This window comes from Pantherophis guttatus, chromosome 6, assembly GCF_059756535.1.
Source record: "Pantherophis guttatus breed Tessera chromosome 6, ASM5975653v1, whole genome shotgun sequence".
In the NCBI taxonomy this organism is placed as follows: domain Eukaryota; kingdom Metazoa; phylum Chordata; class Lepidosauria; order Squamata; family Colubridae; genus Pantherophis; species Pantherophis guttatus.
Genome location: NC_142068.1, coordinates 33,808,020 through 33,952,198, shown reverse-complemented (window position 1 = coordinate 33,952,198; position 144,179 = coordinate 33,808,020). Strand labels below are relative to the sequence as shown.

At 36.6% G+C, this 144,179-nt stretch overlaps 5 protein-coding genes and 1 long non-coding RNA gene across 13 annotated transcripts in view; 2 read left to right on the top strand and 4 right to left on the bottom strand.

The window, feature by feature from the left end:
• The window catches only part of PAX3 (paired box 3), a 121,008-nt gene extending 104,305 nt beyond the window's left edge, over window positions 1–16,703 (bottom strand). For 2 of the 8 annotated variants that reach the window (XM_087872676.1, XM_087872680.1), the window contains exons 1-4: window positions 15,802–16,692; window positions 10,841–10,947; window positions 4,605–4,694; window positions 2,570–2,649 (exon numbers count right to left, since the gene is read on the bottom strand). The gene's annotated coding sequence lies outside the window, so the exon portion shown is untranslated. Of the gene's footprint in view, window positions 1–2,569; window positions 2,650–4,604; window positions 4,695–10,840; window positions 10,948–15,000 lie in introns of all 8 variants that reach the window. The other 6 variants (XM_087872675.1, XM_087872679.1, XM_087872678.1 and 3 more) reach the window with 4 other exon arrangements.
• On the bottom strand, window positions 16,010–18,350 carry RNF228 (ring finger protein 228). Its single transcript, XM_034439429.2, has one exon. The coding sequence runs from the start codon at window positions 17,072–17,074 to the stop codon at window positions 16,205–16,207; it is 870 nt and encodes a 289-aa protein (XP_034295320.2). The 5' UTR covers window positions 17,075–18,350; the 3' UTR covers window positions 16,010–16,204.
• Window positions 18,351–25,084: 6,734 nt separating this feature from the next.
• On the bottom strand, window positions 25,085–36,020 carry LOC148113086 (uncharacterized). The gene has a single exon (XM_087872672.1). It carries the CDS (start codon window positions 31,421–31,423, stop codon window positions 30,467–30,469), a length of 957 nt encoding a protein of 318 aa, XP_087728798.1. The 5' UTR covers window positions 31,424–36,020; the 3' UTR covers window positions 25,085–30,466.
• Window positions 36,021–54,319: 18,299 nt separating this feature from the next.
• On the top strand, window positions 54,320–88,506 carry SGPP2 (sphingosine-1-phosphate phosphatase 2). The gene is made up of 5 exons (XM_034439415.3): window positions 54,320–54,727; window positions 67,240–67,398; window positions 79,490–79,669; window positions 81,633–81,722; window positions 86,712–88,506. The coding sequence occupies exons 1-5, from the start codon at window positions 54,506–54,508 to the stop codon at window positions 87,252–87,254; spliced, it is 1,194 nt and encodes a 397-aa protein (XP_034295306.2). The 5' UTR covers window positions 54,320–54,505; the 3' UTR covers window positions 87,255–88,506.
• On the bottom strand, window positions 88,036–124,131 carry FARSB (phenylalanyl-tRNA synthetase subunit beta). The gene is made up of 17 exons (XM_034439414.3): window positions 124,013–124,131; window positions 123,333–123,388; window positions 122,110–122,264; window positions 119,164–119,236; window positions 118,725–118,840; window positions 118,236–118,386; window positions 116,817–116,925; window positions 115,142–115,212; window positions 114,589–114,650; window positions 114,450–114,501; window positions 112,782–112,843; window positions 106,595–106,802; window positions 106,119–106,199; window positions 104,705–104,797; window positions 103,732–103,849; window positions 100,721–100,873; window positions 88,036–90,014 (listed from the first exon to the last, which is right to left on the bottom strand). The coding sequence occupies exons 1-17, from the start codon at window positions 124,068–124,070 to the stop codon at window positions 89,863–89,865; spliced, it is 1,770 nt and encodes a 589-aa protein (XP_034295305.2). The 5' UTR covers window positions 124,071–124,131; the 3' UTR covers window positions 88,036–89,862.
• Window positions 124,132–124,369: 238 nt separating this feature from the next.
• On the top strand, window positions 124,370–131,441 carry LOC117678381 (uncharacterized). Its single transcript, XR_004595015.3, has 3 exons — window positions 124,370–124,504; window positions 127,021–128,308; window positions 130,968–131,441. It is a non-coding gene; the product is annotated as an uncharacterized LOC117678381 (long non-coding RNA).
• Window positions 131,442–144,179: the final 12,738 nt, after the last annotated feature.

Below are 144,179 nucleotides of genomic sequence, written 5' to 3'. Positions count from 1 at the left end.
TAGCAAAAGATTAACATTTGGAATCTTAGGGAATGTAATCTGCATATCTAATTGATTCCCAGCATATCAGTTTAAAGGATAAAGATGTATATCTCTACATGATTGAGATTGCATTAATAGCCACATAAATAAAAGGTTGAAAAGTCATCAGGGAGTCCTTTGAAGCCTATGCCTGTTGCTTTTACAGTCAGGCCACACTTCTAAGAGAGCTCTTTGCTGTTGTTTTAAAGAACCCAGAAACTAGAGCTCAATCGTAAAAGATCAGGTACAGCACAGCATGGGGGGACCAAAGCAGGTGCATCCAAAATAAAGGTGATGGGCAAAGCTCCATCACTTCTCTGTCAACAAGAGGATCAAACAGAGAGGGGAGAGGCAAAAAGCCTTTTTTTAAAAAAAATGCTCCAGATTTCTTTATGCTGAGCTCCAGGTATATTAGAGAAAAAAAGATTATCTTGATAGAAAATGCATTTATAAAAACACAAAGCCACTAGGCACCACACTGGATGAAGACAGAAGAAAGGAAAAGGACAGAAAAAAGAACTGAGCAAATAGAAAAGTTTGCTTCAGAGTGATTAAGGCAGCTGCAATAATCCAGACAATCACTAGATGATAGCAAAGAAACAACAATTGTCACTCTCTGTTGCCATCATATATATCGCATCTCTGTGATAGGTATAGCTTGTCAGATGTGTAGGGAAGGACTAGGTTGAAGGAGACTGGTCATGATTCAGAATTCTACAGAGGTAATTCTAGAACGCTTGCAGTTGGTATTCTATATACCTTCACCAACTCTTGTATCAAGATCTGAAGGAATCTCCAACTTGAAATCTTTCTATCCTCATCCTAGTCACAAAAAAATTATGCAATTGTTTTATACAAACAATGTAGATTTTTAAAAATGTTATTTTTATTTTAGGGGTGGGATTGGTTTTGTTTGCTGCAATTTTTAAACAGTTAAGAAACAGAAATCTTAACCATCCCTCTGCAGTTCATCAGATATCTAAATCTATCTTTTACCCACTTAAATCAATCATCATATTTAGAATGAAGAACTCCATATGTAGTATAACCATCTGATTACCAAGCTCATCTATGGTGTATTAAAAGTTTGAACCGTTATTACCAATGGATCAGTCTTCTTCAATGGTGAAAGGTTCTGTATTAGTGTCAATGTTACTCGTCTCTACCAGAGACAATGTTACTTGTCTCTGGATCTCAATTATCATATTTAGAAATACCAATAGTTAGGGAAAATAATGTAAGATAATTATTATCCTTCTGCCCATGTTGTGAGCTTTATCAAATTCCTCTTTGGCAAATATATAACACAGAATACAGTATTGGACTAAATGGGCTTTTGATTTTTCAATGACCCATAGAACTATATATGGTTTAATTCAAATGTCAAGTAAATTCTCAGGGTGGAATCATCACATTTATAAACTCAGGTAGCTAAATATCTATTCAGAGTGCATTTTTAAAAATTAGCCTCAGTCATATCTTTTATATTAAGGTCTGCAGCCACTATGTCTCATGACTAGTTCTCTGTTCAACATTAATTTTACATATTTTTATCAACTGTGTAGAAGAATTGTTATTTTTTGCATGTCACCTAAAAGTTCTTGTTTAGAGATGCACACAAAATGGCAAGTCAAAATGAGAAAGATGAGAGTTCATTCATTTCCCCTAACATATTCTTCAACACATCTCCTTAGTAGAACTAATCTCAGACATCTAAATAATATATTGTTGTTTTTATTATAATAGAAAATTGTTTTAAAATGGAAACTGATTCATGAAAATATGGTTACACAGGAAAATGGATTTTTTCCCCTTTCCAATCCTCCTTTGTTTAGGAAGCTCTAATTGGAGAAAAGGAGGTCATCCGATTTTTGGACAAATATAATACACAGAGAGATAGACCAGAATTATTTACTCCTGATTAAAAGAACTCTGATTAAAAGATTGATCACCAATCTGGTGCGGTAAAATAATAAAATGAAAATAAATTAATATTAAATTGAACTATTACAACTATGACAAGAGGTTATAGTTGTTAATAGCTATACCATAGGTACAGTATGTAAGTACATAAAAAGCTCCCCGTGAAGCTCAAAAGCCTATATAAGGCTAAAATCATGCTTCCCAGGCCATTTCCACATGAGTGACTTATAGCTTTTTCTATCATCACCTAGCCATTATTGAGGGATTATAAAGCCTAACTTCATTACACAATATATATATAGTGTACATATTGTTAAAATGATTCTAGAGCAGTGGTTCTCAACCTTCCTAATGCCGCGACCCTTTAATACAGTTCCTCATGTTGTGGTGACCCCCAACCATAAAATTATTCCTAAAACCATTGAAAATATGTGTTTTCTGATGGTCTTAGGCGACCCCTGTGAAAGGGTCATTCGACCCCCAAAGGGGTCGCAACCCACAGGTTGAGAACCACTGTTCTAGAAGATACTGTGCTGCTTAAAAACCACTTTCAACACTCACGTTCGACACATTTTTTCTGATACTAAGGATAACATATATAGGGCAGGCAATGCCATTCTGTTACCTGGAGATGACAAGATCAGCAGGTCTTGATTTGGCAAATAGCTAATCTGACTCCACCAGGAAACGTGTATTCTACTTCACCTGAAATGGCAGATTGTTAAAAGCTGAAAGGCAACCCATAATTTAAATAATATTCCCTAGTGTTGCACGGCTACTCCTACTTCTGCAGATGCTTCATAATGCCTATGGTCAGACAAATATTGGTAAATCTGATTTCCAGATTGATAATCTGGCTCTTAGTGATTTTTTTTTCCTTAATCCCTTTCCAAAGCCATGGAAATTTATAATAAACATCACATATTTTGCTAACACTCCAAATTGTTTTAAATTACTGTGTCTCGTCCCAAATAGAGTATTTTTATGGAGGAAAACACATTTGATATCTACAAATAATGGAAAGCTATTTTATGCAATCATCTTTGTAACTGGACTACTCAACTTTTGAGGACTTACAAGTGAATGAACAAACCAATCTAGTTAAACTGTGTAATGCTGAAATGACACAAAAAAATTCTGATAATAACTAATTTCCTGACAATGTGACTGAGACTGCAACCAGTTATCTAAAAGAGATGTTGATTTACACTTCACTAGATGTGCTCAAGCAGAGATTGGATAGCTATCTGTTGAAAGTGTTTCAGTTCAGATTCTTGTACTGAGCATTAGGTTGGACTTGATGATCAAATGGCTCCTTCTTTATGATTCTGTGAATACTGAATGACAGAATTCTACAGAGAAAATATCTTTGAGTAGTCCTTTCTCCCCAAGAGTTCTGTAAAACTTACATTGGATTTTGTAAAAGGATAAATCCATTTGCTGCATCTTTTGTCTGAGGTCCTATTTAAACAGTCACCTTTCACAATTCATAATTCATAAGTTTTTTTCATAATTCATAAGTTTATTTGTCAAGCATATATAAGATAACAGATAACAGTATAAACATAATTTGAATACATGAAAAGAGTAAGTAAAAAGGAATATTAGGACAGGGACGGTAGGCACGCTGGTGCACTTATGTTATGTTATTATAACATAAGTTATAATAAATATATTATTATGTTATAATATAATATGTTATTATGTTATAATCATTATGCACAATGATTATAATAGACATCAGACTCTTGGAAAGTAAGTTGCCATGCAGTGAAATCCATGAGAAATAAGCCTGCAACAAATGAGCTGCTGAACTAGTGCATTTTACATTCAACTGAAAAACTTTGTTTTTGAAATGAACTTTTTTTTTTGGCTGGACAAAATACACCAAGTTGTATCAAACTGCAAAGAGGATTGGAGAAACCTTGCGGTGGGGTCAGAAGTCATGACCTGAAATTGCAAACCAATTCAAAATGTTTATTTTAGTCTCAAAGAAAAAGGAAGGCTTCTATAGGCAGCCACAGAAATAGTAATGACATTACAAACAACTCACAGTGGGCAGAGCAGAATAAAGCAAGCAATATTATAAATGGTACAATTTAATACTCTTCCAAAATGATCCTTTCCCCCCATATTTTAAATTGTATTCACCTCAGTTTAGCCAAACTGTTCTGAAATATATTTTTATTGCATGCTCAAAGTTGGCTTACAGGGAGATGGGCAGCACATAAATTTAATACATAAAGTAAAGGTAAAGGGTTTTTGTCCAGTTGTTTACCAATTCGAGGGACGGTGTTCATCTCTTAGTCAAAGGAGCCAGTGTTGTCTGAAGACATTTCTGTGGTCATCTGGCTACCATGACTATATGCTGAGGTGCACGGAACACTGTTACCTTACTACCAAAGTGATACCTATTTATCTACTTGCATTTGCATGCTTTCAAAAATGCTAGATGGGCAGGAGCTGAGCAAGTAACAGAAGCTCATCCAGTCATTCGACACTTGGGTCTCAAACCTGGGTTGTCAGTTTTTCAGCTGACAAGCTCAGTATCTTTAACTTCTAAGCCACCATGCCCCATCAACAATGAATGAATGAATGAGATAGAATAGAATCAGGAAGACTAGGAAGATTTAGGATTAAGTGCCTATTTTAGTACTTACTTTAGGTAATTGCTGTCAGCCCAGTTTACTTTACAGAGATGATTTGGGGAAGAGACTTAAGGGAAGTCCTCTTAGCTATGTCATCTTGACCTTGTGAAAGAAAAGTAGAATATCATCATCATTATTATCATCATCATGATCTATTCTGTACAGATTTTATTTATTTATTTTATTTATTTATTAGATTTCTATACCGCCCTACTCCCGAAGGACTCAGGGCGGTGCACAGCCAAACAATAAAAACACATACAATACAAAATTTAAAAAATAGAATAAAATCAAATTAAATAATTTTGGCCCCGACAAATTTAAAACCCCAAACTTTTAAAACCAATTTAAAATTGAATATATTTCCTGTTACAACCTCAGGGCTACAATGCACATAATTCTGATGGGTATTCAAACTGGGAATGACAAGAATTATAATCCAGACATCTGGGATTTAGAGGTTGGTAAGAGAAGGAAGAAAGAAAGAAAGAGAGGCAACTATCCAGCTGTAAGAGCAAAGCCAAATAAATTCCTAGATATATTAAAGTTTCAAAACTAAGATCCAAAAAGTTCTGGGAGATTTGGTCTATCTGATCCTAGAAAATAAGTGGCAATGATAGTCCAGACCATATTCAGAGGAGATACTACACAAGGTTTCATCTCATTTCCCTTTAGAAATCAAAGGTTATCTATTCAAAGTATATTACAGCAGTACATTCAAAGGACAGTCAAGAGTTATTTTGGCTAACCAATCATTTGCAAGAAAGCTAAATTACTTACAATTTCTTTTTTTCCACAGAACCCAAAGATGCAATTCTATATAGACTTAGGGTAACACTATGAAGTCAATTGAACTTAAAAGGGCTTAAAAAGAGGCTCAGGTTTATGCATCTGGCTCCGACTTTCCATTAGTTTTAGTGCTGTAAATATTCATCTGAATATGTACACATTGCAAATATGATTATTGGAGCCTAATTCTAGACCTAATTTAAAAACACAGGACCATTTATTACCAATAGTGACTCCCAAGTAAAATTAGTAAGAAGCAATAGTGGGTTCCACTTACCTTTGCTACTGGTTCGGAATTGGGAGCGCACACATGTGCAAACTCGCTTCATTTGCATGCGGCATTTCTGCGCATGCACAGAGCATCCGTGATGACATCTGGGTGGGTGGGCAGAGCCTCCTGCCACCACCACTACTAGTTCGCCCAAATCGGGGCGAACCGGTAGAGACCCACCATTGGTAAGAAGTGCCAGTTGATTTAAATTCAGAAACTCTCTATTTAAATAAAATGATGAAGGACTATATTTGGAAGGCTTATTTATGACATTCATATTTATAAATTTAAATGTGTGTTTAAAATATATTAGCAAAAATATTCATAGGTGTGTATGTGTGTGTAGAGCAATGAGTTTAAAATCAACTTTTTTAAAAAGAAAAAGAAAAAGAAGGCAGCCAGTCTCTGTTGTGAATTATTTTATTTATCTTTTTAATTTGTGTGATTATTGAATAGCAAATAAGACTCTAAATAACAGAATTTCACATTCCTCCCATGTCTGGTTTTTTTGGAGTGGTAAAATGGATTTCAAGCTGGAAAGGAATTCTGCATGCATTGTAATGGTTTCTATAAACAAAAGAAATACACTTCCATTCTGATCTTGCTCATATTTTCTAAAGAAAAAAGCCTGCTTTAAATGGAATTGGCCCTTTAAAATAGAATGCACTTACATCAAAAGCTTTAGCATCATAAAAGAATTCTATACCAGTAATTTATTATTAGTAATGGAACTCCTAGTCCTAGGAAAATACTAATACTTTGTTAGGAAAATTATACTATTTCTGCTGGGGAGAAAGCATAAAATGCTGGTCACATCACAAATTGCGTTTGACCTCAGGAGGGGTCATGATTTACTCTCTTTCCTATCCCAGTCTTTTAAAGGACATAGCATATTTTAGAGGATTAACTGTGTAATCTACATGACTACTGGACTTTCGGCTTCTTGAGATGATTCCATAAACTCAGGCCCCATTTGTGATTTTTAAATCCCAGTGGAAAGCAATTGGCTCTCATTTTATGGCAGAAAAAGCATTCAAAACCCCTGAAGACTTTTAGGTTGGTGTTTTATGTTTTGGACACTTTACTCCATCACTTAGAGGATGATCCTACTACTATATCAGCCATCAGATACTCTTTTAGCAGATTATTTAAAGAGAATATATGTTGTCACCTATTATTACCTATAACCTCCCAGCAGAATGTTGACCTTATGATGGGGTAAATATTGATTTTTATTTTTATTTTTTAAATTACATTCAAGCCTTCCTTCTAGGGGTAATTGTTTTTACGTCGGTATTTGATATTCATTTGATGTTCAAAGTTTTTATTATTGTAGACTTTGGGAACATTTATGTTAGTTAATGAATCTGAAACGTCATCTATACTATTTATTATATTCAGATGTTATCAATCTTTTTGTTGCTATTTTATGTTTCTAACCATTGAAGGCTGGTATGATCAGAAGCATGCAGTTTATAAATATGACAAATAAATAAAAAATAAAAAAATAAAGGTGTGATACTGTGTATGTCATCCTCAATATTATACTTAGACAAGTCTCATATATAACAAAACAGATGGACTTTCTTTTTGGTTTCCAGAATTTAAATCATACTTTTAAAAAAAAGATGATTAAGTGTATATTAACATGTTGGTAAATGTAGGTGTGGAAGCATATTTTCTTTAGGGCTGAAGTTGCTAAGTGACAATGCACACTTGTAGCAGTAGGCATTATTCTACGAAACAGGAAAAAAAAACCCTGTTTTAATATGGCACTTCAAAGATGCAGTTTTATCAGATAAATTGTGTTCTCGTGTATTGTTCAAAAAACATCTGTTCTCCAATTAATTAGGGACATATTTAGAAATCTAAGTTACAGAGCTAAACATAACCCCTTTAAAAATAAATATTAGTAACACATTTTAGATTACTTTTGAGTAAAATATTGCATTGCAATGTTATTACACTAAAATGGTATGATGATAAATTACAATTGCAAGTGTAATGGTAAATTTAAAAATCAGAAAATGTTATGCAGGCCAATTTTTTTTTTAAAAAAAGGTTATATCAGTCCAATCAATATACTTTTGCTCAACAATGGAAATGTAAATGGAACAGATAGTATTTCAATAGACTGTCAACAGTTTGCTACACCAACAGAATTTGAAGATCCAAGTGGCCAGTATAGTTGTAAAGCCTTCCCTGGATTGTAACATTTAAGATTGGGTAATGGGATGCCCAACTGAATGATATTCCAGAAATAATAAAAAACAACTCTTTGCAGATAAAACTAGAATGTAAGAATGAATATTTTAGTCTGTTCTTCTTTGTGGTTTTCTTTCGGGGCTGAAGATGGCATTGAAAGCCTGAAACAGCAATAAATTAGCTCAGATTAATTCCCAACAATTCACCACAGTCAGCTCGCCATGCCCAACCTGCCACAGCCAACTTGCTGCAGGACAATTTGCCATGGCCATCACGCCACAGGACACCTCGCTGTGGGACAAGAGTTACTCTAATATCAAAGAAATGGTGGAATAGGATAATTAAAAGATGCAAAAGGAGGAACACAATGAATTGTGAATGGAAAAAATTAGAATATTTATTTATTTTAAATAATTAAATTAAATTGTTAAATTGTCCCGCAATGAGTTGTCTTACAGCGAATTGGCCATAGCGAGTTTGCCCGCTGCAAGTTGCCACAGCAAGTTGGCTGTGGCAAGTTGTCCCATTCCCTCCCAATTTACTTTTCCTCAATATACTTGTGGAAATCCAGTGGTTTTGGATTGGCTTTGGTCTCAGTAGTTATTCTAGATTGGATGGATTCAATTATTGTAGCAATGGGTAATTTGTTGAAAATCTTAAGGATCAGGTTGTGAACAAATCCTCCTTGACAAAATCTATTTACATTCACTAAAATTCGGCACTATTTTATGACACCTAACCAGTCAATTATTATAGGTAGAACTGTAGTTCCCATGATGCTCGTCTTTGATTTAGGGATTCTCCTGGATTCACAGCTTCTGCTTAAGCAATAGGTGGAGTTCCTGGCTAGGGACTTTTGCACAGCTTCAGAAGGTGTGCCCATTGTGATGCTATCAGAAGATCGTGGTAATGGTAACTCACACTGACTTCAAAACGTTTACATGCCATATTGATATTTCTTCCTCTAGATATTTGTGAAGAATTTGAAGAAAACAATTAGCTAACAATTAATTATTATTAATTTGTTTATGTTTGTTATATTTATATAGTTGCCAATCTGACATTCATAGCTCTGGGTGGCTTACAACACACACGTGTGTAAACACACACACACACCAAAACACAGCAAAAATTGTTAAAACATTAAAACAATAAAATGATTTCTAAAAAATCTATGGGAGAACAGCATCCATTTCCCTAGCAATGCAACCACTGGATACCCAGGCCAGATGGCTAAGTTTTGTTTTCAGGACCTTCCAGAAGGTTCAAGCTCGGGGCCAGTCTAACTAGAGGAGAGAAGATGTTCCAAAGAGCAGGTGCTGTGGCAGAAAAGCAGCTCTTCCTTGGTCTGGTCAAATGACATTCCTTCATGTATAGCACATGCAATATGCAACATTGATCTGATAGGATGGGTTGATATGATTGGAAATTTATGATATTTCAGGATAAATCACACAGGTAGCTTTGCATATTAAAACAGGGAGAGTTGCTTTAATGTAAGCAGTTCAAGCTATGAACAAATCTCTCTCTCTCTCTCTCTCTCTCTCACACACACACACACACACACACACTTTTTCTTCTCCTGTAATGTGAGGTGGTGAATAAACTATCAAATCTGCTGTTTCATAACACACTAAGCCATAATGTGGTTTGTTTGGTTTTGGCTTAGTATGATGTGGTATGTTAGGGTTATCGGTTATTGTTTTTTAATTATTATTCACTGACTGAAAGAAGGAACAATATCTTTCAATCTCTGGCACTTGGTATATCGGGCGATTTTAGTTGCAATTTCTTTTTTAATGAGTTGTTTTGCAGAGATCTGCAGTAGTAATGGATAATAGATAGAAAAATAAGTAACTGTATATCGCATTTCTTTGCATGATTATTTATATTGAGTCCAGATAAATATATATGGATTTAGACTTAATGGAAGTAAACAGCATAAGATTGTATGGCCTGTGATTTCTGTAAGCCTTTGCAGTTTTGACAAGGCAGATTGGCAGTAGCAATTAACACAAAAAGCAGCAATTCTTAATTTAAAACTGCAAATCATGCTAATAATTTAAAGTCTCCAGTGTCTCACAGTGCTTTACAGTATGCCTGGAAAGAAACAGTGGATAAAAATATAAAAGAATTGGCATTATATGTTCCCAATGATCTACCCATCCACAGAGGAAATGCTGGGTTTCTTTTGGCTATGGATAGCAATATCGCAGTATGATCTCATTCAGCAGCTGACAAAGAGGAGAGGACAGAATCAAAGCTAATAAACCAAAAATAAGTGAAAAAAATCTGTTTCTTACACACACATAACATGATAGTCTTATACTCCAAATACATTGTAGAAGTATGGAAAAAGAAAAACACAGTTTTTTATATTCTACCCCTCTGCCTACAAATGTACATTGCTTCTCAGAGTAATGTGGCAAAAATAGAGATAATACTTTCATCTGTTTCAAACACTATTTAATTCAGAAATGACTATCAGAAAATAACTTCAGTTTTTGCTTCTAACAGCATCTCTTTATTATTGTACCATAAATATGTTTTAGATTTTAAGGCAATAATTTTATCTATTCATCCAACAAAACATTTCATTTGTGAAAATGCTATTCATAACTCAAGAGATTTCATTGCATCTTAAAAAAACAAACTATTGCTTTTTTATTGCTCTTTCCTGCCTTACTACTCAAAAATGATGTTTTTTATCAATCATCATTCTTTGTTAAATATTATTCTCCTGCTTTATGAAATATAGTTTCTCATGTCTTATATATCCTCCTCCTCTATTCTTTATTTTTTTATTCAAGCATAAAGAAATGTAATTACAGCTTTGTTATTATTCCTCTGAACTGTAAACAAGAGATCCAACTTTTTCTTTTCTTTTCCTAGCATTTTCCCACAAGTACAAAATCAACTTTTTTCTGATCAACTGAATGTTGATCCATTGGTTGCTATAGAAATTGACTTAGTGGCTTATTACCATGGAGGGATGAGAGATAATGACTGGCCCAAAGTCACCCAATCGATTTTCCTGCCTTCGGTAGGACTAGTATTAATGGTTTTCTTAACCAGTAGATCAGACTGGCCCTGAAACAGATCCAACATTAATTTATAATGATATTTGTTGACAGTTATTTACTATATTACTTAAAACATACATTTATATTTTTCTATGCTGTCACATACTATATTAGAACCTTGACTCTAACTCTGATTACTTAAAATATGTTTTAATATGGATTTCTTAATGTGCGCACACGTCTGTCTCTTTGGTTCAGGCAATTATGAAACCTTAAATGTTACAGCAGATTCCTCACTAAAAATAAACCCCTACTAGAGTAATGTCAACAAAAGCTGATAAGTACTCACTCTTTAAGAAAACAAAAATTATGATCAAGTCATAATGAACATAGGCATTAAAATGATAAACTAAAACTATGCATTAAGATATCAAAATCTGCATATAGTGTAATTGAATTTCCTATGTGCTTATATTAATAATTGTTTTAATGAATTAATCACATGCTGTACATATTTTAATTAATGAACATCAACTTTTGCTAAAATCTTTTTATCCCTCCGTAAGGACAGAAAAAAAGAATATCTGATAAACAACAGCTAGTGTCTGAATAATTCTTTCTGATCTTCTCATAAAGATTTATTATTATTTATCTGTAATATATTATACTGAACCTTCTGCCACTGAGTGCTTGAGTCAATGGGATACTATGGAAAGTTTATGTGAACATTCCTTCTGAGCAGACCACAAATCCTCATCAGAAAAGGTTCACATACTAATTGATCTAAGAAGAATGATTTGTCTATTCAGCTATTCAGGTCCAGAGAAAAGGTAAATAAACTTAAAAACAAGTGCCTAAATGAAGGAAACCATATAACTGCAAGTTGTATATGAGATCAAGGCAAAGGAAAATAGTAAAAGGTGTCTGAAAGAAAAACATGAAACAAAAAAAAAAAAAAGGTATTACCTGAAATATCTTTTCTACCTTTAAAAACTAAAGTTTGCTATATTCTAGCATGAACTGAAGTAAAGAATGCTTTCTTCAGTAAAGAAAGACACAAAGTTGAAAAATTTAGTTAAAAAAAAGCTGCTGCAATTTTTCATTTATTTAGTGCCTTCAGGAATTTCCTTTACAGTATTGTAATTTCAAAAATATAAAAACCAGATGACTTAAATTTATTTTGATTGATGCAGCCTACTGATATTCTTCCAGATGAGGGCAGCAGGCATCCACAAATCTTGTTAAGACTTGTTTTTATACATTTTATTTTTATACATATTTTTCAATAGATTTCTAAAGAAAATTGTAATATCACAATTTAATCAACTAATGATGAGAACCTTAGTCTTAACAATATTGCAAAAATGAAAAGGGAAACTATGCAAGAATCAGATGGCCCCACTCTTCCTTTTTTCCCTGAAAAACATTACAATCTGGAAAAAAATCTACTGTATCTGTGATTTGTATCCTTAAGTTTTACTTATTTATTTATAAGACTTATATGGCCATCTATTTCATATAATGATTCTAGGTAACTCACAACAGTATTCTAGGTCGCTCATATGAAACTATTCATGAGTAAAATATTTTTCTCATGAATAGTTATATATATGTATCTGTCCAAATAATGTATTTATCAGTAGGCAGACAAAATGTTTGAAAGTGTGAAGGGAATGACAGTAAAAATCATTTCACAAGTTATATTTAAAAATAGGTTTCATCATTAAATATATTCATACTAATTAATATAATTCATATAGTTCCCAGTTCTAAGAAACAGGTTTGCTATATATTTGGAAACAAACAAACAAAAAAGCATTCAGTTCAATGTAGTGCACTTTTTTTTTCTATTGTTGTGCGACTTTTTTTTCTAAATCCTATTTTGCTGATTGAATTGGTATAATTTATTTACAATCATTGAATACTTCTAGATACTGTACGTAACTTGTTGAAAATACTTTCAAATGCATGAAAGATGTGCTTCCTTTTTTACATTTCACTTTGTCATTATGCTATTGTGACAATATGTCAAGAGCACATCTTTTACACACCTACTTACAAATTAGTCCAATTGTGTTCTATGTATTTATTGTGTTTGTGATAGGCAGAAAACACATTTCTTTTAATTTTTATTCAGTTTGATAAAAGTGAATTTACTTTTGATTCTTTAAAGTATATTTTTACTTAATTTCTTATAGGAGAAATGTGGTGTTATTGACCAAACGGTATATCCAATGACATATTTTTCAGGGTACAATCAACTTGACCAAGCGGTATATGTCAATGACGTATTTTTCAGGGTACAATCAACTCTCCTGTATTCAACAAACTTCCATTAAACCATACAAATATCGTGAAATAACTTTTTTTATAGACAGCTTAAATAATTGTGTCAGAATCCTGGATTGAAGATTTGTTTTAAAAATCTGATTTAATATTAAATAAATACAAATATCAAAGAGGAAGTCTCACAAATACATCTAATTATTCATAAAGAATCAGAAATAAAGTATTTGGAAACTTGGATAATAGAAAGGTTAATAACAATTATATGTGTGACCAGTTAAGGGGCAACTTTTAACCAAATTTTTCTTATCTCAAGAGGCTGAACCCAATTTTTTCAGTATTTGGATAGAAGACCACGAGGAAATCCTGGGGCTTTAGGCTACACTGGAAAAAAATTTTTAAAAGAAAAAAGAAAATCCCTTAAGAAAATAATAGGAAAACTAGTTTTGTTTTGTCATCAAGCTCAGGGACATTTCAATGTAGTCACCAAGAGTCATGCTTAATGAAAGGAAGCTTTATTTCATAAAAAAAAAAAAGACATTGATCCAAAACAGCTAATCTTAGAATTTCAACAAAGGAAATCATCTAAAACATAGGCATTAGTTAGGTATTTATTTTAAGAATTGACCTAGGACTTTTCATGTTAATAATGTGTTTTTTTAGAACAAAAAGCAATATTAAGAAAATATTAGGTAACATTCAGTACACTCCAAAGAAAAATGTTTCACACTCCCCAATATAAAAACATTAAGATGCAATTATAATTCAAAAAACTAATTTCAATGAACTTTGTTATTAATATTGGACAAAAGCTCTTTTTCTATCTCTTCTTCAAAAGCGTGTTAGCAATATTACATTTCAAGATCACTTCACAAGTTCATTGAGTATTCTCAAGGAGCAGGACTGAACTCTTAAATATTTCTATTTAAATATTTCTATATTGTCTTTCAGTTTAAAATGTCCAAGCAACAAGTTGCAATAATTAACAACATAATATTTAAACACACGAACACATACTCCACTACAAAATCCGTGCTAAAACCAATCACAGTTTATGTAATTACCAGTTACTCAAGTATTAAACTACATTAATGTAGAATCAGCTTGCTGCCAAAACAAATACCCATCTAAATAAAATAATGGCATTAAGAATCACAATTAATTATGGCTTTCAAGCATAGCTAAAATTGTGATTAATAAAAGGACAAATCAGTTTAAATGTCACATTTCTAACAAGATCACTGTGTAATTTATGCCAAATAGTTAATGAATTCAAACCTGCCATTTAATTTATAGGATAAATAGGAGAAATGGCTACAGTTTGGAATTTTTTACCAGATGTGGGGTTTACAATTCTATATGCAATCTTACTTGAAATATATTTAACTGTGCTCGGTGCAAATTATTTCTGAATAATCACAAGTTCATAATGAAACTTATGTCAAATCTAAACTACATATTAGCAAGAATACTTATCAAACTTATGAGGGATACTAGAGTTTCATTTTCTGGAAAAAAGGCTATATCTGAAAATATAGTCTTAAAGGAAATAGTTAAATTCATGATCCTGGCACTGTCCAAGTTTTATAAAATATTGAAATTTAGCCCAAGTCTAAACCACTTATCCTAAGCAATTTTGGAAGACAATATACAAATGAAAGAAGAGGAATTGCAATTATTGCTGCTTCTGTAATGAAAAGAATGATGGGACCTGATATACCATTTCACTCATTTTCCATATGACAGTACCAGATCATTTGGCCAATTTAGATCTGGGAATAATGAGTACATTAACCATAGTTGCAATCGCCACTCATTCTGGACTTGCACTTACATTCAAAATGCATTTAAAAGGAGAACAGTCCTCAACTGGTAACAGCGAAGGGAAGAATTTGGATACTGAGTGGACAAGATTTTATTAAAAGATAAATTATTTCTTTAAAGAAGCAAACAAACAGTGTTTATTATCAAATGAACTTTACTTCTGATGTATAGAAATTATATCATAACAGAGTACCAAATATATACTTTACACATTATGCATAACAATAAACAGCCATACATTTTGATATTATAATGATCAATATGGCTGAAATTAAAAATATCTCTGTCCCCATTCCTATTATTCCTATTATTATATTGTCAGCACAGAAACATTTTGACCACTGTAATCACAATATTTATTGAAGGGCATGTCTTCATTCCAAATCATTCTAAATTATAACTTCTAATCAGTTCTACATTAATTTTATAAACACAGTCACTTTCTATGGCACTTACAATAACATGGATTGTACTATAAGCTTAGTCAACATCTTAGGGGACCCATGTAAGCTCTGAAATTCTAACCAGTATGGAAAATGCACCTTCTCCTCTAGTCTCGCATTGCTTGCAAGAGCTAAGTCTTGAGTGTTTTTTGCATATGCTCAGAAGCACCCTTTATACATTCCAGGATTGAACAACGGCACAAATGCCAAGTCTGTGGTGATTAAACATCAGAAAAAGGGCAAGAGTTTAGTACTTTTCAATCTATTCTGCCCTCCTATAGGCAGAAACACTTTCCCAGTCCAGACCAGAATAAAGCCCTAAGAAACAGACATATTCACCAGACTTCCTGACAGATACATGAACTTGCCTTGCTTTGGTGACTTCACCAGAAAGGCTGACAAAAAGTCACTCCTGATGTCCAGGAGCCTTTTCTCTACGAGATGCTAGGAGTTGGATTTGTGATGCCACACAAAGCAACGGCTCTGCCACTGACCTGTAACTTTTTCTCTATGACACCTTAAGTCTCACACAGGAGCCAGGCAGTTCACAACCACAACCCGGACCCCTTTCTTATATTATATGTGGCGCAGGCCGCCCTTCCTTTCAGGGCAACACCTTCGCGTGGCCTTTGGGCGAGCAGGGCACGGCGCGCACTCGCACCATCACCTGTTCGCCAGCCACTTTCTGGCCAGGCTCTGTTTGCTTTTAACAGCTGCCGAATTCTCAGGAAAGGAACCTGATCTCGGCCTAGCGGTCGGGCAAAGAGCTGCCTACGAATGGCTGGAGATCGGCATCCGGCCGAGCGCCGCCCCTCGGGGGACGCTCGCTCCTTCTCCCGCGAGCAAGGCCGCGGCCACAGTCCGGTATCCGCGGCTGTGGAGGAGGTAAGGCATGACGGAGAGGAGGGCCAGGACGATGGCAACCACGAGGAAGAGCGACACCATGAAGAGCTCCACCCAACCACTGTAGTTGAGGAAGAGGGGCCCGGTGATAGAGACGACCATCATGGAGAAGAAGGTAAAGACGATGCACACGCAACGCACGGTCCGCATCTCCTGCCTCCGGCTCCAGCCGGTTTCATTGCAGCCGCCGCTCGCCTCAGCAGCCTCGGGAGAAAGCGCGCCATTTCCGCCCTGCTCCGGCAGGGGGCGCTGAAACGTAGGCCGAGGCGCCCACGAGAGGGGCAGTAGCTGCAAGCGGTCCGGAGGCGGCGGCGGCGGCGGCGGCGGGACGAGCTTGGTGTTCAGCGGCAGGTCGTGCACGTGTCCCTTCGGCAGGGCCGTGCGGTGCCGACACAACGCGCACGTGATGGCGTCGCCTGGGCCGCCGCGCTCCGCTGCCGCGCCCCTCCCCGCGCCTCCGCCGCCGCCGCCGCCGCTCTGGGTTTGGTGGCGATGCATCTGCACCAGGCAGTCCAGGCAAAAGGTGTGCAGGCACGCCAGGAGCTTGGGCGCGCGGGCCTCGGCGTCAAAGGGGTTGTAGCAGATCCGGCATTCGCGCTCTTCCGCCGCTAAGGCGAGGCAGGAGGCGACGGCGCTCCGCGAGGCCGCCTCGGCGGAGTCTTCTTCGTGGCCTTCAGCCTCCTCGCCCTGCTGGCTCCTTCCCTCGTGACCGGGCGGTGGTTGCCTCGGATCTGCCATAGCCGCGTCGTTTCATCTGAAGGCTCCGCGCCGCTGCGGCGGGTGAAAGGTCGGCTGTGGGGTGCGAGTTTAGCGGAGGGTCGGAGCCGAGCCGGTGCCCCTCTCCGGAGCCCTTCTGATGCTGCGCGGTTGGGAAGTTCTGGGCATGAACCGCCGCCTGCAGTGCTGCGTGCTTCTTTTGCTGCTGTGGCCGCTGGCGGGCGGGCGGGCGGCTGGCTCCTCACCCCCTTCTGAATTGCGGCTTCTGCTCGAGGATGCCAAGAAGCATGCAACACCCAGGGACATTAGCTAAACCTCCCCAGTCTGCGGCTTCTCTGGAGTTTGGGCACGGGAATGCCCAAAATAGGAGGTCACTGGGAATTGTAGTCTTACAAATGAGAGAACAGCTGGTTAGAAAAGGCTGAGTTCATTCACACACAAACACAAAACCCTTTAGGGAAAGAGAGCTGTACTGCTTAGAATAGAACTACAGGGCTGCTAGTAATTTTACAGAGCTGGTGCGGAAGTATTTGAAAAATACTTTGTTCTGGTATTTGGTGGTTATTTCTCATAAAAAGACAATGATTGAAGGTATTTCATCAGGCATTGTTGTAAAAGCAAATATCTACTGTTTAATAAACAGGAGCCAGGTGGGCAACCGTAAGACAAGAGGTTGTGTCTGAGTTCAGGCTAAACCAGAGGGAAAATCCCCAGCATTATGACTTGAAAGTGTGTATTCAACTGCTCTCTGACTTATTTATTCTCTCAAAAGAGCCCCAAACCATAAAGGGGCATCCCTTCTCTATTCTTCACATCTCATCTGTGTTAATTTTTAAAGCATACTTCTTTGGGGAAACTTATTTTATGAATGGAAGCATTTTTTTACAATGTGCATCTTTAGGTGTGCAAACAATCAGTGGAACCTACCTGGCTTCTTAGAAATCCAAATAGGAATAAAGTATATCGGAATGCCTGACAGAAGGAAAGGAAAGGAAAGGAGAGGAGAAGAGAAGAGAAGAGAAGAGAAGAGAAGAGAAGAGAAGAGAAGGGAAGGGAAGGGAAGGGAAGGGAAGGGAAGGGGAAGGGAAGGGAAGGGAAGGGAAGGGAAGGGAAAGGAAGGGAAAGGAAAGGAAAGGAAAGGAAAGGAAAGGAAAGGAAAGGATTCTTTATTGGCCAAGTGTGATTGGATACACAAGGAATTTGTCTTTGGTGCATATGCTCTCAGTGTACATAAAAAGACAAGAATCATAAGGTACAATACAGTCACAATAAAACAACATATCTCCACAAAATTTAAAAAAAAGTTTAAAACATATTAAATAATTTGGCCCTTGTATTAAAAAACTAAAAACATAGGGTACAAATAAGCAATCAAATCATACTAGGAAACAAATGGTTTAGTTCCATTCTTGCTTTCAGCTCAAATAAGCAGGTGGCTCAATGTCTGTAAGAGTTGGCTAGAATGATCTTTTTTATCAGTTTTCACAAACAGGTTTCAAAATCTAAAACAAAGAATAAAATAATATATCCATTAAGATTTGTTCTAAGTTAGAATGCAACCTGCCCATGGGCCGCCAGTTTGACACCCCTGATACAAACAAAGATCCTCAACTTACAACCATAGTGGGGGCCAACCATTTTGCTTGTCAGAAGCCAGCTGGAAGGTCACAAAGTCCAATCACATGACCCCAAATGCTGCAACCATTGTAAATATATGCCAGTTGCCAAGCCCCCAAATTATAAACAGTTGATCATGGGATGCTGCAGCTGTCATAAGTGCAAGGACTGATTGTAAGTACCTTTTTTCAGTGCTGTTGTAACTTTGAGTGGTCATTAAACAAATAGTTGTAAATTGAGGACTTTCCTGTATATTATTTTGCTGAAGTCACATTTTCTCATTGTACAGCAGCTTGGATGTACGTGAAAATGCTGCGTTTAATATTATTAAAATACTTCTGCCATAGCTTTTGTCACGAAAAACTACCTTATAGAAAAAATGCATAAAATTAGATTGTTGCTTATTTAAGGTTTACGAAAGCCTCTTTTTTATCCATTCGTAAGAATTAAAGATCTCTTTGAGAGTGCTTGTATAAGCAAGAGAGCTAACTTTTGAGAAAATGAGTGCACTTATACCTTGCTATCTGCTTACTGTGATGTTTGTGGTATGAATTTAATCTTTTCTGTAAACCTCTCCCTTTAGTTGTTGGACTCCATAAATTATGTGAGATTAATACATATGGCATTCTTGCATGATATGGGAGCAGCTCTGTAGCAGACGAAAAAGCTCTACAGAGAATCATTAAAACTGTCCAGAATATCATCGGGCTCCAGCTACTAGCCCTGGACGACATCTTTGCATCTCGCTATTTGAGGAAGTTGTATAACATTTTCAGAGACTCTTACAATCTTTTTGGACTATTGCCTTCTGGCAGAAGATACAGAACAATTAAAATTCAGACCACATATTTTCTGAATAGTTTTTGTCCCAGAGCTATAATTGCACTCAACAATGAACTAAAGGGCCACCATCAGGGAGTGTTGGACAACATTACTTGGTCGTGTTGTGTGGATGCTTGGGTGGTTTTAGGGGTGGGGAATTTTTGGTGGGGGTGTGTGTGTCTGGGGATTGTCATGTGAGTTGGGTCTGGTCTCTGGGTGTTATGTGAATTTTGTTGTATGGGTATACTGTGTATACACAAACAATGACAATAAACTTTATTTTATTTATTTAATACTGGCTAGAATACAGCTGCTGAAGTTTTAATGATGATAAACAATTGATGGCTCTAGTTTTCAGTTTGTTTCTAGGCCTTAACATAAAATTCTATTTGTAAAGCAAGATACAATTTGAATACAGGAATGAATTCATACAATAATTTGAAATTTTACTCAGTATTCCTTCAATAGTACATGGATCAACATGAGATAAAGCCTCCAAAAGCAATAAAGAAATTACTGAATTCTCAAGATGACTCCAAAATCAGACTTTCTTGGTTTGTAATCTCATAGGAGGTGATAAAGATGTCCTTTACCTGAACCAGTAATATCATTCAGTTTTATTTAATTTTACAACTGGTATATTCTACCTACTAAGCCATTCTGGTAAAATGCACAAGTTACCACTGAAATATTGTGATGCCTCTGCAATATCATTTTTTATTTGTTCACCCAAGTCTATATAAATTGGAGAGCAAAATATAATTCCTGATAGGATGATTTAAATGAGTTTGCATGTGTATAATATTGAATGCCAATTGACGAATTACCTTTTAATCTAGTATTTTGTGAAAATCCAGTTTGTATGATTCATTCATAGCTAAAACTCAGAAACTCAATCCCCCTAAAAAATTGGCTCATTTGAATAAATTGTAGTTAAGTTAACCATAGTGAAAAAAAATTGTAAATATACGCATAGTGTTCTTATGCAGTGAAATAATCTATGGTAAATTTTGTATTAAATTCATCTATAATCGTGATGGCAAACCTATGGTATGCATGCCACAGATGGCACACATAGCCATATCGGGCACGCATAGCCATATTGGTGGGCACGCGAGCTCAGCTCCGGCACGCATGCGCGTTCTGGCCAGCTGATTTTTGGGCCTTCTGAGCCCACCAGAAGTAGAGAAACAGGCTGTTTCCTGCCTCCGGAGGACCTCGGGGTGATGGGGAAGGCCCGTTTTTCTCTCTCCCCAGCCTCCAGAGCCTTTCTAGAAGTCTGGGGAGGGCGAAAATGGCCTTCCCCAACTTCCTGGAGGCCGAAAATGGCATGTTTGCCAACTTCCAGTCTCCTCGGGTTAAAAAGGTTAGCCATCACTGATCTATAAGCTGCCCAGAATTGCTATGTGAGCAGGACAATCATATATATATATAAAATTGCATGAAACTGAGTGATGCAAAATACTTAGGCAAGGAGATTCTTATTAGCTACAGTATATGATATAAAGCAGCTTATGAAGGTGAATTGCAGCTGACTTGCAAAAACCTATTTATATATACTCAGAAATACTCTTCTTTACACATTCCAGGTTTGAACAATGTCATAGCAACATTTTAAAAAATGCCAAGGCTAAATAAAGATCTATTCTCTTGGAGAGGTCACTCTTTCAATTTGTTCATCCTTGAGCAAAGGAAGTTGGAGCCAATAGTCCTTAAGATGAGCTGAGCAACTGCATGAGTAGGGGAAAAAGAATCTTCTTCCATTAAACAAATCTTGATATTCTTTTTTTCTAAGATATGCACAGCCTTGAATTGTCATGGATCCTGGGTCATCTGAACCCAGACAAATTAAAATGTGAACAATGTGCCTTACGATTTTGACAGGTTGAGCATGCTGTGGTCCCTTCACTTAAGCAGTGTCTTGTGGCAGGACCCAGGAGATATGCCTTCTCTATTCCCAAGCTTGCCCTTTTGAATAGCGTTCCCTGAGATCTGGATAGCCTTGACCTTAACTGCCTTTTGAAAAGCTTTTAAAACTTGGCTTTCCCCCAGCACTACGTTGATAGGTTTTGTGCCTATTGAATATTTTGACTGCATGGCAGAATGAAATTACCTTGCAGGTCATACTCTTTTTATTGCTTATATTTGTTTGGCTGTTACGTGTTCTTTTTATTTGACCTCACCATTGAGTCATTTATTGATTGGACAGATATATAATTTAATAAATATAAATAAATAAATTAACTAGTCAACCACAATGTGTAATCACAGGCTTGTAGGTTAATTAATCCTAATTATGATTAGATATGTCATACAGACTATCAACGGTTAAGCTGCCACTACTCCACTAGGAAAATAAGGTAGGGAGAAGCAGCAACTACTAAAACAAATTGTTCTTCTAACAATATCTCTACTATTATCAGCATAATTTGAACAAGTTTGGATCTTTTTTAAAAAAATAAATAGAATAAAAGAAGTATCAGTCTTCTCTCACATGATGGCAAAATACTTACTGGGCAGTCATTCCAGGAAGCAGGAAGTGAGAGGTGTTATGGTTGAAGATGATTAGTGGGCCCTAATGCTGGCTTTTTTAAACTTATATTTATAGCACAGAATGTTTTTGTCACCATTTGTTGTATCTGTCCTACTTCTGATTGTGATTTAGCACAAATTTTAATGATTGTTACTGCTATTTCTACTACAATTACTATAATAGTATTTTATGTAATCTTGCAATGTTTAAGATTTTATTAATTACAGATTCATGCATTTTATTGTTGTACTTTCTGGCTCGTAAGCCATAATAAACATTTTGATTTGATTTGGCTGAAAGTGATTGCTATATAACTTGACTAATAGTTGTCAGTTGAGTCCTTTTAACCCCAGTTTTTTTAATGTCTTGTGTGCACGTTGAGTCAGGACACTGGCCTGCCATATCCATTATTGGTCATTTCACTGGGAAGGATCTTCTGCCAAGTTCACTTACTTTCTGAAGAAACTTTTATCAGAATGCTACAAGTACTCTGCCACAGAGCTAAAATCACTTTTAAGTGGTCCAGAAGTTTTTGCATCTGTCCCATTTCCTTGCTTCACTGTTGGAATCAACACTGCTGAAGCAAGCATAATCTTTTTCAATTTCCTTCCAAACTGCATTTGGAAAGAAATGCTAGCTACTCTTTCAGCTTCAACTAAAACAGTGGTTCTCAACCTGTGGGTCGCGACCCCTTTGGGGGTTGAACGACCCTTTCACAGGGGTCACCTAAGACCATCAGAAAACACATATTTTCGATGGTTTTAGGAATAATTTTATGGTTGGGGGTCACCACAACATGAGGAACTGTATTAAAGGGTTGCGGCATTAAGAAAGTTGAGAACCACTGAACTAAAACCATAGTTTGGGACCAACTGCTGCTATAGGAATATCTAAACTTATTCACTTGAATATCCAGTTTAAAATCCACATGGAGCTATCCAGGGTGCTAGCTGAAGCATGAATTTGTGGACTCCAAAGTTTGGCTGGAACAACCATGTGGCTGTTAACCACAACTTACTTCTGTATATCTTTATTTAATTAAATACTTTCAATATGTGACTCTGGGTAGCATATGCAACTAAAAACAAAAACAAAAAAATTAACTCAAGTGAAACAGATTGCTTCAAAGTAATCCAAACAACCAAAAACAAGCAAGAGACTCACCAAACCATCTGACCAGTGCCTGTGGGAGGAGCCCTGTCTTCAGATCTTTGGAAGACAGATGGGGTCAGGCCTATGCAAATTTGTGACTGCACCCTATTCCATAGGGTTTGGTGCAGCAATAAAGTTTTCTGGATGCCAGAGATGAGCCTACTTAAGTAACAGCACCCAGTGCACAGCAGTCCCATCAGTCTCAAAGGTGCTTTTCATGATGCAGTTGGACTTTGTTTTTTCTTTGAAAATGAAGAAGTGAAACATTTAAAAAAAAAAAAGTCCAGTTGCATTTTGAAAAGCATCTTTGGGATAACTGACCTGAATAATTGAGAATTTCCCTAGACAGTTCCATCAAACCTTACGAAGGACTTTATAGGTTACTGTGAGCAGCTTGAATTGCATCTGGAAGCCCACTGACAGTGAAACTTGTGAAATAACAATATTACATAGTATATTAAGGTGCACCCAGAACTACTTGCGCTGCTGCATAATGAATAAGTTAAAGTGGTCTTCAAGGGCAGCCTCATGTAAAAGTTACTGCAATAATTCAGATGAGACAGCCCAAAATATAAATGACCATGAGTAGGTTTTTTCTGTGTAGGAATCTGCACAATTGGTGCACAAGATGGATTTGTGCAAAGATCCCCTCAGCCACAGCTGTAACCTGGTCTTTAAGCAGGAGCCATGAGTCTAAAGTGAGCCTTAAACTGTGTACAAGATTTGATACAGTGCAACCCCATCTAGAATTAAAAATAAAAAAAATTGCAGATGAAGGAGGCCCCCAAATCCACAAACATTAAGTCTTTCTAGGATTGAATATGATCCTGTTTTCCCCCGTCTGTAATTCAGTCTACAGACACTGAGACACAATATCAGTAATTGCTGGCCAGCTGTGGGTGAGATACATAACTGAGTATAATCAACATACTGATGATACCTAATCCCATACTGATGGGTTATCTCATTCAGTGGCCTCAAATAGATGTTAAACAGGAAAAGGGAGAAAGGGTGATTCTAAAGTATCACACAAAGCAAGGGCTAGACCTCTTTCATCAGTGCCAAATGGACGCATCTGTGAAGGAAACAGAACCACTACTCCCACTCCCACCCTCTGAGGCAGTCCAGAAAAAAATGATTGATGACATCAGGGGTCAACAAGGAGGAACAGGATAGGTTGAGCAATGAGTTTCTGAAGAGAGGGATGGGGCAACTTCCTCACTTGGGGATGAATTCATTATAATCGGGACCCAATCATATGTCACTTTCACGAGAACCTAACCAATCAGAATGCACATGAATCTGATGAACAAGGAGCCATGCACCCAGCTCTGAGGATGAAGTCACTTCCTTGGAATCAATAAGATCTAACTCTTCTCTTTGGGTCAACACTATTGGGAGTAGTTTCATTTGATTCCATCATTTGTTTACAGAAATTTACAAGTAAAAATATGTGCTTTGTTTTTAAGGCCATGTAAATTTAAGTTTTCTCATGTTCTTCTACAGAAATCATTGACCCTTGAATTGCCTTTCTAAATTGTCTCTGCATTTTCTGCTAAGCTCATTTTACAAATGAAATTTTACGAGTGTGTGCCACAGAAGACATGACATTGTGGTTTGTTGGACTTCCTCTTCCTATATTTCAGCTAACTTAGTGATAGATAGCTGAGCAATTTTATTACTACAAAGAAACATACACATAGGTAGGTACACTGTTCAAGAAGTTCCAATTATCAACATTTTCATACTATTTAGACCAAGCTTCAGTTTAAATATATTTAGCATCTAATTATTCTCAGATACTGAGAAAGCATCCATTGATCATAATGGGTCTATATCTTATAAATAGCTTAATTAACACAATATAAAGGAAATGGGTAATGAATAATCATTTGGGAATACAGAGATATAATCACACTCATAGTTTATTGTTGCCATGAAACACATGTTCATATTGAAAAACTGAGATGAATGATAAAAAAAACAAGCATCAAAAAACTTTCACCATATAACAGTATTAAACATCCAAAACTGTTTAACAGTTTGCACAATCCTTAGCAGTTTAAATGCACAATTATTTATGAAAAATCTGAATACAAAATGCTTAGGTATAAATTTACAACATAGCACTTCAGCATGTTAAAAAGGAGAAACCATCTTAAGCACAATATAAATATACAAACAATGCTTTTGTATTTTACTTATTATAGAGTGAACGTTGAAGGCCCTGATCTGGCTCTACCAGCATATAAACAAGAAGTCAATGCACTTTTGAGTGTACAAGGATATTAAAGGCAATATATTGAGATAGAGGATATTTTCTCACATGTAACTGTTAAGAGGAAAGTTGGATTTAAGCTTATGACTGTCTAGTGAGCAAGTTTATACAAACAGTGATACATAATTCCTTGGAGTGTAACACATTTCATCAATAGCCAGCAGGTGAGCCTTTATCAGAACAATATTCTTTAACTGATTGAATAGCAGTAAATATTCTGATGCAGAAAGCAAGCATTTGTCATTATTAAATGATTGCACTGGAGAACAATTTTTGTTCAAAAGTTTTGCTTCTTGAAAAACTTTTGGTATTATGATAGACCCTTCAAACTGAACATAAATACAATTTTGAATGACTTTATCATGTAGGCATCTTGAGAAATATGAAAGTAAATTTTAATGATTGTAACATTATTAATCGCATGTTTCTCACACACTGCATGAATTCAACAGGGCCAAAAGTGTTTTGTTGTTAATTTTAATTTGTATTCCATGCCCAATGCATCTTACTGCAATGTCTGGAATAGTCATCTATTCCAGTTGCCCTGATACCATTTCCTTTGTGGCAATGCCCTGGAGAAAACTTTCACCATGTTCATCTCTTGACTGCATCTAGATTTTTGAAAAAGTCGTCAAAGTATGAATGCAGAAAATGAATCTTCAGTGACATGTTGAGCTTCATGGTCTTGTATGCTGTAAGAAGTTAGTCAACCAGCTGAATGTATGTTTGGTGCTCTGTACTTGCCAAGAAAATTCTCAAGCACATCCTTGACTGCTTTCCAGGTGATTTTCTCTGGCCCCATAACAGATCTTCAAATTACTTATCATTGATAACGTATCTGTTTTGTGGGCTAACAAAAATGCCTTTCTTAATCCTGGCATCAGCTATTCCTGGAATAGCAACTCTCAAATAACAAAAGCTTTCACTTTCCTAGTTCATCACTTTCACAAAAATTTCAGTCAGAGTTTAAGTGAAGTGGAGGCAAAAATATATTTGTTGAAGTGTTTCATGTGCCATGGTTTTCTGAGCTGGAATGGAATTATCTTAGATTGGCCATTTCTTTTTAATGTAATGTGACTATCTTGCATGGCTGTCCCGTTCACATATTTAATAATAGTACTCAATATATCCAAACTGCATTCCAAACAGCAGTCACTGTTAGCTCTTCACAGATATTCCAATTGTATTTCGTTCAACAACAGTTCCATGTTTTTGTATGTTTCTTTCATATGTGCAGCATAACCAACAAGCACTGAAGAGCTTACATTGCAATTACCGTATGTAAAAACAAGATTTCTACAATGTGGAACATTGCAGGTTAAATTTTGTGATTAGAAGCCAGAAATCCATCAGATACACCCAAAAGTGTTCAGGAAGCAAAACCTTTGTCATCCAGTGTTATGTAAACATCCATTCACTATTACAGGATAAGGAAAGAAAATCATGCATTATTTTATTATTCTATTAAATACTGCTGAAGTTTGATTTTTTCATGTAGTAGCAATAAAAGCAAGAGGCTTCTATACATCCAAAATACTGAAGTTTGTGTGTGTGTGTGTATGCATGCATGCATGTGAGTATGTTTGTGTGTGCATGTGTATCTTCAATCCTTTGACTTCTACAATGTTTTTTAAAAAATATAATTGTCTCCATCTTCTCCCCGAGTCAGTAGTAAATTTAAATAAACAAGTAAAACAAGCTTAACCTATATTAATTTCACCATAGCCATTTTAGGCCTGTTCTATGCAATGCTATCTGCCTATCTGAGATCACTTGGTATGCAGTGCCATTCCTTCCCATTCTTAGTGAAGCACGGCAAGTAAAAAAACCTGAACTGATACCAGAACTTTTCTTGGCTTAGTTGAGCTCTTTCTCTCTCCCCCCAACTTCATCATATATGGCATATGTCTTTATAAGAAAGATTTATTTGTAAAACAATAAGCCAGTTAAATGAATCATGGTTTAACAATAAACCCATTTTCCTGGGTTCACACTATATCCTAAACCATAATTAATTATGTACATTGGTTAAAACTGCATAACTCTCTGAGCCAACTACATTGTAGTTTTTTTATAAACCCAGTGAAAAAATCAATGGTATATCAGCTTTGTGTCCAAAATGGTACAGCCCAAAAACAATTTTATCAAATGTATGCTGAAGCAATATGTAGAATGGCTCTAAATCACATGTATATACAAAGCCAATGTACATATAGACATAGCTGTCATTCAGTTAGATTCAAGCATGGCTTGAACATCAATTAATTAATTTTCAAATATGTAAGCTGACACTATATTTGAAGTAAAAATATTATAAAAAACTATGCTCATGGTCTGTTATAATTCTTTCACCTACAGATGGTCCAAGGAGTTGCAATCATTAGTACGGACATAGATATGAGGCCTAGTGGCTTTTTATTGGCAAGAAATTAGCCCTTTCATAGTAGAATCAAGAATGATTTCCATATGTGATCTGAGTTTCATTCCATATCAACAAAAACTATACTTTCCAATAAGGAATTGTGCATTCATCTGATATCAACCAACATTTAAATAATTATTAAAATAAAGAATCTGTATATGAATATCTGAAGCAAAAAAAAAAAAGAATGGTGCAAACTTACTATTTTTAACACTTTCTCATATTAAAAGCATACAGGCATTTTGTATTTTTATAATAATTTCTCAGATATCTCTTTACATAAAATGTTCCATCCATATCTTGAGAAAATTACTGATAAACTTTCTCAGTAGGTTTAATAGAACTGGATAGCACCCAACACAATGTTTTGACTCTTATATAGCTTGCTGAGTAAGACCCAATTTCGGGGTTCATATATCATTCTAAATCATAACATGGTTTGTTCATTTGCTGTTTAGTATATTGTGTGAACTGACGGTTATGATTAAGCAACATATAGCTTAGAAACAAGTCAGAATTTAGACTAGCATTTGCATTAGTCCCAACATGAATTAAAGAAGTTATATAAATCAATTTTTATCTTTAAAGATGGAAATTGATTCTAAGTTTCCAATTGAATTTATCTTTTTGTGATTCATGCGCTGCGCTAATAAAAAATAATAAAGGATTTCTTATTAGTAAATCAGAATTTAAAACTACTGGTTTCCTACAAAATGCTAAGACAAAGCATACATGCTACATTATAGCAAAACCAGAAATTAGCCTTAATAAGAATTTTAAAAACAAGTATTTTTTAAAGAAAAAAAATGGCACACCTTTTGTTCAAACTCAAAATATATTCTTCAAGAATTTTAAACTCCAGCTCCAGGTTTTCAAACAATCAAAGAGTTTGAACAGTTAGTTTAGACTACTTATTTCAATTCCATATCCAGTGCAGAAATCTAAATTAAAACATCGTTGATAGGAATCTATCCTCCATAAAGACACACCCAGTAAAGGCTCTCTCCTCACATTGCTGAAATCAAGTGTGACAGAAAATTGAATATGGATTCTGTTTAAGCATTGCAAGATCAATTCAGATTAGTCCTTTCACAATCCTAATGTTCACAGGCACCTGTTTCATAAGAGATTACCTACCCTCTGAACTTCTATTAGGAGTCTGCATCCAGCTAATGGACCAAGAGATTTTAATTAAAAAAATAATTGCAAAAACCTAGTCTGCTTGTTCCTGCTCAGAATAAACAAATAAGAGAACGTAATATCAGAAGAATGTATTGAAGAGCTGCCTTTTAAATGGACTAGCCCACATTCTTGCCATATCTGTATAACAGTAACAGATTGTTATGACCACCTATATAGAGTTCTATGTAAGAAACACCCAACCAGACCATTACATCTTTTGGTTGATTGGAGAAGTGGTGCACAATTTCTGAGTTACCAGGGATTTCTGCCTTCCTTAGAAATCATGTTCACTATTTTTAGATGTGTGAGATTATTCTTAAAAGCAGGGAGAAAAGGCACTCAGTATAAACTTAAGAGGCACGCTCTGCTTAATACTGTATATTCCCAGGCAGAACTTTGGCACAAGTAGATGTCAGAACTAAATCCATATTCAGAACCAACTCAACAGCAGAGGTCATTTACCTAAAAGCTTTACAACCTGTTTATTCTTTTAACAAGAGCCAGGTTGCAGATGTCAGTTCCTCTGTACCCATTCCATATGTTTTAACAGCTGCATTACAAGTGGAAATACCTCATTTCTATAGATTTTGGGCCAATATTAGCTAGTCACTGGTATAATTTCAAAGCATTTCATAGTATTTCACACGCCTAATGCCCCATTTTCTTTTTTAAAAAAGTCAACGATGCCAAAAAATTGAACCTTGTAGCCTGCACTGGATAGCAAGTGCTCTAGAACAGCTACAACTGATGATCCCCACCCTATCATACAAGCTGTGAAGGCACAGGGGGAAATGCAGCAATCTTTCCAAGGGGAGACTTTCCCCCCCTCGAGTATTAACTACTTTTCTTACCACACATTCATCTAAAGTTATCCCTTCATTAGGCAAAGTAAGACGGCCACTTCAGCAAGATCTTTGGAGAACCAAATTGTGAGCATTGTCCTGAATTCTTTAAGCTACATGGCTGTCCCCAAGTGGGGTACAGAACACTTTGAGGAGTTTAAAAAAGGGTTCATTATTGGTCAGGTTGGCTTCTGAATCATGATTGGGGAAAAGATGCTATATTATGCAGCAAAATATTTTGAACATGCCTGCACTGACCCCAGGTCTCTCTAGAGTAGAACACTCAACAATTGCCCAGTGTTTTGTTTTCCCTTGCCCAGGTGCAGCAAGCAACCTGGCATTCAGGAAAAGGAGGCCCGAATCTCTCTCTCTCTCTTTCTTTCTTCTTTCTTTTCTTTCTTTCTTTTCTCTCTCTCTGTCTTTCTTTCTTTCTTCTCCTCCTCCTAGCATAAAAAATAGGTGTGGAACTTTCAGCTGCTGTTTTGATTCATGCCAGGCAGTCTCTCAAGCCCTCCAGAAAAAGAAATGGAAAAATTGGGGAGCGCCTTTCCTAGCCGGCACCGGCCTAGCAGCGACTCCTCTCGTCCACCGCAGAGCGGCTTCCGGGAGTGCTGCGGCAAGAGGGCCCTTCCCTTAGACCGCTTCCTCCTGCTCGAGTGAAAAAGATTGTTCTCGGCTCGCTGCGGATCCTGAAGTTGTACATAAAAGGCATGGTGGAGGCGAAGAGGAGGAGGAGAGCGATCCCGAGGAAGATGGACCCGTTCAGCCATTCCATCCAAGCGAAGCCCAGCAAGGCCATGGCGAGCACGGCGAACACGAAGCACAGGCAGCTCGCCTTCTTCCTGCAGTTCGCCGCGCAGTTGCTGACGGGGCCGCCGCCGCCACCCAGCCCTTCGATGTACGTCTCCATTCCGACGCTCCGTATGGAGACAGTGCCCGAGGGCGTCTCCGCGCCGAGGCTTCGCTCGGATGAGAACTGTTGGCGGGACGGCCTGGCCACCGGCAAGAACAAATGTTGCGGGCGCAACTCGGGCAGCAGGGGCGCCCAGCCGCGCAGCTGAAGCAGGATCGCTTCGACCAGCTTGGTGTTGACCGGCAGGCTCTGCACTTGGCCCTCGGGCAGGGCCGTGCAGTGTCGGCACACGGGGCACGTGATGCAAGGAGCGGCGGAGCGACCGCCATCGGTTAGTTCAGGAGCGCCATAGCCGCTGAGGTTGCTGCTGGCCTCGCTCCGGCAGTGGGGCGAATGGTCTCCGCGCTGGTACAGCTCGCTGAGGCATTCCCGGCAGAAAGTGTGCAGGCACTCGAGCAGTTTGGGCGCGTGGCGCTCCAGGTCGAAGAGGTTGTAGCAGATCCGGCACTCGTACTCCTCGGAAGTGAGAGGAGCCTCCGGTTTGCTTGCGGGAGCCTTGCCCTTCGCCGGGTCTTCCCCGACTCCTTCCTTCTCGCCATCCTGAACCTGCTGGGTCCCTCCCTGTAGACTGTTAGTCTGGTCGCCGCTTTGCTGCTCCTCCTTGGCCATAATACCATCGCTTTATTTCAAGGGATCTTTTCCTTCACACCTCTTAAGCTTTTACTCTGCAGGATGGGCGGGTGTGGGGAGGAGGGGAGCGGCGGGCAAGGGAGTTTAGCCCTTTTGTTTGCTTGCTGGCGTTTCCTCAGTTCTTTTCTGGGTTAGCTCGGTCGCTTCTTGGCAGGAGCAGCCGGCCGCAGTAGTGCGTGCTTCGCCTCTCCCGCTGCTGCTGGCGACGGTGCAGCCCTTCTGGATGTCTTTGATTCGATGGTGACTCCCTTTTCCCTCGCTACTGAATGCTGTTTTCCAGCCAGGAACTGCCCTATGACGTGCGGATTCCCAGTGGTTGAGCTGCAAGACAGCGACCAGGGCCCCCGCCGACACCACTCCCTTCAAATCCGAGAGCATCCTTATGATCTCATTTCCTCAGGGAGGAAAGCCGGAAGCTGCCTAAAAACAAGGCAACAATTGGGATAAACACACACATCAAAGTGCACTCTGGTGCTTTTTTTAAAAAAAAAAAAAAAGTAATGGCTGCAATTTAGCGTAGAAATGCCTCTGGGTGCTGCTAAAAAGGCAAAAATATAAAAGTGTGAAACCGACTTTCCAATATAGGGTGGAAAATCTGATACCATTAGTACCGGTGCAGCAAATTCTGTCTTCTGGCCCACCTCCCCACTTCTGATGTATTTGGAATGCTTGCAAACTGCTTGGGAGCTCAATTTAACTGCATCTTAACTGTTGCAACCAATACTGCAGTCCTAGCTAGCATGACCCTTGGTCAGGCTTTGTTGCAGGGAATTCTGGAGTTTGCAGTGGTGAGATTCAAATTTTTTTACTACTGGTTCTGTGGGCGTGGCTTGGTGGGCGTAGTGTGGGCTTGGTGGCATGGCTCGGGCGTAGCAGGAGAAGGATACTGTAAAATCTCCATTTCCTCCCGATCAGCTGGGACTCGATCAGCTGGGACTCGGGAGGCAGAGAATAGATGGGGGCTGGGCAAGTCAGAGGTGGTATTTACCAGTTCTTCGAACTACTCAAAATTTCTGCTACCAGTTCTCCAGAACTGAATACCACCTCTGGGAATTTGACACTCAAATGCATCTGGATGGTACAAGTTGGCTTTTGAGCTTTAAAAGTCCTAAACACCATGGTATCCTTGCTCTGTGTATAGAGAGTAAACTGCATTGTTTTGTGCCCTCCTTTCTACAGAATCAATACCAGGCAATGCTGATTAGGGAGGAGAGATTGTGCCCTCAGCCACTACTCTGTGATATGCCCCCCCTCCACTCTGTGGGGTGCCTTAGGGTTTGATACTCTCTTCTATTCAACATTTACATGAAGTCACTAGATGAGTTCATCCATTGACATAGAGTGAGGTATTATCAGTGTAATAGATTATACATTTCTATCCCTGGCAAATTAAGTGATTTGCCCTGGATGATCTATTGGGTTTGGGGTTTTTTCCCCCCTTTCCTTCACTTATGAGTTGTTATTGATATGTATTTTGTGTTTGGGGGGCTGCACTAAGGGAGACTCATCCAATCTCATTGTACACATTGTGTGCATTGACAATAAAGGTTTGAATTGAATTGAACGGAGAATATAGAAAATATTTGTCAGAATATTCAATTCCATAAATTTTTGTTTGCTTTGTATCTTTCTGATAATTGTAAATAGGAAAACCATTGACAATTATGTCTCTTTCCATTGTTTTCATGATTTTATTTTGTATTCCCCTTGACAGAATTCCAATATTTTACAGTATGTTAATCATTTGTGTTTGTCTGTGATTTCTCATCTATAAAATGTGTCTTGTTTTGAGAGCCACAAAGATTTTTTCAGGTGAGCCAAGATTTGTATTTATTCTATATTCTTAATATGGCACATCTAACATAATGAATTTTAAAGTCTATATTAACCTTAACTTTATTACTTTATTGTACTACAAATATCCCTGCCACACAAATCCAAGTCATGTTCTTCTAATTCTAAACATTTTCTATTTCTCACCCACTCCTTCATTCAGACAAACAGCAAGCTGCAAAATACAATTCTAAATCAGATAAGCCCAACTTTTATCTTTCCTATGCATCTTGTATCATCTTATATTGTTAACTTATGGGTTTTTTTCCTTTGCCATACAAACTTAGATATATCCCTTGGCCACTGTTTAAATGCTGAGTCTGTTTTCAAAATGAGTATTGTTTGAAACAAAAGCATTATTCTAGGAAAAGCATTCATTTACATCACAGACATTCTCCTAAAAGTAGTTTCTTCCATCTTAACTGCATTCTACATCATAACTTTTTGAATATATATTTTTTGAAACAACATATAATTCATACTTGTCACAGTGATACCCAGATACTTTTTTTCCTCAATCTTAAAACCCATTTTCTTCATAATTTCTGTTCCTCTATTTTAATATTTTTGTCAAAATCTTTGTCTTCTGATTATTAATCCTGAAACCTGCTAATGCACCCAATTCTTTTAATTTTTCCATTTATGTATTTATTCCCTTTAGAAGATCCTCAAAAATAAACATCAAATCATCAGCAAATGTTATAAACTTAGAAATTTCATTTTAAAACTTTTACTTCCACAATTTTGTCATCTTGTCTTATATATCTATTTAATATTTCAAGAATTAAAACAGAGAAGAGACAATAGAAATCCCTATCTTTTTAAATTTTTTTTTGTATCTCACAGGCTTTTCTTAGAACACAATTGACAATTATTAGTGCTTGTGAAGTATAAGTTGATTTTAACCTGTTTAATAAAATTCTATTTTCAAAATTCATATCTTCTGAAAGTTTAAACAGAAAGGCCCCAGTTCATATTGTCAAAAGCCTTCTCTTTGTCTAAGAAAGTCACTGTTGTTTGATTTTCATTATGTAGTTTCAACTATTCCAAAATGCCCAACACATTTCTAATGCCATCCTTTTAAACTGTCCTTTAAGTAAAAACCCAGATTGATCCTCATGAATAAATTATCACAAAATTATTTTTAACCTCTCAGCCAATAATATTGACTATAATAACAACTTATAGTCATTATTCAATAAAGACATTGACTGATAGTTTTTTTTGTTAAAGTCAATGCCTGATCTGCCCTCTTATACTATGGCTATATTCATTTGGATGAGGAAAAGAGATAATGTCTTTATTAATGTCTATCTTCCATCTGCACAAACTGTCAATGGCATTAGCTCTGCTGGGAACTAATAAGATTAACTTGTATTATGATAAATTCTCCCCAGACCTTTTGCATTTTGTTGTGCAATTTTAATTCAAGGTGTGAATCTGATGTATCTTGTTTTTTAAAAAAAAAAAAATTAAGGAGGAAAGAATAATGAATCCTGCTAAAAATTGTTGACAAAGGAAAGGGAAGGTCTATGGAGATTCTCAGTCATCCAGATCATGGTTGTACCAAAGTTGCTTTTTCAGAAGGCAACTGGACTTTGTTTTTCCTTGAAGACATTCCGCTTCTCTTCCAAGAAGCTTCTGAAGTTCAGAACTGAAGAAGCTTCTTGGAAGAGAAGCGAAATGTCTTCAAGGAAAAACAAAGTCCAGTTGCCTTCTGAAAAAGCAACTTTGGGTCAAAGGGAGGGTTTTTATGGCACTAGTTAACTCCACAACTGCACACTCCTTTGTATTCCATGCAAGACCATAGAGCCATGTTTAACCCCTTTTTGCGAGGCCAGGTGAATGGGGCCCTCATCTGTGGGGGAAGAATATTATCTTTATCCTTTTTTCAACAACTGAATCTTCCATCTAAATAGTATGTATATGTTGGTTGTTCTTAGCTGATTATATCAATACAATAAAAAAAATATGTAGATACTCAGGTTGCAAGTAACTGTTTGAGGCAGTTACATTACTTTCAATGGATTATTTCTAAGTTCGTAAAAGTGCCAGAAGTAGAATTGGCAAATAGTAAAAGTACTATTAATAAATACATGTGGATACCCATTGAGGAAGCCATTCTGCATGTAAAGTGATGCTATTATTATGCATAAATGATTAAAAATAGAAGTCAGTCAGTACAATCTATAAAAAGTCCCATTGTAAATTATTCAGAGTTCTGAGTAGCGGTCAGAAAATGGCCATACCACAGCATCTTTAAAAAGGCCATTAAACTGAAACATAAAGTTTAAAGAACCTCCCAGAAGTCTTGTTAGCTTATCCAATAAGTTAATATCTCTGTAGAACTAATAGTCAATGCTGGTATGAAATGAAAATTATATGTGTGTGTTTTTCTTTTAATCTATTGAAACCTCAGACTGACCAAGTTTTGCAGACACCTAAAAATCTAAATAGCTAAAAATAATAATGTAGCAAGTGTGAATCCTGGTGACATCAGTTTGACTGTGGAAAACTCTTTTGCATTTGGAAGGAACACAAACTATTTATAATGCTGTTATATTCAAAGCACAGTTAACTATATATTAATTCAGTTAATCCATTATGCAGAACTATAACAGTAGCTTGATTGATTGATTTGGCTTCCCAAGCTGTGGGAATGCAGGTACTATGATTTATAAAACATGATCTACTATGTTTGTAAATCAACCCAATTGTGGTTTATGCAATAAAATATTGATTCAAGTCAGTTTTGAACAATTGTGAGTGAGCTAGGCAGGATGTACTGCATTCTAAAAGATGAATGAGGTGGGCTGCCCTTCTTTAAAATCATATTTTCTTCAACAAAATTTCAAGTAATTTTAGATCAACAAAATAATATGATTTTAATAACAGAATTGGAAGGAGCCTTGGAGGTCTTCTAGTCCAACCCCCTGCTTAGGCAGGAAACCCTATACCATTTCAAATAAATGGTTTTCCAATCTCTTCTTAAAAACTTCCAGTGAAAAAGTCAGGTTTCCCAAAACTGGATCTGTGAATTGGAATGTAAGAAAAGATATAATTCTTGTAATTTAAGTGAATAATAAGAGAAATATGATTATGGGTATCAAGTTGCAGTATAACTGTCAGTCCCATGCTGTCTTGTGCAAACATCTGGGGTGACAGAAATTGTGCCCCTTTCAACTTTTGTAAAGATATCTAGTCTGAATTGTTCGACATAAAACCCAAAATATATGCTTATTACACTATCCGTAGTGGTGGTGACTCTGCAGAAATCTCCCATTAGATTTAAGAAGACCTTCCACAAAACTAATGGCAGTAATTTTTTTTCAGCAATACTTCTGACAACTATGTTTCATCTTTTTCAAGGATAATCAAAACCAGAGGTGGTCTGCTGCCAGTTCGGACTAGTTCACCTGAACTGGCTGTTCTCATTCTGCATGGTTCGGAGAACTGGGAAATCAGACCACCAGCTGGCCCACCCCCGCCCGTTTTTCAGGCCGTTTTCGGGCCATTTTCAGACCATTTTCCCAGCCAAAAACGGCCTGACACGGCCCGAAAAATACCCCAAAACCAGGCCGGTTTTAGGGCCATTTTCAGGCCTGAAAAAAGGCCTGAAATCGGCCCAAAAAACACTCAAAAAAGCTGGCTGTGAGAGGAAGAGAAGCCAGGTGAGCTGGACCCAGACATGTCCCGGGTCCCCTCATCCCAGAAGCAGCAACCTCGCACTCTTCCCCTCTGGCCAACTCTATGCCACTTGTGTGGGTGGTACCTGTATGGTACAGGCAGGGTTGGGGAGGGAATCCAGAGGTCTCCAGTGGGCGGGGGGGGAGGAAAGAAAGACCCAACCTCTGTGTGTGTGTGTGTGTGTGTGTGTGAGAGAGAGAGAGAGAGAGAGAGAGAGAGAGAGAGACTGAAAGCTGGCTGCAAGAGGAAAAGAAGCTGGGTAAGCTGGACCCAGATGCTTCCTGGGTCCCCTCATCCAAGAAGCAGCAACCTTGCACTCTCGCCTCTCTGCTAGCCCCCTTCTTCGCACAGGATCGCCCAGCAGTGGAGAGGGAGAAGGGTGCGGTGTTTCTGTGTGCTCCCATTTCTGTGTGGCACTCTTGCCTCAATGCTAGTGGCTGCCGCTGCCCCCTTCTCCCTTTCTGTCTCCACTGCTGGGTGATCTTGTGCGAAGAAGGGGGCTAGCAGAGAGGAGAGAGTGTGAGGTTGCTGCTTCTGGGATGAGGGTACCCGGGAAGTGTCTGGGTCCAGCTTACCCCAGCTTCTTTTCCTCTCACAGCCAGCTTTCCCAATCTAGCTTGACGCAGTCTCTCTCTCACACACACATGCGTGCATGCACACACACAGAGCGGTTCAATCTTTCTTTCCTCCCCCCCCCCCCGGAGACCCCTGGATTCCCTCCCCAACTCTTCCTGTCCCATACAAGTACCACCCACACAAGTGACATAGAGTTGGCCACAGTCACTCAGTCACATGATCCCACCCAGCCAGTCATTAGGGCAAAGAACCGGTTGTTAAAAAATTTGGAGCCCACCACTGATGAAAACACTGGTTCATGTCATGGTGTGCCATGTATCCTCTAGGCCCCCATTCTGCAATATTCTCAATAACATCTTGATTATGATGTAGTTGATTATCCCACCTTGGGCATATTATCAACATTAGAGTTTAATTACAACTTTGAGAAAAGGTACTTAATAGAAGCCCGGTTTGGTCTTACCTAAAGCCCTGGAATGCTAGCCAGTCTTATCTCTGCTTAGTGTCACTTATGGACATGATATTATGGTAAAAGAAGTAGTTGAGTTGGGAAGGCAAAAAATCATTTTCTATCCATCTGGTATACATTCTGTCTCTTCTTCCTCTTCACGCAATGTGCAAAAGGGCCTATGCATTATCATAACATTTAACTATTTTGCTACCAAATAAGAGAGTAAAGAATACAGCCAAGCCATTAGTAGCTTCTAATGCTATGATCAAAACCATTTTACAGATATTTCTTTTTTCTCCTTAGTAGATTTTCTTGAGAAAAGAAACAAAAATATAAGTAATGAGAAAACTTAGAGAATTACAAGTGGAAGACAAATCTCATGTCTTTTAAGTTCCTTGAATGAAGCAAACCAATAAAAAATCTCACTTAGAAGTCTTTTGTCAAGACTGTCCTGTTCAAGGCTATATACAACCTGCCCAGAAGCTATGACAGATTGTTGCATGGTGGAATTCTGTTCGAGGGTTATATTAGAGAAAGCAATGACAAGTTAATATAACAACTACATTAGCCAGTAAACATGATACAGTCTAAGTTCCAAAGGAATTAAGAGTTATCATCAGTAGCCAAGATTCCATGGGCCAATACTATATTAAAGGCCAGGCGAGGTTGTTGTTAAAACTTCATCAATCACCCCAATAAGAAAATTACCAGTATTTACTACAAAATTGAAAATGAAGAATTAGACAAGCACTTTTTCCATTATTGCCACACTCAAAATGTAAAGTTATAATATTGGAGCACCAAAGGAAAATATACTGAAGATAAAACATACGGATCCTGTATTGGTATTGTTGTTTTGCATTTTTTTAATAAAAGCAATAGTTCCAAGATCCTGAAACTTACATATCTTATGTAAGAAACAGAATTTGTGAGTGCATGTATACTTTATTTATTCCAGGTTCACAAAAGAGCATACCCAAAAAACTATTAATACATTTCTGGAGAATTATCTCATTCATAGGAAATAAGAGCTGTATTAGAAGCAGCAGAAAATCCTCTTCTGTTTGTTTGTTTGTTTGTTTTATTTATTTATTTATTTATTTATTAAATTTTTATACCGCCCCCTCTCCCGAAGGACTCGGGGCGGTGAACAGCCAAAATTAAAAACACACAATACAAATATTAAAATACATTAAAACGAAATTAAATTATCTTTGGCTTCTCCAATTTAAAACCCCTTACTCATAAAATTCCCCAATTAATTTTTTTTAATTTTTTAATTAATTTAATTAAAATTTTAATTAATTTAATTTAATTAATTTTGTTTGGGGATAGAACATACCAAACCAGGAATATTAAAATTGTCTCAGTCCCGTATTAAGTCCTGAATTCCTAGTTCTATATAGGAGTGGAGTGGAGTGAAAAACATTTACAATTTTGTTCTCAGTACAAATAAAAATGGTCCTGGAATATCTCAATTTCCAGTGACTTTAGTTTTTGTGAAAATGATATGGAAGTGGTTTGCCATCATCATCTTTGAGGATTGATAGATAAAATATCCTTATCCAAATTGTAAATTAGTCCCATTAAGATTCCAGGTCCAGATGAAGTCCTGTCAGCAGTGAAGATACATCTTAAATGAGGCAATTCTATTCCTATTTATGTGGGAATCCATTTCTCTTGTATCACAGTGGAATTTAGCAATAGCACTTAGACTTATATACTGCTTCATAGTGCTTTTACAACCCTCTCTAAGGGTTTACAGAGTCAACATATTGCCCCCAACAATCAGGGTCCTCATTTTACCGACCTCGGAAGGAAGGAAGGCTGAGTCAATCTTGAGCCTGATGAGAATTAAACTCGCAGTAATTGCAGGCAGCTGGCAGCTAAATGCTACTTTAACAGCAGTTTAGTCCGCTGCGCCACTCGGCTCTATTTACTTCTCAGAACATTCCCTATTGGTCATTTACAGATTCTTATCAAATCACCTAGTTATTGCTGAGGTACTATAATTCCTATATTCATTATTGTTGTATTGGTACAAGCAACGCCAAGTGTCTGGTGATGCTAGGGAGACACCATAAGGGAATAATGAGAAAATGTCCCATGTTACTGCTATGTAATATTGTACAATGCCATATTTCTCATGGAACAGGCAGTTTTGAAGCAGAAAAGACTTCACTAACCTGCCATTCTCAACTTCTGAAATGGCCATGTCACATGTTTTTCCCTAAAACATTCAGAGAGCATCAAAGAAGCCTGCCCAGGAATCAGATGCCTTGGTAGTACAGGGGTTTAAGGCACCCTGTTATTAAGCTGGTTATTAAGACCAGCTGCCTGCAATTACTGCAGGGTTCGAATCTCGCCAAGGCTCAAGGTTGACTCAGCCTTCCATCCTTTCTAAGGTAGGTGAAATGAGGACCCAGTTTGTGGGGGCAATAAGCTGACTTTGTATAAATATACAAAAGGATGAAGGCTATTGCTGAGCACATTGTAAGCCGCCCTGAGTCTTCGGAGAAGGGCAGCATATAAATCAAATTAAAAAAAAAAAAAAGATGCAGGAACAGTACATCAAAAATGTGCGAAAGAAGGTCTGGTATCTCCATAATTCTTAATGTCACTCTAGCCCAGTGTTTCTCAACCTTGGAAGCTTGAAGATGGGTGGACTTCAATTCCCAGAATCCCCCGATTCTGGGAATTGAAGTCCACCCATCTTCAAGCTTCCAAGGTTGAGAAACACTGCTCTAGCTGGTAATGAGACAACATAGGATGCGGCCCAGTGAGCAAACAGGAGAACGACCCATGGATTGAAGGTCCACAAGGTAGAGGCGATGGAGACCATCACCAAATGGAGGCCGAAAGCGAGCCATTCCCAGGGAAAGACTTTCTGCACAAAGTTTTCCCAGCTTCTGGCAACGCGGCGCAAACTCCGACTTTGTAGCCTTCGCCCATCCTTTGCCCTCAAGTGCATCGTTCGCTCTCCCTGCTTGCTCCGACAGAGGTCGCTGTGCAGCCACTTCGTGCGCCGGGGCCAAGGCAGGGCAGCTGCCGGTGGTTTTTGGGTGGCGAGGGTGAGTTGAATTGGGCCACGTTGCAGATGATCCCCGCGCTCCTTGCACAATGGAGACAGAAGGGGCGACGCTGCCAGCATCGAAAGCGGCCCGGGCTTCGTGCATCAGGATAATGGAACCTGGGCCAAAAAGCGGCCCGAGCTGCCTCGGAGAGCACAATTCCGGGCTGCAACCGCAGCAAGTCTGGTGCTCATTTCTCATCGGAGCAGCGGAGGAGTTTCCGGCCGAGTAGATGCAGATCCGGAGGCCGAGCTCGCCTTCAGGCTACTCAGGTATAAACATCTCCCTGCTTTGTTTTTCTATTAGAGCTGCAGCCGTTGCTGTCATCCCCGCGGCTCTTCTCGGCTCGCTCGCCCATCGCTTCGTGATGACGGTTCGCCTCCCTGCTGGTCTAGCCCGGGGAATAAAGGAATAAGGTTGCTAAAAAGCCGAGGATGGAGTGATCAGGGACTGCTTTCCCTTCACCTTCTTGAACACGGATTTGATGCTCCCGGATTTTAACCGGACGGCTCTCCAGCGCGTTTTCCGGCCCGTCGTCCTGCTGAGGGCTCGATGGATGTCCTCGCGGTAGCCCCACGTGGCACTAGATCGCAGCCAGCAGCTGGGTGATTATTTCATGTGGCTCCTGCCAAATTGTTCCTACGTGCCAATCCTTCCTTCGTCTTCAGCAGGGGTGGGGTGGGGTGGGGGGAGCCTTAAAGGACAAGGCATTGGTTTGAGCACCGGGGCAAGGTTTTGATTTTACAGTCGCCATGCCTCATTTCCTGTATGGAAGTAGTGCTTCCAGACATACTAATCTAATTTAAGTGTTTAAAATCATATAGCAGTGTATGTTGGGGGGTGGGGGGGGATGGCAAAACGTATCATAATGGTGAGAAAATTAAAAATGGGAAATGACATTATCTAGATCGCAGTTACATTTTCTGAATGAAATTCATAAAATCAAGGAAATAGGAAGGCTCATTTTAGACAGTTGTATCCAGCCTCCAATTTAGTGCAGAAAGAAACATCCTAATAAATGTCTAGACATCCAAGAATCCAGCATTTCTTTTCTGACCATTCAGAAGTTGTATTCTAATAATCCAGTATCAGAGAACCAGAGAGATTCATACCTTGGTTTAGGAAATCTGGGACCTGAGTTTTCCTCGGTGACATTGCGCAAATCCAAAATATTGCCTGGAAAACTCCATGGGTTTATTCATGTAGTTGCCATGAGTCAAGACTGTCTTAAAGGGAGGAAATGAAGAAAAAAAACCTCTTAAGATTATTACATCAGATTCTGGATTATAATGGACAGGTCATGGTCTATATGATATTCCCTTCAGATGTTTGAAAAGTGTGATCATAGCCTCCTTTGATCATTGTTTTCATACATCCATTTCTCAGTTTCTCCTAATATAGTTTAATTCTGGGAAGATTTTTAAAATATATTTTTAATGTTCAGTTGGACTTTTCCATGTTACACAACTTGGAGTGAGAGAGAGAACAGGCCTTGACCATATTCTGTATAACACTTCCTCGTATGCTTAAAGAGTGCTATCATATCCTCCTCAGTTATCTTTTCTGAAAGATAAACATGATGCAAATATTAATTTAGTTCACTGTAGTTCACTTTCTCCATCATTTGGTTAAATGATGACCATCTTCAGGTCAGTGTAAAACCAAATGGATACCACCTGTTGCCGATGCCAAATTTCCTCTTGTCTCTGTTGCATCTATTCTGAGTTACGATCAAGTGATGAGATTGAGGTGATTGGCTTTCTTCTCTGGCCTTGCTGCTGCTCCCCCCAACAGCCAATTAGATTTGAGACATGATGTTCAATGGGTGATTCTCCCTTATAGTAGCCTAGGTGCGGTAGCCCATAGAGATGGATCCTGTCATTATTGTGCAACTTACTACAGAATGGGATAAATCACATCACAGTAATTAGCTACTGATCAAACACTTCTCTTCAAGGGAAGAGCTAAGAGAATTATTGAAACTGGTAAGTATGAGTATATTGGCCAATGTAACAACACTACAGGTCAACATCCTTATTTCCTCACAATGCGGTGAGAAAAAGTTGTATGATAAAGGTACTGTATCCACTGTTGCCATTTCAGATGCAATTGAACTGATGTGCAAACAAACAAAATAATGTTCAAATAAAATACTGCAGACGCATATCTTTTCCCTACCATGTTGACAGCCTGGAGAGAAGTTGATGGGCTACAAGATTCTGGATTTCCATCTAGTTACTAAAAAGTGCTCATAGGACATTCTGCATTACCTGGAGAGATATTTCTAAGGATTCCATCTTTTACCAGTCCTATTCAACACCTTGTAGACAACCTATCACTGGTCAGTTAATTGATTTATACCTCAAATCTGTTACTGGTAGTCCTTGCTTAACAACCAATCACTTAGCAACCATTCTAAGTAACAACAGATTTCCTACTTACAACCGGTTTCTGGAGTTTTGATGGCTGCACATCAGAGGTGGGTTTCCGCAGGTTCTGACCAGTTCTGGAGAACCGGTAGCGGAAATTTTGAGTAGTTCGTAGAACCGATAGTAAAAATTCTGGCTGGCCCTGCCTCCCAAGTCCCAGCTGATTGGGAGGAAATGGGGATTTTTCAGTAACCTTCCCCTGGAGTGGGGTGGGAATGGAGATTTTACAGTATCCTTCCCCTGCCATGTCCACCAAGCCACGTCCACCATGCCATGCCACGCACACCAAGCCACACCCACAGAACCGGTAGTAAAAAAATTTGAAACTTACCACTGCTGCGCATGTGGGCACACACACACTGCAGTCACATGACCGCATTTCCAGGCGCTTGGCAACCAGTTAACCTTTACAGCTGATTGCAAATTTCCATGGTCACATGACCACAATTTACAACTTTTTTTTTTTTTTTACTGGTTTCCAGTTTTTCTGGCTGGTTTCCTGCAGAAAAATGTCCATAAGAATACATTGATTCATTTAATGAATGTGGCATTTGCTTAACTGTCACTTGATGACAGTGGTGTTTGGTTAATGATTACTGCAAAAAAGGTCCAGTCCCATGGGTGTCTTGACTTAAAACCGCCATGACTTATAAGGGATATTCTGGGATCCATTACTGTCATACTTGAGGACAGTATTTGCCTGTACTGTTTTTTCCTTTCCTTTTAGAAGGTGTAAACTTCAGGAAAGTGAAAACTCTGCAGTAAATTGTATTTAAATAGAAGGAGAATGGTACTTTCACTCCTTGTCCCCAGCATTTACTGAACTAGGAACAAGTAACAAAATCCATTTTAATCTGTGGGTTTTGCTGCATGCCTAATTATTTCTACTATGCCCTGCTTCTGCTTTCAAATGGATCAGCCTTACTGGCCAATTATTCTGAAAATTGTGATGTCTTAGATTTTTAAAGAGCCATGGGTTCAGGAAAGCTATTCTACTGATGTTTTACTTTTTAAAGCCCTAAAATATATCCAATGTAATGATGTAGTGTTCTTTCCCATTCAAAAGAAATTAAAATATAATGGCCTTTGATACAAATACAGTATAACAAGAGTTGGAAGGGATCTTTGAGGCCTTCTAGTCCAACCCCCTGCTCAAGCAGGAGACCCTGTACCATTCCAGACAAGTGACTGTCCATTCTCTTCTTACAAGCCTCCAATGATGGAGCACCCACAACGTCTGAACTTTTTACAATTTAGGAAAGTGAAGAGCATAAAGCTGCTTATACTGAGAGAGGTGGTTTGCATATCGTTTTGTTTTTCATGTTATTTTTCATGTATAGCTGACTGAGTCATAATCTAAAAGTTTGCAGCTACACTCTAGAAATTAAAACCAAAGAGCTGAGAACAGCTTGTTATTTGTTTCCTGATGTTGTGACCTAGGCTTTCTGAGTCATTAAAACACACGAACAGTCCCAAAAACCTCTTTTATTGCAACAGCTGTGAATTAGTTCATTCACAGCTGAGTCCCAATTAGTTGCAAAAAGTCCTTCGGGAGAAGTCCTTCAGAATAATCACCAACCTTTATCTCCCTTGACATTGCCAAAGACCTACTTGGCAAAGCCACACTGATTCCAGAATCAAACAGAGATGCCGACTGGGAACAGAATTAACGATGTTGCTTTCCTGCAAAGTGCCCATGTGCCTTTGTCCTCTTTTAAGCCTTATGGGAGGGGCCAATCATCTCCAGGCTTTACTCCCAAGTTGTCCCTTTTGTTTTAACTGTTCGTGCCTTCTGGCAGCTCTATGCATGCACGCATTAGGAACAGGCTCCTTCTGTTCCTCTGCCTCTCTGCTGTCTGACTCTGTAGGCTCCAGAGTCTGTGCATAACTCCCAGATGGCCCTGGCCTCATCTCTGCCTCCGACGCAGAGCCCTCGTCTGGGCCTTCCCCAGACTCCAGGACTGGTCCATGTTCCTCCCCAGCCTCCTCACTGTCCGACTCCGCTGCCAGCTCCGCAGGCTGCTGGCAGACCACAACACCTGATTCAAGTTCTGAACACCAACTTCAAATAAATTAAAACAGGTGAGGAAAAGTGTAGGAAAGATAATGAGAGCATTGGAGGAATCCCACAAAATGATATTGGTAGTCCAACCTTAAGAAGAAAAAAAAGGAGAGATATTTTGGCATAGTTCAGTTATGTGGAAGGATATAAAAAGATGAAATGATCAAGATCTTTCTTTAGTTCCAAAATGCAGGACATTGACTCAAATTATGGGATGGCAGTTTCTGATTGGTAGGAAAAACTGTCTAACTAAGAAAAAAAGATTACATTTCTTTAGTTTCCCAGGAGTCTTTCATAATCACATATATCATCAGGTGGTATCAAATTCCATTGCATAAAGGAAGCCATTGCACAGAATTTATCTGCACATTTATCTTTTAGATCAGCCTTTCTCCTGCCAATTATCCTTTAGACAACCTGGGCTACATTTCCATCAACCCATGCCAGAAATGATGAGAACTAGAATCCAATACATCTGGACAGTACCAGGAGGTTACATGGTACTGATTTTATTTTTAATATAGGGAAAAATTCAAGTTTTTTATTGCTAAAAAATTAAAATTCTTTGTAACTTGATCACATTTTAAAATAAATCATAACCTACTGTTCTTATAAAATGTTCTTATCCATATAAGCAATTATTTATTGCTATTTCACTGGGCATATCATGCAGTCTTTGCTAGGGAAGCATGCAAAGGAATCATTTATCATTTGGGCTGATAGCTCCCACAATTTATCTCTTTCAAATTGAAAAAAGTTGGTTCCATATGTTGCAGAACTACTTGGATATACCGGTTTAGCAATTCAGTGCAGCAAAGAAGTTATCATTTGAAAGATGATATTTCGGGGTGATGATCTCAGAATCAGACTCTTTTTCATGGATTTAAATAAGAAATAATCCATGCATATATGTGGAACTCCCATTTTAATCTGTGTGAATGCACAAATTGCAAATGGCAGGAAAACAAGGTAATGGAAATTCTGTTAAGATGACAATAGCACGGTTCAGTGTTTCCAGTGCCATTGCTAAGCAACTATGGATTACTGGCAGCAATCAGTTACACATTTCAGGTCTGCTTCTTTAACTCCCAATCTGGCCGTTCTTAATCATTCTTCCCAAATGTATCAGATGGAGGAAGGAGACAAGCACAGCTAAACCAGTATATCCAAGTAGTGTATGATTGGTGATTGCTATGCTATTTAAAATGGTCTATAATGTTTAGCAGCAGAGGATGTTGTCTTTATCAGAAGTGTTAAAATTCACAACTCCAGTTTGATCAGTGAAATGGGACAGTAAAAAAAGAGTAGATTCTACTATTACGGAGAGAAAGGACATAGCAACTGCTGGCAGAAGACAACAAAGGATTGGAAGAGAAAACTACATGTCACAAAATGTGCCTATTGCTTCTTATTCTGACCTGTTGCCTTGAGGAGCAATGAAGGATTCTCTATCCTTATCACTATGGAAAACTTCCAAGCCAACTAGCTTTCAGATCCTGGTAGTGCCATTTTGCTTTCTCTCTCAGCAACAAAATAGTCCTTTATGCTGGGCAATTGGCTTTGGGACAGCTTCTCTTAATTTGCTGAAGCAGTCATGTGGCTGGAGTTCCTTAGGATTGGGGAGATGAAGGGCATGTGCTACTATAATAGCTTTAGGGATTGCTGGGGCCCAGCAGTTTCAGGTTACAACCAGCCTCAAAATCAATCAAGGCATCTCAATTTCCAGGTGTTCTTTTATGCCCCTCAAGTGAGGAAGAGATGGTATGAGTCAGTTTCAACCCTGAGCTACAAATATTCTTCTTTATTGGTACCTCATGTTAGTTAATCCATTAATTGTGTAGGAAGGATGTCTGTTATTTGTAATAATCCTTTGAATTGGAAAACAAGTCTAAGTGGTTTATGTAACTTGTATGAAGATATTTGTAAATGACATATATTCACATAAATAACAATTTGGACAAATGATACTAATTTTGTAATTTGCATCATTTGTATAATTACTTCATTAAGCAAGTGACATTAATTACTGCCAAGATTTGGTCTATTGTATGCAATACTTAAAGGTGGCTCAATGGCTAAGATGCTGAGCTTGTCGATCAAAAGATCAGCAGTTCGAATCCCCAGTGCCACCCCTCTCAATAAAGAGACGGTGGGGAAAGGAAGCAGCCAGGCTGCTGTTGCCATTGGGGTGGGATGGGACGTGTTGGGCCACGGGACGCGTGTCTTACCTCTCCAGCACCATCACATTCCTCCCCTTTCTGTCCAGGGAGACACATTGTAGAAATAACTTTCTCGCGAGTTCAAGGAGTTTGGCTGAACTCATGAGAAAGTTTTTTCTACAACGTGTCTCCCTGGACAGAAAGGGGAGGAATGTGATGGTGCTGGAGAGGTAAGACACGCGTCCCGTGGCCCAACACGTCCCATCCCACCCCAATGGCAACAGCAGCCTGGCTGCTTCCCTTCCCCACCGTCTCTTTATTGAGAGGGGTGGCAGGTGGGGTGGAAGGAAGTTTTACCATAAGCTACTGTGGTTATTTAATTTGATTATTCAAAAGAATTCCTTATCTTTCAATTACTAAATCACCTGATTTAAAAAAAAATCTCAGTTATGGTACAAGAGAATGTGGTTTTACTGGTTGCATGCAGGATTCAACAATGACTTGCTCCACATGCCGATAACTAGGCACAAGGTAGCTCTCTTCAAAAAAAAAAAAAAACTCTACCTTGCACAGGAGAAAAAAGGGTGAAAGGGCAGCCTGAGCAATAAATGATTTCTTCCCTCAGTCATACAGATAGGAATGGGTGGAGGCTGCCTGCTGGGTGGTGTGCTGCCAAAAATAAGAATCAGTCTAACACCCTAGATAAAATCATTCTTGTTACCTAAACTTAAGAAGAGTTTGTACTCCTTTGCCAAATCAAGGAATAAGCTACTTTTTAAATTTTTGCTAGGTGATCATTTTTCAGCATAGTTCAATTGAAACTGATTGCTGATTCTATATTACAAACATACATGAAACGTTGATTAGCAAGTTGGGGATTAGAGTAATAAAAATTGAAATATAAATACAAATACAAAAATGCATCCAAACTATTGGGAAGAAGAGTCTGTCAGATATACAGTATAAGCTGCAGATTGCTAACCATAACTGATGATTGTACAGTTGGTGGCATCAGCAATAGGACTTGAGAGCCAAGCTTTCTACTGTGGGGGAAAAAAAACACCGCTTGACACCATCATAAGAATAGATTTTACAAGAGTAATTACCTCTGTCCTATTGGGAGCAATGAATGCATATACAGTAGGTGATTGGAGTAAAGAGAATATGCAGGAAGAAAGAACCATGTTCACAACTGATTAAGCATAAATGTCAAAAGTTAATGAACAAGCTAGTTTGGAAAATATCTAAATAGAGAACATTGGAGTAAAACCTTTGGTTCAAAATGAAATGAAATGAAACAAACAGCTGAACAACTTTATTATTCAAGGTTAAAAGGCTATAAACGTTAAATGTTAAAACATTTTGATACAAGGTGCCTAAAATGTGTGTATGTATAGAAATGCACAAATGTACTTAAATCCAAGAAATAAAGTAATGTTAACACAATTTAAATTAAAGGCTATTTTCAAAACTTTTACATTGGAAATAAATGTTCAACTAGTGACGATTTTAAGCATCAACTACAATGAACTACAATGGTTAGCACGACAAGCGTATATAGTTAATAACCTCAAATGGGCTAATCTCTATATAAAATGGTCTAAGTAGGACCCGGTATTATGAAATATACATTTGGAAGTTTATATTTTGTATTAAGAATCCAATGAGATTTTCCTCCCACATTATGACACATATAGTCTCCCCATTATTGTTTATACTTTGAATAAGAGCTATACCAGGCTTCTATACCTATCCAGACTTCCATTGTATACATTGGAGACTAGCTATCCTTCCCTCCCTTATCCAAATTCATATCTCAGCTATAGGATGGAAGAAAAAAAGGTTACAAATGTGAAGATCATCTGGAAGACACAGATCATATAATGTCACATATCTACAAACTTTTCTTTGGGAGTTGCCTAAACCCTCTGGAAATAGTTTATAAAATATGTTCATGGATTTGGTAGCTAGAAAACCATTGTGGCATAAAGTGTCAGATAACCGTCTCCTGTAAAAATAATTAAGTATATTTCAGGTAATCATATTTTTGCTTGACACATATCATGTCTTTTATCAAGGAACTCAAGGCAGCTTATAGTTTTCATTTTAACCCCATAACAAAACTTAGGAATTAAAGTGGCTGAAATAAAACAGCAGACTCAAAGTCACCTCGGATGTTTCCATAAATAAGACTTACCCATATTTTTGGGAGTATAAGAGGCACTGGAGTATAAGACTCAGCTTAGTTTTTTGGGAGGAAAATAGGGAAAAATTGTCTACCAGGTATTCATTTAGCTAGTGTCCTTAGTCTGGTTAGCTTCAGCACATTAGTTTGCTGTTTTTTATCCCCTGCTTGGAGATAAAAAACAGCTTCTAAAGCACAACTGATCTTTGGAGAGAGAAGCAATGGGAAAAGCAGGCAAACCATGGAGATCGCTTCACTCGCTAGTGTCTCGTTAGGGCTGAAAAAAAGCTTCACAGCTGAGAGTAGGAGGGAGCAGGCAAAGCATAGATTGCTTCACTCGCTAGCAACTCGTTATATCTGAAAAAAAAACTTCAAAAAAGCTACATTTGGAGTATAAGATGCACCCAAATTTTCAGCCTCTTTTAGGAGGGAAAAAAGTTCATCTTATACTCCGAAAAATACGATATCTGAAATCTGGATTTCTCCAGTCCTAGTTCACTACTTTAACTACTATTTCACACATTAAAGCACACAAAAATCTGGCAGTTTGTCAGCTTGGTAAGGTTGAGAGCTCTTATTTCTGCTTGTCTTACTGATCCCAGATGATGGAGAGAATCTATTCCATATACACTCACAACTGTTTTGTAGATGACATTTAAATTAATTACAGTGCAACACTCACACTTTGGGGTATGGAGTCACTCTGCAGATCATGGTGAGAAGGGCCAATATTCACTGTCATCAAATGTAGTGATTGCTATTACATTGCCACTACATTATTTTAAAGGAACCAATTCATGGTCAATGCAGCTGTCAAAAGATGCTAGTCTTGACAGCTGTTTGATAGATTGCATACGTTGAATTCCAGTTGCTAGGAAGTAACAATGGAACGCAATAATCCCTCTCTTTCTCTCCCTGTCTCGCCTACATATACACCTACACACTCTTGTCCACGAAAGTGAGTTCCTGGATGCATCTGGTTCTTCAGGAATGCTGAACTCCATGAGCCATTTATCTGCTCCAGCAGACCTGTTCTTATGCTACTTTATACTAGATTCCTAGTATTTCTGAGTAGTCAGAGTAATAAAAGATAAATTATTGTTTTGCACTAGTTATACCTTTCATCCTCAGAATTCATCATCTATTAACATATGAATGCTAATTGGTTGAGAAGGTGCTAGTGAATTAGAGTTCGTCAGATATAGTTAATACTTGTATCATACATGTAATTCAAAATGCTTGGTTCAAAACTGCAACCAGGGCATTCTTAAGATTCTGAGGAGGGAGAGAATATTCATTTAAATTCTTCTATCTCACTGCACCTTATTTCAGTCTAATTTTTGCCATTGTAATTGACAGAATATGGGATAAACTGAAATAGCATTGCCATTATATTTTAGCTAAATGATTGTGTTGCCTTGAAAGAAAAATATTGATCCATGTGATTATTTTGAGCACTAAATTATAATTTAAATGGCACCTTTGTTATGTAAGAAAATTATCCACATCACAGATGGACTCAGTCTTTATAAATTAGGTTTCAATTCACCTTCTACCTCCAACCAGGATTCTGCATATGGACCTAGTTTTGATTTAGCAAATAATTCAAAAACCAAAGTAGATCCCTGAAATTAAGGGTCCCTGTTGCACGTCTTATGGAAGCTGCAATTTGCAACTCATCTACTACACAAAATAAGTTGTTTTGCCACTGTTTGTAAACCAAGTGGTTGGGTTTACATAATGCCAAGCCAAAACTAAACCATGTTTTGACTTATTCTGCCAAAACTGGTCTTAAATACCCCAGGGAATTAAAGCTATCTACAACCAATTTCTACCTACTGTACCTTCCTCCTCAGGTAGTACCTATGATTTATACCATAGTATTAGAAGTAAACTAGACTACTTTACTTTTTAAAAAAACCAAAAAGCTATGGTATGAACCCAAGTCTTATTAACCTAAGTTAAATCTGCTAAATTTTGACAGTAGAATTAATTTCATAGCAATTTCTGTATTTATTATCCTCCCCCATTCTCAATTAATTGGAAATATCTGCTTGGTGTGGTACTCACTTGATTGCTAATACACTTTACATTTGCTCATATAGCTTAATCAACAGCAAATGACATGTAATTTAGATTACTCCAGGACAGACATATTGTGAGGTTGTAGTAGATGACCTTAAGCACCTTGCAGGCTGATGATCCTACATGCTATGAAGGACAGGATTCTGGATCACAATGAAGGGTACACTGTAAAGCAATTTGCTTAAATTAGAGTATAAGGCTGGGCTGATAACTCCATTTTGCACACCAGTGCCTCTGCATTGCAGTCTTGATATGAAAGTAAAACATTACATATATTTCTAACAGAAATAGCATTTCCTGGATATCTGCAATAAAATCAAAGAACTGCTACTGCTGCTTACTCAGCCATATATATATATATATATATATATATATATATATATATATATATATATATATATATATATATATTACTTAATTAGCCAATACAAATCAAAGGTAGTGCTATTCTTATTTTGAAAGGGCCATAAAATACAGAAATCATTTACTGACTGAGAGAAACAGCACATTTAATATAACATCTGTATTAACTTCCCAGTTTGTCTTCGGTTCTCATGGAGATTTTTTTTTAAAAAAGATATATTTCTGAATGTATTTAAACTAAACATAGAACTGCTCTTACAAATATCAATAACTTTTAATTAACCAAATCCATTTATTTTGCTTATATTTCTCTCTGACCTTTATGTGTTCGAAGAATCTGAAAGTTAATGCTACATACATCTTTATCAGCTACAGACTGCATAGAAATAAGATAGAGCATGGGTTCTACAGCTACAATGATAGAATAGGTCTCTTTGAAGCATGCTTCAGATTATTCCAGAAGGAAGGGGGAAGTATAGATGAGTGGGATATAACTTTAGCTCATACTTTCCCCAACCTAGTTATTGAGTTTAATACAGCTGAATGTTAAAAGCCAGTACTTTTATTGTGGAGGATAACTGGTTAGTCCAATAAGCACATTGATGAAAGAGAATCACTTGTAATCAAATCATATTCACTCCTTCCCTGAACATTAAAAATCCAAAACTATACCTTTTGCCCACAATTCAATGAGAGCAAAACATACCTAGTGGTCACAGAATAACACTTGGAGTTTAAATTGACAGCAATGTCACTCAGCATTCCCAAGGTTCCCTTTTGATTAGTTCCTTTTCCAGAATTTAACCATTCTCCTTTCATTATCTTACATTCTGGATTAAAAGTTACCTTCACTGCTTATGTGGATGTGATATTTCTGAAACAATAACGTATGTAAAATGTGGTGTTTGTTCTTTCAATAATAATGGATTCCCATCATCTTTTCTCTGCTTCTCAGGCTCTAAAATTAGTGTTGGGATAACTTTTAAATCTTTTTAAACTCTTTAAAAAACTCTCACAAACACAACACTTCTCTGCTGAAAGACTTCCTTCGTTCCTTCCTATGAGAAATATTTTCAAAGACTGCAAATTTTCTTGTAGATTTCAATGGCTTTTGTTCCTTCAAAAGTAGATCATATTACCTTCCCATCTCATTGGATAAGAAATAATTTTTTTGGTGTCAGAGAAAATACCACCAATCCTAGAAATGAAAGAAGCGATCAGAGGGTGAACAGTTGCAGATTTGGTCAAAACTGAACTGGGACAGATCAGAAATGACATTCTTGTTGCAGTATTCTGATTTGCGCAGCTTTTCTGCTAAGAAGCCATGTTATAAAAAACAAGAAGATGCCAACGCCAGGAGGACAAAGGGACAGTGGGAGTAGCACAATCTGGCATTGATGCCACAGAGTAAAGATGCGACTGATGGTGTGGACAACCAGATTAATGATACCAATATTTTTCCTGACATAAAGACGAATGAGCAGTGCTTTAAACCGTTCCCGAGAAAATGGGTCTGGTTACATTAAAGGGAGGGTAAAATGGTATGTGGTGTAAGATTGGTGTAACGTTGGATTAAGCCACGATATCCTTTGGTCTTGGGACTGTTTTGTGGAGGTCACTTACTGAGTTCAACATGTTCTCTTCCCGGCAACTCTGGGAGGTCGGCTGAGAACTAATGGCTCGGCTAGGATTGCGCAGTGAACTTCCGGGCTGCGGACCGGGGCTGAACTCAATGCAGGTCCCGTAAACGGCAGCGATATCCAGCCGAGTTGGTAGAACTCCTGTGGAAAATAAACGGCCAGGCTACTTCAGAGAAAAGGTCACCCATCTCTCTTAAGGGCGTGACGGTCCCAGGACGGGTCCCTTCCTTTCCCGGGGGCGAGAAGAGCCTGCTTGATTACAAAGCAGTGACGTGCAGAGGAACCGCGCCGGCCCCGCAGTGAAGGCAGCCACCCAAGTCGAAGAGCGACTCAGGGCGCAGCGCCGGCTTCGGCTCCCGCGGCGGGGCGCGGCTGCACCTGTCCCAAGCCCGCCCCTTCTCTCCGGGTCCTCTACAGAGCGGTGGCCGGTTGGCGGCTCTGCCCGCGGAGCGTCTCGCCGCGCCTGGTTTTTGGGTCTCTCTACCCCCCCCCCACACCCACCCACCTCCCAGGAGCGAGCATGGCCGGCCTATTCGGCAGCCTCTTGGGCTCTCAACTCGTGGCTCGGTTCCAGCGCCGCTGCGGGCTCTTTCCCCGAGGCGACGAGGAGCAGCGAGCTCAGGCGGTGGGGAAGGGCAGCCGGCTCCTGACTCCTCGGGACGTCCGCAACGGGCAGCGCCCGAGCTTTGGTCTGCCGGCTGACTGCGCCACCTGCAACGGCAGCGCCGGGGGCGGCTGGAAGGTAACGCGTTCGACGGGGGCGGGGTGCGAGAGGAGCCGGAGCTCAATTTGCAGCCCCGAACTCGGAGACCGCCTCCTCCTCCTCCTGTCCTAGATGGATACTGGAACCTTCTCGCCCGGTGGGGACTTGGGGGAAATGCCCGCTTCCTTAACCAGGTCAGTTTATCGCAAGGCGAGCGAGCAGGAAGCGTTGGCAAGGCGTAAACAACAAAAAAAAAAGTCTCTTGCAGAGCCATGCCTTCCTATGGATGCTTCCCTTTTGGAAGCCCGCTGACTTCCTGTTACTGAAAGGGCGTCGGGGAGATAGGAACAAAATTGCAAACCCGCTACTTTAGGGACACAAATCTGAAAAGCTCTTAAGTGCTGTACTCTTCACGACTTTGCTGCTGGACAGCTTTGGTTCTCCCCCACCTCCCTCTTTGACTGGTTCACTTTTGGGTAAAGACTTTGGAGAACTGAAAAGCTGGCCTGCACATACAAACATACACAAATAGGCAAGCTTTTGAAATAACCCCCCCACCCCGCCACCCCAATGATAACAGTAATAACTTTCAGAAGTGTTTTGATTTTTGCCCAGATGTGGGTTGCTTTCTATTTTGCATCTAGGGAATTTACAGGAAATGTTGATTTTCAACATTGCTTCTTATAATAATTAGACCTTAACAAACATGGTGGTGGTGATTAAATGAGCTGGTGAATTCAACGGTGGTGGCAATGATGATGACGGTATTTGCAGCGTAAAATCAGTAGAAGACAGCAGTTCATTCAAGTATATTGCAGTGGCCTGAAGACTAGTCGATTCCAAATTACTTCTGACATTAAATAACATTTCCATGTTATTTATTGGCAAAGGTGTCTTAGTATGCCTTTATGTTTAGTAAACTGGCATAAACACATCATGCTCAGCATGTTGTGTGCTACCAGCCTTTGTGCTTTGGAAACTATGATATAGGATTTAGCATGATGGATGAACCAAGACAGGTGTGTTGTATTGACTGTGGTTTAGGCATAATGTTTCAAGCTTGTCAGAGGATTGGATCTCAAAAAATTGAAGGGAAAGCACTCTACACTATACAGTTCAGAATGGACTCTTAGTATGTTGGTTTAGACCAGTAAATGGCAAATCCAAACAGCAAACTTTTAGTAGACAGAGAGTACACTTAATTTATTCTTTGCAAAGTACAGCTCACTCATTGAAATTATTCTGAAAATTTTGTACAATGGATCAAAAGGAGAGAATATACAGTTCATAATCTTTTTACTATGTAACTTGTATGTCTCCAGCATTCTTAGGCACATTCTTCTGACAAGCTAAGTCAGTGGGGAAGCCAAATTCACTTAACAACCGTGTTATTAAGTTAACAGCTGCACTGATTTACTTAACAAATGTGCCAAGAAAAGTTGTAAAATGGGACAAAATTGACTTAACAACTGTCTTAGCAATAGAAATTTTGTGGTCTCAATTGTGGTCGTAAGTCAAGTACCTGTACAAGTACCTGTCAAGTACCTGTACATGAAAATGTATGTAATATGTCTGCAGTTTCCATTTTCTGCTAGAGTTATTTGGATATATTTCCAAGGTTTGACCACTTTTGTGAGTCATGCATTTCCGTCTCTTCCCTATCTCTAGAGTCTATTGTAATTGGGTGGCTATTAAATGTAAATAAATATAAACTGAGGACATTTAAACAGATAATGATAATACTGTCATATAAAAGGAATTCTGGTATTAAAACCGGAAATTGGGCCTGGTGGCTCAGCAGACTGATAGCATTGTGATTAACACCAGCTGTCTGCAATTACTGTAAGTTCAAACATCACCAGGCTCAAGGTTGACTCAGCCTTCCATCCTTTCTAAGGTAGGTAAATTGAGGACTCAGTTTGTGGGGGCAATAAGCTGACTTTGTATAAATATACAAAAGTATGAAGACTATTGCTTAACGCATTGTAAGCCGCCCTGTCTACCACATGAGAGGGCAGCACTCTAACCAGGGGTTGGATCCTACCAGTTCGATTCAAACTGGTAGCTCCAATGATCAGCTGGGAGCAAACCGGTTCGCCCTGATGATAAGATGGGCCCACCCACCTTCCCGCACTACTTTCCTACCTTTATATTCTCAGCTGATTTGCACAGCAGAGCAGATTGCCACGCCTCAGCTGTTTTTCTCCTCCGAAGAAACGCGGAAGTGAAGATTTCCTCAAACGGTGCATGCAAAGCATGCGATTACTGAACCGGTTGTTAAACCAGGAGGATCCCACCACTGACTCTAACCATTACACATCTAACTGCAATAAATGGCTACACACAAACACGAAAAATAAATACATACAAGAATCCTACTTTAATCCTGTGGCATTCTGTTATTATTGCCTTCAGCAGTTTATCTTGAGTATTCATTTGAAACACATTCTTTTATAGTTAATTTAAAAAGAGGGAGGGAGGAAAGGAGAGAAGGAGTGAGTGAGTGAAAGAGAGGAAGGAAGGAAAGAAGGAAGAAAGGCATAACTGACTCATTTTCTCAAAACTCTGCCTTGTACTTCTGGGTTTTCTCTAAATTACATTCTTGTGCATGGATTATCTTTCTTTGACTATATGAAGACCAGTGTCTAAATAATTTAAGCATGGTATTAGGTAGAGAGTTTTCCACATCCTCAATTTTTTTTCCTACTAGGAAAATAATCTATTTCCCTGACCCATATAAATACTATCACTGTGCTTTCTAGTACCATCATCTTGAGTCTTCGGAGAAAGGCGGCATACAAGTTGAACAAATAAATAAATAAATAAATAAATCTTAAGAATAGTGATTAGTTGATTACAATAACAATAGAAAGCATGAATTTTAGCACAAAGTCAATAGGGAAGCCAGATTCACTTTGTTACTTACTTAACAGTTACAAGGATTCACTTAGTATAGCTATGGCAAGAAAGGTCATAAAATTAGGCAAAATTCATTTAACAATTGTCTCACTTAGCAACTGAAATTTGGGGGTCAATTGTGGTCATAAATCAAGGACTACCTGTACTTAGTAGAGAAACAATTGATGTCAGGTCATCCCCTGAACTTTATAAATAGAGCTGACTTGAACCCTAAATGTTCCAGATCTATAGTCAATCTATGTACACAGCAGGGGTGAAATCCAGCAGGTTCTGACAGGTTCTGGACAACTGGCAGCGGAAATTTTGAGCAGTTCGGAGAAACGGCAAATACCACCTCTGGCTGGCCCTAGAGGGGTGGGAATGGAGATTTTGCAATATCCTTCCCCTGTCACGCCCACCAAGCCACGCCCACAAACTGGTAGTAAAAAAATTTGGATTTCATCACTGGTACACAACCTCCCAATTCCAGGAATCTAGCTCCTTTTAGATTAGGTCTCTTCAGCTTGATGCTCAGCAGATCTATAGGGTAAATTGCAGCAGGGCTATTGCTGCAGTGACTTGGTTTGAAAGATCCCAGAAGATAAAGAAAATGGAGTAGAAATTGTCCATCTAGACTGTGCCCTTTCTGTAGTGTTTGCCATCGTTTCCCCTGTGATATGCTGTATATCCTTAATGTGGCCATTTTTAAAATTGTGATTTCATTACTAATTCATACCATCTAACCCTGGTGTTTCTGAAATTAAAATTTTCATAATTTGTTCTCTTTCTCCCTGAGGAAACCTAGAGTTGAGCATAGTTTATGAAATACCTTAACTTTAATATGACATAGCAGTTCTTCATAAGCATCTAGCAAGTTGATCCCATGTTGAGAAGCCTGAACAGATGGAATCCATCTTCTGTTTTTCAAAAAACGTCTTCTGTATAATATTGCACTACAGTGTGATAGTTGTTAAAGACTAGTCAGAGTCTTTATCTAGGATGGATTCAACAGCTCCATAATTTTCTGATTTGCTGACTATATCCAGTCTATTAGTGAACATTTTGTTTGGTTTGGCAAAGCAACAGTTGGTCTTTGTTTTCACTGGCTGAGAATTGTGCTTCGAAGAAAAATAGAAGTTGGGAAAAGGAAGAAGTAATAGCAGCAGCAAGGAGGCCCTGCCTAAGGGCATCCAAATAACACACCCAAAATATCTTTTTCCAACTGTATTCTTTATGTTGAGCCATTAACATTTGCTGAAACTCAAACGTTTCTTCAGTAGATAATAATTAACCAATTTAGCTAAGCTGTATTGGTTTTAGTTGGAATTTAGTGGTTGTGATGATTGCCTACTCTTTATTTTCTTTCTTCCACTTTTTCCAAAGTGGAATAAACTTTTTATACATTGAAAGATTTGTATTGGGTAGCTTAACAAAGTGTTTCTCATTATATTTCCCTGCATGCACAATTGAATTGCTTTTGTTTCAGATTGACACGGTGTTTGTTTTATTGGCATTGTTGGCTCTCGCAGGAGACCCAAAATATCTTCTCTTCTTTTTTTCCTATCACAGAATTGAATGATGGAATCCTAGATAGACTAGGAACTTGCCAAGTAGGACAATGTAGGAGATGCTTGACTGCAACCTATTGGAAGATCTATAGGAGAAAAAAAATCTGTCAGTAAGATTTCAGTTACCAGTAATCCTCAACTTACAGCCACAACTGAAGCCAAAATTTCTATTGCTAAGTGAGACAGTTGTGATGTGAGTTCTGCCCCCTTTTACAATCTTTCTTGCCACAGTTGTTAAGTGAATCACTTCAGTTGTTAAGTTAGTAACATGATTGTTAAGTGAATCTGGTTCCCCGTAGACTTTGCTTGTCAGAAGGTTGCAAAAGGTAATCACATGACCCTGGGACACTGCAACCGTCATAAATAATGAGTCAGTTGCCAAGCATCTGAATTTTGATCACATGACCATGGAGATACTACAATGATCACAAGTGTGAAAAACGGTCATAAATTCCTTTTTTCAGTGCTGCTGTAATTTTGAATGGTCACTAACGAATGTCAAGGACTACCTGTATTAACTTCAGATAGTTATATAACTCCATCCTAATTCCTGATTCTTTTTTCTTGGTTCCTTCTTGATCTTCCTTACCTGTCTTTTTTTTTTTAAAGAGTTCTAGCATTTGTAAACATCTTTCTTTCAGTTTGGTTTGTAATTATAATTCCGGTCCGTTTCAAGATAACTTTTAAATGTTTATTGCACTAATGACCTTTTTTGAAGGAGCTTGGACAGGTCATGATATTAAACGGAATCCTTTCTGTTCTTATGCTGACTGGTTTATAACCTTGTTACTAAACTCTACTAATTGTCTTTGAAAAAAGTCTTAAGAGACATAGAACCCGTGTTTCTGCCTTCATGTTTCAGGCAATTTTTCCAGTCAGTGCCCAGTACCATATGCTATGCAGACAGGCAGGCACCAGGGGCTGTGGCCAGTTTTGAAGCCGCCTGCATTCAAAAACAGCAAAGCTGTTTGGGAGAGTGAATTGGAAGCCAACAGGCATAAAATCTGCTGGATCTTGCTCCTTGTGTTCATAAATATTAACCAGCTGTTTGACATGAGATGCTTCTAACAATTGACACAGCTCTTTTCTCCCCTAGTGTGTTCCCAAGAAGGATATTTCTGTGTTAAAAATTGGTAAGCGTTTATTTTTTCCCCATATGGTCAAACTATAACACAATTCATGGCAATGACAAACCAACCTTTCATGAAATTTTGTGGATCAAATTTGGCTGTTTCATAAGACTTAATAAGGTATGATAAGACACAGCTTGCTGTTATGCTATATGTGATGCATGGCATCCATTTTCTCACAGTGAACTTATACGAGCAGGGTTTTATTTTTCAATATTTCAAATAAGGAGTAACTGTAAGGACTTTTTTCTCTAAGCAGGGTTCTCAAATATTTGTATAATAGTCCTGAAGTATTGTTTCTTCTGAATTGGTAATTTTCTTCCACTGAACAAAAATATCCTTTATAGGTAGTCCTCGATTTACAACAGTTCATTTAGTGACCATTCAAAGTTACAATAGCAGTGACTTATGAACATTTTTGACACAACCGTTCCCGCATTCCCATGATCATGTGATGCCTGGCAATTGACTCATATTTATGACGGTTGCAGCAACCTGGGATCATGTGATCGTCTTTTGCCACCTTCTGACAAGCGAAGTCAATGGGGAATCCAGACTCACATAACAACCATATTACTGATTTAACACTCCAATGATTCACTTAACAACTGTGGCAAGAAAAGTCATAAAACGGGGCAAAAATCACTTAGCAAATGTCTCACATAGCAACAAAAAATGTGGGTTCAATTGTGGTCATTAGTTGTGTACTACCTGTACTTGCCTGTAAAAGAAAATTGTTCTCTACTTGTACCCAAGTGGTTGTGGATAATTTTAAGAAAGTGTTAAAAATTCAGGTAATCATCTGGTGCTTGGTATTTAACACACTGAAATACTTTGACCACTTAATGAGAAGGAAGGACTCACTGGAGAAGAGCCTAATGCTGGGAACGATTGAGGGCAAAAGAAGAAGGGCACGGCAGAGAATGAGGTGGCTGGATAGAGTCAATGAAGCAGTCGGCGGGAGCTTAAATGGACTCCGGGGGATGGTAGAGGACAGGAACACCTGGAGGAAAGTTGTCCATGGGTCGATGGGTCGGACACGACTTCGCAACTAACAACAACAACAACTTAACACACACTGGCCTACTCCTAGAGGATTTTCAGTCGATAACTACAAAAAAGTGAAGCCTAATCAGATTTTATATATCAAAAAGAATTATAGTTGATTAAATTTCTAGATTCAACCATTCAACCAATGACTTCACTGTGACCTGTGAAAACACAGACATACACCATGTTATATTCTTTCAGGATAAGCAGTTTATTCAAAGAATAAGAAACCACAAGCCAAGGAAATAGGAAGCGTGAAGAAAGAAAAAGGGGAAATGTGGTGTGTGCTGGCATAACACCTTTCTAAATAGCATTCTAAGCTAACCAAGCATCCTTGCTTCCAGATACTTAGGATGTAAAATGTAATAAGTTGAAACAGGAAGAGGAGCAACTGAGCAGCAGAAACAACAACTATGAGTTTTGAAAAAACATATTTCCTTTACAATGATCATTGTTGTAGAATTGGGATTAAATATTGACAATCAATTCCTTTATTTTAAAGGATAATTAGACAAATTTTTTTGAATGATAAATTTATTGATGGTCAAGCTCTAGCCCAAGGACAACACCGCAAAATCCAATTGAGCCTAGTTCTTTATTTACTTACACCTAATGGACAGACTAAAGCGATAACCTTCTAATCTACTAAATATATCCTGAGAGATTCTTGGGTGTGGTTACCCTGAACCTCCTCCTTCCCTCCTCTCTCCAGTTTACTACTGTGCTATTTCTTAATCTGGGCTTCTCTCTGTTGAGATTTACTACCTACTTTCAGGGAAATATCTGTGTTGCCCAAACTCCTCCACTGATTTTCCAGGAGCACATTCCATTACATTGGTGGAACTGGGTGATGGAACTGTATATTAGGTCTGTCAACAAAATGCATTCTGGGTAGGGATGCAGTAATTTTTGTGAAGGTGAGAAGGCAATGCAATTCTACTTGATGCAGCTTGAAGCCTTGAAAGGCAGTTCCAACAATCAGAAAACCACACACAGACAAATAAACATATACACACACATATATATCTTGGCGATTCTAAAGATTGACCGGGAGTGGCAGAAAAAATTTCGGGGCATGCACTGGCAATGTAAGAATTTCCTTCCTGGTCACTGGAACTGTTGATAGAGGCAGGCAAGGTGAAGCAGTATGTTCGATTTGCTTTGCTTTTAGAAGGTATAAGTGTTTTTTATTAGGGCAATCTGGTCTACCCAAATATGGGACAGAGCATACTACTTCCCAGGGGTGAAATCTACTTACCTTCCCTACCGGTTCGGAAGTGCACACGCCCTGCGCTTCACATGTAATTTTTGACCCTCTGCGCATGCGCAAAGCCTTCTGCGTGTGCGCAGAGGGTAAAAAAACAGGTTACTTCCTGGTTAAAACCAGGAAGTAATTACATCTGGGTGGGTGGGCGGAGCCTCATGCTGCCGCCACTACCGGTTCTCTGAACCACCTGCTGCTGCCGCTGCTACCGGTTCACCCAAATTGGTGTGAACCGGTAGCATTTCACCCCTGCTACTTCTGCTTTCTCCTTTCAGTCCCAATCCAGGAGCCTTTGCAAGCAATTGCTTTCACGACAAACTATTTTACTTCTTTGTTGGTAAATATTAAAAAATTAACAGAAAAATTTTAGAAGCTATGTTACATAACTTCAAGGAATTTTATATAAAAAGGAGCCTGTAGTACAGTGGACTAAAGCACTGTTATTAACATCTGCTGCTTGCAATTACTGCAAGTTCAAATCTCACCAGGCTCAAGGTTGACTCAGCCTTCCATCCTTTCTAAGGTAGGTAAAATGAGGACCCAGATTGTGGGGGCAATAAGCTGACTTTGTATAAATATACAAAAGGATGAAGGCTATTGCTTAACGCATTGTAAGCCGCCCTGAATCTCCGTTTCTCATAGGAAAAAGAGGTTAGTGACAGGAAGAATGTACATTTAATAAATAAAGAATAGAACGTAATACTTCATTTCATCATTTGGGAAGAGAAATCATACCAGAGCTGATCATTTTGTTGTCTAACCTGATTATGCCTGTGAGCTATTAGATCAGTTCTGTTTAATTTACCATTTTTCTGTCCCTATAGTGTGTGGGGATTTTAATTGCTTACTCCACCTTGCTTGTGTAGGATAACAAGTCTTAAAAATGGAATGATTGAATTGAATGTGATGAAATGTTGAAGAATTGAACACTGTAATGAATTGTTGAAATGAACATTATGATGAAAGAATATAATTGCTAGGAAAGAACAATGTAATTATGCATTCTCTGTTCACATATACTTGAATTTATATGCATATATTTGAAGAGACTCTGGAATGAGGAATAGAGGCGTGGTACACATTTAGCAGAATAATGCACTTGAGTTTAAAGAAATAGAGAATAGCTATTCTTAACTTGAAGACAGAAGAGATTAGTTCAAATTACTCTTTAAATCCAAAATCAAGTCTTTATTTTTAACACACACTTAGTCATGTTATTTTTTTTATCAATGGGGAATTGTGTAAGGTATATGACTCTCTTTTTTCAACTATTATTCTTGTTAACTGAAACAGTTCACTCTGATGTTTGGACCCAGAGTAACTGTTTTTCTTGAAACAACATGGATTATTATGCCAAACTAACAAAGTTATATCCATAGAAAACTATATAACAACAAATGAAAAAAATAGAAATTTAAGATTGTCTCTTTTTATATTAAAAGGATCAACTAGTTGATTAAACAAAAGTATTTAACTGTTTGAATTGTATAGAACCTTTAGAAATAGATGTATAACAAATTATATAACAGTAAACAAATCTTCATATGCCAAATAAAACAAATCTCAATTATACACCATATGTTGTGTCTGGCTGTATACTGAAGACATCAACATTTCTTTTGTTTCAAGATGGTTGGCTCATCAATATTCAAAACAGGGTGGGAGAAACATAGGTGCCTGCAAAACCTTGAGAAAATTTGTTTCAACTATACCTTTCTTGCTTTTACTATAGGTTGGTATCTGGAGCCTTATTTAGTTACCCATAAGATATGGAGCTCCTAGAATCCCATCTAGAGAAGGGTGATATATTTTTATAACTACCAAATATTAGTCTTCTAGCTAAACTGAAATGCCTTTCTATTTATGGATAATTCAAGAAAATAAACCATAATGCCATTGTGCAGGTTTCATTGAGACTATCATGTTGAAATATTCAAGCTTTATGACAGTTTTGAAATCAATACTCTTCCTAGCATCTTGTGAATTACTTCTAGGATTCCTTGAATGAATTCATATCCTTTGAATTTGTTTCTCAATGTTCCATTTGTCTGTAAAATAGTTTCATTTTTTAAATTTTAATTACAATATGTAGACTATTATTAAAAAGATGACAAGGGATAAAAACTAAACTATAGGTAAATAAACAAGACATTTTAAAGTATTGTGGAGCTTGTGATTTTCATTAATTAGATATAAATTACTGAGTGTACTTAGATTTATATACTACTACATAGTGTTTTATAGTATTACAGTTCAGTGGTTTACAGAGTCAGTTTACACAATCTAGGTCCTCATTTTACTGACTCAGAAGGATGGAAGTCTGAGTCAATCTTGAGCCGGTCAAAATCAAACTCCTGGCAGTGAGCAGAGTTATGCAGTTTTTAAAAACCAAAAATCACAATTAAGCTCTAAGCTACAGCAAGAGTATATCTCAAGACAGTATAAATCATCATGTAGAATTACGGTATAAATTAAAAGACATTCAAACCACATTATTAAGAAACTCTTCTGATAAAATATCCTGTGCAATTGGAGTATAGGTTCCATACCTGGAGAAATCCAAATTACACATATGGTACAAATCCATGCATTAAATTGAAATCTCTGGATGGTTTGAATTGAATTCTATGTCAAATGTATTTTTAAGGTACAATTGTATTCTAAACATTGAAGTATACTCTCAAATTTGGTTAGTCATTCTTCCGTGGACAAAGAACCTTTTCAGTGAAAGGCATAAAATCTTGCAGCAGCTAGCATATGCAATGCTAATTCAGTACACTTTGAAGGGCTACATGGTTTAGTAAGAAAATTGAGGCTGAAATGGGAATTTAGCTTTTAAGATTTCTTTTAATGTTAGTATTAATCATTTTCCAGAATTGAGCTTTACAACACTGCAACCAATTACAGAAAAAGAGATCTGCTCTCTTGATTACATTTCCAGCAAAGTTTAGAGAAAGAATTGTCCATTTTTAGTAGTCAGGATTGGAGTGGTGTTCCAACAATAAGACATCTTGTAATAGTTTTCTCTGATATTTGGAATAAATTTAATATTCTTCCATTGGAATTCTCATAGTTGCATGTGGTGCTTATAATCCTGCAGATGATCTGTCTCATTCTGTTTGGCTCCCATGACAAAGTTTGTTCAGTTGTTTGCATTTCCTTGCTTTCAAATCCAGTGGGCTTTGAGAGATTCCCCACCTTCAGGATGGATTTATCTCAAATGTTTTCATTGGTACCTTCATTCCTCTTAAAAACTTCAAGAACCTCCAACGTACATGGTTGGGCAACTATCTGAATGTAGAACATTCCACAGAGGAGAAATTATTCCACTTTTCTATTGTGAGGTATATGTCATTTAGAAAAGAAACATTATCTACTGTCAAAAACCTTTTCTCTTAAATTTCCTATTCTTCATTTCCTACAAACTTTCCCTCCTCCCCCTTTTATTTTCCTTATTCTTTTTTTCCCTTTTTTTCTTTATTCATTCTCTGGTTATTCTATTTCTGCTTTTCCTCCTCCAATTAGAAACATTTGGAAGTTGTTCATGACTGGGAGAAGGACTACCCTCAGCTTTGGGGTGAAATGCTGCTGGTTCGGCCGATCCGGTAGCAATGGCGGCGGGTGGTTCGGAGAACCGGTAGCAAATATCCCTGCCCCCCCCCCATTGCCAGCTGAGCTGCACAATCATCAGAGGCTTTTTAAAAAATCTTTAAAAGCATTTTTTCTACAACCTCTTCAGCTGAAAAAATGCTTTTAAAAGTAAAAAAAAAAAGCCTCTGATGATCCCGCGGCTCAGCTGGGATCGTCAGAGGCTTTTAAAAGCATTTTTTCTACAACCTCTTCAGCCGAAGAGGTTGTAGAAAAAATGGTTTTAAAAGTAAAAAAAACAAATGGCCACGCCCACCCAGTCACATTACCCTCCCCCCAAGACACAACCACAGAACCAGTAGTAACAAAGTTTACATTTCACCACTGCCAGAACTGGTATTCAGCCAGTTCGGAACAGTTTGGGTGAACCGGTAGCAGAGATTGTCCGTCCCAGCCCTATGCCATCCTATTTAGGCACGGTTTTGAGGCTGGGCACACGCATGGAAGGTGCGCGTGCGAGCAAAATGCATGTGCGGAAGGCTGGGTGCATGTGCAGAAGGTGCACGCAAAGCGAGCATGCATGCACGTGGAGAACCAGTGGTAACAAAATGTGAAACCCACCCCTGGCTTTGGGGATAATTTAGAAAAAGCTTACAATATATCCTGAACACTAACATCATTTTGTCATGATAAAAGAATGATTGGTTGAATGTCTTTGGGCACCGGTGAACTTCAAGAAGTATTCTTAATAGCATCAATGAATGTAGAAAGAATACCAGTGAATTTTGCTGTTCTTCTCATACCATCATAGCATAAGGGAAATTGAAATATGCTACTTGCTTCCAGGACTTCTTATTAATTCAGTAGATCCCTACTGCAGCAACAGAATCAGGAAAATTGTTGTAACTTCCTGCCGGTTAAAAAAGAGAGCTAAAAGCCAATGCCGAGTTTTTGTTCGTATTTTCCAATTTTTGGAAAACCAAAATTGTTGAAACTGAATATCATTTAGATTCCCCTTATAAATGTACTAACACACTTACAATTACTTTGCAGGACTGTTCACAAGATTATGTTGTAACAAATTATTTCTACTACTACCTGTTCAAAATTTCTGCTGCAATGGGCCAGGAAGTTTTCTACATCACGTTTCTTCCATTCACTTACTGGATCATAAACGCCCAAGTTGCACGGAGACTGATAATAATGTGGTCGGTAAGTATTATTCACATTATTCACAGCTTAATATGTTGTTGCTAATTTTCTCTAACTAACTGGTTGTAAATTAAACCATGCAAAAGCCCCACTAACTACTTCTATGCTGATTTCTCCCCATTTGGATGGAGACAATAAGACCCTTAGTGTGGAACTCCCAAACAATGATATAAACTGTTGATTTTCAGAAGGGTTCATGCCTGATGCAACTTGCCTATCTCCTGAGAGGGTCTCTTCCACATGCTTACAAATGGACACTTCATGGGAAGAATGTTCAGATGAACAGCCACGTAAGAGGATGTCATACTGTTGAAACTGGTTTTCATATATATATATATGAGACTGCTGGAATTGAATCAATCCAGCCTTTACATCTGGGGAGAATATTAGTCCTACAGTTCCTTTTCATTGTAGTAATTCTCCAGAGGATTAGAATAGCTGATCAAGAACAGTGGTGGTCTTTGCTGCATTGTACTCTATTCACAGTATCGGATTTTCATTTTTATATCTCTGAGTGTAGTAGTGCCCTCTGCTGGACTGAAACGATTAACAGGGCTGAATTGGTGACTTCTGTTAAACATTTTGTATTCTATCAACTTAAGAAAGCTTACTTGCAGAAGGACAAAGGCATTCCAGGTTCTGCAATGAATCTGTGTATAAAATCAATAGTGGTACCAGAAATGAGAGAATGGTTAAGAATGCCTTGACATACATGCACAAATTCCTCGGCTGTGTAAGCCTTCCCCCTTCTTGGCAGATGGTGGCAAGGATGGTAGAACATTTTTTTTTTAAATGAACAAAATGCATTTGACACCTTGATTTTCTGAGTTGAGAGAAGCCACTGCAACTCTGCTTTTCAGGGTATCTGGTTTGTCAGAATGACTGACTGGATGAATGAATGAATGAATGAATGAATGAATGAATGAATGAATGACAGGATGGATTCATAAAGGCATGCTGTAAACTGTGGAATTTACCGACAGATATGTCCAGGGAACAAGCCTTACCAGTACTCTCACACAAAATCATATAACAAAATTGTGGTTTAAGTTTAGGGTTTATGTAGAAAAATGGAGATTGGCACAGGAGGACATAATTTTATTGTGTGTGATAGGATGCTTTTAATAATCCAACATCTCTGGAACTCATAAAGTAATTCCACAGTCTCCACTGGTGGATGTATTTCCTGACCACCCAGAGTTAAAAGGGTAAGTGTCATTTAAAGAGGCCAGACTATACAACACATCTTCCAGTAGACCCACTCCCTATCCAGGACCAATCTCTGCTCTGTGTTTCAGGTATGCTTTGAAAGTATCATAGGCCATATGTTCTACATTGGTATTCTGAGTGAATATAGCCAGTTTTCTTTACAAAAAGGCCTAAGCAAAAATGTTCAAGTAACAATTATGCTGCCATTTTCTAGCTGTTGTCTTGGCATTTCATACTGTAGTTCTCTGAATGCATTGATTTGGCTGGATGATACCAAACCCATTTTCAGGAAACTGAACTTAGTTAGATTGTTGTAGACATAGGCTTTCAGGGATCTTTTATTGCTTTAAAACATTTCTGAGTATCCAAATTGTTACAATCTAAGTGCTTCCTCTTTCTTATTTGTTTGTTTGATTTATTTATACCCTGCCATTCTGCTCAAATGAGCACTTAAGAAAACTAGCATAAGTTAAAAACTTGAAAGATTTTTTTTTTAAAAAAATGGAAATGGATGCTAAAATCAATAACCAATTAAAACCCCAGCAAAAAAGAAGGTTCTTTGCAGATTTTTTTCACTGCTAAGAGAGTTAGGGGCTAAACATAACTTCTGAAAGAATGAGTTTCATGCAGTGATGGGTTGCCCCTGGTTCGGACCGATTCGCAAGAACTGGTAGTAAAATCGGTGGGAGGCTCTGCCCACCGACCCCGATGTCATCAGGAAGCTTCTGCACATGTGCAGAAGTGTGTGCGCGCGGCCCACTGCAAACCGGTAGTAAAGGTAGGTAGAACCCACTCCTGGTTCCATGCCTTTCCACGAACCTTCTTCCAGGGATCTGATAAGCAACATTCTGGCCACAGGAGCTTCTTTGAAAGGGTTTCTGTAGACCTTACAGGCTGGACAGGTACATAACAGAAGATAAGATCCTTCAGGTTGTCAGGGCCTTAAAGGTCAATAAAGTGCCTTAACCAGCAGGGAGCTGCCAACTGTGCAAAACAATCTTCATGAGATCCTTGTATCGGTATCAGTCAACAGCCCTTCTGCACCAATTATAACACTAAAGCATTTCTCAGTGGTGTGCCCCATTTTACATATGTAGAATATAGTTTTTAGGGCTCAAGTAAGAACTAGTAACAATTATTACACATATATTACAATTCATTGTAACAATAATTGATTATGTGCCACAAGTTGTTTTTGACTCCTAATGAGATTTTGTCCATGAGCCAATGTTAAATACAAAATTCAAGTATTTAACTATGGGTGTATGAGGATCCACATGGGAGAGAAGGGGGAGATGCAGTTTACTTTTAATATAAACCTAGTAGGGTTTTTTTTTTACATCATTATTTTTTCTCTTGTTTACTTTCTTTGTATTCCAATATATCTTTTTTCCTAAAATTCTTTATATTGTATTTACAAAAATAGTGCGCTCTAGAAGCAACTGGTTATAACAATTTAATGAGTTTAATCAAGGGATAGATTAATGCCTCCAAGATTAGTCTTAATTTTGCAAAAGTGCTTCTTGCCACAGCCAGAACCTGTAAATTCCAGTGACAGCTAAGAGCCAAAGTATTTTCAGACATCAGAGCTACCTTCTTTAGAGGGAGTGCAGTCTATTCAGTTAAAATAGATTGAATTTCTGTCCCTGAGTCAGTGGCATCAAGGGACAGCAGGAGGACAAAAGTGGCATTAGAATGTCATGAGTGTAATATCTGTTGATATTACATACATCTAAAGCAGGACTCTCCAAACTTGGCAACTTTAAGACTTGTGGACTTCAACTCCCAGAATTCCTCAGCCAGCAATTCTGGGAGTTGAAGTCCACAAGTCTTAAAGTTGCCAAGTTTGGAGACCTCTGCTCTAAAGGAATAGAATTTGTAGTATAAACTGAAGAGCCAGTATGGTCTAGTGGTGAAGGTACTAGCCTACAAATTGAGATTGTGAATTCTGTTCCTACCTTAGGCATGAAAGCTGGTGGGGTGACCTTGGACAAGTCACTGATTCTCAGCCCAATCACCAGACAGGATTGTTGTTATGGAGAAAATAGTAGGAGGAAGTAGTATGGATGTTCTCCATCTTGAAATATTTATAAAATGATAAAAATCAAATAAATAAATAACACTCTGGTGCTGGTTTTTGTCATTTTGATGAAAGCAAGATGTATCCTCCATCACTTTTTTATTTGTGAACAATGCCTCTATTTTCCCTTGGCTTAGATCAGTTGGTAAACCATTGTTCCTTTTAATTTGGTGAAAATGTTAGCTGATTCTAAAGGGGCAAAGATGTGGGAAAATTTAAAACTAAGCTGAATCAACACATCTTAAGGCCATACAAACTGGTTCAATCTGTGTTCCCTGACTTCACTCATCCATTTATGGATTGGGTCAAAGAGAGCTACATTACCTAGGGTAGTTGCTTTTATTTGAGATTGCCAGATGTATTGGGAAGACTAGTATTTCTTACTCAAAGCAGACCTCTAAATTGTGAACAGAAAGGTTTTTTTTTGTCTTGCTTTAATTGAAGCTTCTTATATATGCATTTTGTTTGATTAAACTACTTAACAAGATATATGTGTTTGAATAAAACTCTTTACACCTTGCAATGTGTTTTAGCAAAACATTTTAAAAATATTACCTTGCTAATATATTCAGGCATGAATAACACCCACAGTAAATATGTGGAAGAACTGAGCCTGAATCACTATACATCACCTGGAGAGTGTTTGATGCACACCAATAAGTTTCAGAAAAGAGGGATTCCTCATGTTGGACATCTCCAGACCTTTAATGATTTGAACAGTGATGGCAATGATGATAGCCAAAATTGTCAGTACTTATATAAGAAATATCCCAGTATTTTCATAATCTCATTTTGATAGGGAGTCTGTAGTTCTCTGTATACTACCGGTATTTAACCAGTATACCTATTGTAACAAGGACAATGCTGGGAGGATACTGGGAATTGCAATTCAGCCATGTCTGGAGTCTCACCAATAGGAGAGTGCAAATTGGACTGGACTGACTTCAAAACATTTTTTTTTTTGCTTCTATAATGAAGTTGATTTGAGTGTTCTGGAAATGATTTGGCATTTTCAGAAATACATTGTCTGGGACATGATGTTCTGTATGTGCTAGAACACATCTCTAGCTACATATTTCCAAGCTTTTCATTATAGTAATTGCATCTGTGATTCCTCAAGATTTCACAATCCAAATTAGTGGCTATTTGTATTTAACTTTTAGAGCCTGAGCTTTATTACTTTTGGCTTAATATCGTAATGTCTTGATATCTGTCTTGACAGGCTGCTTACAGAATAGCAGAGAAAACACGTACTACAAAGTGTATAAAGTACTACAAAGACAGATATCAAATTAAAATAGACTTATGTTTTAAAAATAAAAGAAGCTAAAATAGTGTACATTGTTGTTATTAATTATGGTACAGGATCTCAAAATGCCCACATACATCCTGGGCAGGGGTGGGTTCTACTTACCTTTACTACTGGTTCACAATGGGATCGCACGTGTGCATGAGCAGATCGCTTCTGATGATTTCAGGGTCAGTGGGCGGAGCCTCCCGGTGTATTTACTCCTGGTTCTATAGAACCAGTCCGAACCAGGGGCAACCCACCACTGATCATGGGATAATACGACTTCTGCAAAATACATACTTAAAGGTTGTAGAAGTTAATGAAGGCTAAGATGGCTACTGTTTGCAGATTTCATTTTCATTTGAGATGCCAAATTTTAAGCCAGCCTTCTCAACATGCATAACTTCTAGTCCTGTGACGGCTGTGTTAATATCTGTTATCTCTGGAGGGCATAAAGACAGAGAAGATTATCAAACATGAAGCCATGCTACTTGCAGGAGTAAAACAATTTAAGAATTACTGCAAACAAGGAACCACAATGCTGCGGGGATGGCAGAGAAGGGAAATTCACCAGGCTTGAGAATGGAACTACAGCCTAATGGTTTGTATGTTTCACTGCTTGAGGTTCTGATGGTTGCTAGGAAAGTTTAAGGTCACAATAACTGCATGTACAGTACCTTCATGAGGAATTCTACTCCAAAACCTAAGCTATTGATGCAGACAAGAGGCCACAACTATTGGTGAAAGGATTTTTTATGACACATGGCTATTGAAGATAGTATAAGCCCCGTTGTATGATTGTAAAAAGGAGCATGCAGTGGTTGTTTTTATGAGCATGTTTCTGCCACTTTGCTTTGTAGAACTGAAAGTTGTCAAGTTAAGATAACATAAAAGTTTAGCTGAATGCAGTAAGAATGGGATGCTTTAAAAAGGTGTGTAATAAAACAAAAGAAACCAGGTCCAGGTTGAGTGGGTGATGAATGAATACAAAAGTGAGTGACCAATATAACATTTTATTAAAGTTGCATGCCACCTGACTCTTAATATGAAAGAACTACATTAAGATGGTTTGGTCATATATAATGAATGAGTGAGACCAGATAACTAAATAAATATGATAAATTTGTTCTCTTATTGGAAAATTGAATCAAATAACTATTTATTTATTACTCATTTTCTGTGCTTTGCTTAATGTTAGTTTGCCCAGAAGGCAGTAGTGCAGACTTATATGTGTTTGAGTATGTGCTTGTATGTGTGTGGTATATGTATGCATGTATGTATTCCTGTATGTAACTACAGAATCAGAGAAGAAAGGTAGCCTATTGCAAGTAGCAGGAGTAAAAACAGATCAGTCCAACTAATTAATCTTTCTGCCTTCTTAAAACCTGAATAATAGGCATTACTTGACTGTTGACTGTTGTATTATTTTAAAAAATTCAAATGACTTTAAATGAGTCCTGGTGATTCTGCAGCACTCTGTGTACTCTAAATTGCCTAATTAAGTAGCTAGCTGAAAGTATGTGCTCTTAGGCCTGCTTCCAAACTGAAAAGCCTTTATATTGGAGGTAGCATTTAGAGTTAAACTAATAGCCCACATAATAGAATATTGGGAGGGACAATGTGATTGAGTCTGTTTAATTGTTTCAGTCTGAAATATGAAACAAAGTTCTTGCATAGATTATTACTAATTATACAGTAGAAGAAAATGTGAGGGTATAAACGCCATATTCCCGATGGCCTTATTTTTGAGGGAATAAAACTGAGAGATTGTTTTTGTGCTCAGCTCAAACTTTCCCGTTAATGCTCATTAGATATTCTTTAGTAGAAAGGAGATGAAATCTCTCTGCTTCATCAGCTTTTGACAACATAAATAATGCTGAGGTTCAGTCAGCTACTCATGCTTAAAATCTAACCAGTTCAGTTTACTTTGCAAGTACCATTTACATTTGTTCAAAGATACACCTCATCTTTTATCATTCTACCTTACACTGAATAAAACATACTATATTTTCAATTGTTGTAATAGATAAAATTGAGGAGAAAGGGTGGCAAGAAGATAGTTGGCAGTACTAATAAGTAATTTAGGGTATAGCTGAACCGGACTTTACTTAATTGAAGTAACACCTCTGCACAATTATTTTACTTTCTGCCTTGCAGAGATGGGATGACTATAGTCTATAAACAACCTGAAACCCCTATTTTACATTCATAATCACACCACAAGAAATTATAAATTATAAGCAGCACATTCAAAGCTAGGCAGGAAACATAATAAGCTAATTAGGCTCAATATCTTAGTAATAACCTCTATCCAAATTTCATGATATTGCTACATCACTACCCTACTTCATGTAGTCTCCAGTTGCTGAAAATATTATCAATTAATATTTAATGTGTAATGGGAAATGTGTATTCCCAGGTTGAGTGGTCTGGTATTAGAGCATTTGTTATTCCTTTTCCTTTTTTTTGATCTGGATATTGGTATTTATAAGGTTGGAGCATACATGCAATGTGCATTGTATTAAGCAACAAACACTAATGTTTTATAGCCCCTTAAGGTCAATTTATTTTGGCATAAGTATTTCTTGACTTGACTTACTTCATTGATTCAAGTAGATTCATTCATGTGGGAATATGCTCATACATCTGCTACAAGAAATATGTTCATCCTCTAGGTACAAGGTGTCTTTGTTTTCATGCGGCATCATAAAACTAACCCATCTACTCCTTTTGGATTCTATAGGGAGGACATAAGATTCTGGGCAGTGTGCATGCTTCTTTTTACCATCTGTCTCCTACTCTAAAAAATTAAAAGCAGGAGTAGAGTTTCTAGGAGAGCTATTTTTTTCCCTGACATCTGCCTCTGTACCTAAGTCATTCTGTTTTGAGAAAGTTATCCTGTTAATGGACAGACAGTCAGAGTTTTAAATTTTTTTATGTAACTGTTACTGTAACATTTTGTTGGATTGGAAACAACAAAAGCAAAAGACTTGGCTAGTGAGAAAGTACAACAGTCGTCTTCAACGTCATTCTGTGCTGCTGCCTGATAATCATAGTTCATGATTTTGCCTGTCACAGGGGTTGTGCCTTGTGAAAGTAAATCTTTACTTCTGATTGATTGATTGATTGTGGGACACATCAAGTCTTTATCACTCTGAGCAACCACGCAGAAAGATTGTCTCCATGATGATCTGTCCCTAACCTGCTCATTCAGGTCTTTCAGTTGTGCACCCTTTGCTGTTGTAACTGGTACGTCCACTGTGCTGCTGGTTATCCTCTTCTATTCTTTTCTTCCACCTTTCTTGCAATGCAGAGTAAGTAGGGTATCCTACAGCATGGCAATGGAGAAGCGATGAATCTTTTCTCAGGGCTTTATAGGTCATGTAGTCAACTGATTAATTATCTTTCTTACTCTGATATAAGATGCTTTTTTTCTGACTTGAACAAACAATTTCTTTATATTAGTTTGGCAGAAGAGTCTTTTCTTTCTCTGCAATCAGCAATGAAAAACAGAAGTTTGTTGGAGGCTGGACAGAAAGACATCTCTGTCCATTCATTGCCACATTGATGTGACAGGGACAAGGGAAACAAGGGACAAGGGAGTAGAAGCCACATGCTGGGTAATAGTTCTCCCAAGTCTGCTTATTGCCATCCAACTGAAAATCTCAAGATTTTTCCAATTGGATGTAACCTACCAAATTTCCTCCTTTCAGACTGTCTCCATTCATTTTAGTAGCTTACGCTAGCCATTAATCATCACAAGTCTTTTGCAGGCATTTTGAAAAATGTCAGTATCTAAAAGCTTTGGAGAGGGGGACTGTTCTTAACCTGAGGGATAAAAAAACATATGGTACTGCTACTAGTGTCACCTGAGGAGATTGTATGGATGTTCTACTCATTGTATCTTGAGTCACAATATTTGCCAGGTATGACTGGAAAAATCAGAGTGATGCTATACTGATTTAAGGAGACTTTCATGACCTAGTCCATTTAGGAAATTTATTATTTTTGAAAATCCCAATTTTTCAGGATTATGAAATCCTTTGCTACCAAACCCACTTAAAATTTCGACTGCATGCCAGGTTTCAGTATTCTTCTGTACATCGACAAGGTTGATGCCCTATTGATTAGCATATAGTTTAGACATTTCTCCATATCTCTACTAGCAGACAAATATGACAATTTCAATTGTAGTGTAGTCAGACTCTAAGTTTGACTGGAATTACATTTTGCTAATATAGGCTATGAATAGATTCTTGAAAGCCTGACAGTCATTTTGCTTTCCTCTTCACTCTCTTATCCTCTAGCAAGTTAAAGTGGAGCCAGTTTGTTTTTTTCATTTTTGAATGCTTTCCTCACATCCCGAGCTTAAAACATCAGGGTTGAACTGTGGGGTCTTTGGTGCTGTTTGAGCTTGGCTGTTTTCTAGCTCATGTTTCATTTCCCAACATCAATAAGACATATTTTATTTGTAACTGTTGCTGCATTGTTTCTCCAAGCTCATCTCTAAGGCTCTCTACAGCAGCACACAAAAGTTCATTTGTCCATTGCTGTATAATTTAATTTGATTTTATTATGGACCGATCTGAGTTTACCAATAATATTTAAATAGTTTGTTTTATTTATCTCTTGTAGAATTAATGTATTTCCCAAAGTACAGCCAAATCCTCCAGCCACCATATTATTCTGCTCATTGTTGGTAATACAGAAATTATTTGAACTCTTATATTTTACCTTTTGATTGCCAGAAAGCAGCATAAGTTGTGAAATCCAGTCTCTCATATGCCATGCTTGGGTGGATGTCAGGTGGTGCCTGGAAAATACGTGGTTGCAGCCAGAACTACTAAGCTAGTAAGAAGCTGCTTCATCAAAGCAGAAAATAAGGTCAGGCTTCTGGGATGAAAGATTTAAGACCTCCTGCCCTGCGGATTCAGCAGTCTGCTATAACCTGCGGAGTATCTAGTGTTCAAGATGCTGATTTTTTCAGGATCATCTCAGCTTTGTTAGAGGAATGTTTCATCCACCTACTGAACGTGCAAATATATTGGCAGCAAGGCCCATGTAGGTTTCTGAAATTGTCATATTTATCTGAAATATACAAGATGTTCATTTGAATCTCCTACCCCAACATCAAATCAGCAAAAACATCTCATTCATTAAAACAGGACAACAAACTTCATATAGCTGGCAACATCAGGAGACTTGATGTAGTGGTGGAAGTTTTTATTAAATGGTAAATGTTTTAGTTTACGAGATGGCTAGGATCTAGCAGACTTGAAAAAGTAAAATATTTCATTGTATGCTAATTTCAGTCTGATGAAAGCTTAACTAATGAAGTCTGCTATTGATCCCAAATATAAAATGAAAGTGCATTTTGAAGTCATCATTATATTACACATATGGCATTAGCTGTTTCTCTGCTTCTTAGCCATTCAGTTTCATTTTGATTTTCAGTGGCTTATTTTCAAATACCTATTTTGACAAAAATAGTCATTTCTGTTCCATGAAAGTCATTTGTAAACGTATAAAAATGGTAAGCATTTTTTAAAAAGTCATTTCCCCCCAAATCTCCAGATGTATACTGTTGATAAAAAAGACCCTTAACCTTGAGACCCAAAAATTAACTGTCAGCTATCATTTTATGTGTTCCATGGTCATGAAAAATTTTTTCATCTGAACACATCTGAAGCAAGTGCTTTATGCAGATATTGAAGATGAAAATTACAATCCATAAATCTCCAATCTTAAATTTTTCAAGGCTTCTGAAACAGTTTTATATATTTTTTTCTCATAAGATTAGGAGTGACAGAATTTTGAAGTTATTGCTGACAATCAGACTTGATGCCTCCAGGTCACTCATGTACTTTAGTTCCTCTTTGAACTTAAAAAGGAATTGTATTTAACTTGTGAACTTCATTTCATGAAGGAAAAGAAGGTGTACCAAAGGAGCAGAAAAGATATTGATATTAAAGCTGGAAATAGGATAAAATTTAATTGAGGTGGCACCTCTTTTTCACTAAAGGCTGGGGGGCAAAAGGGAAACTTGCTTACATCAACTAAAAGCGTGAATAAACCTAGAGTCCAAACTATATCTACCTTTTTCGTAAATGCATTCTACTGTATTCATTTTCTTCCACCATTTTAAAACCACTAAGTAAATTCTACTAGAGTTGAACACACAGAAGTGTTTTATATAAAATGCAAGAAAGTAAAAAGAAATAAAAGTGAAAGAGAGTGAGAGAGATACATGTGGAACAATATTTGGTAGAGAAATAATGAAAGATATAATCAATACAGATTTTCTGGAATATAAAGCATCACCTTGCAACAGGATGTGGCACTAACTTGTCTAATGTGCTCTCTGTAGAAGTTTTTAATCTTTCTTTTGGGGGAACTGGGTGGGGGGAGAGCAAAGCTCAGAAGCAATATTTCCTGTGATGGCCCATGCCTGTGGATTGGCCTCCCCTAGTTGAGTACAAACTACTCAATGTAGTTTGTTTTATCTTTGCTCAAGGATGTACTAAGCAAACTACATTTCCCAAAAGTGGAAACACATTGTCTCTTTAGGTGTAACTTGTAATATTTGAAGTTATGATGTTCTCTGTTGTGACTTTCGAACATTTTACCTCCTGCAATTATGATGCACTGCTTTAGCATTACATTTACTTGTTTTGTTATTTTTAAACGTGTAATGTCACTGCTTAATGTTCCTGCCATTATTGATATTTTGTGTTTTTAGATTACAATCTTATTACTCCTAGAAGGGTCATTGATGGTACATAGAACAGTTTAGTTCTTCTGTTTTAGGGTCACGGGGGTGGGGGGGATGCATCTAGACTTCCTATCTGACCTCAGGCTTTCTACTCTGTGCCTTGTAAAATTATTTATTAGTCTGAGATTTGATAAGTCAGTCTTTACCAGCAAATGAATTACAGATGAATTAGACTTTTAATTCATATACACCTTTCTCTGTATGTCTAGGAATTATGATATCTGGAGCTGATCTGGTTGGGGTAGGTTCCCCCAACTACTTATCTCGAACCCTTGGGCAAATCTCTCATTTTAAACTTTAAATAATGGTTTGGAGCCAGGCTGTTTGAACAACCATCTTTCCTCCATTGCATCTACCCAACCCACCACGACAGGAATTCAGAGTATGGTGTGGGTCCAACTATTAGGGATCTACATTGGTGGGAGCATGAAAAGTGTCTTGTTGGTGGTGGCTCCTTCCCTATGGGACATAATTCCCATGAAGGTACAATTGCCCCTCCCCTGTTGCTCTTTTGAAAAATGCCAAACACTTGGCTATTCAGCAGACCTGGAGATCCCAAATGGAGATGTAGCTGATCAAGTAGCTGATCCGATGGTCTTGTTGAGAGGAGGAGGGAGGGGTTATGTTGTTTTTAATGTTGTAAGCCACCCAAAGTCACTGGCGTATGAACTGGGCAGCCATGTAAATTTGTTTACTACATAAATAAATAAACAGGAAAATTTCTCTTTGCTATTTCCAGGTAGTCATGTATATTGGTCAAGTCATGAAAGACCTTCTGAAGTGGCCTCGTCCTCATTCACCACCTGTTGTCAAGCTAGAAAAGAAGACTAATGCAGAATATGGAATGCCATCCACACATGCAATGGCAGCCACTGTCATCTCTTTCACTTTTGTATCTGTGACTGCAAACCAGTACAAGGTAGGAAGCAGCAATTCTGATTTAATCTAGTCAAGTTGCATGACCAAATTTTATTGCCTTATTTGGTCAAATATTAGTCCTTCCATCTTAAGCCTCAAGTATTTCAGTGGCATTACAATCCATTTCTGTTTCATCCTCTTCCTTCTTGTGTATTGGTCTTCATCGGACAGTATTAACAAACTTTTCACTGTGACTGACTAAGACAAGTCATTCCTAGGAATATGGGACTGTTTTACATCCTCCATCACATTTCTGTAAAATTAGGATCTTTTGTCCCAGTGGGATTTTTTTGGGAATGTGCACAAATTCACTTTTGGGCCTACCGTATTTTCCGGCATATAAGACGACTGGGCGTATAAGACGACCCCTGACTTTTCCTGTTAAAATATAGGGTTTGGGCTATACTCACCGTATAAGACTACCCCTCTTCCAACGCACACCAAATAAAAATTAAAAAACATCACCTTGCTCACCCACAATGTAAAAGCAGCTGTGCTAGACCCAAAATGGCCTCTGCAACAAGCAGGAACCTCACACAGCCACAAAAAGCCCCAAAAAACAACTTTCACACTTTACATACACACAACACAACACAACACAACAGGCTCACCCACAATATAAAAGCAGCTGTGCTAGACCCAAAATGGCCCCTGCAACAAGCAGGAACCTCACACAGCCACAAAAAGCCCCAAAAAACAACTTTCACACTTTACACACACACAACAGAACACAACTGGCTCACCCACAATGTAAAAGCAGCTGTGCTAGACCCAAAATGGCCCCTGCAACAAGCAGGAACCTCACACATCCACAAAAAGCCCAAAAAAACAACTTTCACACTTTACACACACAAAATTCCACATACAGCTTTGTGAGATTTTGTGTGTTTGTGTAGTTAGAGTGAAACACTACAGAAACACATTAAATCTCAGAAAGCTGCACAAATATTATTTTATTTTTATTTTTATATGAAAACTAAATTTAAAACTTCCTAAACTTTAAATGGCTAGGTCTAAAAAAGAACAACTAAAAAAAACCCCAATTAACTATTTTTTTTAAAGCTCCCAAAGGGGAAAAAAACTTACCCAATAGAACAGGGGTCTCCAACCTTGGCAATTTTAAGACTTGTAGACTTCAACTCCCAGAATTCCTCAGCCACTTTCTTTTGCTGGGTGAGGAATTCTGGGAGTTGAAGTCCACAACTCCTGCCTGTTTGATTGCAGGCAGGGAGTGGCTTGCTGATGGAATGGATTCAGGCAAGCGAAGCAAGGCAAGCGTTGCGATTAGCAGCTAAGGTAAGCAAGCTGGAGGGGGAAAACTTTTTTCCTTTTACAGGGCTCTGGCGATCCCAGCTGAGTTGCCTGATTGGCAGGCAACTCAGCTGGGATCGTCAGAGCTTGCAGAGCTACGTAAAAGGAAAAAAGTTTTTTCCTTTTACATGGTTCTGGCATCCCAGCTGAGTTGCCTGATTAGCAGGCAAAGCTGGGATCGTCAGAGCTTGGATCGTCAGAGCTATTTAAGGCTCGTCAGAGTCTTTCGGGCTGGTCTGCCTGGTTACAGGAGAACGACACCCGGCGTATAAGACGACCCCCGACTTTTGAGAAGATTTTCATGTGTTAAAAAGTCGTCTTATACGCTGGAAAATACGGTACTTGGTTAGTCTTTCAATTGTGGAGATGTTTATTTAGAGTTCTTCATTTAGCCTAGGATACTTTGAAGGCCTTTTTTAGAATGGAATTACAAAATTTCACCATCTATGATCTTCAGGTAACTTATCCAAATAAGGCTCTTGGGAAGTCATAAATTCCTCTCTCATTGTCTAAGTAGTTTCATCTAAGGTTTAGGAAAGGAAGATTCTAATTCTTTAGATTTATGGTATTCTCAAACTAAATTGTGGATGGACTGTTTTCGGTTAAGTGATGAATAAAGATTTTATTAACATTCTTTCCCCTTATATTTTTAGTATCCACTTGAACTTGGACTGTTGGGAGCCTTCTTATTTTCATCTCTGGTAGGCCTCAGCAGAATTTACACAGGAATGCACACAGTACTGGTAAGTTTTTACCGTGGGTAACTGCTGGGACAATGAGAGAGGCAAGGAAAAAAAATCATGAAATGCTTATGGTGCCATCATTACTTAAATTACAGAATTTTGATGCAAGTCCATAATTGTGCAGTTATTTAATGACATTGCTATATTATGTCATCATTTAGGAGTTATTAAATACATACATACATACACACATATACATACTTAATAAAAATAATTTCTAAGATATAAATTTTCCCCCTTGAAAAGAATATGTAGTTAAGTTTTCAGAAGCAACTTATTTTTTGTGATTTTTCTCTCATGCCTCTCCTAAATTTCCCACTTAAACAAGCCCAAGGAATTCTGGCTTGATGTTTTCATAAATCAGAATTTGAAAATTAAGAACAACGATTTGCTATTCTGTGTCTTAAAGGAGCAATAAGCCCAAATCCCCAGCTTGTTATTCTACAGCTCCCACCATCAGTTTGACATCTGCCTTGAGCTGAAGATAGGATATAGCAAAGTATAACAGCAAAGTTAAATACAAAGCATTAAGCAATACAAAGCATACAAGTTGAAAGAATCTGTAGACATTTCTCAAATCTGAACCTAAGTAATAGAAAATTTGTTTCTTCATGATTTAAGACTTTGATCACTGAGGAGATATATCTTTATATGCCTTTAGGTCAGGGCTGTCAAACTTGCGGCCTGCAGGCTGGATGTGTAACACACTGGCCCCGCCCATGCCGTTTAGCAAAGGGGGGAGAAGAGTCACGATATGTCATGTGACGACACTGTGATGACGCGAGTTTGCACCCCTGCTTTAGATAGAGTCTAACACTGCCATTTGCACATTTACTTTTCTTGATGTGTGATCTAATCAAACTGGAAGAAATTATGAGGTAAAACTCCATTATTTTAAAACATCTTGTTTGCTACATAGTGCAGTTGATTGAGTGCATTTACTGAGAGTTAGACTTAATGTTATTTACGGGATGAGAAGTTCAAATAAGACATTTTAATGATAATTTCAGCTTACTCATATAAGCATCTTAAATCATTGTAGCTGCTAATGGCTACATTTGTTTATTCATTACTATGAATTTTGATGGAAACCCTTATTAGATCAAGACATTTAGTTTAGAACAGAGAATTCTCTCTTCCCCATTATAGAGCTTAGTTACCCCAGTTAGTTAATCAATCAAGAGCCTGTAGTACAGTGGACTAAAACACTGTTATTAACAGATTAACATCTGCTGTTTGCAATTACTGCAAGTTCAAATCGCACCAGGCTCAAGGTTGACTCAGCCTTCCATCCTTTCAAAGGTAGGTGAAATGAGGACCCAGATTGTGGGGGCAATAAGCTGACTTTGTATAAATATACAAAAGTATGAACACTATTGCTTAACGCATTGTAAACCGCCCTGAGTCTCTGGAGAAGGGCAGCATATAAATTAAAGCAAAAAAAAAAATCAGTAAAAATTCTCATGACTTTAATAAAATTATATGTCAATTTATCTCAGTAACTTATAATTCTGTGAATAGTTTTTACCTTAAATATTCTGGAGTTTGAAACTACTTATATATACAATAACATGGAGATCTCAATGTGTTCATGTTTCTAAAATAAAATGCTATGTTTATCTCCCAAAGTTTCAACTAGAATTTTCTGATTAGTTCAGTAGTCTCTTTTCTCCCACCTGAGTATGACCCAGGTTTTTTCTGACAAAGGAATAACAATATTTTGCAGTCCTGGTTGTCATTAAATAATGTGATAGCCCATTCCCCTCTCACCACCTAAAAGTCTTGAGTTCTTGCTTCAAATTACTAATCTCATAAAATTTCATTACACGGGAGAGAATAAAAAAACACAGTAGTTAGAAGTAAAGAACACGCTCTGGCGGCAGGGACAGCATAGTTCTTGATGAGATTTGATGTCATGTAGTTTTCTTCAGGCATTCAGTTACAAAATGGGGGAATGGGATATGTGTGTTGGTGTACCCTTTTCTGTTCCTGAATTCCATGCAGTCAGCCAGAGTTCTGAGGACAGTGTGCTCAAGTTTTCATTAGATGCAATATGTTAACAAAGCAGAATTCTGGGATACAAAATGTTTTCAGATTCAGATTCAAGATGTTTTTCAGAAAGGAAGACCAAGATGATAGAGTTTTGTGGATGGCCTATTTTCTACCTTGTTTTTGATGCCATCCATGTGTTTACATAAATGCCTAAATCTTCATGTTATATGTATTTTCTTTGATATTATATAGTAAGTTATTTCCAAAGTGTTTAAATTTAAATTTAACCAGTTTACACACATAAATAAAAGTTATCCCAAATCAAGCTTGACGCCTGATTTTTACACAAACATATTCATGAGGTTTTCCTAGCATCAGTATGGAAATGACTATTACTTTTTTCTAGGATAGTTTTTAATTTCCTAGTCTAATAGTAACCTGGGGTTTCTTCTTGATATACCATTCAAGTAGTAACCCAGTTCAATTCTGCTTAGTTTTTTTTAAAGATCAGTTAAGGCAGGGATGTCAAACTCAATTTCATTGAGGGCCACATCAGGGCTGTGGTTGACCTTGGGGGGAGGGGCTGGGGGGCATGGCCGACTGCCACTCCCTGGGCGGGCATGGCCAACTTGATGCCACTCCCCAAACTGCTGGCATATTTCCTCTTCACACTGGGTAGCCACGCTGGTCCAATTTTTTCTCTTTCAATTGGGTAGAGCATGACGGCCCCGTGGGCTGAATGCGGCCCGTGGGCCTTGTGTTTGATCTGTGAGTTAAGGTAAGTGTGGGTGCTACAACATAACTAATCCCTTGGCAACACATCTTCTCATCTCATCTCATCTCTCTCTCTCTCTCTCTCTCTCACACACACACACACAATTCAAACTGAAATGTGGAGGAAGACAGAGTGACTAAAATATTATATTGAAGCTTTTAGGCCAATTTTTATCATATACTTGGCACAAACCTGGAGAAAATGATGGAAGGGATTATTGGCTAGATTGATATGCCTATATATGGACGTATTTCTTACATTTAGACTTCATCTAATACATTGTTCTCTCCAAAGCTAAACATCTAAAAGGATAATATAAGATGATGCTACCGTATATAGCAGGAAAAAATGTACTGAAGTTTGACATTGGCTGTTTCTTTTTGAATGTAATCCATGCACATGGATTACAAATATTGCATACTTTTATTCACAAATGCAAGTGCCAATGAACCTTTAATCCCCAGAAATATTATATCCTTTTGCTTGAAGGCTACTCTTTATGCTTCACACATCCTTTGTTTATTACAGCTAAATTATAGGACACTTTCCAAGAAATATCAGGTTATTAGATTCTTGCTAGCTCTTGTCTCCAACCTCTTCTTGTAAATCTCATGTTGTTTCCATTTCTGACATAATCCCTTATGGGAATAGTTCCAAAAGCAATTCTCTGAAGAAATCTATTAAATCTAACTTATATACATACATACACAGGGTTAAACCTAGCTATACTCTAGTATTCCTAATTACAACCATTTGTCTACACAGTATACTTGCTGCATATCCTATTATAGTAGTGGAAGATGAAAACAAAACCTAGTGCCTCTAGGCCTTCATAAGACCATAAGGAGCACCATAATGTATGAAATAATATAACCCTTGGCATCTAATGCAGGAATATTATGATGAACCACTTCAACTTCTTCCAGCATACAGGAGCAGCCAGCTCCAAATTAAGGATTTAGTATCTAAGATCAATCATAATTTAAGGGAATATATAGAATCATGGATTTTCTGTGGAGAAAGTTCTACTAACATCCCCAGAATGATGCTTCCCAAAGATTTGGACTACACCATCCCTGCTAGCAATAGGAGCTGTAATTCAATATCTCTGAAGGATAGCAGCCTAGGGAAGATATGTGTAGAATATAATTTGTGTAATGACCATGCATATGCGTGTATGTGTGAAAGAGAAATAGAGAAGACTTTTGTTTAAAAATCTGTGATGGTATTCTTTGTTTCTTTTGTGTGGAATGGAATTAATTTGAGATATGTACTAGCATTACTGATGTTTTAAAGTTCTTTAGTGTAGATTACAGTAGCAGTAGTGAAGCATTCAAAAACTGGTCTTTTTTCTTAATAAATGTAGTCATTCAAGATGACTTTGATTATCAAGAGTCCTTTTCTGAACACTCTCCAGAGTCCCTCTTTGAGTGAAATGGGTAGATGAAAAATATGAAAAATAGATAAAAATAAGATAATTGATATTGTTTGGCCTAAAGCCACCCATAAAAAAGTAAACTAAGGAAGGAACATTAATTCTTTGCAGAGAAATTACGAAGTTATTAAATTGAGTGCCTATGGAGATTCTCAATCATCCAGGAAATAGTTACCTCAAAGCAGTTCAGAATGAAGAGGTTTCTTGGATGAGAAGTGAAACTTTTCAAAGGAAAAAACTGAGAAAATCTATTTGCCTTTGAAAAAAGCATCTTTGTATGATTAAACTGAGAGATTATGGGAGGGAAAGGCTGGTGACTAGAAAGAAAAAAAACTTTTTTTATTTCTAGTCATCAGAAATCTTAATTTAAGAAGCATTACTTCATTGCCTTTCAGCAAGAAGGTCCAAATCTAAATTATGGGTTTGCATACAGTGATATATGAATACATACTCTGCCTATAAATTTTACCTTAATTCTGCAAATGTAGCATATTTACTGCTCTTGCAGAAATCCTCTCCTGTCCCCCCACCCCCACCCCATGAAGAGTATAAAAGTGATGAAGATTCTTCAGTTAAATTTTGCTTCAGTGAAGTAGTAGAAGTTGAAGGACATACATCATACCAAGCTTTTGTATTTGTTATGTTACTCATTGACATTTATTCTTAAGGTATTTCTTATGTCTACTAGACCTGTCATGTTCTAAACCTGATTTTCAATTCAAGTTAGGGATTGTATTCTGAGACAAATGGCAACTTGTGTCTCTAATATCTTTATGTGTTTTTCCAGGACGTCATTGTCGGCAGTCTAATTTCCTTATTTTTGACTGCTATTACCTGTCCTACCTGGGATATCGTGGACCATTTGATGCTCACCAGCGCTTTCTGTCCAGCATTCTGCATCATTGTGCCCCTCTTCTTGTGCTACAATTATCCCAAACTAGATTATTACAGTCCAACTAGAGCAGATACTACCACTATTCTAGGAGCTTCGGCAGGAGCAATTATCGGGTTTTGGGCAAATAATCATTATGGTTCAAATGCTGCATCTACAGATGTCACTTACAGTGTTTCTTCTATCAATCGTGAAATTATCTTGCTAGTGCTTGCAAAATTTATAGTGGGGATTGGTGTTTTAATGATGACACGGCAGATTGCCAAAACTATTGTTCGTAAATCATTATGTTCTTGGCACAAGGTTTCTAACAGCGATGTTGTAGCTATGCAGCAAATAAAAATTGAAGTGCCCTATAAATTTATAACCTATTCTTCTATTGGTCTAAGTGCTACAATGTTTGTGCCACTACTATATACATTTTTCGGTTTAAATTAAATGCTATGCATTTGTTTTTTTTTAATTGTCCAGATTATGGACTGCAGATTAAAAAGATTTGCAGTAGTTGGGGGGCTGGGGTGATGGGAGAATGGAATGTGCCTTTTGCATAAACTCTTTGGATTGCTAATACTGGAGACTAAAGATAGGATTTAGTTATTCTAGTATTCAGTGTGAGAGAGATGGTCACAGACCAAAAAATAATAATAATCAGGAATGACATTTAATTCTATGTATATTGCTGAGAATTATCAGCTTTGTAAGTTGAGGGAAACCAAATATAGTACAATATCAGTCTTCAACAGTTTGTAAACATATGTGATTGGGAATAAATGCATGCTATGATCTTCCTCGGAATGGAGATGCTGCACTATTCCTCTAGGGTTTAAATGACCCTCACAGTCCCCAACCTAACCTTTTATCTTACATACCATAAGAATACAGGTTGGAATTTTCATTTTTCTCTTTGTATTTTGAATAAGGAGTCTGAAAGATATTGATTGTATGACGACATAATATTCTTATATCAAAATACTGTAGACGTTTCTCAGGAATGTAGCACTGACAGCATAAAGGAAGCAGCATTTTGTATTCTAATGGTAATACAAGAGAAAAGTGCTGAGTTGCTTCTAAGTCTTTTTCCTGCTCGTTCACATTCTAAACGTTACAAATGGATGGCGATTGGCTATATGAAAGAACATGTGGAGATTGGAATAGTTGATTAGTACTACTGGTCAAGTATTCTTTGTGTTCACATTATAGCGGGAGCAGAAGACAGTAAAACCTTCATATCATAGATTTTAATTGAACAGATTTTAGATATAAAATGTTTTTGTTTGGACTTCACCTCTATTTACTTACATCACTAACGTGATATAATTACATAAATGAGGTAAACTATATAAATTGGAATTTAACAGATATCTGATATGCTAAATCATGGTTTTACTGTAATGCAATGCATTATTGAATTAAGTAGGACAATTCTATTTAAAATAGATTTCTAAATGTATGTTGTCTTCCCAACAGCTTTGGGTTTGTTTACATAACTGTTTTTATGAAGAGCACATAGTTTTTGCTGTTCAACAAGACTGCACATATATGTTCTTATTTATAAAGTATACAATTTCTATTTTTGTATCATTTTACTGTAATATGCTAAATACATAATCTGAAAAAATACCATCAATTGCTATATTCAAATTATGTGTTTCTATATTTTTTTTAAATTAAAACATATGTCATATATGTATCTGTAGTGTACTATATAGGTTATTTCAAAGTATAAATGTCAAATGCTCTTAAGGAAGCACAAACAAATACAGTATTTTCTGGTTACATTTTTAGTTCATGTAGACACTGAATTAAAACATTAAATAAGACTGCTTGCAAACATATAGAACTAGATATGGACACTAGGTAAAAGGCTCGTGGTTAACATTTAAAGCAGGCATACAAATCCTATAGCCTTGGCTCCATTAATTTGATCACTCCATCCAAGTGGTCTATGTGTTAAAGGCAGTGGTGGAATTCAAATTTTTTTTACTACCGGTTCTGTAGGCGTTGCTTGGTGGGCGTGGTGTGGCTTGGTGGGCATGGCAGGGGAAGGATACTGCAAAATCCCCATTCCCACCCCACTCTAGAGGTGGCATTTGTCGGCTCTCCAAACTACTCAAAATTTCTGCTACCAGTTCTCTGTCAGAACCTGCTGAATAGCACCCCGCTACCAGAATCTGTCAGAACCTGCTGAATAGCACCCCTGGTTAAAGGTATTTATTGGTAATTTATTTAACAAGTGAGATTTTCAGCATAAATCCCTAGTATCCAAAATTTTGCTTCAATTCCCTGTAATCTCATCATCACCACAACTAATCCAAAATGGGGGTTCACCTAAGATCATTTGTTGGGGTTTTTTTTCATCAAAAGACTTATTTACTCAATATGAAAATGTGCAAAGAAACATCATGTCTAGAAGACAAAAATATCTTTAGGCATTTGCAACTACATACAAATGACAAAGCTTCCTTATTCTATTTCTAGTATAGGAAAAAGCAGAATCAATGGATAATTTAGTCTTAACATACAGCTGCTTGCAATTGTATGTTCTACAACTAAGGATAACTGAGTAGGCAAATTTATTTTGATCCCCTTTTTTTAATAGAATAAAAATTTATGGTGTAGCTACCATGGGGGGGAAAATAAGTTTGTTTCAGCTTACAAAAAACATGTATGTTTATAATCAGGAAAAAATTAACCTCTCAATTTAGTTCACATTTGTTTTTATAAATTATCACTCTATTTGGTGTAGCTGCAATAAGTTAACAGTCTACATTTCAATCACTAAACTATCTGAGGAAACAAAGAAGTATTTAGCCAATACATATTTATGATACTTTGCCTTGTTTTTTAAAAAGATTGATGTCCTTAACTGTTAAAAAAGAGGCTTTCACTGGTTAACAAAACTTTTCTTATTATAGTAATAATATATTGAATCCTAATAAAGCCTAATGTAACATTGGTCTAATACTTTGACGTACAGAGAACTGCTAGGCAGTAGCAAGACAAAATAAAATAGAGAATGAAGTTGGACCAAAGGACGATGTTCTTCTTACTGGAAAGGCTCAATTGTGATTTCTAGAGCAGAACAGGGCATAGTGAGCTCAAATTTGGTGACAACATCAGGATGAAGAACTCCCAAGTTCCCAATGCTCTGTCCTTTGGCAAAGATCTCAGCACAACGACCAGGGAAGAAAGCAGAGTCTGAAAGCAAATAAAGGGACAATGGAGTTAGTATTTCTAGGAACAAACAGAAACAGAGATAAACTCTCAATAGCACCTAAGATTCAATTGAAATGGTTGCAAATCAACAAAAATGGCTTCCCATTTTAGAGTGTTAACACAATCGAGAAAAAAAAAGCATTTGAAAAGTCAAGCCTTTTTTCAGAAGTATGTATATTTTACATTTAAAAAAAGTTGGGAAAAGTTTTGCTAGGAAACTTTAAAATTCAAATCTACATTTTCAACATAAGGTGTCCAAGTGGTTAATTAAAAAATTAAAACTTTGAATTACTAGGTAAAATTAGGCTACAGATTCAAATAATTACAACTGAAGTACCTGTTTTATAATCCTGCTTGCATTCCCCCCCCAGTAATCTCAATAGAATTTCATAATTTAATGCTAATATAAAATTTTAAAGTAATAAAGTAAATACTATTCTGAGAAAATGTCCACAGTATTCTATTTCAAAAATTATCTTTCTGTTTGTATCTCTCTATCTCACATTGGATTTGTAAATAAACTTATTACTAGGCACATATTGCCACATCTGAGATTTTTCAGTTGTATTACATTGTAAAGTTATGCACAAGGCAAAGGTGGGGAGGACAATAAAATAATCCTCAAAAGTTCACTAGAAGAAGTACTTCTAAAATCATTAATATTAAATATAGCTAATTAATGCAAGTGCTCTAAGAAGCATTTAAAAAAAAAGAATCCGCTACTGTATTAGAAAACATTTCCATAAATTATCTCAAGCTAATCTCATAGTGTCTTCAGTTGTCTTGAAAACGTGTACCTGTGAAAACAGGATGATGTGAGAAGCTGAATTACAGCAACACCGCTTTATTTAGATTTATGGATTCTGCCACAAGAAAAAACAATACAGAACTGAAAGAAATAATGTCAATATATAGTATCATAATGGTCACTATTAAATCACTTGTTCGCTTGCAAACATGCCCATGGACAGAGTTGGAAAAATATTACTTTAAAAGTACTTATACTGGGCCATGCAGGCCAGAGGAATCTCTATTCATACCCTAGCTACGATTATTTAAAAGTTAGATTGCAGTATCCTCTTAGGTCTCTACCACTCTACAAAGAACAATTAAAATTTACAAATTACAAAACAATTAGTTTTGTATGAACTAAACTACCATGGAAGGCTAATTTCTCAGCAAAAGTATTACTCTGTTCACAACAGAAGATGTATGCTAATAGACTGACCTAAAAATTAATATGCAAATAGGAATTAATCAAAATGGGTACGCAGAGTGTTATTTCTCACAGGTAACAATCTTCTAATTTATTAATTTATCATTTTTTAGGAGATTTACAACAAGTAAAAAATGCATGATACCCAGAATGCATTGGCATATTATACTTGCCACTTCTGTAGTATGATAGCAATATGCTTGAGTTGTTTTAAGGACCAATAATATGCATAAAATTTCTGTTAAAATTATATGAAGTAAAATTCCCACTGCTTTAAAGAATGTTCCTTAATGAAACTAGATTTTATTAATCCTGAAAGATGTCATTTTCAAATGCAAAGATAAGAATAGCTTATGTGAAAGAAAAACTTCAGCCCAATGGATCTTAACTAGGTCATAGCAGACATCTGACCATACATGTTTTCAATATATTAATTGGAATTTAATTCTGTGTGAATGCATATTAGATTCAAGTCCAATTTTGTAGTTAGGGTCAGCAAATATGTCAGTTCCTGTTATAAGAAAGTTCCCCATGAACTAGTGTACATAAATTGTTATCTTCCACAGTAATAAAAAACATGCAAAAAGGCTTCCTATGAATTAGTACACATAAAATGTTATTTTCCATGGTAAAAAAATTAGCAAACTATATCAAGCCTTTTCCTGCTAACTACTGGTTTTTTGTTTTTTTTTGTTTTTTGTTTTGGTTCACAGGGGTTCTGTCCTAATAGTCAAATCTGGGGGCCTAAGGCTGAGAATCACCAAACTACAGAGTAAGATGTATTGGCAAGCATATCTAATAGATCAAAATTGTATTATATGATGCAGAAAAAGATGGAATCATATAAAAACACACATGTTAAACCTCTACTTTAAAGCCCATAAAATTAAGAATTTATTACATGCTTTTAAACTTAAATGCCTCAAGGAATCCAAAAGGAGACTGAATTTGAAAGTATATGAGTGCTGTAAAAGATAATTAAGAAAGATAAAGCATGAACTCCAAAGTCTTTAGATAAACATACTTGCCTTCTGAAAATGGCAGCTCTAAAACTTTTTAAACCCTATAACATCCAAATAAACTAAAATCAATGATCCATAGTAAGAAAAAGATTTCTGAAATGCTTTGAGGTTCAAAGAATTCTGTTATTAAACTTATGTCCCTAAGAACTGATAATTGTCTTTGTGTTCTAACGCCAAGACTGCTTTGATTATTCAGGGCATCTTCTTTGGTCACTAATCCAATGGAAAACCTGGTCTTTAGCCTATTTTCTGCTTAATTGACCTTCAAAGAGCTTGTTGAATTCTCAGTGTGCTTTATTGTCAAATAGTCTATACATAGCTTCTTTTCTCTATCAATCTCCTTTCCATATTTGGAGTGAAAAGATTAACGAAATGATATAGGATCAGAGTTAGCATCAGCTTTAAAGACTATACTGATTCAACTCATAGCTTGAAAACAATAAGTAAACAAAAATTAGATGTTGGGCTTCAATAATTAAGAAAAAGGAACTATGCTAGCCAGCATGATTATTAAAGGCTCAGTCCAAATATTCCAAGAGTTAATGTTTATTATCTTAACATGAAATGGAAAAAAATTAGTTGATCAGAAACATGATGCATTCGTAAATCACATCAAGACTGATTTCATCAGGCCTGAAAAAAATTAATATCTTTTCTAGGCAGTATAAAGAATTATTTTTCTGAGTTTATGGAAGGTTATCTATTCTCCTCTATTCCCTAACATCTGTAACACACATCCCATATGAAAGGATAAGAAGAAAAAGAAGTTTACTGTTTACAAAACAAATGCGAACAAGTAAACTGATCTGTGTAAGGAAACTACTGGAAGAGAAACAGTTAACAGCCACTAAAGTTCTTAATACATGTAAACTAATCCCCTAATTCAACAAGTGCCTCTCATCCCTTTTTTGAAGATCAAAAAGAAAACTTTCTTTTACTGTATATTTGGAATCAGTGGGAACAGGTGTGGATTCTGGATAGGCATGCAGATGAAAAGGTATAATTACCTAGTCCACTTCAGAATCAGGGGGTCTGAATTCCCATTAAGAGGAAACATTTCGCTTTCATAACTTTTGTAATGAAGTATGTTATTAATAAAATAAAGCTTAATACACATTAGTGTTTACATCAGCTGGCTAATACCTTTCTACAGCAGGATATAATTTTCCAGTGGTAATTTCATGCAAAATGTAAAGCAGATCGAACAACAGTTACAAATATTGTAAAATATAAGAGAAACAGACCAGAAACTAAACTTGGAGTCTGGTTTTCCAGACTATTTCTTTTCATTTATTTCTATTTCATATTTCTAAACTGCCCATCTCCCTCAAAGAGTGATCTTCCAATATGACGCTCTATCATCTGCCGATGATGCCCTTTTTCATTCTAGGTTATACAATCAGGGCAAGAACTAATTTAGCTTCCATCTGCGGCTGCTCATTGAACCCCAGCAGTTCTTGCTAGCATGGCTAATTGTATATAATACTGAGCCACAACTTCTATACTGTATCCTTGCTTTATGCAAAAGAATATAGACAGAAATCTAAATTTTAAAATGACAATATAAATATTTATAGGTCAAAGTTTTTAACTACTATGAAATCAGTTACAAGGAGTGCGGTGGCTCACATGGTTAGGACACTGGGTTGGCAGTTAGCAAGCCCACAACTTGAGACCCGAGTACTGCTGCATGGTGGAGTGAACTCCTCCCGTCGTTCATTTCAGGTCCTTGACGGGAACATGAAAGGAGCACCAGGCAACGGTGATGTCACCAAATATTCCTTTCACCCTGGAAGCACCTTAAACAGTGTCATTGACACAAATGGGATGTGTGTGTGGGGGGAATCAGTTACTGATCTTAGACTCTGTATGCAATTGTTTGGATTTAAAGCAACAAAAAGGTGGTTTGAGAGAGGGGGTGCTTGCAAAGGTGCTCATCTGATAGGCACCCAATCTGAAGAAAATATATGTCTGAGATGAGGCACCATCAACAACCCCACCTAACCCCAAGCTTTCTACTGTACCCTGTTAGCATCTCTTTACCTCAAATATTTCCCTCCTCAGGGATCACACTGCCACCTTACGGGCTTAGGAAAATGCAAAATTGTAATTAAGTGCCAAGAAGGAGAGAGCATGCATACCTACAAACCTTCTGGAGCAGCACCTCTTCTGCCTTGAATCTGACATACTACACATCCATAAATTGTAAACTATTCAACGTGGGTTATGGATGGCAGAAGACTTGATAAAGGATATATTTTATGATAAAATACCTATATGATAGACAACTCTCTGTTATCTACCCTGTTTCCCCTAAAATAAGACATCCCCTGATAATAAGCCCAATCGGGCTTTTGAGTGTGTGCGCTAAAATAAGCTCCCCCCCAAAAAATAAGCCCTTCCTGAAAATATTTAAACACATGCGCAGCTGGTCTTCGCCATTTCCTCTGGTTAGGATTAGGGAGACAGAGCTGGAAATCAGGTAAGATGGCAAGAGGAGCCCCGCCTTGCTCCACACGTCCCAAAATAATAAGACATTCCCGAAAATAAGACCAAGCACTTATTCCGGGGTTCAAAAAAAAAATATAAGACAGGGTCTTATTTTCAGGGAAACACGGTATATACCATAATGTGTTAGTTTCTAAAAAGTGGAATTGGAACCAATTCAGAGTCGCTTTTTTAAAAAAATAGGATATGTTCACATTCCTTTATTCCTTTATAAGAGTTTATATGATGAATAATCCATTTCACTCTGCAAATCAAAACTTTATGTAATCCACACATGGAGGAGGTAAAGAACAGAAAGTATCTCTAATTCTATAAATAATTCTCCAGAATTTTTGGAGGTCAGATTTTCTGTTCTTATAAAAAAGCTCATTTCTCAACATGGAAAAAGAAAAAAAAGAGAGGAAGGAAGGAAGATATTTTAAGCACTGTAGTCTGCCAATTCTCGCGGTAGTCTAAGCTCTTACTGTATTGAGTTCTATGAACACAGAAACCCCAGGTAGTCAACTTACTCATGGTTGGCAGTTTTCCTGCTATTTAACGATAATCTGGTCAATTAGGAAGTGACATGATAAGTATCACTTTAAAAAACATGTAAATCAATATTTCTTCACCTAAAAGATGGCTGGTATTTTTATTTGGTCTAAAGACCACATAGAATGAGAAACATTAGCTCTGGAAATAGGTCCTTTACCCTTATTGTTTGAAAGTTAGTTAATGGAACTAGCAACTAACAGAATGAACTAAAGTTTTAAAATAGCCAAAAATATTGACTACCAACTAGTAGCTTTATTTGGACTTTATTTATTTTTTATTTTTTTATTTTTATTTTTTTCAATTATTATTATTATTTTATTTTATTTTTATTTATTTATTTGGACTTTATTTGGGCTAAATTATAACCATCATTAGTGTCTTTTATCTGGTTTTCTAGAATTCTAAGAGTTGGAGGCATAATAATTATAATTTAATGTTGTTTTTATTGTTGGAAAAACAGAGGGAATTATGAACAAGCAAATATGCTCTCACAATCAAATATATCTCAATGTAACCTGTATAAGGAAAAAGTCTGAAACAATTGTGGAATTTTTCCAAAAGATTCAACATTATGCTACTGTAAAGGTCTGTATGAAGTAATTATGAAACAGTAGCTATACCAAGATTTCCAGTGACATAAAGGCCAAAAGAGAAGTTTCACAGATACTGTTTCAGATTTCCAGTGATTGCTTGTCACTTGAGAGTAACAAAAGGAGGATATTTTTTTAAAGTTATCATTAATTCTCACACTTTTACTTGTACTTTTACTTCAAATGGGAGATATTATAGTGGCACATTAACATGACTTAACATCTAAAAACACCACAGTAAAATTTTTGATGCAATGTAATGTTGAACATGTTTTATTTTTTATGAAATATTTTGAATTATCTTTAATGAGAGAATTAAATAAAACACTGGGTATTAAATAAATCCAGGAAGAAACATACTTGAACCTTTTCGTACTTGCACCTTTTCATACAAAGCTTAGCATGCTAATATTTTTTTAACAAATCTTTATTGTATCCTTTCCATGGATTAATAATATATTTCCACCCCAACTTTTTTCCAAGATATGACTCAATACTGGCACATTTAAGATTTCTAGGTGGTTTCTATTTTGGTACTAATCAGACCAGCATAGAAATATTTATAATAATCAGATTTGATGCACTAAGCATGCATCTCCAGCAGGGGTAAAATCTACTTATCTTTCGGAAGTGCACGCGTCACAGGCACGCGCAGATCTTTTGCGCATGCACAAAAAACACATTACTTCCTGGTTACAACCAGGAAGTAATGACACCTGGCCGGGTGGGCAGAGCTATGCTCCATCGTTGGTACGTTGATACTGGATCGCCAAACCACCGGCCAAGATCGCTACCGGATTGGGCGATCCGCTCCGATCCGGGAGCATTTCACCCCTGATCTCCAGTAACTAGTTAATACTAATTACATGGACCTAATCAGTATCATATCCTAAATAGATTTCTATTTATATTAGGAGAGAAAATAGGAGTCAATGGGAAGGTAACTCTCCCAACATTATATTTAAACTCTTAACTTAATACTTCTGGATCATAGCTTGTAATTATTCCTGTGACTCAAGTTACTTTGTCTGAAGTAAGAATGAAAATTCAGCAATTCATTCCTTAAGCTTTAAAAAATATTAGATGTTATTCTGCAATTGAGTTTTAAAAAATATGAACTTATTTAGGTTGTACAAAGCCTGACCAAAGCAGTCTGCAGCACATCTGTAACACAAAAACCATTACTTACTGTAGATTAGAGTGTGACAAATCAAATACAAGTGTTTCAAATTTTGGTTTCTTTCTTCCCTCGTTTTTATAACTACAGCATGATTTTTTTTAAAAAAATAGTTCCACATTTGACATACTTTAATAATTTTTCCTTTCCAAATATTTCAAAAGGAAAATGGCAGAATGCAACTATTGTCAGCAACTAGTCATGTCAACAATCCCAGGATTTGCAATCTAAACTTAAGCATGGACCTGCCAATTTAAAATCTACCATTTCCTGGAAATATATCATAGTTCTATTTAAAGGAATATTAACACCATAATATGTTTAAGTCCTAACAGATCTGACAAAAGCAGCTTGGGAGGGCTGTTGTAAAGATAACAATAATTCAAAAAGCCAAGCCTGGGTTGAATCTTCATTATCTTAAATCAATTGACCAAACTGATGATTTATTAGACTGAGAAATCACTCAGGTAAGAATGGCTGCTCCTGGGTATACTTTTCATTACCTTTATCAAGAACTCAGAGGAAATCCATCAGTCACTCTGACCAGTGGGCTGTCCCAAATGACATTGAAAATCTCATTACATTACCGTAAAATGTATCTTGCAGCCTTGAGAGCTGTTTTTCATTCATGATAATACACACACTAGACTTTAGATTAATAGAGGCCAGAAAGAGCAAAGCAGCAGCAACAGCATTTTAAGCCATTTCTCCCCAAAGAAAACAAACTTAATATTTGAAACAGGTATTTTCATCTCAGTTAATTTACAAGTAGATAAAAAAAAAATCCTGCAAAATGGTTGTTTACACGGGGTGACTAGATGACCTCCAAGATCCCTTCCAACTCTGTTACTGTTAAGCACTTACTGCAAAGTTAATCAGAAAATATAATAATACCTTCCTGGATATATCTAAAGGAATTCAAGAATATTATTTTTTATTAAATCAATTTAATCATATTTTCCTTTAAAAAACCTAGAATAATGTAACAAATACAACTTAGAATATATCTTTAAGTAGGAGGAGAAACATTTTTTTTCTTTTTGTTTCACTTCCTGTGATAAGAATTGCTTTTGAAATCAACTCTCATTTAGTTCATACCAGCGTGGAATATTTAATTTTTCAAATTTAAGGTTAATAAACAAGGAAATGTGAAACGGGATTCATGATTTGTAACTCTATTTTTAAACTCAAACAGGTTCTGATCATTCTTATATGAATTGAAAAGTTAATTCACTGGTAAAATGTCACATATAAATCCAAAGGCAGAAAAGTATGTAAATAATATTTATTTATTTATTTATTTATTTATTTATTTATTTATTTATTTATTTATTTATTATTTATTTATTTAGTATACCGTCCTTCTCCCAGGCATGTAAATAATATGCCTAAGACATACTATGCTGAAAATTTATAAACAGTTTCTATTGTTTTTACTATCTGTAAACTATTCACGGTCAATATCAACACATCTCTATATTTAAATATGTCTTTTAAAATAAACATTTTATAAAAAACTGTGGGGCAGACAACATTGATATTTTCTGCACTGAAGCATGAAAAAGTCTATTTCACAGAAAACATTTTAAATCAGTAGTTAATGCTTTCCTGCTCCCATAAAAGTAAATAATGTTGAATTAATATTTTATTATCTTGGAAGAAGAAATACAGTGGTAAATGAAAGAAATAGATTAGAATTATAAGTCTTTGCACACAAAAAATAAATGGAAGTATCAATGAATAGGGTGATACAGACCACTGGATATACAACTATTGCACTACAGTCTTTGGGTGATGGCACATATACTTTTAATTCTTTACAGCTATATTGCAAACTTGAAAACTATTTTAAACTTAGTCTAGTAAAATTGAAAAAGTGGCCCTATGACTGTTAATTTCACTTTGGACCAATTTAACAACATATAATAGCATCTCCGATTATTGACCTATCTAATTTTGTAGCAAATCTCTGAGATTTCATGCTCCAATGAAGCAAAACCTCTTTCACTAGAAGCAACAAAATATATTTTCCCTTTGAGCTAGAGTCCTTCTAAAGAAAATTCAGAGCAGAAACAATCTGCTGAACTTTGTACTTTTTCTCAGGAGCACAGAAGCTTGCACATTTGTCTGACAAGATCTCTTATCCCAGCAGATAAGAAGCATAAATTTACTTAATTTCAGGAATAGAATTGTATCATGTGTTCCTTCAAATTGTTTTCTGGGTCTAGATTCTAGAACACAGAACTCACATTTCCATATCTGCTAGAAGAGAACATACAGTATCACTCAAAAGAGATAGGATTGAAAATCTATACAAGCAAGTAATTCATACTTTCAAGGAAAAAAAAGTAGCCTGCTATAATATCTCTATATTCTATTCTATTCCATATCTGGGTGGAATAGGAAAATTGCACCAAATTTAAAGATGACATATAGGCTTCGGATATTCAGAACACAAGGAGAATCTGTAAGATGGTTAAGAATTTGTAAATATTTAACTGCTCAGAACTAGGTCCAAATTTAGAAAGTCATGCTTTAGTAATGACTAACTGATTTCAATAGGACTAAAATATGATTACTGCTCATTGGCATTTGTGTTTCTATAAGGAAAGCTTTATTGGAGAAATGTATTTACCTCATTGCCCTAGATATTTGTACAAGCAATGTTCTACCTTGAATTATGCCTGATTATCAGGGCTATAAAATTTTAATTTAATTTTAAGGAGATCAACATTTCACCTATATTTTTAAGCATCTGCTATTGTTCTGAAGAAACTGCTATACTTTAAAGACAAAACAGTTTATGAACATGAGATTAACATTATTAATATTTAGATATTAGTGAAACCAATGGCAAGCCATGATTAAACTATATGGAGTCTGAATGAAAGTATAAAAGTAATTTTGTTTCTCTATCTAATTATGGGAAGTAAATTATATAGATCTTAAGAAGATAATTGTCCATTCAAGATGGACAATATTTCATGGCTTCTTAAACTAAAGTCTGTAATCTGATGTAATACACAATCTGCCTGAATTACAGAATTGTTCACAAATACATTATTATGCACATTTAAAGCATAATCATGCATTTGCCAAACTTATATAACTTTTGTTGAAAATAATGGTCATAGATAAAGCATATCCTTGATTAAAGCAAAACTCTGTCCTTTTTTAAATAAAACCAATAGCTATCTGAAAGTTAAGATCCACCGCACATTCATTCCTCATACTGTATGTTCAGAGCAGAAGAGAACTATCTTCTATAAATATCTAACACTAAATGAGAAAAGCAGGGATCAACACTTTTAAAATAAAATACAAGAAAGCTATATTTTAGCATGGTTATTCATTGAAACAATAAAACTGCATATTGGCTTGCAAAAGCTTAAAAGACCTTACTAAAATGCCCCCCCTTTCTACAGAACACCACTATATTACATTCTGTCATGTCTTCAGGCTGAAGATTTTATGAGAATAAAGAAACCAGTTACAGTATTTGTGAAGACAGTGAAACTTAAGCAATTAACAACCCTAAGCCACAGAACAATGGATTCAAATTTTAAGTCATTAAGAGATGGACATTTTATTTAATACAGATGTACAAGAACATCCAAATGCATTTTCAAATATTGGCTTACCTTCAGCTGCTTTAATATAATATCCATTCTCTTTACTTGGACGGATTTCCAGGAGCTGCATGATTCTATCCAGCAACCCATGAATAATCTCAAACCCAGGGTTTCTGTTATAATAGATAGCACAAAGATGCCTATGGTTTTTTGCACCTACATCTAAAGATGGAAAAAGAAACAAAAGAAAAAATCAACAACTTTGTAAAAACTGCACTTTAAAGACCATATTTGTTTCAATCCTATCAGGTATCAGTGTTTAACAAAACCATGGGTAGAAATTCATAGCTTTGATGGGCGACTATTTGGCTTATCTTTCCTGATAGCTAACTACCAATAAATATGCCCAGCTGCCTTATCATCTTTCTCAGCATGATACATCCGTACATGTATGTCCAGCAGTTAGCCATCAATGAGTTGCTTGAGGGTTGAATGGTAAGTAAAGAAGAATATGCAACATATACATTTTTTCAGAAACTAACCTTAAAGCAACATAAACTTGTAACTGATTGGTATTAATTCAGAGGATCACAAGATTAATACCACCCCCCCCCTTAACAGCCAGGTTTTAACAAAGTCATCTTGCTGACATACTAATTTTTAAAAGCTGTATGTATTATCCTAATACACCAAACCAGAATTAAACATATGGGGAAAAGTTGCAGTTTTAGGCTCGGAGACCTTCTGTTTGCCTGGATTTCCCATGCCGTGCAAGAAGAGATGGGAGGGGAAAGCTTGTTATAACTTATTCTTCTTTAAACAGATTGCAATAAATCAGAGATAAACAACCTGAAGTCCCGAGGCTTCTGTAGTTCTCAAACATCCAAAGACTTCCAAAATTTATCATTAAATTGTAATTTTATTTTGAGTGAAAATTTAGAATGAATTTACTAATATTAATTGTATTTATTAGAACTAAATGTAATCATATTCAACTATATCATATAATTTTTTTTAGGTTTGTGCTTTCACAAGTTTTTGGCAACTTAATATACTACTAAAAAGCCAGATATGGTTGTGGGCAAATAAACATTTTATATCACTGTGATAAACTATGGTCCCATATGGTTTATATGTTGAATGCCTTTTAACTGGAAAATATGGTCAAAAAAATGAAATTAGAAATAAAAATAGCAATATGAAATTCATTTACTACAGACCATATAAAAAAATTGTTGCCAAACCCAGGCAAAATTTTCTTAGATATACTTAGTGGGTTTTGTTTTTGTTTTTTTTGCAAAATAGAAAGAAATTTATTGCATCATTCCATAAAACAATTTTCCTGCTTTTGTTTCTGTTTTAAAATGAAGAAGCCAAGATGTTAGGAAAAATTACAGATCTATTGTAGAGAGTTCAAAGTGCTGTCTGAAAAACCCATTCCATTCAGTTTACAAGGAAGGTAATCAGTGGGGGCTCTTTGGAACAAACCAAGAGAATGTAACATGAAATACTAGTATATGCTGCCCCCTGGCAGCAAAAAATATTAAAACATATTTAGAAAATTTATCTTTCATACAGTATTGTTATCAGTACTTTAGCAGCAATACCTACACACTGATAACTCATGAAACAACTAATAAATGCCTGCAAAAACATTTCTCTGTTCAATGTTTCTGTTGTCTGGTGCTTGTTCTCCAAAATGTCCATTTCAATAGTGACATCATCAGGAGATGGTTCACTATCATATATTCATATATTGTACTGTAATTCAAGCTGAACATTCTACTCCATTGTTACTATGCAATGGACACACACTCAAATTACACATATTATTGTGGTGTGTTTAGAACTATCTATTAATGAAAAATATTTATAATCCAACTGACAAATGTTTACACAGTGTTAAACAGTACTGACCAAATACAACGGCCAATAAATAAATTTAGCCAAAAGTAAGCACTGGTGAAAACATTTGGCAACATAGTTTGGATTCTATTAAGTATGCTAATTAATAAAACTGTGATGGCTAACAAATGTCTTAGCTTTATGATTTTCAAAAGCAGAAGCAATGCCTTTAGAGGATTTTAGAATATACATTTAAAAACAAGTTTTTTCATAATACAGTATTGTAACAAAGGATCTCAAAACAATCAGTTAATACAATAGCAATAGCACTTAGATTTATGTACCACTTCACAGTGCTTTACATCCCTCTCTAAGTGGTTTACAGAGTCAGCCTCTTGCCCCCAACAATCTGGATCCTCATTTTACCCACCTGGGAAGGATGGAAGACTTAGTCAACCTTGAGCCTGGTGAGATTTGAACTGCTGAAACTGCTGGCAGCCGGCAGTCAGCAAAAGTAGCTTGCAGGACTGCATTCTAATCACTGCGCCACCTCGGCTCTTTAACATTTTTCCACAAATTAATTTTTTATTAACCCAGCTTAGTTTCAGTGGTGGGTTCACCCCGGAGTGGGCGAACCGATAGCAGCGGTGGCGGCGGGAGGCTCTGCCCACCCACCTGGACGTCTCTGTGCATGTGCAGAAGTGTCACGCGTGTGTGTGCGCGCCCATGAGCGAACCAGTAGTGACCAAAATTGAAACCCACTACTGCTTAGTTTGCGTGAATCCAGAGAGCTGAGATTATTCAGTAAAGCATGACACTGTAAATGGCTTAGAGAGGGCTGTAAAGCACTGTGAAGTGGTACATAAATCTAAGTGCTATTGCTATTTAGCATAACATAATCCAGGCTAAAAATCCTACATTGTCTAAGTTTCTTGAAATGGGAAAAAAGAGAAAAAGTTTAAAGGAATATATTTTAACAGAAATTAGAGGTATATTTTTTGGATCCAAAACTGGCAAGGATGTTTGAGATCCACCAGGGCTATTCACTTTGCATATATCAGTTGCTAAAAAAAAAGCCCTATTCTGGGGCGGCATAAACTGAACATAATCATATGCGAGCATAGAAAGAGAAGAATCAGGTCTAGTAAGGATACCACAATCTTCTACTATGGATGCCTCAGTTATAATGAAATGACTTACATCCCTTATATTTACACTAATGAACATTTTCTTACCCATGGTGGAATCTTTCACTACAATATCAGAAATTTCAAAGAGTTTCAGAGGTAAAGGCATCTTTTTATTAGCTGTAACAGTTTTCAAGAGTCCAGGCAACAGTGTAGTCCGTGCTACCTATAAGGACACATAAGGAGCTTGATAAATTATACTTCCCTGAAGAGAAAAGCTGCCAGCATAGAATGGGTTTTCACATGGTTGTTGTTGGGGAAACAGGAGGAAAGAGTATTAAATAAGTAGGCTGTTTTTTAGTATTTTGGTTAACTTAAAAGCAGGCTAATAATCTAATAAATATCTACATAATTCACCATAAATGCTTATTCCATATTTCTCCCTGATGCAGCAGCTATTCTCATTCTTTATTATTTGTCAACAAAGCTCAGCATTAACAATATGGCTCGTATTAAATAAACTGAAATATGGATAAAATTAAATATTATAAAATATTTTTTCCTTGACAAGTGAGAACTATAAAAGTACTGAACAAAAGTTGGCATGTTAATAGTTTCTACTTTAGAAAATCAATAAATAAAGTTGAGAAGAATATGAAGGTGAATGTATTGTCTCATTCACAATCTTGCCCACCGGCCAGGCATATTATGTATGGGTATTACACTCTAATATAATTTGAGTGGGTTTTTTTCAAGATGGTTTTAGCTATGCTGGCTTCAGAAAAGACCCAACCTGATAAAGCTGAATGTTCTGAGATTTATAGGAATTCTGGTTCCAAAACTGGAACCTTCCTCAAAATAGTCCCATTTTGAGAATCTACAACTGCTGACACAAACATTGCTGATGGTAATTTCCTAACTTTGGAACTTCACAAAAGTAAGCGGGGGGGGGGGGGACTAATGTTACAGATGTACCCTCCCAGACAGGTATGATTCCTTGGAGGTCCTCCAGCAAGCTATTTTATGGATAGGATTGCAACAATTTTTTTCAGATTCATACTGAAATTCTTGTAGCCCTCACCTGAAATTCAGCTGTTTTGGGATTGGCTATATGTACAGCTTTTGTTGCAGAAATATCAATCCCCAATTTACTAGCGATGTCTTCTTGGGAACACTGTATAAGGATATAGGAAGTCAATGTATTTAATCATGTTAAATTACAATTTAACTGCAAGAAGTAGATTTAAAAGACTAAAAAAGAAAAGAAAGAAGGCCCAATCCCCAACAATGAGTTAGTTTTCATGTTACGGTAATACCTAATTTAGTAATATTTTATTGCTATAATTATGCCCTTCAGGATTTTAATTATCATTGTTTAAGCAATAACAATTTTTATAACACTTTAGACTTAAAAAAAAATTAATTTGAAACATTGCTGAAAAGATATGGGACCACATTACCAATGCCGCTGGGCTATTACAAAACTCTTTCAGCACCATTCAAGTAGGAGCAAAGCCACTAAAAATTGGAACCTCAAACCTCCATTAGGATTCTGCGTGTGCATGCATGCAGAGATTGTCAGGATCAGCTTATAAAACAACTCAGCAGTTATGTAAAATGATAGGCTTTAATAAGTTGAAGAGAGGTATATTACATGCACACCACATGCTGCAAAATACCTATCTGAAAGGAGTTGTAAAACTTTATCTTCCATTTCTTATCCCCAGATGAATTATCTGGAACTATGTTACTGTCAATAAGCAATAAGTCTATCAGGACAACTGTGGCTGTTTCAGTGCTGAAACTTAAATTAAACTTAGCAGTTTATTACTATAGTCTTCTTGAAGTTTCTTCAAAAAAGCCATATGCTTTGTTCAAAGCAAGTGAGGCTGCTAGCTCTTGCAAAGAGGCTTTCATCATTCTGAATACTCAGCAAGTGACTCATTTAATCCAGCGGTCTCCAACCTTGGTAACTTTAAGACTTGTGAACTTCAACTCCCACAGGTTCACAAGTCTTAAAGTTGCCAAGATAGGAGACCCCTACTTTAATCTACTGATGTCTGCTGACATACATATTAGTATTTACATTACAAATAAAGACACTGAAGGTGGTTTGAAACTCTTCTTTTTTTAATAAAGGTAGCAATTGAACAGTCACTGTAGTTTGAATTTTCAGATGTTGAAAATAGTGCAAGAAAACTAACTCTCATTCTTCGAACATGCTGAAGCTAGTTTGCGTCTTTATCAACAGCATTCCTCACAAAATAGGAATACTATGATTCCTTCTTGTGCTCTAATTAGTGAAGACAAAATAAATCACTGCAACAATCACATTTTACTATTAGTGTAGCATCATATATGAAATATATACTGGAAATATTAAAAAAATCAAGGCTTCACAATTGTGGAGTGCTTCTATAGTCTATCTCTTTTTAGGATGCAGTACCCTCTCATGAAATCTTATTTTCAAGAAACAGAATCTATTATACACATACCAGAGCAAAAGTGAGGGCTTCAGTAAATCCTGCAGCGGCCAAATCTTGCCTCAGAAGTTCTGTGAGTTTATTGAGAGGAAACTAGAAGAGAAAATAAAAGTTCTTTCTGCTCAATGAATATCATATATTTATGGAAATCACTGTTAGTTTACCCTTTAAAAAAAAAAAGAATGGAATAACACCAAACAGTTACATCTGGTCTCTGCAGAGGAAATGCAGTTCCAATTAGAGATTGAATATACGGCCTCCAGGTTTAAACCTTGCCTTTCTGGAAGCCCATCCATTGCAGATCTTTTGAATTTCTCAGATCAGTTAGGCATCTGTTTTGTATCTTTGCTATGGTAAACTCCCCTTGCTACAAGATATGACAGAAAATGTTTTAATTCTTAGGCAGTTTCCTTCTACAAACTCTTCTGGCATACTTCTAGCCTTTTAATTGACAATACAGACTGTTTACTTTAAGGGTGCAATCTTACTTGATTAGCTATGGTGTACGTTTTTGGAATCGTCATCTGAATGTTATTATAGCCATACGCTATTGCTGCATCTTCTATGATATCACATGCATGGATAATATCAGCTCTCGTAGGTGGGATTTCAACTTCTATATTGTTCCCATTCCCTATGACGTGTGACTTCAAACACATTCTAGTAAGCAGCTTTGCAAGGCTTGATGGTGTCTCACTAAAACAAAACACAAAAGTAATTTTTAAGGAATGTTTTGGAAAAAAGTATGTACTTTCATCAGTAACTTTCAAGCATTGTAATTCAACATAGCCAGGTACTCTCATAAATCAAGCCCGGACATGAAATAAATATTATCAGAGATACAATACAAATCCTGATGAAGCTGAGCAAGGTATAAGTTCATTAGATTTTTTAATAAAAAATATACTGCCCTGTTGCTTTCGAATGCTGGCATTTTCAGTGTATACAAAGTGCTTTCCACTTCCCAATCAAGATACCATTTATACCTTAATATACAGCTAATAGAAAATCACCAACAGATGCATAAATGGTTTGGGTTTTTTCTATTAATCCAAACTATGTAATATGTTCTAGAAGTTGGGTTTTTTAAAATAATTGTTTTTTAAAAGAAGATATAAGATAATACAATAATACCAATTCAACTTAGAAAGAAAAAGAGAGAATAGAAAGTACAAGAACAAAAAAAAAAGGGGGGGGGGGAAAGAAGAGAAAAGAAAAATTTAAAGAAGTGCTTTCCGGTCTTCATCCTAACAAGTACAAACGTAGTGATTTTTCACTGACTATAAGGTTACATGTAAGTATCTCTTCTTTTCACAACTCATGTGAAAATCAATAATATTTTAGTCTTACTCCTAACAAAAAGTATGTACAGGATTCCCAGAGTTTCATAGAAGCATGTCTTATTTTAACTTTGGTCAAACAAACTAGCTTTATACTCCTTCCTTTGTTTCTAACAATCTTGATTTTTAATTTACTCAGATGTTTCATAGGATTTATTTCTCTTCACTTATTCTTTGTGCATCTGAAAGAGTTCTTCGAGGCTTTAGCAAACTCTTTTGTAAATGACAGATTGCATGACTGTAAGGAGTCATTATCCAGATCACATTCTTGAATTATTTCCACTTTAACTGTCATCTCCATCTTAAAATCCACATTTTTAAATTTTTTTCCAAAATTTTACCAATTTCTTTATATTCTAATATTTCTGCATCAGATGAGGTTTGTTTTACCTCTTCATCCTGTAGATCTTCCAAGGTATTCTCTTTCACGTCTTAAAGACAAAGAACTTTGGGAAGCCATTGAGAAAAAAATGCTTTTCAACTTACAAGTTCAAATTGAAAATTTGGATTAAAAGTTTGATAAAATAACAGTGCTTCTAAATCAACCCAAAGATGATACTCAGAGACAAGTAACAGCATCTAAAGCAGATTCACAATTGGACAGTTTGGAATTTAATGTGTTGCTGGTGGATTTGAAGACAAGAAGTTTGTTTGAAAACAGCAGGCTTGTTGGAGAAGGTTGAAAGTGGCATGGATTTTAAAGACTTAGAATTGACAGAACTGCTGAGTGATGAACTGGACTTTCTTAAGAAGACAGAGATTTGGGAATGGAATGGACTTATATCCAACTGAAAAAGGTTTTTTTGAACAACAAATGCTGTGGAGATATCTACAACAGAAACTTATGATTTTGATGAATGAGATCCAATTGTTTGGAAAGATTTCGGTTAAAATTAAAAATTTAAGGAAAAGCTTTATTCTTAAGAATCAAATAATGTTTGATCCTACATGGACCGAGATAACAATTGTGGTGGTTTATGGTAGATTAGAAGCCATTGTTGACTTTCTGTGACTGACATACAATATATATTGTTAACAGAGGGCTCTGAAGTTTATATATATTAAACAGATATCATGTCAAATTGCTTGGGTCGCAAGGGAGGAAACTATTATATGTGAAATATATTTATCAATATTCAACTAGGAGGGACAATCTATGTATTCCACTAACCCCTGCTACTTTTTCCTACATTCTTTTTTTAATGTCTTATTTAGTTTTGCTTTGTTCTTGTTTTTTTTCTTTGAGTTTATATTTTAACAGTGAATAAAATAAAAAAACTTACTGCAAAAAAAGGTTCTTTTAAAAGCATATCAAGTGGAACAACTGGTTGTCTTAGTCCTTAAAACCTTCTTGATAAAATTTGTTTTTAATTATATAGTACACCCCATTAGGAATTTAGATGATGTAATTCAAAAGTTGACAAAAATTCTTGCAATGAATTCTCAATGAATGAAGTCAATCTATAACTATTTTAATGTTTACAAAAAAGAGGGAAGACCAAGCTGGTTAATTTACAACCAATTAGCTTATTAAATATTAACAATAAATCCTCTCTGCCAAATCCCGTTAAAATAAATGTGTTGACTAAATGATCCAAGTGAAGTTGCTGGCTCAGGAGCAAGACAGTTTTAAACCAGATCAATCAACTTTTAAGCAATGTATCATTTTAAATCTTCTGGCAGGAAAATAGTCCAGCTGCCAAAGAAGAATTCTCTAGGCAATTGTTCATTGCATTCCTAAAGAGAGTTTACGGAAGAAACTGGCAGCCACATATATAGATCACCATTTACTCTGGCTGACTGTGATTTATGATTTATTAAATATTTATAATCCTTTATTTATTTACTTTAATTTTTATTCCACTCAATTCCCAAAGGATCCAAGCATCTTACAATAAACCAAGGTTTATGATTAAAGCCAGGAGAAAAGGAAAACAATCACCAATCCTCGCAACAACCTAAGTGCTATGTTTGAAACAGGATGACAATCAGTTAAATTTTGTCCAAATGCTCTCTTGAAGAACTGTCTTTTAATAGCTCTTTGAATGCACATTAAAGAGAGGAGGTATGAGTAATTAAAATACTTGTCTGAAAGGCCTCCAATCTATACTGAAATACATTAGTTTTTAATGATAATTCTGATAGGTAAAGGTAAAGGTTCCCCTCGCACATATGTGCTAGTCGTTCCCGACTCTAGAGAGCAGTGCTCATCTCCGTTTCAAAGCCGAAGAGCCAGGGCTGTCTGAAGACGTCTCCATGGTCATGTGGCTGGCATGACCCAACACCAAAGGTACACGGAACACTGTTACCTTCCCACCAAAGGTGGTCCCTATTTTTATACTTGCATTTTTTATGTGCTGTCAAACTGCTACATTGGCAGAAGCTGGGACAAGTAACAGGAGCTTACCCCGTTACGTGGCACTAGGGATTCGAACCACTGAACTGCTGACCTTTCTATCGACAAGCTCAGCGTCTTAGCCACTGAGCCACCAAATTCCTTCCACTGAGCCACTGGGTCCCTGATACTGATACTGATTCTGATACTGCAGTCATTAAATGGTTTCAATTCAAGATGCTAAAGCTTTTGCTATATAGTGCTCAACTTTTCATCTACAAAGAAACACTTATTTTATAAACAATTCGGTTGAAATTTATAAAAACCATGCCACATGGATTTCATTAATGAAGGTATGTTTCTATAAGGTGCACATGAGAATTAGTTGCTTGAAATACTACTAAAACTACTTTAGGGGATGAATGCTTGGTCCAGGTTATCTTCATTGAGAAGTTGGACTTGGACTACAGAATGAAACTTTTACTACTGTTAAGGAGCCATTGATAGTATACGTTCTTTCCATTTTACATACAAGAGGATTTATATTAATGAATTTAACATCTAATTCTCAGAGATATTGGAATTCAGTAACATCCCATACTCAGGTCTCTCTGTCCATGGTTAAATGAAGCCATTGTAATAGTTTTGCAATCTTGCTGAGTTTTCCATTGTCGCACATTTGGCATTCAGATAATATTTCCCTCTACTTTATTTAATATATAGATTGGCCTTAAATATAGGTTAAACACTTTGTAGCAGCAGACCAATCTACCAAAACTCCTATGAAAGTTTCCAGATTATGCTCAATTATGATTGCTAACAGAAAATGCTGAGTTTAAATGTCTAAACTTCAATGATCTTGTGTTTATGTTTTCTTTTGGTTTCTGATTATTTACTTCAATCAATCAGTAAATAAATATGTGATAAAGATAAAGAATAGGTTTACTGGATTAGATCTGATAATAGAGTGCCTGAAAAACTCTGTACTGAAATCTGTGTTCAGATAATTCAGGCATATTTATTTTATCATATTAATGAATGGACAGGTTGGAAAGTCTTGCCCACACTCACCAGCAGCAACTAATTCCAATAGACTAAGAATGAGGCATGATCTTTATCACATAGAAAGCAAAAATTCACATCCCTCCCTCTTTAAAAGGCAGAATCTTTGTGCTTGTGCAAGACAGCAAGCAGATCTCCAGAGGATGGGAGAAGATCAAGAAGCTGTGTACCAGGAAGGAGAGAAGGAGAAAGCTGAGATCATTCTTTTTTAGCCCCAAATTAAAGTTTGGAACTTCCAGAAAAACAAAAAAGCACATCTAACAAAATTGAAATCAGAAGGAAAATCTGATTAAGGGCTGTTATTTGGCAAAAAACTAGACAATTATCTAATTGGAACCGTACCAGGTTTAATTTTTGCTTTTGTGCTATCATTTTTATATCTCTGCACAATTTAAAAGCCTTGACATTCTTGTCAATTTGAACCAAACTTTGAAAGATCCTGGGCTAAGCCTTAAAAGCCTGTTAGCTTTTACTAGCAGGAAATTTGTGACACCTTGTGGTCTGCTAGAATTTTTATATTTACATTTATATATTTACATTTATATATTCTGCCAAATCTTTTTTCTTGTTAACTCCATTTATTTTGATAGAGAACTCTTTCTCTCTCTTTGTCTTTCATACTTTCTCTTCAGTAATTCTTCTATTTTTACTTTCACAAGTTTCACTTTTTCTTCCAGAAAATGTCCATTTTTTCCCCTTCAGGATCCTCTCTTGGCATTAAAAGTAATTAGTTTTTCCTATGTTAGATCTTATGTGCAACTTTTATCTCTCACTAATTCTATGCATATTTTATTAGAAACAAACCAATCATATATTTTAATTTAGATTCTTTTCCTTGCCACATGTACAAATGAATAAAATGATGCTTAAATCATGTATTCAAAATGGATCTTTTCTAAATAAAAACTCACCAAGTGTCCCAACGTTTATTTAGGTCTCTTGTTTCAGTCACAGATATTCATTCATGTCATCTAATTTAATCATTTTGTTCCCAGGATTACATTCTTTCAGAATATTGTGCATTTTTTCCCCTCAAAAACCTGGTTCTTTACTTGTCACCATTTAGTGGAGTATAACATACAATTATCATTAACAAATCAGTTTCCAAGTTTATAAACTAGCCACAACATTCTTAGATACCAATTAATTATTTCTGGGATATACTACCATTCTATTCATGTTTAAACTTACACTTTTGATTCTATTAAGGTCTCTATCAACTGAATTCTATAAAATCAGACCGTCTATAATCAGATGTATTATAACAGTTTTCTTTTGCTCACAGTCACAAATACACAATATATTGATCTTTTTTCATTTCATTCATGCTGTTTACCATTTATCTGCCTTATAGTCCTAGCTATACACCGAGATCATTGCCAGATGATCTCAGTGTATAGATGGGCCTCATAGATGGGCCTTCGCTATCCATCATGCTTTTCGCAATCTGGCTTTGTCATAGAATTTTTTTAAATAGATAAGTTATAGATTAGGTGTCACAAACCTAAATTGTACTTATGCCACAAGCAGCATTCTCTGCTCATGGTAAGAACAATACTGAACATTTCATTTTGATCAGTATGCCACATGCACAACCAAAGCCAGTTGTCAGGGTTCCAAGTAACAGTGTCAACCCTGGAGCCATCTTGGAACATCTTTAGGGTTGCCACCAGTTTTATTCTAAGCATGCTAACAATAGGATCTCAAATCTAGAGACTACTTTGCAAGCTATCCCATTTACTAAGTTGTGATTTAATAGTATTACAGTTTGTAGAACAAACCAAGAAGTCTGGTTAAATAATATATGTCTAATGAATTATGACCAGTCTTGCCTGCTCTTATAAAAATTACCATTGGCTAGAACCAATCACACAAAAATCTTATCACAGATGCCGTAAATAGCACTCTATATGCATTTTCTGAAGAAAAAGAACATACCTAATTCCTATCTTCTTGTTAATTATTTCAGGTTTTATCTTTTCACGACGATAGGGCAGCTCCTAAAAGATGATGACACAAGAATCATTGCTCTCATATCATTAGACTTGCTTCTAGAACAAACTTAATTTTCAACTAGGTATTGCTAATGAGAGTTTTACTATTTTAAAATATTAGTAGTAATCATTATTAAACAATGTAATCAATCTTCCTGACTAAACATATGATAGCAATTTTTTCATAACCATCCATCATATGAACAATCATTTAACACATTAGCATCAGATATGCATAAAATAAATAGCTATACATGAATATAAACAATCCCAGGCTTTAAAAAGTTTCTCCAGTATGCATTGCCAGGCAGAGAAATGTCAAGAACTTATTAACATCTTCCTCCATATAACTAACTACTTGTTATAGACAGGCAAATCACCTTCTAATATTTGGAGCAATATTGAGTTATTCATGTTCTGGAACCTGCTGTTACTGAAAATATGTGTACTTTGTTAGTATATTATATGTTATATATTTTGCATTGGGTAAGAATTGTGTTATTTTTCTTTCAATATATGCAAGATCCAGTGTTCTGTTTTTCCACTCTGTTTTTTGCAGGAAGATCTTCTCCAAAAGATCAGAAGAATATCTCTATTAGAGGTTCTCTGAGAGGGAAAAATGTCTGCTTCCTTATATAGTTAAAATATAAGAAATCTGAGATTTCAACTATGCTTTGGATTGTAATTATTTATTTTAACATATAGACAAAAAAACTCTTACAGAATTTATACATACATTAGACATAAGCAAACATTTTGAACCTGGGAAAACATAAATATTACCAATATATGCTAGATGCATTTATAAAATGGTATGCAATAGGGAACTTAGTTCTTTATTAAATGACTTCCAGTGGATGGAGAATATCACAAAACAATAGGTATCAACAAAAATTTTCAAATTAAAACTATTTGGAATTTGAAATAAACTGTTTGGAGTGCCAAACAGCATTTTTAAAGGCAAAACTGCTCTTTTGAACACTTCATTATTTTTTTTTAGTTCAAAACATTTCCAAAATATAGCCTCGCTTGCAATACTGGCAACTGATTTACACTTCAATACATGGAGCATTCAAAATTAAAAATGATTCAAATTTGAAATCCAAACAGAACATTCATTTACCAGAAGACAAACTGAGTTTCTTTCCACAGAACTTTCTAATTCACTAGGATGCTCTTTACCACTATCACTTACTTCTGATTTTTTTTAAAAAAAATCTTAATTCTATTCTATAGCATCAACATCCTGAGGACAATGCCCATGCTTTGGTAAATCATGAGTGAAGCAATTTAGTTCAGATAGAATATGAAGTTAGAAAATGCACTGCAGTGGAAAGTTCTACCCATTTGGTACAGTAACACTTTAAAATATACCTTGGGCAACCAGTATATTTTAATATATTAAATAGAACAGTGTGGGAAATAGTAATAATACCATTCACTAAGGAAGATCTATGGAATTCAGAAGGGGTAATAAAGACAAATGTCCAGAGTTACTTTCAGAAGACAAAAAATAAAAAATAAATAAATTACATATACTAGCTTTCCTTTCCAAAAGTGTTCTGATTCTAAAATATATAAAAACTCTTATGTTAGCTTTTATAATACTCACTGGAAAGATGTAGCTTTTTCCATTAGGATAAGTTACTTCTACTGCTTCAACCCTTAAAAGAGAGCAAAAACACACAATTACAGCAGAGGCTACAACAAACATGCATACTGTTATAAAAGGAAAAGTCAGACTAACTCACGTGAATGGCTTATTGCAATATTCACTGAACATTGTAACCAGGATATCGAGTACATTTTTTGCCTGAAACACAGAAAGCATACCTATTTCTTAAATTAAAATATTTAATTATTAAATACTATAATTTAAGTAACCGTATTAAATTAATGAATGTTTTAAATACAAAATTACAATATCAGTTCATAAGAAATCTTTAAAAACTTTATTAATTTTCCAAAAATGTCATGAAAAACTGGGCAACTAAATTACTAACTAAACCAATTAACAAATGAAGTGTCCGCATGTCTATGAAGCTGACAAAAGATCCAAACTCTGAGTAGTTCATTACATTATATACATTTATATCCATTTTAATTTCTACAGACATAAAAATAACCCTACAACTGATTGCTATGATCCAACATTTTCAAATCCTTTTATAAAGCATCAAACTTACTCCTTATATTTGCTTTGAAGCAGGTCACATTTCTAAAAACAAACACTGATCAGTTTTAATTTTTTTCTGTAGGTCAAGATTAACTTTGCTCAACATTTTGCTGGTCAAGGGTATTTACCTTGGTAAGATCTGTGGCTGTACACTCAACGAATACATTTCTAGTTTTGAGGCTAATTTTTGAATGTTCTCCTAAAAAACAGAAATACACTGGAATTGAAGATGCAATTTTTTGTGTTCTTGAATTTAAAAGACTGAGGTTTACAGATCTTTCTATTGAATACTGGAATTAGAACTACAGCACTAGAAAACCTAACAACCAGCAAAATAAACATGCATGCTTAGATCCAAGTGATCTTTCTTTAAATGAACAAGAGTTTGCAGGTCCGGTAGGTTATTGTTTCTCCTTGTTTATAGCTGTTCATAATTTTGTACCAGGATATTTGAGAAGACTTTGAAACCCAGATGTATAGACATGATTACACCTACATTATTTTGGGAACCAGGCCCTGCAGCTGAAACTACTAGTGAAGGTTACAATATAGTCAGTGGAATGTTCTACATTTGCCATAATTTTGTAGTAATAATATGGTGGTAATTTGCATAAATATCATGGCTTTTCTAAGAAATCGATATCATTTGAACTGCAATAAATTGTAAAAATTATTCTTTGAAAAATGAAGCAATACTGCCTATAGCTAAAGACAACATTGGTGTATCTATGGATAATTATTTATATTTCTTTGAAACATGTTGCAGTATTTATTGAAAGAACATGCAGATATATATTAAGCTTAATCCCAGTCAGTTCTATGTTTTCGCAGACCAGAATCCCCAGTTCCTATGTCATGAGAAACAAACTACAATTTACTGCGGTCCAGAATTCATTAACTATGTTGCTTTATAATAGGAATTAATGACTGCAATTTCAGCAGTATGCAGTAGCGGTTTTGCTTCCCCATCTGTAAGCAAGAATTCTGAAATTCTGGCTTCCTATGAAGTACAAATGCACTTTCCACGAGAGTTCACTAGGAGCCTCAATCTGTTCCCATAATGGATTTTTGTGTTTTGTTTGTTCTTTACTTTATAGAAAGATACTCAGTCTCATTTTAAAATTACATTCTTGAGAAATCTGTAACCTTAGAGCTGTTTTAAATGATATGTAGAAATGCATTTTACAACAATACCACATTCATCCTCATGGAAGTGAGCTTCTGGTTATCTATGATGTTTTCCCTATTTTCTTATCCTGGGAGCTTTTCCCAAATATGTTCCAGATGTACAGTACATGGGAAGGATGCAGACAGAACAGGAATCCAATGTGCCAGTTGCATCTAGTCTGCTGAGTAGATTATACCTAAGTGTACATATGAGAACCTTGGTGCTTTCTGAGCTTGTTTTCTTGCAGAAAATTCATTATCCAAACTAGCTAACATCCTCAGTGCTAGTTTGGGTAATGAAACATCTGCAAGAAAACAAGCAAGTTCAGAGAGCACCAAAGATCCCTTATGCCAACCCTGAGCTACAAATATTCTCCTTTATTAGTACATATGAGAACTTCAACCAATTTAAAATTTTATAAAAAGTTTATATTCCATTTTTGTTAAAGAGATCAAACAGATCTTGAGAATATATTCAAAAAGCATGAAGAGGTTCTTAGAAACAGAAAAAAAAAAATTCTTATATTGAGGAGTATGTCCTGAAATAAATACAAGTTTCAGACTATAACAGTATGCCATTTCCTATTTCTTTCATTTAACTGAGGTTAAAACAAATATTGCTAAGAAAAGTCTTACCATTAATTATTGGTGGCATTGAGAGAACAACACCATTGCTATCACAGATAACTGGATAAAGTGATTCATTTTCAATAATATGCAGATAGTGTCTAAGATGGCTATCCGTCTAAAACAAACAAAAGTTAATGTTTATATCTTTCCTCAGAAACCATTACACGGTATCATCTTATAGTATCTGTATAATATACACTAAGCCCTAGAATAGATGCGTAGATGTTATATATGAATGATTTTTTTCATTGGAAAAAGTCACTATATGCTAGAAAGGTGATCGGCAATTCACTTATTTCCCAGTATATTCCTTATGGCACATTCCTTATTCAAAAGTCTATGAGCAGATATGAAATTAGAAATAGAACTTCCTGTAAAAACTCAACTGGCTTTCAATTTATTGCTAATCTGTATAAAACAAGCAAACTATCAAGGAGTTTGGATGTTGACAAATTCATAACAGAATAGTGCAATAATTTTACAGTATCACCAGAAGAGAAATTTCTAATGTTATCCATTGTAGGAGAAAAACATTAAAAGCAGATTTTGTCTTACTGGACATTAGATTTCAGGCCAATGCTCCAAAATTGTTGGCAAAATGAAACCAGTAAAGTAAATTTGATAGGGAAAGTATAGAGAAATACATGAAGGATTATTTATTTGGGCAGGAAGTTGGACAAGAAGACTTCCAAGATTCTTTCCAGCTCTGATTCTATGAAGCATTAAGAAGATACATGAAGAGCAATCATGTCTAATCCGAACAGCCATATAAGCAACAGCTACTTAGGTTTAGCAAGATTGCTACATCACAGGCTTTCAGATAGAACTATTATCTAATGTCTCCTAAATCACAAAGTGGGCCTACAAGCTCAGTTCTATGCTATGACATCTAAATAAACAAATCATAGTTAGGGCAAGCTCTAGTTAGGGCAAGGAGCAACAGTAGTATGAGGTCAGAAATGAATTTACAAAAAAGAGAAAACCTATTTTAGCAATCCAGGTTTACTGGATTACTGCATGATCTAAGGCTTTCTACTATCGGCCAAGTGTTTTGGAACATTCCTAGTTATAAAAGCTGGATGTTAACTCAGTCCAGTGTATAATGCTGGTTACAGTTCTTCCAAATCTGTGAGTTCACTAGGAGCCTCAGTTACATTGTATTGTTTGTGTGTGTTTGTTTTTTTATTTTTTATTTTAAATTTGATTTATATGCCACCCTTCTCCGAAGACTCAGAGCGGCTTACAATGCGTTAAGCATTTTTCCAGGTTATAGACATTAAGTTCTTGTTTATACTTTCATGAGATGCTGTTTGCATGTATTTATAATTGTATTCATCCAGTCACCATGTTGAGATAAGTGGTCATATAAATTGTATCAAATCACAAATTAATGGAAAAATATCTAGTTGTTTTAAAGTAACTTACCCTGTACATTTCCATGATCTCAGGAGCACTGTATTCTTTATCCTGATTCAATGGTTTGAATTTAATTTCAGGTGGTGGTTTAGCTGTATATATAAATGGGCCAGAGATTGTATCTAGATCATGGGTACCAATTGCAACTAATGATCTCTTCCTAAAAAGAAAGCAAAATGAATTAACATCTCTAGATACCAAATTCCCATTAAACAGGGTACCAATAGAGATAGGGATAAAGTGACAGTTGTTATATTCTTGTATAATAAATATTATTCATGTATAATAAACTTTAAATATTACACTGTAACTTGCATCTGAAAAATGAATACACACATATTATATGCAGAAGTTTCCTTCCCATTTTACTTACATCTGATTTTTAAAATACCACATAAAAACAGTGTACTTTAGCATTTTCTTTTCAACTTAAACACATTCTAATTCAATAGTTTTATTATTTCACTAAAAAAAATTCTTTTTCAGAATACAACTAACCTGCATATATTTTGATGCAATTTTTCCTGTAGGTCAATGAAACTATCATAGCGGTCTTTGACAAAAGTTATATTACGAAGAACTGCAGCCACAGCATAAGGACGGATTTGGGCAGTCTGCCATAAAATAGATATAATTATTAGTAATAGACAATTTGGATGAAAATATTAAATGCTCCATAAAGCAATCCATTATTTAATAAAATTAAGCCTTCATCTTAAACGAAAACATTTAAAATAACTAATTCTGTAGACTTTAAAAATGAGTATTATTTGTATTCTTTAAATGTCTGTATTCAAAGGAAGAGCAGTACTGTTGATCAATATAGCAACAATTTTATGCTTGTTGACTCTTAACTAACCTCTACAAAAATTGACTTCAATTTGAAAAACATGTATTTACAATCTATGCATCAAGATGAGGATTCAACTATACTTACCTCTTCATTAATGGTAAGTCTTTGAATTTCACCATTGGGTGGTGTAATTTTTTTATATCGTGGAGCCCTTATTCTAAAATAATGAGATTTTAATATTAAAGATCAGTTTTGGAGGCAAATGTCATCTTAATGCTTCTTCCCCATCCAATCAATACCCAGCTAGCACACAGAAACATACAAATACTTCCAGCATGATTCAAAAAGCTATTTTGAGCTTAAAAAAATTGAAATATTTTGCCTATCACTAGCAGATAATTCTGTCATTATTATCAATTCCTAATGATACATAAAGGATTGTGTCTTAAATATTTTAAATGCTATTAAATACCAACAAAATGAAAATAATTTTCCATTAAATCTTTTCAGAAATTTGTTTTAATGAGTTTTGAATGAAATTTATTTCCATTTGTTTCATAAACATAAAATGTTTATGATTTAATGTAATATAAGATATTGTTTAAACAACAGGCAAACATAAATTTCATGGGCCCAAAGCAGTTCAAGCAACCTGAATTTCTAGTTATTTCTGAATCTATCCTTTACTAGTACTTAGACATATACCACTTCACAATGCTTTACAACCCTAAAGCAGGGGTGAAATCTAAAATTTGTTACTACTGGTTCTGTGGGCGTGGCTTGGGGAGTAATGTGACTGGGTGGGCGTGGCCAACTTTTTTTTTTTTTTTTTTACTTTTAAAAGCATTTTTTCTGCAATCTCGTCAGCTGAATGCTTTTAGAAGCCTCTGACAATCAGGCAACTCAGCTGGGATCATCAGAGGCTTTTAAAGGCATTTTTCCCCCTACAACCGTGATGGTGAACCTATGGCACGTGTGCAAGAGATGGCACCCAGCGCCTTCTCTGTGGGCACGTGAGCCATCGCCCCAGCTCAGCTCTGCATGCGTGTCTCCCACCTGCCAGCTGGTCTTCAGGTCTCTGCTGCGCATGCAGAAGGCATGCACATCGTGGGGGCCACACATGCCTTGCATTTTGGGGGGTTGGGCATGCGCGCTTTGGGCATAGTCAGGAAAAGGTTAGCCATCATTGCACTAAGATCTTCATTTGCAGCACACAGCTAATTTAATTACTGAGAACACTTTGGGGGTGGAGGTGCAAAATACATAGAACCAAAAACTAGTCAGCCAACCTGAGATTACTTAATAATCCATACTGAAACTCACAGTTAGACTAATAGCAGATCCCCCCCACCTCCCCCACTGCACATTCTGCTGCCCTCCCCATTTGTATTTGTAGACTGATACAAATCACTATTACTTTCACTGTTTTTTGTTTCATTGCTTTTACTGGAGTCATGGTGGCTCAGTGGATGGCAAATAAATAAATACGTACATACATAGCCACAAAAATGAACATAAAACCAAAGTTCCCTCTGACCAAGCTTGGAAACATTGCACAAAACTCAAGACACTAGACCTTTATTCAATCAATTTAAGTATATTTTACAAACCAAGCCTTACTGTCCACTCAGAAATAAACTTGATGTTTACTTATTAAGACCTGATGCAATGTATTGCAATACGGGTAATCCTCAATTTACAAACATAGCAGAGTCTGAAAGCCTCTGGAGCCTGGGGAGGGCGAAAAACGGGCTTACCGGGCCCACCGCTAACCTTTTTGCCATCGCATGTATGTGTGGGGGTCACAGGGGGCATTGAATTATGGGTTTGGGTACACGCCCACGCAACCCTCCAGCACGACCCCCACTTTTGGCACACAGCGGCAAAAAGGTTAGCCATCATTGCCCTACAACCTCTTCGGCCGAAGAGATTGCAGAAAAAAATGCTTTTAAAAGCCTCTGACGATCCCAGCTAAGCCACGCGATCATCAGAGGCTTTTTTTTTACTTTTAAAAGCATTTTTTTGGCTGAAGAGGTTGTAGAAAAAATGCTTTTAAAAGTAAAAAAATCAGCCTCTGATAATTGCGCGATTCAGCTGAGGTGGGGGGGAGCAGGGATTTTTGTTACCGGTTCTCTGAACCACCCATTGCCATCGCTACCGGATTGGGTGATCTGGTCTGAACCGGGAGCACTTCACCCTGCCCTAAAGCTTTACAGTCAGCATATTGCCCTCAGCATTCTGGGTCCTCATTTTACCGATCTCGAAAGGATACAGATAGACCTTGACTTACAACAGCAACTGGGACAAGGATTACCATGATTAAGCATTATGATTTTAGAGTATGATTTCAACATGATCATATTGCTTAGTGATGACAATCCCAGATTATTGGTTAGGAAGTAACAGCAGTCCAAGGTAAGAAGAATGGTGTGGCACAGAAAAGGATACCCTAGGATCACCAGTGCAGGCTGCATATGAGATGGGAGAAGGCTTGGGAGACCTTCTCCCAAGGCCATGTGCAAGTGAAGGAAAGCCTGGGGATGGATGGCACAGTGCAGTGTGACTATAGAAAGGCTAGTGGAGTGGATGGAGTGACAGGCAAAAGCATGGAAAGTCTGGGGGTTGATGGCATGACATTTCATTGCACAAATATAGGAAAGCCAGAGAGATTTATCAGTATGACTTGTAACCTTTTCTGCAAGCTTCCCCATTGACTTTCTTGTGGGAAGCCAAAAGGAAAGGTTGCAAATGGCAATTATGTACATAGCAACGATTGTAAGCACAAGCCAGATTCCAAACAACCAAATCATGATTATGTGACCAGGGGCACTGTGCCAGCTGGAATATCAAGACTGGGTTGTAAATACCACTTGTTCAGTGCCATCGCAACTTCAAACAGTTGCTGAACGAAGTGGTTAATAAAGTGAAGACTATCTATAAAGTGTAAAGTTTGGATTATTAGGTAGGATTTGTTGCTAAAGCACAAACACATAAAAATTATTCAGGAGTTGAGATGTTACATCTGAATGCTTACTTATAAGTCGAATACAGCATTTAATAATATTAGTCTCAAATGTCATAGAGTATTACCTCTCTTTAAAAATCTGAAGACCTCTGACTAGGCCTTCCAAACAAAGGAGATCATATCGATTAGCAGGAACATCAATTTTATACAGAATGGTTTCTGATGCACCCTCTGCTTTTCCATCACCTTTTTCTTTGCTTATTATGTCCTTCTCGGAAGTCTAAAATAAAAAAAAAGTATAAAGCATATTATTTTTTAATTATACACTGCCCAGAGTCATATTCCAAGTGTGGCCTCATCAATGCAGTATAAGGTGATACTATCACTTCCCTGATCTTGATGCTTTCTCTCTGTTGATGCAGTCTAGAACTATGTTGTCTTTTTTGGCAGGTGCAACACATTGCTGACTCATATTTAAGCAGTGATCCAATAGAACACCTAAATGCCTCTCACAGATACTTCTGTTGAACTATGTACTTCCTATTTTATATCTATGCCATTATATTTTCCTGGCTAAGTGCAGGACCTTATTTTTTACATCACAGAACAGCATCTTGTTAGATAGGGCCAATGCTCAAGTCTGTCAAGATCCTTCTGAATCTTGAGTCTATCTTCCAAAGTGTTGGCAATTCCTCCAAGCTTGGTGTTGTTTGCAAATTATCCCCTCACCTAGATCACTTATGAATATGTTGAAGAGCCCCAGCCCAAGACAGAACCTTGAGGTATCCCACTGCTTACTTCCCTCTATGTAGGTGTAGCTCCATTGAGGACTACACACAAATGCAGTTGATCAGTATTTTCCTGATCCACTAATGTAATCACTTTATAAAAAGAGATAATAAAGTTTGTCTGGCATAATCTGTTTTTAATAAACCCATGCTGGCTTCCAGTAATCACCTTATTCATTTCTAGATATGCAACAGATTATTGAAAAAGGAAATAATAGCATAATTAGAACCACCCTGTTTTCATTGTTAAATAAAGTTTTTTTTACAAAACAGAATCTTGAAGAATTAGGGAAAAATGCTTAATATGACTCTTGCATTACATCCAGGGGTGGGTTCTACTTACCTTTACTACCGGTTTGCAATGGGGCCGCGCATGCGCACTCTTCTGCACATGTGCAGAAGCGTTCTGATGACATCGGGGTTGGTGGGAGGAGCCTCCTGCCTGTTTTACTACCAGTTCTATAGACCCGGTGCAAACCGGGGGCAACCCACCACTGATTACACCTCACCCATCCCATCTACAGTAAGGCTGCAATAAATATAACAGTAAAAATACTTACAATTTCATCAAGTTCCAAACCAAATTCAAAACACAGTTCATCAAATTCTTCATCAGCTGCAAAAAAAAAAAAAAAAAGCGCTTTTACGATTGGTTATCTATTAAAGTGGAATTAATGCATCTTTTGGAAAAAGATAACTGATTTCATCTTAATATTTGGTTAAATATCATTCAGAAGGATTTCAAAGCAACAGGAAATGATGCAATTTCGATAAGCAACCAATGTAATATCCTTCCATTTTCATAGCTATGGTGGGCTAATGATCTTTATTAATCAATAAGTAAGGTTATTTTTGTCTGGCTTCCTGCTGGAAAATAAAAGCCCCTCCCACCCCCTTTACCCTTGTCACTTAACCTCTCTCCAACCTGGTACAGGCTGAATGTGCAGGAGTACAACTGCCAAGTCCACACCAGACACGGACTTGGTCGAAAACAGCGGAGGCTGCAGTCCATCGTATTTTGGTAAGCACCAAATCAGGGCAAGATAATGTGCCTTTTCGCCCCTGAGCTCAAAGAACTTTATGGAAGCTCCATTATGCTCCGAATCTACTAAGGTGCCCCTTTCTTACCCTTAACCGAGCTGCCCCACATCTAGTGCAAAATATCATCGCAATGATCTTTTTCCCCACCTCTTCTGACCAAAAGACACGCTCACTACAAGCCCCCAAAGCTTTTCCTTACTGTAGCTCCTTCCCAAGGCTTGAAAAAGCAGATCTCGCTTCACGCCGACAGTCGGCATGGCTCACTAGCAGTTCCTGCCAATTACTTTCCTTCGCGGCGCATGCGCTAGGTTTGCTGTCACTAAAAAAGGCCCCAGGACTTCAACTCTCTGACGTTAAGGACTAGTGCCTAAATTTCTGCCCGATCCAAATTCTGCTTTTTTTTTTTTTTTGCTACCTCTTCGTTCGAAAGTATAAAAAAAGTATAAAGTCCGTCAAAATCCTGTGTTCTTAAAGTGGTGAATAACCCGGCAGAGAGAAACTCGTATCAAGTTTGTTTTGCGTTGATCAGGGTTTGCTGCGGACAGCTAACCGCTCCACTTTATCAGCCGGAAAAAAAGGGAGACGTTTTGGTTTCTAGATTTACGAACAGTAAATGGTGTAGAACGGGCTTCGCCCTGGCACCGTGTGTCAACTTGGTAACAAGAAACAAAGTGTAAATTACTTCTTGCATGTAAGTTAGTGCAATCTAACATGTTGGCGTTAAATTGAATACTGGCTCTGAGATAGGCAGGTACAGAGGTGTAAATCAATTTAAATAGAATGGTTGGATTTTTGTTTTGTTTGTTTTTTGCAATTTCAAATGGGTTTATGAATGGGATTGTGTTTATTTAATTTATACTCCTATTTGCTTTCAGCATACAGTAAAATCGTACCTGATAATTTTATAGCAGTGTTTTTCAAACTGGCAACTTTGAGACGTGTGGACTTCAACTGTAGACTTCCCAGCCAGCAGAATTTCGAGGATTGAAGTTCACACATCTTAAAAGTATGAGATATGCAGCCCCGTGTTGTTCAGTAAATTTGGTTTCAGAGAAACGGAATTGCTGCCTTAGAATCTAGGTGCACTTATTGATTCACGTGTATTACTGCTCGGGTTTGCACATTACATAAACTCATGATATTGTTAGGCAGTTTGTTAAGTAAGTCTTATTTAGATACATTCAGGTATCGGAGTCTCAAAAGGACTTACAAGGCTTGGATGTAAATCTCTCTAGCACTTCTTTTTTTAATTATTCAGGAATCTCAGAGTATATACAGTATGGGCAGAGAAAAAAATGTACAGGATGTTTTGGGAGCAGAAGGTTTGTTTGCAATCAAACTGATTTTATTTAGTGATGGCATGTGCACTCTAAGCTGTAAATTCTGCTTTACAAAGCACAATAGTGCTTTGTAGAGACATAATAGACATAATAGAGGTGAAAACTGTCATACAGAAAAATGGATACATTTATTCAAAGTTATTCCAAAAGCAGGACAAAAAAACAATTGGATAAAATTACAAAGAAGTAAAATGTAGTTGGGCATAGGAAAAAATTCTTAACAGTGTGGACTGTTCAACTATGGAACAATCTGCCTTGGGAATTTATTTGTTAGATTTATTACCTTTATTAGAGAGATTAAACATTTCTCAGATAATTCAGTTCATTAACATGTTCAAGATATAATATTAATAATATACTGGAGAAAATCTATCCATCTACTTGCTAAGAGTTGACCCTGACTTGGCATATGACTAAAATTTGAACACACACATAGAAAAGAACATAAATGATTACCCAAAGATAATAAACAATAAATAAATATATGCAGCAATTACATTTTAAGTGTTTTTTCCTAAATAATTTGGTTGTGAGTATTAAAAAATGCTACTAAATTTCCCTCATACTTCAAGGGAAAGGGTAGCCTACTGTACAGCACAGTAGCAGAGAAGTAGCATGTGTAAGTCTTCTTCATGAAGATGGGAGACAAGCAACAGATTCTGCCAGGACATCTTTATGGTTCTAGACCAGTTGAACAAGTCTTGAATATACATTGGATATACCTTGGAAACAAGATTTGTAGGACTTATATAATATTTATTTATTAAATCGTGTAACAATAATATTAAGCTCATAAGATATTGGCATAATTACATTTTTTTCATGGGAAACTTTTTTTTTTTTTTTTTTACAAAAATAAGACTGAAAAAAGTGAGACCGGTTTAAAATTCTGAAAATATTATGTGTAGTTATGGGTGCCAGTGATGGGCAGCATATACAATGATAGTTACCATCACTGGTTACCCCTAGGTTTGCTTATGTAACACTTCTGTTATGCAAGCTTCACTGGCTAGTTTCTTTCCAAGTGCAAATTCAAGGTGCTGGTCATCACCATTAAAGCTCTAAATGGTACAGATTACCTGTGCGACTGCCTTTCCCTAAGAACATCTACCCTACCAGTTTATAATAAAATGAGTACACTCCTAGTCCCTTCTCTTAAGCATTGCCATCTTATGGGATCTAAGAAGTGTACCTTTTCCATGGCAACCCTTGCCCTATGGAACACTTTCCCCCCTGAAGTTCTGCAAAGTCTCTAACCCTCCTAGCCTTCTGTAAAATACTGAACACTTGGCTTTCCTCCCCAAGTGCTGGGATAGGATGAGATGACTGCATATAGAAATCTTGATTTGGTACCAGGTTTTTATGTTCAATATGTTTAGTTTTATAGTTTTAATATGATTTTTATGTTGATTTAATTTTTGATTGGGAGCCACCCAGAGTTTGTTATAAGGCTATACAAGACCCCCAGGACCAGACTTTAAGGAACACTGGTCTAAATAGTAGGTCTTCAGATAGATTCCATCAATTCCATCAATGGAATCAATTTCAGGGGCCACAAATTATGAATCTTTTTTAAACAAAAGCAAACAAATTGCTTTATAACTTAGTACAGTGTGTGATTCCAGCCATTGGGTAAATGAGCAAAGGCTTCAAATAAATGAAAATTTAAGATGAATCACTTTTTCTCTTGTCTCCATTATGGGCATTAATAGGGGTCATAAGCATATCTTGCATAATGGTTAAGCAATATCTTTGCTTCTTCAGGATTAATTTAATACCAACTCAAAGCCCTTTGTCTGAATTCACCAGACCACTGTTGCTTGAACGTCTGGCTTGCAGTTCATTTGTCTTTGTTTTTGTGCTACAGGTCATCATTCAAAACAAACAGGCAACTATAAGCAGTTGTTCCCATATTAATCATCTGTACAGATCAAGGGCATAGTGTCATACATAAAGAAGAACGGAACTTTAAGGAACGTTAACTCAAAGCCCAGGAAAACAGGTGACAGAATAAGGTCTCCTATTAGGTTTCTGAATATGGATACAACCTTGAAGAATGGCATTTCTAAGTTTAATGCAGCTAATACAGCAAAGTAAAGAATGAAGTGTTGTGAAGAATTAGTGAAGAGGGATTTTGTGACATGTTGCACCAAGTTTCCCCAAACCAGTACTCTCTCCAGTGTTGTTGAACTTTGATTCTTAAAATTCCCAGCTAAAATACCAGATTGGAGAACAATGTCTTATACTATTCAGTAAAGTATAAGAAGCTAAAGCCACAGCAACTGAGAAATGTTCCCAGTATAATCTATTTAGTGTAAAAAAAAAATTAGTACACACAAACACTCATGTAAATTGTATCAAAAGTGGCTAACTTGCTTTGATGAAATAATTTTGAGTGGAGGATAGCCTATTTATTCATATCCTATCTGCCAGAATATAATAGTTGAGCTACAGCATTTAGATATTAGATTTGCTCAGACAAATGATCACAGCCCGCAGTCTGGCTTCTAGAAATTACAACCAGTTGATACTTAATGCACATCCTGCTGTTTGAAATACTACATGGATAGAAATAAGAGTACTGACTGATACCCATTTCCTTCTAAACTGCTGTTACATACAGTGTGTTGAAAGCGTAAAACATACAGTACATGTCTGTATTCATTCCGAAAACAGCTAAAACAAATCAAAATAATTTATTTAAAAACTTTGAAAATATAATATGTGACTTTATATCCTGTTATCAAGAAATAAAAAGCATTAAATTTTGGGACCAACATATAAGATACAATAGTAATTTTACCATGGATTTTATTATTACAAAACAGTTGGTTGATTGATTGATACATATACAGAATCATAATCTATGTGTAGACAACTACTGTACAATAGTTTCTATTGTGAGTCAGTGTGGAATAATGGTTAAGGGATCAGACTAGAAACTGGGAGACCGGGAGTTCTAGTCCTATTTTAGCCACAAAGCCAGCTGGTGACCTTGGGCCGGTCTCTGTTAACCCTGGGAAAGAGGTAACTGCAAACAACATCTAAAAACCTTGCCAAGAAAACTGCAGAGACTTGTCCAGGCAGTTATCAGAGTAAAAGACTGACTATTGGGCAACAACAACAATAAAAGATTCAATTACACCTGCACTTAGGTGAGTACTAGTCCATTTCTGAAAGATTTCTTTTGGAAGGATTTTTAAAGAAATCTGCAAAATACAAAAAATTGCCAGTAATTTATTACAGAAGTTATCCCAAAATATAAACTTTTCTAAAAAAAGAGAAGGAGGAAAATCAAATCAAACTGAATGTTATTAATTATGGCCTGACATCCGCACACTTAAAACGATTCTTTAAAAACAAAACATCCGAAGCTATGTGTCTAAAAATTAAGATATAAAATCAATGAATAAGAACACTAATGATGATCCTCACTTTTATACTGTAGAAGTCATCATTTGCTGATATCTGAAGGCTAAAGTAACAACTTTGGCACCATTGTATATAAAATAGCAATCCTCATTAACTAAAACCTACATCAAAATCTTAAATCTAATCAGAATTCCAGCTGAAAGAGGAAAAAATTAGCTTGTGCCACAAATCCAGATAAAACCTCCTCCATGCCATGTGGCACAAAGAAATGCACTGCAGGAATTTGAGTACTGTATATCTGCCCTGCAAATATACAGTTGAAAGCAGTTAATATGCTGTATGTCTTTATAAATGCCAAACGATTGAGTCAGTGTATAAAGAGAAAGGATTAATGTTCTTTGGAAAAACATTTGAAGATTTTCAAAACCTAATATTAAATTATTCTTGTGTGTCTAAAAGTTGCTCTTTGCTCTTGAATAATTCTTCCCTCCTGGATATTTTTTTTACTCTTGGATAATCTCTTCCTTATGTCTTAAGGCCTAAGTGTGTAACATACTTTATTTTTTATAGTACTGAGTAAGTTAAGAAGCCTATCATTTGATGGATCTACTGCCTTTCTTGTAGATTGGACTAACATGCATTATCCCCTTGGTTTGGGGGTATAAAGGCTATCCTATGTATAAATAAGAGTAACACAGCCAAAATTGGTAGCAACCAGTAAGAAGGCTTTTTTTTTTACATAGCTTCAGGGGGGGGGGGGATTGGAATTGACATCAATAATTTCTAAACATTTGACAAATTTTAATTCTTCAAGAAACATCCATTTCCAGGAAAAATTGGTGTTGATCTTTGCAGAAAAGTAATAAGTCCTTTCTCAATGTGGGGCAGAAGAAAACATTCAATCCTTTGATTGTATCCTTCAAATGAAAGTCAGCTAGTCCAATGGAGTATGTAGATTGGATTGGATTAATACAATGCATGAACCCAATCATCACACAGGTTTATCGTTCAATGTGCTATTCATGATGGTTATTCCAATGCATGAATGACTGGTAAGTGTAATATTTGAACCAAAGCTGGGAAAAGCCATTCCTGAATTATTGGAAAGGATTAATATTTGTAGAAGACAGAAAACTTTTGTTTTTGTTAGTCAGAGGCAAAACTGAAATATAACAAAAAAGATATCTGAGATTATTTTTCCCTAATTAGTGTATGCAGTGGACTATAACTCCAAGCAATAGTCACTCCCAGTCACTGGAATTCAACCCAGGTGGAAAACACAAGATTCAGAAGGCTTGTCTAAACATTCCCTGGACTTCTGGGCTGCCAGATACAGATGATTTACTACTTATTCATTTGACTTCTTTCTGCTTTTCTAACACAGAGACAACACTACTGCCAATAATTTTTCTCACAAACCAGTTCTAGTGAGGCTACACATTAGAAACCAGAAGACTGGGAGTTCTAGTACCATTTTAGGCATGAAAAACTGGAAGTATTACTTTGGGCCTGTCATCCTCTCTCAGCTCAGCTCACCTGTCAGGGTTGTTATTGTGGGGAAAATAGGAGGAGGAAGGAGAATTAGGTATGTTCACAACCTTGAGTTATTTAAAGAGTAATAAAGGCAGGATTTTAAAAATCTTCTGTGCCCAAGTTTGTTATCAGTTGGGTTATTAGTTTAGGTTTAATTAATCCTTTTAAGAAATGTCTTTGATTGAACTCTGAATCATGAGTTTGTGTAATAATTTTGTGTAATAGCTCATTAAAAAGAACACATGAAAATTAGAGATGATTATGGATTTGCTTGAGGCTTAAAAGTTTTGAACAGATTAGCTTCACAATTGCAGTTATGACAGGAGTTTTCTGAATTGCCTCAATTGGCATAGTTAGCTCATACTTAATATGTTTTGCATATTTTGTGATAATCTTCATGTTAAGCAACGTGAAATCCTTTTTCAAGAGGTGAAAGGAAGGCAATTTTAACAAGCTATGCCATTGTGCCAAACCACTGTATTGAATCATCAATCAAAGCAGGATGTATCTCATTCAAATACATTATATATTTCTTGCCTTTTGGAAGATAATTTAAACAGAATTGCAAGATTCTTTTAATGTAACAGAGTTTGTGATCAAATGGAAAGCAAAACAAAGCAAATTAATCTGTGTTTATGCCAATATCATTTGCTACTCTTCTCCATACAATTCCAGCTTTGCAAACTCTACTTGCTTCTCGAGGGTCCAGATTATTTCATAATAGCTTTATAATTATGAGAATTATAACTAGATTCTCCTTATCATTTTTCATCATAAGAAAAGTCTAATTTGGGGTAAAAGAATGCCTTGTCATCTATTGCTACTATTAGGTATAAACTATTCTCTCTGTCTAAAAGGTAAATGTAAAGGTTCCCCTCACACATATGTGCTAATTGTTCCCAACTCTAGGGGGCGGTGCTCATCTTCGTTTCAAAGCCGAAGAGCCAGGGCTGTCCGAAGATGTCTCCGTGGTCATGTGGCTGGCATGACTAAACACTAAAGGTGCACGGAATGCTGTTACCTTCCCACCAAAGGTGGTCCCTATTTTTCTACTTGCATTTTTTACGTGCTTTCGAACTGCTAGGTTGGCAGAAGGTGGGACAAGTAATGGGAGCTCATCCCATTACGTGGCGCTAGGGATTCGAACTGCTGAACTGCCGACCTTTCAATTGACAAACTCAGCGTCCTAGCCACTGAGCCACTGGGTCCGTCTGTCTACTCTATCTCTATTCTATAAGACGTTTTAAGTACATATTGTGAAAACAAATACATATTGCTGATCATCCCCAGATTTATCTTGGGATCCTGATCTACTTCTTGTTCATTTCTACGTTAAAGGAAATGCTTAAGCTAGAATCTTTTTGGATCAGGCTAAGCAAGTTTATATATGACTATGGCTGAGTTTATACAACCCCATTGAATATAGCCAGATTTATTTCAGGGTAAGAGTTCTCTGATTTGCAACCTTACACAGATGTTGGACTTTATACACTCTTTGCTGATAGTACATAGTTTAGAATTCACAAATGTAGTAATTTCCTATATTGGGAAGAATGTTTGTGATTATTATTTCTAAATGTGCTATTGGCCAACTGCAGCCTTGCAGACTTTTCACATCTCATGGGCATTGCTTTTGATTTCCAAATGTATTGCATTGTTTAATGTAATTTTCTATTTTAAAAAAGGTGGGTAAAGAGGCAACCAGCTACAAAATTTGGTCTGACTTTCTCTCTGTCTGCATCTTTTAAATGCATCTTTGATAATGTATAAATATATTTAACAATAATTTTGTGAAACAAATTAACTGAAGATTCCATCATGAACCCAAGCTGATAAATTAATACAGATGTTTTTATTTATTTATTTAATTTATTTGTTGCCCATCTCATAGGAAATGAGTCTCATATAGCAATGGTTTTCTAAAACAATTTACTGAATAATCACATTTGATGGAATGAATGAATTCCATCAGATGTGATTATTCAGTAAATTATGTTTTAGAAAATCATTATATTTTAGAAAACCACCATTTACAAGATCTAAGATACAAACACAACAAACAATTAACAAACAAACAATATTTTGATTTAATTTGGCATTCAGTTAAGGTTTATAGCACATGATTGTTGCCTGATGATGGAGAACAACATGTTTGCAGAACATATTATTGATATTTAGAACTGTTCTTGTTATTATGGGCATATATGCATGTCATTTAAAACTAAAATATATGTCTAAAGTGATCATCTATCTCTTGTATATTTCTGTATCACTGGTCCCTGTTTATTTTACATGGGCAGCTGGAATGTCCTTCACGTTTTGGGTGACCCCATTGGAATTATATACTCTTGGATCCAGTCCGAGCATTTTTTCCTCATTGCTCCCCAGCACACTCTCCTGATGAGGTAGAATATCAGGACTTGAGGGAGAAGTCATGATTTCATCCATCTAAACAAATCAGAATTATAAATGATGTGAAAATGCCATCTAAACAACTACTATTTTATTATGATTTAGCTTTATCCTTTATTATCTTTATAACAAAGAATCCATCCACATGTAATTTTTAAAAAGCCCAAACTGCGTATTGAAGAATAAATGTGAATTTTAGATATACATAATGCATTTATTGGTATCCTTATGGTTGCAAATTTGAGCAATTGTTATTGCCTTTTACCCTTTTACCCATTATTGCTGAACTGAGTATTCTTCAGTTTCACTTTCAACTTTACCCTAGTTTAATTCTTGGAAAATTTCATCTCCATACAATTGTTTTGGCAGACATTTTTCTTTCTCCCATGCCTGCATAAATTATTCTAGCCAAGTATGGATTATAGACTGCATGTACTGAATGTGATGTTATTATAGCAGACAGTCAATAACTGTTAAGGGCAAATAGAGGAAAGAATGTGAGTCAATGCTAGCACACATGCTTTGCAATACAGCAGGTCACAGATATGGTCCCTGTAGTCTCTAGATGGGCTCAGAAAGAATTATGTATGAAACCCTGAAGAACAGCTGCTACCTTGGTAGTAGTGTAGAGATACATACTGATAGTCCTCTGGTTATGATGGCAATTGAGATCAGGATTTCCATCACCAAGTGATGCAATCATATATTTGGGCATTTGCTGAATAAATGAATTTAATGTGAGGACTACCTGAATGAAAGTCATTCACAGTATAATGCAAAGAATAATCTTCCAAAACTGTATTAATAGGAATGATCAGTATAATCAACTAAGGATCATTGTAACTTAATCGTACAGTACTTGAAATTATTTCAAAATTCCTATGATTTGCTATGATTAGTGGCCATATTACTGGCTTTAACAGTTCTAGATAATACATTGTTAGTTAAAGTAATATATTATAATAATATAAATGTATATTTTTGATAAATGGAAGACTAGAAGCAATAAACTATTTTGAAACAAGTGTGTGCATATAGCTCTCAAAGGGCCTCAACATCTAATATACACCACTGTACATAGTACTTCTTATGGAAAAATTGGCTAAATGAAAATTGGAAAAAAAAATTATATGATTATCATTTCCATGTGAAATGATGTTTATACTAGCAGCCATGAACTAATTAAAAGTATAGTATTCAGTTCAGTCCGAGATAAAAGATGTTGGGTGCTTGCCATTGTAGACTTCTTTTTACTATGGAAATAAAGTAGCATGCTGCAATATAATATAAACCAAGACAGGAATAAGGCTTAATTAAATATCTTAGTGAAGTATTATCTCATTATACTTAGTATGAATGGAAGTAGCAGCTGTTCATGATATGGCATTATCAGATTTAATAAAGAAAGGTCAACATTGTAGTTTGTTACTATGGAAACAGAGGGAGTGAATTGTCATTTGGAAAATGAGGTGATGAACATTGTTATGGACATTGTATATTTTTCAAAGGAACTTAAATACTGAACATAAAATTGTCATATTAAAGCAGATTGTTTTCCTGAAATGAATGCAAGTTATCTAAAGCCTGGTGACCACTTCATTCACTAAGGTAGTTAATAAAAATGAAATGGATCTAATATTATAGATTTGATCCAGTATTAGAAAAGAATTCTTAATATTTATACCATTATTCATTTCAGTTATAAGAAAATAAAGCAAAAATGACATTTTGTTGCATTCCAAATCCCACCAATTGCAGCCAACATAACCAGTGATTTTAAAAGGTGAGAGCTTTAGCTCAATGTTTGTATGGGCCCAACTACTATACCAATATAATACCCTGAATGCAAGAAGAGACAGGTGCTAGTTACCCAACATCATAAAAACTTACAGGTGACTTTGTTCCAGTGACACACACTCAGCCCAACTTAACTCATAGGTGTTTGTTGTGGGTAAAAAATAAGAGAGAATAATATGCACATAGAACATAGAATAACAGAGTTGGAAGGCACTTCTAGCCCAACCTCCTGCTCAAACAGGAGACACTCTACCAGAGCTGTCAAACTCACGGCTTGTGTGCTGGATGCATCACGCGCTGGCCATGCCCACGCCTGATTTAGCAAAGGGGGGAAAAGTCCTGATACATCACATGAAGCCATCGTGACATGAGTTTGACACCCTTGCCCTATACCATTCTGGACAAATGGTTGTCCAATCTCTTCATGAAAACCTCCAGTGACGAAGCACCCACAACTTCTGGAGGCAAGCCATTCTATTGATTGATTGATTGATTGATTGATTGATTGATCTCACTGTCAGGAAACTTCTCTTTAGTTCTAGGTTGGATCTTTCTTAAATGATCTCAGATCAATTACTTGTTATCCTGCCCTCATGTGTTTTGAAGAATAGGTCCACCCCATCTTCTCTGTGACAGTTCCTTAATATTGGAAGACAGCTATCAGATCACCCCGCTCCTTCTCTTTGTTATACTAGACATAACTAATGCCCACACCCATTCATTGTATGATTTAGCTTTCAGACTCCTTATCACTTTTGGTGCTACTCTCTGCACTCTTTCTAGAATCTTAACATCTTTTGTGTATTGTGGTGACCAGAACTGGATGCAGTATTCCAAGTGTGGTCTTACTATAAAGCAGAACTAACACTTCATACGATCTTGATACTATCCTTCTGTTGATGTAGCCTAGGACTGCATTGGCTTGTTTGGCAGCTGCAGCATACTGCTGGCTCATACTTAAGTACAGGACCTTATTTTTCTCATCACTGAACTACTACTTATTAGATAGGGCCCAATGCTCAAGTCTGCCAAAATCCTTCTGAATCTTGAGTTTATCTTTCAAAGTGTTGGCTATTTCCCCCCAGCTTACAGTTGTCTGCAAATTTGATGAGTTCCCTTCTGTCCCCTCATATACATTTTTTATGTATATTATTATGTATTATGTATATTATGTATTTAAGCTGATGAAGAGTACTGGGCCTAAGACAGAACCTTGAATCACCCCTTTACATACTTCCTCCATTTAGATGAAGTTCCATTGAAGTTGGTGAGCCACTTGTGAATCCATCTAGTGGTGATGCTATCTATCCCACATTGTTCTATATTACCAAGAAGTAGGCTATTGTCTGTTTTTAAAAATGCTTTCCTGAAGTCTAAGTAAATTATATCCACAGTATTTCCCTGTTCCACTAATATAGTCCCTTTATCAAAGAAGACAATAAGGTTTGTCTGGTGTGATCTGTTTTTAACAAATCCATATTGATTTCTATAATAGCTTTGCTAAAGACTAGGTGCTTGCAAATTCATCGCTAAATTATCTTTTGCAGAATTTCCCCAGGTATTGATATCAAGCTGATTGGTCTGTAATTTCCTGGGTCCATTTTTTCCCTTTTTGAAGTTTTGAGCCACATCAGCTCTTTTCCAGTCACCTGGTATTTCCCCAAGGCTTCAGGAACTTTGAAAGATTTTGTTCAGTGGTTCTGAGATCATGTCTGCTAGCTCCTTCAAAATACAGAAGTAATGGGAAATAATCTGTCTTCTCCTGGCAATTTGAACTTGTATAGAGTGGATAGTGTTCTCTTATCATTTTCTTGCCTATTTTGATTTATATTCTTATTCTGTCTTCTACCATACTGTTTTTGATAGGTTAGACTATTTTTTTCTTTTTGAGTAAAGACAGAATGAATGAATGAATTAAGCAGTTCCACTTTCTCCCCATATCCCCATTCCTATTTGCTATCTTCTCCCATTAGTGGACTGATCATTTCCTTGACATTTTTCTTGTTTTTCATATGTTGAAAGAAACATTTTAAAAATTATTTTTGGAATTTTGGCCTGCCACTCTGAAGCACCGTTTTAGCTGCAAAGTGCTGGGCAAGGCCTGCACAAACCAAAACGGAGCTCCATTTTGGCCAGCAAAGTGCCAGGCAAGACCTGTGCACAACAAAACAGCTGCGGAGGGGCACATGCAGCTGAGAGGCTGGAGAGGAGACAGCTTGCTAGATCTTCGCATGGTAAGTTACCTGGCGTGGCAGGTTGCGGGGGGGGAGCAATTATTGGGGGCATGAGGTATTTCAGTAGGTCGGGGAGGTCCTGGATGGTCTTAAACAGGTGGTCTTTTCCATCACTAGGTCCCCATGGCCTTCCCTACCTTGAAATACCTCATGTGCAGTTAACGAATCACACATTTATTAGCGAGTGTGTGGGCGAAAGGAGAGAGTGATCACGTTCAAGGTACGAGATTCACTTCCACAAATCCTTGGGCGACAAATGGAATGGGCAGGTTTCATTCCACTCATAACTCAAGGACTACTTGTATTTTGTTCCTATTAATAAGAACTATGTCCAGTATAGCTGACCCTCTGGTTCCTTCCCCTACCTTTTGGATGACAAAGTTATCTCCTAGATTCATCAGGAACCTGCTTTATATCCCACTTGGTGTAGAGTTCATCTCCCAATTGATGTCAGGGTAGTTGAATCAGGGTAGTTAAATTTTGATCTTCTAAATGAAAGTGGGATATAAATCAAGCAAGTAGCAATGGCAATAGTAATAGCACTTATATACTGGTTCATAGTGCTTTACAGCACTTTCTGAGTGATTTACAGCGTCAGCATATTGCCTCCAACAATCTGGGTCCTCAATTTACCAACTCGGAAGGATGGAAAGCTGAATCAACCTCAAGCCGGTCAGGATCAAACTCCTGGCTGTGGGCAGAGTTAGTCTGCAATACTACATTCTAACCACTGTGCAACTATGGCTCTTAAATAATGTAAATAATGAAATCCCCAGCAGCCAAAGTTTTTTCTAAGATATTCATGAGATTTAATTGGGACAGAGGAAAAGTTGTGTATCATAGATACCAATTAATTTACTAAAGTATAAACCTGCTATCATTTCAGACAGACATGTTTTTAATTTTATTTTTACTAGAATAGAAAGTGATAGTATGGCTGAAAATAAACAATCTCTTTATTTAGTCAAGCCTAGCTAGGTGAGCAGAGAGTAGCTTAATATCTGCAATTTGCTTTGAACTTTACTGTATTTTCACCTTTTCTTTGAAGAGTGTCTGCCCCATTTTTTGTTCGTTTATTTATTAGACTTATATGGCTTTTCATCTCACCAAAGATGACTCTGGGCAGCATACAATAATATAATAAACCAATGCATATATTTTTAAAAAGTCATATAAATATATAAACGTCAGGGCTAAAAGTGCTGGTTCAACTATTTATTTGTATCTTGCCTCTTGCCTTTATTATATTTGCAAATAATTCAAGACAGTGAACATATCCAACTCACCTCCTACTCGTACTTTCCCCATAATAACAACTCTGTGAAGTGGATTGGGCTGAGAGAGAGTGACTGGCCCAAAGTCACCCAGCTTGTTTCATGGCTAAAGTGGGACTTAAACTCACAGTCTCCCACTTTCTAGCTTGGTGCCTTAATCACTAGTTCAAACTGGCTCTCATTATAAATTATCATACCATAATCATATCATATTGCATTTTAAATATTGATCAGAGAAAGACAATTTGTAGATTTCTCTTAGAAGAAAGACAGTCTTCAACTTCCTAAATTAGACTAGCATGTTGAAAAAATATGACAGAAGAAGGTAATTGCAAACCAATTCCATGGACTGATCCCGATAGATAGGTCCATGAATCACTAAACTTGAATGAGACTTTGTTTCACTTAACTATGTACTCGGAAGACATTTCTTATTTTTAATCTATAAACATTGGCTGCAGCAGATATTAATAATAAGTATACCAGTATTTATGTGGAAATAGAGCACCAACAATTGAAGGGGGTAAACAGATGTCTGATTAGCTGAAGAAAATGTAGGTCTCTGTATCTGGTACATAAGAAGCTGTACTATACTTGACATAGTTTAGTATTGTCAATACCAGCCAGTCACGCCCAAAATCAAGAATGACATGTGATTCTTCCAAGCTGATTTTGACAGCTACGTATAGACAAAATCTTGGCAGACTCTACCATCTGCATCTACAATGCACTCTGTGAACTATTAGGGAGGGGCTGTCTTTATCCTCTTTCTCTTACAGATACTATCTGAACTCATTTGTCACTGCTCTGGAATGTACTCCCTCCCTCCTGGGAATCTACCTCCTTACTACCCTCTTTCCCCCAAAATAAGACATCTCCTGATAATAAGCCCAATCGGGCTTTTGAATACATGGCAATAAGGCCAAGCACTTATTTCAGGGTTCAAAAAAATATAAGACAGGGTCTTATTTTCGGGAAAACACGGTACATTCCATTACATTGATTTACATATCCCAAAACAGGTTTGCTTCTTTGTGGCTTAGCATGGTATATAAGCCAAACCATTCTCATTTCTAAATTGTGGCATAACATTTTGTATGGACTCAGCTAATTTATTGAATAATAGCAATAGCAATAGAGTTTAGACTAACATAATGCTCCATAGTGCTTTACAGCACTCTGAACTGCTTACAATGCCAGCATATTGCCCCCAACAATCTGGACTTTCATTTTACCATCCCTCGGAGAGATGGAAGGCTGAGTCAACCTTGAGCTGCTCAGGATCGAACTCCGGGCAGTGGGCAGAGTTAGCCTGCAATACTACATTCTAACCACTACACCACCATGGCTCCTGTATAAACTATGGCTAGATGAATATTGCAACACTGATCATTAATTGTCAGAATGTCTGCAGAGTATCAGGCAGGAATATTTTTTCCAGTCTTATTGGAGGCACTAGAGATTGACCCTAGAACCATCTGTATTCTACAGCTGAGCTATAGCTTCCATGGACCAGGTGTACTTTGCTATGTTTAACAATGCTGGAAACATTATTGTTCTATAATTACATAGGATAAAAAGCACACCTGCTGTCTGTTTATTTTAATCCACTAGATGTCACCTTTCCTTTTTATTTTTATTTTGTTTGCCAGAATTCTTCATCTCTGCAAGTGGCATCATTAGATGTTTGTAATGCTACAAGAAGGGACTGGGCCAATTATTCAGAAGATGTTTTTTAGGGTTTTGTTTAAAATGGGAATTGGAGTTGAAAGCCTCAGGAAGGAAAAACACTCCCATTTCTATCTTTTAAACCCTCTGACTTCCCTTTTTCTGTAAAATGGTCTGACTCATCCTGTCAGAAGTCAGCTGCAAGATAATGAGATTTCAGTGGCATGACTTTGGACTATTGGCAGAAGGAGGTTGGAGAGAAATGACCAAAATGGATGCTACTTGTTTATTAGGAGGCTTTCCAAATAGTGCCACTGAAAATTAGTCATTGATCACCAAATTTAGTTGGCGTGATCTAAGGGTGCTAAAAGCCACCGCTCACCCCTGACCTAAGGTAAATTAATGGAGAGAAGTATCCATTAATGGATACTTGGAATGTGAGAAACAAGCCTAAAATTATAACTCTGTACTTCCCTATGAGTAAAACTCATTGTACTAGGTAAATCTTGTTTTGGATAAATATTTACAATCCTGAAATGTTAAACATTTTCTATGTAAACAAGAAGGGAGGAAGTAGGCAAATGAGATGTAGCTGCTGAACAGTGATGGGTCATGGAAAAATTAATATGAATAGTTTCTCACAGCATGCTATGCCTGTCAACATTTCAGAATCAAAAATAGGGACAAGGTTATTTCAATGTGTCTCGCACATAGCACCAACGCACAACATTATTTTCAGTCCTATCCTCTCTGCTTCTCTGGTACTCTTCTGTATCTGGAGCTCTAAATGATACTCCAACCAAGTGAGATACCTAAATAGTGTGTGGATGGAATAGGGTAGATCAGGTTTACATTTATTTCATTTTTTTTTACCCCAAGGATAGAGAAGGTTTTTCATCACAATTCCAGGAAAAGTTTCATATTCCATTTATTACAGCCAAAAATAAAGTAGTTGTACAAACACAAAATTTACTAACATAAAGTCGGAAACTGCATATAGTACAATATTTGTCACTCTGCATATCTACCTAACAACTGAAATTTCCAGATTGAAAAAGTTGTTTCTCTCCGTAAATATGAGTCACTTTAGATTTAATGGGCCTTCTTCTGACATACATCTGTATTGGATTACAGCCATCGTACATAGAATTAAACAATGTATTTGCCACAAGCTATGCCATCCTTTTTCCTAATCAATAAAAAACATAGAATATTTGGATAAATTGCTACCTGTACACTGCAATGCTAAAATTCAGGTTTGAGACAAAATTTGTTAAAGAAAGCTTATTCCTGGGTGGCAGTATTCTAAAATTCCAGCCATTTTAAATATAATTAAATTGCACAAGCCATTTTGGGGGGGGGGAAGAGAGAAAATCCTTTATCTCCCCTGTTGATTTATTTTTATCATTAAGAACTCCCTAGGTACAACATATTTCTGATTTCTATCTTATGTTGCAAGCAGCAGAAGTTTATTAAAGACAGCTAGGCTTAGTCAGAAATCTCTTCTCTGCTTTTGATTACTGCTCAGCTAAAGAATACTTTTCTAAAATTCTTGATACAGAATAGCTATCCTTCAAATGCAGATTGAAGGCCAAGTTTTAAATTTAAATATCTGATTGGCTTTGCCCTTAACTGAATTCAAAAGATAACGCTTCTAGCAATATAAAATGGGCATGACTAGAAGAATAGGTGGAGAATAAAAAAGAGACTTCCATGAAATCTTTCAAAGTTACTATATTAACTTCAACAATTGTGAATTTGAGATGAGGAAAAGGCAGTACTCAACTGCAGAATGCACTTCAAAGACATGATTCATGCAAATGCATGGCAGAAAAATAATAGAATTACAAAATGAGAAGAGATTCCAATCCCTGCACCTAGAATCTCTGACAAAAACTAACAAACCTCTAAGATCTCTGGCAACAGAATTTGCCACATTGTGAGTTGCATTTATTTATTTATTGGTTCGATTTATATGCCGCCCTTTTCTGGAGATTCAGGGCGGCTTACAATGCATTAAACAATAGCCTTCATACTTTTGTATATACCTGCTTAATAGGGCTTTGGGGCCCCCCCAAGCCGTGTTTTTTTTTATACCAAGTCAGCTTATTGCCCCCACTAACCGGGTCCTCTCTGTCCTCTGAAGAGGCAGATCACTCTTGTGATATGGAATATTCTTTCTTGTAGTTTTAACCCATTGATTCTGAAATTAGGACCTAGAAGTCCTAATGGACCACCACTTAAGTATGAGCCAGCAGTGTGCTGCATCTGCCAAAAAAGCCAATGTAGTCCTAGACTGCATTAACAGATATGTATGATGTTACAGTCTGTTTTGGAAAGTACCTCTGCAGACTTAGATGAACTCACAGTCTGCAGAGGTACTTTCAAAAACATTCCAATCAGTGCAGTCAAGGCAGGCCTGTAGCTTTAATTTTGCCTCCTCAGTCCAAGTCTTCATTGATTTAATTGTTGATTTTGTGGTTTTAAGTCTTTGCCTGTAAGCAGGTACAAGGCAGGTGTGAAATGCTCCCGGTTCGTACCGGATTGCCCAATCCGATAGCGATGGCAGTGGGTGTTTCAGAGAACCGGTAGCAAAAATCCCTGCGCCCACCCCCCCATGCCCAGCTGAGCTGTGCGATCATCAGATTTTTTTTTTTTTTACTTTTAAAGGCATTTTTTTTACAACCTCTTCGGCTGAAAAAATGCTTTTAAAAGTAAAAAAAAAGCCTCTGATGATCGCGTGACTCAGCAGGGATCGTCAGAGGCTTTTAAAAGCATTTTTTCCTACAATCTCTTCGGCCAAAGAGGTTGTAGGAAAAAAAATGCCTTAAAAGCTGAGCTATCCCAGCTGAATTGCCTGATTTGTCAGAGGCTTCTAAAAGCCTTTTTTTATGCAACCTCTTAAGGTTGTAGAAAAAATGCTTTTAAAAGTTAAAAAAAAATGGCCACACCCACCCAGTCACATTACCCCCCCATCATGCCACGCCCACAGAACAGGTAGTAACAAATTTTAGATTTCACCCCTGCTAAGATCCTCACAATTCAATGTACAAGCAGTATTCCACATATATAATTTAAATCATATTCTGATTTAGCAGTCCTTCATTTGAAAACAGCTCATGATGTCTTAATTTACACATGCACATATACCCACCTAGTAGAATCACTTTGCCTGTCTTGCACCATCTTATCAAGTGACCTTTCACACACTGAACTAAGGCTAAGATTTCAACTGGGCACTTTTTTTTCTGCTACGCAATTTGTGTGGACTTTGACTAATGATTTTTATAACCTTTTAAACAGAAGATTGCCACAGTCTATAGTACACATGAGAAGTTCTTGATATCACATATTGAACCTATGTTTATTTGTTTGCTTTTGTTTCTTCATGACTTCTTAATTTTCTGTGTTTGAAAAGAGTGACTGATAACAGATAATAGGAGGCAGCCACAGATAAACAGTATCGTATGGGACATTGCTGATGTGTTAATTCTGGATAAACTGATAATAAAGGTTAAAATGCCATAAGAATATTTAAAAATTATGGCAAGAAACATAACCTATTTCTGTCCAAGTAACAATCATTTCCTATACATATTCTGCTCTGATGTCTTGTGATGCAATTGCCCATGCATTATTCAGAGGGCAGAATTCTTGACATTGATTCACAAGGCTGAACAGAATGAAACTTATGTCCTGAATGTTATAAATCCATAACATTAAAAGATTCATTGGGCTGACGGTCTGGGGAAAGAATCAGACAGCTGATACTTGCATATACAGCATGACAGCTGTTACTAATCTTCTGGAAAAGAGTCTGTGAGTTTTATTTTAGGAAAAGAAGGTGTCTGTGTCTGTGTGTAAGTAATGACTTCTAAATCTTGATCTTAATTCAAACTCATTTCCACCTGCTTAAAGACTGCAAAGTCTTCTTAAAACCAGTGTCTACAAAAGATAGGCATTTGTTTTAAATAACATTGTTGGAAGAAAAATCAGGTCCGGTTCCAAGCCAAGAGAAAGATGCTGAAATAAAATGGAGGCAGGCTGCAGGAAAAAAGGTCTCCGTTTATTTGGTAGCCAGAAACGTCAGTGACCATAGCATGTTTCTGGAGTGGCTGACAAAATGGGGTTGAGAATAGGTGGGCTTTTATACATTCTTTGTGATTGAGATGCCTGCTCCTGTGCAAGAATATGTCCTTTAATATTTTAATGGCTCTTGCCAGATTCCTATGGAGTTGTATAGGGGTCATGGCTGGCTCTATAGGCAAAAGCAGAAATGCAAATTCTGGGTGTTTTGTTTGTCTGAGCTAATCTTCTTATTTCAGCTCCTTACAGCTGGTCCATCCCAGCTTTACTCAGAATTTTTATTTATTTCTCAGAAACCTGTCCAATGTGAATACATTCAAAATTGTAAAGCAACATGGTCAAAATTTGCAATTTAATATAAAATACCTGCATAAACATATCATAATTTCTAATATTATGTATGAATAAAGAGAAAGGGAGCATATGTAACTGTTAACATATTTAAGGATTAAACTGTTTTTATATTATGGTGAGCCATGGATTGTTTTAACATGGTGTATTGAATAATTCATATTGACTAGGTTCATATAACACAGTTAGCATGATTTATAAATCACAAACACTGGAGTTTTCTAACACACAATTCTTGAATTAAACATATTATAAGCTGTATTAATATAATGTGTGAAGTCAAGTGAAAAGATACCATC

Bases quoted from the DNA above. Each gene is read 5' to 3' on its own strand.
- RNF228 (XM_034439429.2), bottom strand. From the start codon at position 17,074: ATGGCAGATCCGAGGCAACCACCGCCCGGTCACGAGGGAAGGAGCCAG.
- LOC148113086 (XM_087872672.1), bottom strand. From the start codon at position 31,423: ATGGCCAAGGAGGAGCAGCAAAGCGGCGACCAGACTAACAGTCTACAG.
- SGPP2 (XM_034439415.3), top strand. From the start codon at position 54,506: ATGGCCGGCCTATTCGGCAGCCTCTTGGGCTCTCAACTCGTGGCTCGG. The intron at 67,399-79,489 runs GTAAGTATTATT...TGCTATTTCCAG, and splicing joins GACTGATAATAATGTGGTCG to GTAGTCATGTATATTGGTCA. The intron at 79,670-81,632 runs GTAGGAAGCAGC...TTATATTTTTAG, and splicing joins TGACTGCAAACCAGTACAAG to TATCCACTTGAACTTGGACT.
- FARSB (XM_034439414.3), bottom strand. From the start codon at position 124,070: ATGCCGACTGTCGGCGTGAAGCGAGATCTGCTTTTTCAAGCCTTGGGA. The intron at 114,651-115,141 runs GTAAATACCCTT...TCTGTGTTTCAG, and splicing joins CAGCCACAGATCTTACCAAG to GCAAAAAATGTACTCGATAT. The intron at 114,502-114,588 runs GTGAGTTAGTCT...CTCTCTTTTAAG, and splicing joins TATTGCAATAAGCCATTCAC to GGTTGAAGCAGTAGAAGTAA.